The sequence below is a fragment of the Rhinolophus ferrumequinum genome, chromosome 21 (genome assembly GCF_004115265.2).
Source record: "Rhinolophus ferrumequinum isolate MPI-CBG mRhiFer1 chromosome 21, mRhiFer1_v1.p, whole genome shotgun sequence".
Classification (NCBI taxonomy): Eukaryota; Metazoa; Chordata; class Mammalia; order Chiroptera; family Rhinolophidae; genus Rhinolophus; species Rhinolophus ferrumequinum.
This window is the reverse complement of record NC_046304.1, coordinates 4708780-4852958: the sequence shown is the minus strand read 5'-3', so window position 1 is coordinate 4852958 and position 144179 is coordinate 4708780. Positions and strand designations below refer to the sequence as shown.

The 144179-nt window shown below is 40.9% G+C and overlaps 2 protein-coding genes and 1 pseudogene across 5 annotated transcripts; all 3 read right to left on the bottom strand.

Annotated features, from left to right (window-relative positions):
* Positions 1-19438: 19438 nt before the first annotated feature.
* Positions 19439-51661, bottom strand: PMP22 (peripheral myelin protein 22). Of its 2 annotated transcripts, none has more exons than XM_033090668.1 (5): positions 51489-51661; positions 47121-47232; positions 45735-45831; positions 29345-29485; positions 19439-20825 (listed from the first exon to the last, which is right to left on the bottom strand). In XM_033090668.1, exons 2-5 carry the CDS (start codon positions 47196-47198, stop codon positions 20662-20664), a joined length of 480 nt encoding a protein of 159 aa, XP_032946559.1. In that variant the 5' UTR covers positions 47199-47232; positions 51489-51661; the 3' UTR covers positions 19439-20661. The 2 variants fall into 2 exon arrangements, with proteins under 2 accessions (XP_032946559.1, XP_032946558.1); XM_033090667.1 differs by lacking the exon at positions 51489-51661 and adding an exon at positions 48886-49042.
* A 34575-nt stretch (positions 51662-86236) lies between these two features.
* TEKT3 (tektin 3) lies at positions 86237-132939 on the bottom strand. Of its 3 annotated transcripts, none has more exons than XM_033090747.1 (8): positions 132896-132939; positions 117400-118007; positions 114808-114891; positions 107479-107549; positions 103341-103484; positions 100777-100999; positions 97545-97699; positions 86237-87122 (listed from the first exon to the last, which is right to left on the bottom strand). In XM_033090747.1, exons 2-8 carry the CDS (start codon positions 117976-117978, stop codon positions 86906-86908), a joined length of 1473 nt encoding a protein of 490 aa, XP_032946638.1. In that variant the 5' UTR covers positions 117979-118007; positions 132896-132939; the 3' UTR covers positions 86237-86905. The 3 variants fall into 3 exon arrangements, with proteins under 3 accessions (XP_032946638.1, XP_032946639.1, XP_032946636.1); XM_033090748.1 differs by lacking the exon at positions 132896-132939 and adding an exon at positions 131617-131726; XM_033090745.1 differs by lacking the exon at positions 132896-132939 and adding an exon at positions 126547-126647.
* On the bottom strand, positions 101777-101892 carry LOC117014184 (uncharacterized; annotated as a pseudogene).
* Positions 132940-144179: the final 11240 nt, after the last annotated feature.

Sequence of the window (144179 nt, the reverse complement as noted above, 5' to 3'; positions counted from 1 at the left end):
CTTCATTTCTTATCCATGTGGTTTAGTGCAACTAAGCCCATTCCTAGTCCTACAGGAGTGAACACATGATGCAGGCCTGGCCAATTAGTTTTCCAATCCCCGCCCACACTGGTCCAGAGATAGACACATGATCCAGAGTAGGCCAATCAGAATCCTCCCCAAGACTTGGCTTTGTAGGAGCTATCAAAAAAGATGTTCCTCTTTCTCTGGGGTCAGGAGTGCAAAGGACCATATGGGCTGGTAGCTGCTGGAGGCCATCTTGAAGCCATGTGGAACAAACCTATCTAAGAACGTTTCCAATCAGAAGCAAGAATTTCCAGAAGATGAGGAAAGAGACAGAATCCTGATGATGTTGTTAAAGCTCTGTTACCATGTGGGCCTGTGTTGAGAAAACTTCAGTCTTTCCTCATGCATGTCTCTTTTACTTGCCCGCTACCACCACAATCACAACACGAAACCACATATGTGGGGGTTTGCCCTACCAAGAAGTTCTCTGTGACACCAGCTGGATGCCCTACAGTTTAACTCAATTCTGACACTATCTACCTGGAGATAGTGTCAGTTACCACAGGTTAAGGGCTCAGTCTCAACAGACTGTCCTCCACTTTAGAATCCATTTGCAAGTAGTCGTTCCCCAGGTTACCCTCAACTTCAGTCTGACTTGGCTACAAAGCAGAGCTTCTTGTGACCCCCTTTTCAGTCTCGATTAATTTGCTAGACCAGGTCACAGCACTCAGGGAAACACTTGCTTACATTTACCAGTTTACTAAAGGCTATGATAAAGGATACAGAGGACCAGACAGATGAAGAGGTACAAAGGGTGAGGTCTAGGAGGGTCCCTAACATAGCAGCTTCCGTCCCTGTGAAGTGGGAGTATGTTACCTTCCTGGTCTGTGAATGTGTTCAACCACCTGGAAACTCTCCAAGCGCTATACTCTTGGGATTATTATTGAGGCTTCCTTACAGGTATGATCAATTATTAACTCAATTTCCAGCCCCTCTCCCCTCTCTGGAGAATGGAGAGTAGGGCTGAAAATTCCAAGCTTCGAATCATGACTCGGTCTTTCTGGTGATCATCCCCCATTCAGAAGACATCCAGAAGCCCACCCATAGTTGTCTCATCAGAACAAAAGACCTTTCTGTCACCCAGAAAATTACAAGACTTTTAGGAACTCTGTGCTAGGAAGCAGAGGCAGAGAGCAACATATATTTTCCATTATCTCACCGTGCCTGATGCCAGATCTGCTTTCTTAGACTTTCCAGTTACAAATGCTAATATATTCCCTATCTTATTTCAGCTACCTTTCAGTTAGATTTCTGACATTCACATCCAAAGTAGTCTGACCATTATGCAATCTGACTTACCTGCTTCTGATTTCTCTTCTCATCAGTAAACATTTTAATAAAATAACCTTTTTATATTTCACCTAATTTATGTAAATTATATGTCCTACTCCATATTTCATATTTTAGCTGTCAATCTCTCATTGTCAATAAATAACAAGATAATGAGAAGTGGAGGGCTGAATAAAATTAACATTCACTGAGTACATGTTATGTGTCAGGACCCAGGCTAAGCCCTTTATATCAGGGACCTTATTTAGTTTTTGCAACCATCCTTTGTTGTTACATTTAATTCTCACAGTGATTCATGAGGTTGATATTATTTTAACTGTTGTATAGATAAGACCCCCAGAGTTTCTAAACTGAATTTTAAGCTTTTTTGCCACCATCACTTGCCCTCCCTCCTCCACCACTTAATTTACCTCATAAGAATGAGGATATAGTGAAGTCAGAACACAACAGAGTGAGGAACACTACATTGCCACATTTAGATTTCATGAAAATCCCTGACTTTTATAGCATTGTCTCTTTAATTTTAATATACATATTTTTGCATTGTAAAACTTTTCAAATTACGATATGTCTACAATCGATGTCATATTTAATGAACAGATTTGTTTTTCTTGAGAAGCTTTTTTTAAAGCAATGGCATATCATACACTAGAGGCATGTGAGAATTAAGGAAACAAGGTAATAAATCTCCCTAGACCATACCATTTATTTCTTCCTTAGTTCATCTGATGGGTTTCTCAGCTTGCAGTCAACTGAGGCTAGTCTGGAGCCTTTAGATAGAATTGACTCTGAGAGAAGTAGACTTGCCACCCCAAATTAGGTCACTTTGGCATATTGATTATTTTTGAGCTAGAGACAATTGAAAAACAAAAAATGCAGGGAAAGCTTTCTCTGAACTTCCCTTATCTGCCTAAAGACAGATACTCCAAAAAGAACTCAGTTGTCATAAATTCCCTCCCACTTTTCATCAGCCAGGGAAAATTGGCTCATCAGAAGAGAGAAAACTAGAAGTCGACCTCACAACCAGGCACACTTCATCACTATCATACTTTCTATCTATTCTTCTAAGGGTCCATTCATGTTTTCTAAAAGTCATTTATTCTCCCTTAAGAAGCCTACATTCCTCTTCCCTTTCTCTATTAAGATGAAGTTTAAGTCTAAATTTTAAGCCACCTCAGAGAATTATTGATTTCTCCGTGGGTCTCCCCCATGTATACCTAAGGTATCCATGTTGATAAACTTCAGTTTGTTTTTCTCTTGTCTATTGTTGTGGGAGTCTCAACTAAGAATTCAGAAGAACAGAGGGAAAAATTTTTTTTTTTCTCCTACAAGAGTGATGCATCCCCTAGCCAGGGCAATGCTAACAGAAGTCTTTAGTCACCATCATTACACAAAAAGTTCCCTGAAAGTGTCAGGATACTGAGAACTCAGAAGAGGGAGGAGGTAGAGTAATCCAGGAGGGGGGCAAAAATGCTAGAAAGACAGAGAAAAACAGAAGACAATGCACCTACTAGATCAGCATGACACGTGTAGCCATTGCATCCAATTTCTTCTTGTGCTCTCTACCTGATATTCTCATAGAAAAGTGGATAGGAACTTGGACTTAGAGCACCTCAACCTTCTTTCATATCAGCAGACAGTACTGGCTATCATTTACAGATTCAGGCTTTTAAAAAAGAATGAAACATTAAATCAAATAAATTAATGTAAAGCTCATCATTTCTTCAAGTATTTTTTTTTAATTTTTCAATATGGTTGACATACAATATTAGTTTCAGGTGTACAAAATAGTGATTAGACATTTATATAACTTATGAGGTGATGAAGTGATCACCTCAATATAGCTAATACCCATCTGACACCATACATAGTTATTATTATATTATTGACTATATTCCTTATGCTATAGTTTACATCCCCATGACTATTTTGTCACTACCAATTTGTACTTCTTAATCCCTTCCATTTTTTCACCCATCCTCCCAATGTCCCTTCCATCTGGCAACCCTCAAAATGTTCTCTGTATCTATGAGTTTGTTGTTGTTTTATTTGTTCTTCTATTTTGTCCTTCAGATTCCATATATGTGACAAATGGTATTTGTCTTTCTCTGACTGACTTACTCCACTCAGCATAATACAATCTAGGTCCATCTATGTTGTTGCAGATGGCAAAATTTCATTCTTTTTTATGGCTGAGCAATATTCCATTGTATATATGTACCACCTCTTCTTTATCCATTCATTCATTCATTCATTCACTCATTCATTCATGGATACCACGGTTGCCTCCATATCTTGACTATTGTAAATAATGCTGCAATGAACATACATCCCCTCAAAGTACTGTTTTGGGTATCTTCTGATAAATACCAGAAAGTGGGATTACTGGGTCTCTTGTTATAACCTTTGTTTTAAAGTCTATTTTGTCTGGTATAAGTATTACTACCCCAGCTTTTTTTTTTTTTTCATTTACATTTACATGAAATATCTTTTCCCATCCTTTTGCTTTCAGTCTGCATGTATCTTTTGATGTAAAGTGAGTCTCTTGTAGGCAGTGTATTTAACGGTCCTCCTTTCTTATCCCCTCTATAGATAGAGTTCAGCCACTCTATCTTTTGATTGGAGCATTTAATCCATTTGCATTTAAAGTAATTGTTGATAGATATGTAGTTATTGTCATTTTATTATTTATAGTTTTTATTTTTATTTTTTTCTTCTTCAAGAAGTCCCTTTAGCATTTCTTATACTACTGATATGGTGGTGATGAACTCCTTTAGCTTTTTCTTGTCTGGAAAGCTCTTTATCTGTCCTTTGATTCTAAATACTAGCCTTGCTGAGTAGAGTAATGTTGGTTGTAGGTCCTTGCTTTTCATTACTTTGAACATTTCGTGTCAATCCCTTCTGGGCTGCAAAGTGTCTGTTGAGAAAGCTGCTGATAGTCTTAAGGGAGCACACGTGTAATTAACTGTTTTTCTCTTGCCGCTTTTAGGATTTTCTCTTTGTCTTTAACCTTTGGCATTTTAATTATGACATGTCTTAGTGTGGGCTTCTTTGGGTTCGTCTTGTTTGAGACTCTCTGCACTTCCTGGTCTTATATGTCTATTTCCTTTGCCATGTTAGGAAAGTTTTGTGTCATCATTTCTTCAAATAGATTTTTAATTCCTTGTTCTCTCTCTTCTCCTTTTGGTACACCTATGATGCAAATATTGGTATGCTTGATGATGTCCCAGAGGCCCATTAAACTAGCCTTTTTTGTTGTTGTTGTTGTTGTTTACTTTTTCTTTTTGTTTTTCTGATTGGATGTTTTCTGCTACCTTGTCTTCTAAATTGTTGATTCACTCCTCTGTTTCATGTAATCTACTGTTGATTCCTTCTAATGTATTCTTCATTTCGGGTATTTTATTCTTCCTTTCTGACTGGTTCTTTTTTATGTTTCCTATCTCTTTGTTGAAGTTACCTCTGAGATCATTGAGCATCCTCATAATCAGTGTTTGGAACTTTGTATCTGGTAGATTGCTTGTCTCCATTTTGTTTTGTTCTTTTTCTGGAGGTTTGTTCTGTTCTTTTATTTGGGACATGTTTCTTTGTCTCCTTATTTTGGCTGTTTTCCTATGTTTGTTTCTATGTATTAGGTAGAGCTTCTATGTCTCCCAGTCTTAGTAGAGTGGTCTTATGTAGTAGGTGTCCTGTGGAGCCCAGTGGCATGGTCTTCCTTTTCACCTGAACCAGGTTCTATAGGGGTGTCACTTGTGTGGGTTGTGTGTGCCCTCCTGTTGTAGCTGAGCCTTGGTTTCTGCTTGCACATCAATGGAAGGAATTGACCCTCCAGCTCATTGGTGGTGAGGACTGGCCATGAATACAGTGGAGGAGCTGTTGTGCAGGGTCTGACCCTATGGAGCAGGATTTGCTTTAGCAGACAAAGTCCTTCATTTTTGTTGCCCTCCAGCTTCATTACATAATGTACCTATGACCAAGAGGTGCTACTGTTTTGGGGGCATAGTTTATGGCAGAATGCCCTGGCATTTTATCACTATTGACTCATTGAATCTTAAAACAACATACAATATTACTTTAAAATACTGTCTTTTTATTTATCTCATTTGATCCTCCTGTTCTCTTGTGAGATAAGGAGGGCAAATTTGATTTCCCCTTTCTCAACTGACTTTCTTAGAGTACACCCTCAATATTTATTGAATAGATTTAAAAGAAAAAAAAAAGAAACTGTGATTCAGAGATCTTGTGTGTGTGTGTGTGTGTATGTGTGTGTGTGTGTGTGTGTGTGTGTGTGTGATTTTCCCTTGGTCATACTGGACATCAAAAGCAGGATTCAAATTGTCTGGTATCTAGCCAGAATATTTTGCCTGAGTCTTTCCTGAGCCTTTGTCTGCCAGTCCTCCCAGCAAAGGATCAAAGTGAGCCCCAGATCTGACGGGGGTCAATTCCAAAGTGAGAGTTTTAGAAATCAAATTGAGGAGCAAGTAAGTTCTTTCACAGCTCTGAGTCCTTAAGGCCAAATCATATCTTGGGTCAGGCCTGTGACATAGATAATGACTCTCAGGCAGATCACCAGGCAGATAAGAAGAAGGGCAGAAGAAGTCGCTACTCTGGAGAACTGGATCTTTTGATCTTCTGGGACACAATACTTTTAATTTTCATCAGCATAAGACTACATCCCAAACCAGAAGGGGTTTGCCTAATTCATCATGCTCCCTGGCCACATAATGGGACTCCTGACAAGCAGAACATTGGGAAGTGAGAGAAATGGACAACATGAATGCTCATGAATTGCAAATGCTTCTTCATTAAAGAATGCTGCCTTGCTTGGGACCATCTGCTTGATATAACTGGGCCTAGGTCCTTGGGCTAGAAACATCTGCCACTTTAATAATTTTACCTCTTAATTAAAGCACAACCAAAAGAAGGCCAAACATAGCTATGACCCTAGACATATCAGACTTTCGCCACACAGAGTGGAGAATACATCTGCCTTGGTTCAGCATAAATGGGAACACATAGGTATGCAGTTCACCCAATAGATGTGTTCTCTACTGAGATAAAACAAATTTGGGCAAATGAATCCCCTTTCCCCATTGACTTTGTGCATCATTTCAAAGACACTTTGTCTTCAAATTTAATTGATCTTCCACTGGTAGGGCCTCCTGACCAGTTGTCTTTAAGTTGCTCTGCCCCAAGGCATCTTGGTCAAGCAGTTAATGATCTATAAATAAACACTTAAATGCACTAGGGGACATGCTATTTAAAGGAACCCCGATAATCCTTTGGCAGCACAAAGAATTCTTTTGTAATGCAAATAGTCACCCTTTAATTGCTCTGTTTTGTAAGTTCAGATTTTCATATCAATGTCACATGCATCATCAAAGAATCAATGTGTGGCAACACTCCAATGCATACACAGGAAAGCAGTAAATAAATGGTAGGTGACACTATTATTTCTCACTTTGGGATGCAACCATGTTATTTTGAACTCTGGTCAAATTGTAAGTATGCCTCAGAGATTATGGGCATACATCTGTCTATCCCTATCCTATTAGTCTGTAATCTGTCTAAGAGCCTAGATACTTAAATTTCTTCTATTTCTTTTCCCCATGTGGTTGTCTTACACTGAGTTCTGCATCACAGTAGTGGATGCTGCCAACATGATTAAGTGAGAAATAAGACCCATCATCTGTTCATCATTAATTCACTCAACAAATATTTATTAAGCATCAATTTGTGCCATTGAAATGCAGCTATAAACAAAACAAGGTAATGCCTTTGTAGAGCTTTGTTCAAGTGAAGTAGAGAGAAGTAGACATATCTAAATACAGAATATAGCAACAACAATCAAAGCTCAACCACAACAGGAGGACACACACAAGGGACACTGCTGGAGCACGTGGTTTAGGTGACCAGGAAGACTGTGCCACTGGGCCCCACAGGACACCTAATACATAAGGCCATCTGTCCAAGAGGGGGAGACATAGCAGATCTACTTAATACATAGAAACAAACAGAGAGGCAGCCAAAATGAGGAAACAAAGAATTACGTCCCAAATGAAAACACAGGAGAAAACTCCAGGGGAAAAAAAAACAAAAAACTAAATTAAATGAAGGAAAGCAACCTACCAGATACAGAATTCGAAATGATGGTTATAAGGATGCTCAAGGAACTTAGTGAAAACTTCAACAAAGAGATAGCAAACATAAAAAAAGGACATAGAAACTATAAAAAAAAGAACAATTAGAAGTAAAGAACACAATAACTGAATGAAGAATGCACTAGAAGAAATCACCAACAGACTAGATGAAGCAGAGAATCACATCAGTGATTTGGAAGAAAAACAAGGTAGCAGATAACATCCAATTAGAACATCAAAAAGAAAAAAGAAGCCCCCAAAATGAGGATAGTTTAAGAGACCTCTGGGATAACATCAAGAGTAACAACATTCACATGATAGGGGTACTAGATGGAGAAGAGAAAAAGCAAGGGACTGAGAATCTATTAAGAAATAATGCCTGAAAACTTTCCTAACCTGGTGAAAGAAATGGACATACACGCCTAGGAAGCACAGAGTCCCAAACAAGATGAACCCAAAGAGACCCACACCAAGACACATTATAGTTAAAATGGCAAAGGTAAAAGACAAAGAGAATCCTAAAAGCAACAAGAGAAATGCAACTAGTAACTTATAAGGGAGCTCCCATAAGATTATCAACTGATTTCTCAACAGAAACTTTGCAGACCAGAAGGGATTCGCACAAAATATTTAATGTGATGAAAAGCAAGGATCTACAACCAACATTACTCTATCCAGCAAAGCTATCATTGAGAATCAGAGGACAGATAAAGCGCTCCCAAGGCAAGAAAAAGTTAAAGGAGTTCATCACCACCAAACATTACAAGGAATGTTAGAGGGACTTCTTTAAGATGCAAAATAAAAAAGATCAAAAATATGAATACTGAAATGACAATCGCTACATATCTATCAACAATTACTTTCAATGTAAATGGATTAAATGCTCCACTCAAAATCCATAGGGCTGAATGGATAAGGAAACAAAACCCTTACGTATGCTGCCTACAAGAGGATCACTTCAGATTAAGAGACAGAAAGTAAAGGGAAGGAAAAAGATACTTCATGAAAATAGAAAAAAAAAAAAAATCTAAGGTAGCAATACTTATATCAGACAAAAGTCTATAACAAGAGACAAAGAAAGACCCAACAATCCCACTTCTAGGTATTCATCTGAAGAATGCCAAAACACTACTTCCAGGGGACCATGTGTATCTATATGTTTATTGGAGCATTGTTTACAATGGCCAAGAGATGGAGACGGCCTTTGGCCTGGGTGTCCACTGATTAAAAAAAAAAAAAAAAAAAGGATAAAGGGGAGGTGGTACATATACACAATGGAATATTGCTCTGCCATGGAAGGGAATAGGTTCTTGCCATCTGCCATGGCATGGATGGGCCTGGAGGGTATTTTGCTGAGTGGAGTATGTCAAACAGAGAAAGACAGATGCAATGTGATTTTGCTTATATGTGGAATCTAAAGATCAAAATAAATAAAACAGAAGCAGACTCATAGATGCAGAGAACATATTGATGGTTCCTAGATGGGAGGGGCATTGGGAGTGAGTGAAAAGGGAAAGTACAAACTGGTTGTTAAACAGTAATCATGCCCATGACCCGCCGGGCAGCTTCCGGGAAACCAAAGTCTTTGGGTTCCGGGGGGAGTATGGTTGCAAAGCTGAAACTTAAAGGAATTGACGGAAGGGCACCACCAGGAGTGGAGCCTGCGGCTTAATTTGACTCAACACGGGAAACCTCACCCGGCCCGGACACGGACAGGATTGACAGATTGATAGCTCTTTCTCGATTCCGTGGGTGGTGGTGCATGGCCGTTCTTAGTTGGTGGAGCGATTTGTCTGGTTAATTCCGATAACGAACGAGACTCTGGCATGCTAACTAGTTACGCGACCCCCGAGCAAGATATCTCGAGACAAACGAAAATGAAAACACGATGACCCAAAATCTATGGGATGCCGCGAAAGCAGTCCTAAGAGGGAAATTCATAGCATTGCAGGCCTACCTAAAGAAACAAGAAACATCACTAATCAACAGTTTATCTTCACACTTAAGGGATCTGGAAAAAGAACAGCAAAATAAGCCCAAAGGGAGCACAAGGAAGGAGATAATAAAGATCAGAGCAGAAATAAATGAAATAGAAACCAGAAAAACAATACAAAAGATCAATGAATCCAAGAGTTGGTTCTTAGAGAAGATAAACAAAATTGACAAACCTTTAGCCAGACTCATTAAAAAAAAGAGAGGACCCAAATTAATAAAATCAGAAATGAAAGAGGAGAAGTGACAACAGACACCGCAGAAATACAAAAAATTTTAAGAAATTACTATGAGCAATTATATGCCAACAAAATTTGACAATCTGGAAGAAATGGACAATTTTCTAGAGGCGTACAACCTTCCAAGGCTAACTCAAGAAGAAACAGAAAACCTGAATAGACTGATTACCACCACGGAAATTGAATCAGTAATCAACAATCTCCCAACAAACAAAAGCCCTGGACCAGATGGCTTTACAGGTGAATTTTACAAAACATTCAAAAAAGAATTATCACCTATTCTCCTCAAGCTCTTCCAAAAAATCCAGAAAGAGGGAAGACTCCCAAACACTTTTTACGAAGCCACTATCACCCTGATCCCAAAATCAGACAAAGACACCACAAAAAAAGAAAACTACAGGCCGATATCTCTAATGAACATAGATGCAAAAATCCTCAACAAAATATTAGCGAACAGAAGTCAGCAATACATTAAAAAGATCATACACCATGATCAAGTGGGATTCATCCCTGGTATGCAAGGGTGGTTCAACATCCGCAAATCAATTAATGTGATACACCACATTAACAAAATAAAAATCACATGATCATATCAAGAGATGCAGAAAAAGCATTTGATAAAATCCAACAGCCATTTATGATAAAAACCCTTAAGAAAGTGGGAATAGAGGGATCATATCTCAACATAATAAAGGCCATATATGACAAACCCACAGCTAACATCATACTCAATGGGGAAAAGCTAAAACAATTCCCCCTAAGATCAGCAACAAGGCAAGGTTGTCCACTATCTCCACTTCTATTCAACATAGTGCTGGAAGTTCTAGCCACAGCAATCAGACAAGAAAAAGAAATAAAAGGCATCCAAATTGGTAAGGAGGAAGTAAAATTATCATTCTATACAGATGATATGATACTATATATAGAGAACCCTAAAGACTCTACCAAGAAGCTATTAGAGCTGATAGATGAATTTAGTAAAGTAGCAGGATACAAAATTAATATTCAGAAATCAGCTGCACTTGTATATACCAATAATAAAACATCAGAAGGAGAAATTAAAAAAACAATCCCATTTACAATTGCTCCAAAGACTATAAAATACCTGGGAATAAATTTAACCAAAGAAGTAAAAGATCTGTACTCAGAAAATGATAAGACACCTAAGAAAGAAATGAAAGAAGATATAAATAGATGGAAACACATATCATGTTCATGGATAGGAAGAATTAATATAGGTAAAATGTCCATACTGCCTAAGGCAATATACATATTCAACGCAATTCCTATCAAACTACCAACGACGTTTTTCACAGAAATAGAACATATAATCCTAAAATTTATATGGGACCATAAAAGACCCCGTAGAGCCTCAGAAATCTTGAGAAATAAGAACAAAGTGGGAGGTATAACAATACCTGACTTCAAATTATACTACAAGGCTACAGTAATCAAAACAGCATGGTACTGGCATAAAAACAGACACATAGATCAATGGAACAGAATAGAGAGTCCAGAAATAAATCCATGCCTATATGGCCATTTAATCTACGACAATGGAAGCAAGAATGTACGATGGGGTAAAAACAGTCTATTCAATAAATGGTGCTGGGAAACCTGGACAGACACATGCAAAAAAATGAAGCTGGACCACCTCCTTACACCATATACAAAAATAAATTCAAAATGGCTTAAAGATTTAAATGTAAGATCTGAAACCGTAAAATACCTAGAAGAAAATATAGGAAGAAACTTCACAGACATTACCCGGAGTAAGATTTTTACTGATATATCCCCTAGTGCGAGGGAAGTAAGAGAAAAAATAAACATGTGGGTTTATATCAAACTAAAAAGTTTTTTCACAGCAAAGGAAACCATCAATAAAACAAAAAGGGATCCTACTGAATGGGAAAAGATATTTGCCAATGATATATCTGATAAGGGATTAATATCACAAATCTATAAAAAACTCACTCAACTCAACTCCAAAAAAACAAACGACCCAATTAAAAAACGGGCAGAGTGCATGAAGAGACATTTTTCTAAAAAGGATATACAGATGGCAAACAGACATATGAAGAAATGCTCAACCTCACTAACCATCAGAGAAATGCAAATAAAAACCACAATGAGATACCACCTCACCCTAGACAAAATGGCTATCATCAATAAATCAACAAACAACAAGTGCTGGCGCGGATGTGGAGAAAAGGGAACGCTTGTGCACTGTTGGTGGTATTGCAGATTGGTGCAGCCACTATGGAAAACAGTATGGAAGTATCTCAAAAATCTGAAAATGGAACTACCCTATGATCGATCCAGTAATTCCACTCCTAGGTATCTATCCGGAGAAATCCAAAACTCTAATTCAAAAATCTTTATGCACTCCTATGTTTATTGCAGCACTATACACAATAACCAAGACATGGAAACAACCGAAATGCCCATCGGCAGATGACTGGATTAAGAAACTGTGGTACATTTATACAATGGAGTATTACGCAGCCATAAAGAAGAAAGAAATCTTACCATTTGCAACAACATGGATGGACCTAGAGAACATTATGTTAAGTGAAATAAGTCAGACAGAGAAAGATAAGTACCATATGATCTCACTTATATGCGGAATCCAAAGAAAAGAATAAGTAAATGAACTAATCAGAAACAGTTTTGGAGACAAAGAGGAAAAACTGAGGGTTGCTAGATGGACGGGGAGGTGGGTGTAAGGGGGAAGGTGAGGGGATTAGAAAACAAATCAGTAACCACAAGGTGGCCACGGGGTTTTGAAAATTAATCTGGGGAATGTAATCAATAATGTTGTAAAGATTTTGTAAGGTATCCGATAGACATGTGTCCCATTTGGGAGACCATCTCAGGGAAGATGTAGATTCCTGATCACTGCACTGTATACCTGAAGTTGAACAATAATGAATGCCAACTATAATATTATATATATATATATATATATATATATATATATATATATATATGTGTATATATATATATATATATATATATATATATGTATGTATACATTTACAAGAGGCAGAGTACAGCATTGGGAGTGGAGATAGTGGAAATGGGATGGCTCGGTGCGATGTCAGAGAGATAGTGGATGGGGGGAAGGGGGTCCACAGTGTGAGGGATATAAATGATAAACGTCTAAGGAAAAAAAAACTCATAGACACAGACAATAGTTTAGTGGTTACCAGAGGGTAAGGGGGTGGGGAGTGGGAGATGAGGGTAAAGGGGATCAAATATATGGTGATGGAAGGAGAACAGACTCTGGGTGGTGAACACACAATGTAATTTATAGACGATGTGATACAGAATTGTACACCTGAAATCTATGTAATTTTACTAACAATTGTCACCCCAATAAATTAAAATAATAAATAAATAAACAGTAATCATGGGGATGTTGGGTATAGCACACAGAATATAGTCAATAATATTGTAATAATTATGTATGGTGTCATATTGTACTATATTTGTTTGGGTGATAGATAGGAGGGGGTTGGGGACAGGGTGAAAAAGGTAAAGGGATTAAGAAGTACAAACTGGTAGTTATAAAATAGTCATGGGCATGTAAAGTAAAGCATAGGGAATACAGTCAATAATATGGTAAACGCTATGTATACGTGAGTACTAGACTAGTCAGAGGGATCACTTCTTAAATTGTACAAATGTCTAACCACTATGCTGTACACCTGAAATTAATGTAAAATAATATTGAATGTCAACTGTAATTGAAACATTTTAAAAGGGGGGGGAAAGTTGAAGGGGGAAAAAACGGTCCAAATTTCCAGGTATAAAATAAATAAGTCATGGGGATGTAATGTACAGCATAGGGAATATAGTCAATAATATTGTGATAACATGCTACAGTGTCAGATGGTTGTAGGCCTTATCATGGTGATTACTTCTTTAGGTATAGAAATGTTGAATAGCTATGGTGTACCCCTGAAACTAATATAATATTGTATGTTAGCTATATTTTTAATACAAATATTTTTTAAAAAAACAAATATGTCATGGGCATTTAATGTACAGCATAGGGAATATAGTCAATAATATTGTGAAAGCATGGTATGATTTCAGGTGGTTGCTGGAGTTATGGTAATCACTTTTTTAGGTATATAAATGTTGAATAACTATGGTGTACACCTGAAACTAATATAATATTGTATGTTAGCTATATTTTTAATAAACATCTTTTTTTAAAAGTCCATATAAAGAAAACAAAATGTTACTGAAGTATAAACAAAAAACTGAATAATTAGAGTTTTTTTTGTTTTTGTTTTTGTTTTTTACTATGTGCCTGCTTTGGAAAATATCAATTTTTCCCCAATTAAAATGCATAAATTTGATATAAACTCCTTCAAAATAAATATAGTTAACCCTTAAACAACAGGGTTTGAACTGTGTGGGTCCATTTACACTCAGATTTTTTTCAATAAATATACAGTCAGTTGGCCCTTGGTATCCCTGGGTTTTGCATGTGCAGATTTTCTATACAGGGTTGGGAGTCCACGGATGTGGAAGGCTGACTATATGCATTGATTTAAGTCATTTTATATAAAGGCCTTGAGCATCCTCTGATTTTGGTATCCGCGAAAGTCTTGGAACCCATCCCCTGCAGATTATGAGGGACGATTGTAGTTAATTTGGGGGTAGTCAAAAGTTATAGACCAGCTTATGACTGAGTAGGAGATAAGGGTGTTGTGGGGGTCAGAGCCTGTCCTTCCCCATTGTTCTCAGGTCAACTGTATTGAATTTCTGTTTTCAAAATAGAAAGGTTTTCTTGTGGAATAGTTTACAGCATATAAATTCTTCTGGCTTCAAACTATTAGAAAATCTGGGTAAAATACATACGCACAAAAATAAAATCTGTTTGAAAGCAGATTTGGTATCAAGCGATACCCAGGCCAGTAGGACTTGAGGAGCCAGTAGATCAGAGAGAAGGAAACCCACTGAAGTGAGCCCAACACTATTTCCTAAAGTTCCCCTTAAGAAATTTGCCGATTAAAATGCACTAGACCAAGAGATCAAAAGGCTGTCTAGAAAGCAGACACAAGGGGCAGAAAGGCTGAGCAGTTTTCAGCACTTCAGAGAGTTGGTGAGGCAAAACTGTTCAGTTACCAAGACACAAAGTCTCGGGAAGAAGACAAATGCAGTGACGCAGGCCTGACTGAGCTGCCATTGCCCTCCATGCATTTGCCATGTTTATATGTAAACAGCACGCTGCCTGAGCCCGAACACAGAACAGAAAGCAGCTACTAAGAGAGTGGTTTCGAATAAAAATTCCATTTCTCCCAAGTCCCAAGATTGAAATATTTCTCAGAAGAGCTCAAGGACGGAAAACAAATAGCATCAAGACAATTCCCTGGGAAACCTGAGATTTTGGTAGTGCAGAAATATGTTATCTGTTCATCTACAATATCCTGTTTTGCTTTATATTGCTCAGAAGGAATAAGAATCTTTTCCCTTTAAAAAAAATAGCCAAAACCACAAAAGTAAAAGGTTTATTACTACTTTTCAAACAGTAAGAACAGATTTAGTGAAAGAATAAGGAACAGCTGGAGCTCACAGCAGTCTCTTCTTCTTTAAAAGCTTTGTTGAGAAATAATTCTCATACAATACAATTGAACCATTTAAAAAATACAATTCATTGGTTTTTAGTATATTTATGAAGGTCTGACAATTAAGTTCACGAACTTCTTGTGACGACGTTGCTAATCTTTTTTGGTATCAGAGGGATTATTCATTATGAATTTATACCAACTGGACAGTATATTTATTATATTATATTACATCATTTTATATTATTAGACCCGGTCTTATTTCACTATAAGACTGGGTCTTATGTTCATTTTTACTCCAAAAGACACATTAGAGCTAAGTGTCCGGCTAGGTCTTATTTTCGGGGAAACACGGTATGAACAGCAAAATGAAGAGGTACATAGGGCAAGGTCTGGGAGGGTCCTAAGTGCAGGAGCTTCTGTCCCCATGGAGTTTGAGTTGCACTATCTTCCCTGCACATGGATGTGTTCACCAACCTGGAAGCTCTCTGACCCTTTGTTTAGGATTTGTATAGAGGTTCTACTACATAGGCATGATTGATTACATCATTGGCTAATTGTGATTAACCAAATCTCTAGCACTTTCCCCCTCTCTGGAGTCATGGGGTGGGGCTGAAGTTCTAAGCCTCTAATCACATGGTTGATTCCTCAGGTAAGCAGCTCTCACCATCCAAGCATCACCTCATTAGGATAAACTCAGGCATGGTTGAGAGGAGTATATTACTCGTATGAACAATAAAAGATCCTCCTGTCACTCTTTTCACTCAGGAAATTATTATACAAGGGTTTTAGGAGTTGTGTGCATAGAACTAAGGGGGAAGACCTAATATATATTTCTTATTATATCACAATATCACGATAAATCTAGCTAAAGATTTGTCGATTTTGTTCACCTTTTCAAAGAACCAGCTTTTGGTTTCACTGATTTTCTCTATTTTTTAAATTTATTCTGTAATCTTTATTATTTTCTTCCCTCTGCATGCTATAGGTTTAATGTGCTTTTCTTTTACCAGTGTTGTAACGTGGAAGGTTAGATTGTTGATTTGAGATCTTCTTTCTTAATATAGTAATTTACAGCTATGAATTTCACTTTAACCACTCCTTAAGCTTCATTCCTTAAATTTTGATATGTTGTGTCTTCATTTTCATTCATCTCAAACTATTCTGATTTTTCTTTTGATTTTTTCTTTAACCCTTTAGTTACTTAGTAGTATGTTGTTTAATTTCCACATATTTTTTTCTCAATTTTTTTCCCTGCTATTTATTTCTAATTTCATTCTATTGTGGTCAAAGAACATAGCTTGTGGGGTTTTTGTTTTGTTTTGTTCTACTTTTTTGTTAGTTTCAACTATACAAAACAATATAGTAATTAGATATTTATATACCTCACAAAGTGATCACCCTAATAAGTCTATTACCCATCTGACTCTGTACATAGTTATTGCAATATTATTGACTGTATTTCCTATGCTGTACTCTATATCCCTGTGACTATTTTTTAAATTATAGTTGACATTCAATATTTGTGAGTTAGTTTCAGTTGTGCAGTGTAGTCTTTAGACATTTATATATGAAGTGAAACCCCAATAAATCTAGTACCCATCTGACACTATACAGTTTTTACAATATTATTGGCTATATTCTCCAAACTGTACTTTACATCCCCGTGACTATTTTGTGATGACCAATTTGTACGTCTTAATCCCTTTCCCTTTCTCACCCAGCTCCCCAACCTCCGTCCCATTTAGTAACCATCAGTTTGTTCTCTGTATCTATGAGTCTGTTTCTGTTTTGTTTGTTTATTTTTTTCTTTAGATTCCACATGTAAGTGAGATCATATGGTATTTGTCTTTATGGACAAGCAAATGCCAATCAATAAACACTTGGATAAAGAAATTGTGGTACATATATGCAATGGAATGTTACTCTGCCATAAAAAGGGGGAATGAAATCTTATCATTTGCAACAACATGGATGGATTTAGAGGGTCTTGCATCTTATGTTATTTTTATCCTCTTAAATTTATTGAGATTTATTTTACAGCCTAGCATAGGACATATGAGACTGTTGGTGACTGTTTTGTGTGCACTGGAGAAGAACGTATATTCTGTTGTTGTTAGGTGGAATGATCTATAGATTTCTGTTAGGTCTGCTTGGTTTATAGGGCTTTTCAAGTATTCTATTTTTTTGTTGATCTTCTGGTCAATTGTTCTATCCATTATTGAAAGTAAGGTATTTAGGTCTCCAACTATTATTGTTAATTGTCTATTTTTCGGTTCATTTTTGTCAGTTTTTGCTTCATATATTTTGGTGCTCTGATATTAGGTACATGTATGTTTGTAACTGTTATACCTTCCTGGTGTAGTGACCCTGTTATCATTATGAAATGTCCCTCTTTATCTCTAGTATTGTCTATATTTTCATTTTTAGTTAAAACTTACATAAGAAAGTTTATGATATATAAGTACAGGAATACCTCATTTTATTGTACTTCACTTTATTCACCTCACAGATGTGTTTTTTACAAATTGAAGGCAAGACCCTTCACCAGCAGAAAGGTGACAACTCACTTGATTGCAGTGATCTGGAACTGAACCCACAATATCTCTGAGGTATTCCTGTACACATTTTCAAAGTACAAGCTTGTGAAGTACAATTCCCAGTTCTCTGAACTACCTGTGTCTCATGTGCATTTCATGGCCATCTCTGCCACCTCAGCCAAACTCAGAGGCAGAGGCAGAGTAGCTGGTCACTATTGAAAACCTCAGAAGGGAGAAGCCCTTCTATCACAGATGTTCAAAGACACAAGAGTGTGAGGTACCCGAAGGTGGCTTCATTCTAGGTCTTTCCCACTCACGGTGTGACCAACACCATGAGCATCACTCAGGCACTAATCGGAAACATGGAACCCAAGTCGCCACCCCAGACCTATTGAGCCAGTCAGTATTTTACAGATGATTCATCAGTATGTTAAAGTCTGATAAGCACTGGAAAGCTCAGAGGCTGTCATCCCTGGTTGTACCCTGTAATCATGGGCAGGGTTCTTTAAACCTATCACGGCCAGGTGGGTCCCATCACAGACATAAGGACTCTGAATCTCTGGGGTGGCCTCCAGCATAGGAGAGTCTAATGTGCAGCCTGGTATTGAGAATTCCCCAGAACAATCAATATCTCCTTCTAACACACCTCTATCCTAACTTTTGTGATAAATGAGAATTTATAGAGTGCTTTCTATCTACCAACACTATGCCAAGTGTTGTATACTTATTATCTCCTTTTAACTAACTCTACAATCCTGTAAACACGGCATTGGCATCTTCATCTTACAGATGAGGAAATGGAATCCTAGAATTTAAGTAACGTGTCCAGCTTCATTCTGCTGGTAAAGGATGGAGGGCAGATTCAAATCCAGGCTGCCTAAGTTATATGCTCTTCATTAGAATGTAGTCGCTTGTTTGCTTGTGCCTATCACTAAAATGTGACCTTTTGAGATTGAAAGTGATATTCTTTCTTGTTCTCTGGTGCCCAGTTCCACATAGGTGTCCAATAAATATTGAAGAATATTGAGCGCATGATTGGCTTGATGTATCATAATGCACAATAAAAGGTCAGTGGGTAAAATTATGAGTGAGACACAGCCCGGAAACCTGGAGTGGGATGATACAGTTGGCCCTTTCTCTCCCTCACAACAGTGTTAGGAGCTCAGTTGATGCCAACTAATGTTTTATCTGGAAGTCTGGTCTCAAATCATCGTCATGCAGACTTCCCATCAATATCATACCTCCCCTCCTTCTAAAGGTTAGGGATCTGTGCTGCTCATACTACCTTTCCCCATATATTAGTTGAGTGCATGACATGTCTCTGTGGTCCCCATGCTGGTGATCCGAGACCAGAGCACAAGAGAGAGTTGAGCTAAATGAACACTCAGGTCCTACAATGTCCATTTTAGCTGCAATTCTCAGCCCTTTCCAATTAACAAACATTTGCACAGGCCTTCCAATTTGGTCCCTTCACACCCAACTGCAACCCAGGTCACCTGCTCAGCCTTGCTTGGCACAGAAGCACTCCCCTCCACTGCAACACACACCCCACACTCACACCCAAGTCCCCACAAAAACCCAAGAGACATCAGTGAGTTACTCTGATGTTTATTTTAATGCATCTTAGTCCACACAGTAGGTATAAAATCAGAAAAAGCAAAGCAGAAAAAATAAAGGTCTGGAGTCTTAGCATCAGAAGGGCACCGTATATACATCTACAGTTGGTGGCCAATACAAGTCATTGCCAGACAGTCCTTGGAGGCAGAGAACAGCTTAGACCCAGCCGAGCCCTGGAAACTCATGGTTCCGGCGGGGGGGGTCTAGAGATTTGTCCTGATGCTCTGACCGCAAGAAAAATGTGGGAGTGATCAAAGCTGTGTTTATTATTTATTTATTATAGTAATAACAGCAGCCTAGCTAGGTACAAAAGCGGTTATAAACCATTTATATTACACAGAATTATTCTGGTCTCCATTCTACTTATGTTGTAAAATTATTAATTGAATTTCCAGTGAGTAGATTAGATGATTAGTGATAATAAGGAATGGTAAATACATAGCACCATTTCATAGGTTTTTTGTTTTTTTTGGTGTTTTTTTTTTTTGTCACCGATTTCTCATCCAGATGTGTGACCGGGATACCCACCCTCAAGAGCAAGTATTCCAAAGCCACAAGCCACGTTTTTGCCAAGGGCTCCAGTTTGCGGGTTTTGTCCATGTGTGCATAAGGCTTCACACGGAGGTGGTGGGCACTGTGTCTCTCTGAGAACACTACGTCACCCACAATAAAAGGGTTTTTGGCCTTTGGGGTTTCTACCCACACTTTGGTTTTCTAAATGAGGTGGAATGGGAGGGAGGTATCTTCTTTCAGATGTAAGGGAAGGGGTGAGATGGAGTTATTTTATTTCTGGGCAAAACAAAACAACAAAACAAAACAAAAAAAAACATGAAAAACAAAACAAAAATACTGAGCTTGATTATATGGTTAGGATGTAAAGTTCCTTAGCTACTTCTTTAAGGTTCAACACAAGGCTGATGGTCAACATATAAAGCAAACAATACTATGTACATATATGTAAAAAGTGTTATAAATAGGTTTTATAAACCATAGATATTATATACATCTTCAATCAATACTAACCCCCCCGCCCAACTGCTTTCTGTTTGGTTTGGTTTGAGTTTGGGTTTTTTGGCTAGCTTTATTTTTCTTCTTCTTTTTCTTGTTTCTTGTTTTTTGTTTTTTTTTGTCTGTTTTCGGGTTTCCCTCCTCCCTTCCCTGTGTATGCTCAGAGCCTCAGACAAACTGTCTGGGCGCCTCATTCACGTTTCCGCAAGATCACATAGATGACGCCACTGAGAAGCGCCAGGGGGAAGGCCACCCAGGCCAGGATGTAGGCAAATCCATAGGAGTAATCAGAGTAGAGATGCCATTCTGAGTGTCTCACCGTGTAGATGGACGCTGCGCTCATCACACACAGACCTGGGGAAAGAGAGGTACAAGCTGGGTAAGGAACAGGTCACAGAAGGGCCCCCCTCTCCACCACCCCCAATGCAGATTTCACAGGACCGCAGGCACCTGCCCACACCACTTGTTGCTCTTGACTACACACACACACACACACACACACACACACACACACACCAGTCGCCGCATCTTTCTTAGGGAAAAGGGAGGGGGCTGCAGGGACGGCAGACATTGCTGTGAAGAAGAGCAGGCATAGCTCTGGAAGGAATCTCCTGCCAGATCCAGAACTGAGAGGAGGCTCGAAGATATAGGCACACAGGAAGCAATCCACTCTGCTTCCAATATGCGACCCAGGCCATCATCTCCAAGGTCCTTTGTCATCTTTTCTGCCTCATTTCTTTTCCTTTATCTGTCACCTATTCCTAGTTCACACTAGGCCAACGAGAATTCAGGTTACAAGATAAACTTCTCTGTCTCTTTCCAAGGACGGTTGGGTGTAGGAGCCCCTGGGAACGTGTGAACCACTACAAATGACTGTGGCATTCTCTGGAGCCTATGAAAGTGAAATGACACTTGACCATTATCTGAGTCATGTCATGGCAGCAGTGTTGGGCGACAGGCAGAAAATAGGGGCAGAACTCCATGTTAATCCCCTGAGTGGGACTGCCGCATGAGCGATGGAGCAACACCTATGGGCACTGCTAGGCAGACAAAGGAATATACGGAGATGAAAAAGAAGGTGAGGAGGGAATAAGCAGAAAGGACAGGATGAGTGGGATGCAAAGCTGCAGAGGGAGCAGACTATCAGGGGCAAGTTCATTGCACCTGATCCATTGCAATAATTCTTGTTGCTCCCAAGGTTGGGTTTGAAGCCCAAAGAGGGGTGAAAGGACGTGAGATACACAGGCAGGTCAGGCCACCCTCCCTTGCCCACCATTGCAGCGCAGCCCTTTGGTGTGAGAAGGAGAGGAAAAACGTCCACCTTGCCCTCATGGAGCAGGCAAGCATGACAGTCCATGCCCACCATGACGTCAGCATCCCCTGCAGGGAGGGGTCCAGTGACGTTGGCACCCCAGCCTGGAGCTGCACAAAGCCTACTCTGTTCCCTCCTGAAAACAAGGTCTTTGAGAGGCTCTGAGTGACTCTATTATAAATCCAGCAGGCCGTGTGGGATTCCTGTGGTTCCAAAGCTCCCGATGACTGGGACCACCTACATCTAACCTCACTGCTATTTGGGCTGCTATTTGACTGGACACTGCAACTTTGTTCAAACAAAGTGCAGGAATGGGAACATGTCACATTCACCACCCTGATAAGATTGTCTTTCTACAAGTCAGAGCAGAAAACTCCCCCGTTGAGAAAACCACGCAATAGTCTTAGAACTACAGTGGGATCAGATCCAGGACCCTGCTACCTACAGAAAGTTCGGGAGACAGTGAAGACATCTGTGTCAGAGGAGAAACTAAAGCTGGCAAACTGTTGTTTAAGGAATACTGTTTTGATCTGCTTGGAACATACTTTATTTGCCTTGAGGTCCATTATCCTCAATGATCTTCCTCCACAGCTCCATGGCTCACCTCTCCAAAGCAGTAAATTTCTTGGGCTATATTTGACCTATCTAATGAGAGCAGGGCTATAAAAAAGAGAAGCATGACCAAAGGAGAGAGGGCGGCATAAACAGAGTGCTAAAAGGCCAGGACAATGCTTATTGTGTTGGCAGGGCTTCCCAATGGGGTGTGTCTCTAACCAGCACTGGCATGAAAAATGCCATGGTAGCCAGGTAGACCAGTTGGGCCAAGATTTCACTGGCAAAGAAAACATCAAAGAGAAAACATTCCATCTATGAGCAAGGGGGATAGAGAGAGGCAGAATACACAAGTGTGATGACTAACTAGATGGCTTAATTTATATGACATTCACCCTAGTGGAATCTCAAAAGTAAATGAATTTAAGCTTTGCTGCAATAAGCAATAAGCCTAGATACTTACAAAGCCAAAGAGATGATACACACTTTATAATTACTGTTGTCAGAAGACCGATGTTTTAGGGAATATGTTATTACAAGGCTGTCTGTATGTAAAGCAATAGATGTGCCCTGGCATATAGAGTAGTTAATGCCATTCAATAGTCCCTAAAAGTCAAACATTTCTTCCCATCAGTGGACTGTGACTCACTTTCTCAGCCACCAGTAGGTAGAAATGGGTTTATGAAGGTCCTCCATGACCCAGGTAAATGAAGCTACTGACACACTGGCGGGTGTTCTGTGTTCCCCACAGATGGGCAGTCTGTACTTTGGCAGTAACAGGGATGCCCTGGGAGGGTCCTGAGTCTCGAAGTATAGGTCAGATTTAAGTGGAAGGACACAGACCTTGTCCAGACAACATAAAAGTGCTTACCATTCAAGGGTTACAAGAGTTTCTACCTGTCTCAGGATGGCTGGGTCTGAAATAACTCCCTGAAAATTCTCCCTAAAACCTTCTTGAAAAGGAGATCTCAAGCCCCGTTTGATAATGATAGCAACCACAGGTGAGCAATTAGAGCCCAGAACCTTTGGAAGGGAGTAACCAAGGGGCCGAAGACAAAGGAAGAAATGGTGGGAATTCTCTCACCTTCCTTATCTCCATTCTGTTTACTTCAGTAAACATGTAATGAATGTCTATTGCATGCAAACACTGTTCTGGATGCCGAGAGAACCCAGATAAATGAGACCTGACTCCCACTTTCAAGGGGTAAGTGTCATCTAGAAACAGACATGTCAGCAGAAACTTCCAATATTCTATGATGTGACTTCAAGAGAGGGAGAGAGAAATGCACTAGATGCTCTGAGAGCATGGGGGTGGGGTGGGGGAGGGCGGGGCACTGAGTCCCAATTGTGGGCCTGGAGAAACCTGACGAGGTAGATGGTAGATGGTGCTTGGCCTGGGTCTAAAGGATGTGTAAGAGTTAGCCAAGTAAAGAAAGGAATCCAGGTCGAAGGAACAGCATGAGTGAGGCAAGGGAGACTGAGAGAGCTTGGTGGAAACCACCAGCAGGTCGTGATAAGAGGGTCCCATGATATGGGGGGGGGGGACCTTAATGGCATGTTGAAGAAGTTGTGGTGGGAAGCACACCTTCAGTAGGGGAGAAAGATTATCAGATGTGTGTTTTAGAAGGATCACTCCTGCAACAGTGTGAGAAATGGATTTAGGGGTGGGGTGGGACCCAGACAGGGCACAGGACGGTGCATGAGTTGGCTTGTGCACAGCTGCAGTGCTGTTAGTGAGTAAAAGAAAAGAAACGGACACAACATCCATGCAGGCTGCTACACCAGGCAGGACCTGGTGGTGGAGCGGATACTGTGAGCAAGAGGGGACTGTGGATGGCTGCCTGGTGGATTCACTTCGGTAGCTGGGGAAACGGTGATGACTTGGAAGCCGAGGGAATAAACAGTCTCAAGCAGTAAATAGTCAACTGTATTGAAAGGAGTGGAGGAATTCAGTAAATGGCTTCAAAGTGGGCATCAGTTTCCTTTTCAAAAGCAGTTTGTTTGCGAGCCTGGAACGGAAGCTGAAGTCAAGATGCCTGGAAAGTGAATGTTAGCTGAGACCACCAAGCCGGTTAGTGGAAGGTGCCTCGGAGGTGTTGGTTTGATGAATGAGTGCCTCTGTCTCACCCCACCACATCCCCAAGGTGATAAGGTGGGGCAGGAAGAGGCTGGCAGGTCCGTTACTGTGGAAGCGCGGGGCTCCATGTCTGGCCTACAAAGAGCCTTCTCTGTGCTGTTAGCTCAGTTTCCATTTTCAGCATCCAAGTGATGCCCTCCTGCCTAGAAAGTTATCCACAGCATTCTAGATTCTGACCTGGGTGTGGCCAGTGCAACATCTGGAATGGTTCGCTCAAAGGAGGGTTTCTAAATGTGGTATCTGACCGAAGCTGTCTTTGAACCATTCAGAACACGGAAAGCACTTTGCTTTTATTCATCCCCCAAATTCCTTTATCCTACAGCCCTATATCTGAATCGATCTGTCTGACAAAAGACACAAAAGAAAAAATAACACTCACTCAGGAGTCTCCTTCTCCCATGTTTTCTGTCCCTCTTAATCACAAGAAATAGTAACTACACATGTGATTCGAGTTTGATTCTGCCACGGGAACGCAATTACCCAGTCATCCAATTAGTAGGTTATTCAGGGTCTTCTTCTGTGTGGCATGCACAGAGCTCGTTGCTGGGCGAAAGTAGTGAAATAAATAAAACATGCATGTCTTTCTTTCAGGTCTGAATCTCTATGAATTTCTTGATGTTTTCCCATCTAGTGCAACCCAGCCCAACAGAGCTAGGGCAAGGGTAATTACTGTCTGGGAACAAATGGCCACAGGTCGTGAAAATAAGAATGACACCAAAATCCAGATACAGGATCAGGACGGCCCTTCTCTAAGAAGGGGGTTTAGAAGAATCAATGGCTCACGAAGAGGATGAATTGTCTGTGGGGATATGTCCTAGAAGACCTTACAGTGGGATGAGGGGCCCTTTAATGGTTCCCGACCCCGGATGAACCTCTGAGTCACCTTGGGAGCAGCCCCCCCCCAAGAACTCTTAAATGGGACTCTCCATGGATGAAGGCTGAGCACTGGCATGTTTTAGAAAATACCCCCTTTTCGGAAAGGTAATTCTGATGTGCAGCTAAGATCAAAAAGCACTTAACTAGATGAAGGTGCCTGCTGAAAGTGTCTTCAGGAAGCAGCCAATCTAAGAAGTATGTAATCAAGGAAAGGTGGTTCTTAAATGTGAGACTTGTGGCTTATTATGCCATGGAGAAAGGATGATGCAGCAAGGCAGGTGGTCCTACAACCACATGCAGAGCTGTAATCTAGAGCAAGGCAGAGACAGCTCCTAAATCTCTAGTCAGCCCCAGAGCCCCACACACAGCTAGGCCCTCCGAAAAGAAGCTATGCAGAGATAACCCAGCCTGCAACCGCCACTTGGGACATTCGGTGGAGACTCTGGTGACTTCCACTTAAAATGCTTCAGTGCTTTGAAGATGCATCTGCCCTGCATGGACCCTGTGGCAGGCACACTCTTAGATTTTTACATCCCATGATTGTGGGGCTATTTTCTTCTTCCGTCCTCCCTAACCCCTTCTTTTCTGTTCCTCTTTTATTAATGTTTTAGCTTTTCTGATTTGTTCCTTGATATTAAAAACTGTAACTTCTCAGGCTGTCACCAGTTCTTAACTCCAACAACCCTCCCCTAATTTTTTCTCTAGTTCCTGACTTCTTAATAGGTCCTGAGTTGGGGCCTGTTAAAACAAAGATGATTTAGAATCGTCAGTATCAAAAGAGTCAGGAAATCTCTAAGTGAAGTCCCTAACTCTTTTAGTTCTCAATTTTAAAGTAATAACCCTATAGCAAGTTCAAATTCAACATTGCAGAGACCTGAGGTTCCTTGAAGACAAACTTTCAGATCATTTTGACTGGAGTGAACAATTAAGAATAGAACATTTTTAGGAACTGCTATTTTGGCTCAATATTTCTAATTCAAGATAAAATCCTATTCAAATATGGACAGCTAAACTGACAAACTGATAACTGAGAAGTAGGCCCCATGAGAGATAAACAACTAGATTTGAAGGGGATAAAACACACGTATTTTTAAATTCAGAGGATATTATAGCAATATTCTGAAAGGTTTGTACTGAGTTCGGAGGAGAATGAAAACAGTGAAGTGAGTATGGATAGCAAATATATTTGGAAGATTAGAAAATGTCAACACCTAGGAGTTTTTGGGAGAACGAAATATTTGAACACACAGTGCAGTGACATTTGCGACTTAATATTATAGTTCTTATCTTATACTTTGGGTTTTGACTTAAAATGATGTTGCTAAAGAGGTATTGTGAGAGACTTGAAAGCTGAAATATCTCAGTGGGGAACATGAAGAGGAAGGTGCCGCCTGCTTTGCAAAGCCCCTTCAGAAGTAACTTAGCTCTTCTCAGTCCAATACTTTTAGTTTGACTAGTTCTGAAAGTGCAGGCTCTTACCATGGATGCTTGGGAACTCAGGAATAATAAATGCTGCAAATTTGCATTGATCTTCTAGGTTCAATGAAAGATTTATTACAAAAGGCTGAGTTTCTGCCTTGGATTTTGTGTTCCTTAAAAATTTTGGTGTGTTCTGTATCTCTAAATATCTCTAAATATAAGGAAGTGCCTAACTACATTCAGTCCCTGTGGTAGGAGAGGAAGTGCAATCAGTCAATTTCTTTGCATGAGTTGTGTAACCTTGGGCATTCGATTTATTATCTGCCAGTCTCAGTTTATTTATCAGTAAAATAAAAAGTTTGTATAGATCAAATATAAGTATTTTATGAAACTCCTGCTTTCTAAGTCTATATTGCTTTATCTTGAAGAGATATCCATTGGTACAATAGACATGATCATTTGATTTAATATCAAACTTAATCAGTGAGCCAAAAAAGAAATCCCAGGATACATTCTAGTTTTGTGTATGAGGTATGTTCAAACAGTATGGTGAATGTTTAAATAAAAAAAGTTATTACAGTAAAATCACATTGCCATTAATCCCCCTCAAAATACTCCCCCTCGCTTCAAACACACTTATCCCATCTTTCTTGCCACTTTCTGAAGCAGTTCTGAAGTCCTCTTTCGTGAGTATCTTTAGTTGCACTATCGTGGCTGCCTTGATATCTTGAATCGATTCAAAACGTTTTCCTTTCATGGTCATTTTGAGTTGGGAGAAGAACCAGAAGTCGCACGGTGCCAGATCCGGTGAATAAGGTGGATGAGGACACACTGTAATGTTTTTATTAGACAGAAATTGCCATACCAGAAGCAATGTGCACTCACGAAAGAGGACTTCCAGAACCGCTTCAGAAAGTGGCAAGAATGATGGGATAAGTGTGTTCCAAGCGAGGGGGCATATTTTGAGGGGGATTAATGGCAATGTGTCTTTTACTATAAAAATGTTTTTAATGTAGGTATTCACCCTATTTTTCGATCACACCTTGTATTACTTCTGGAAGTAAAGCGAATAGTGATAACTCTGCTTCTAATATACCTAGAAATGATCTCTTACTGCATAATTACTAATTTAACAAAGCTGGCAACAATCCAGGAGCTTGGCTAGGTTAAAAAAAACCTGCACAAGAAGCAAAACACTATTTGGTTTTGAAATCCTAAAACTGTGCATACTGAAATGTTCTATTTTAGTACTTATTGAGGAGTGGGTCTCCAGGTTACTTCCTTTTTCTGGGAAAGGGTAACTCTCTGGCTTCTAGAAAAGCTCATCAACCTTTAACCTCAGGCTGTGTGTTACCATACAGCCCTATGTAAGCCAGTATATCTGCCCGCTTATCCATCCATCCATCCATCCATCCATCCATCCATCCATCCATCCATCCCTCCATCCAGGATGCGTGTGCTATTTTCAACCCTACAATCACTGCTCCTGAGCACAAGGTGGTGATTCAGCACCATGGATCCTGACGACCAACGAAAACAAGAGACGCTGTGCTATTTGCCTACTCAGACAGCCAGAATCTAGAATATCTCACAGTGGATATACACAATAGATATGCTCTGGTCCACATGGCATCTGTGATTTATCGACTTGGACTATAGATTCCACCACTACGTCAGCCTCTTACTTCTTTACTTCTTTATTATGTCCTGCTGACTCAGTCAATTGCTAGTCAATGGACAAAAGAATAGAGTCAATGACATAAGAAATTGGTCAGAATCTAGAAACAAAGTTGTAAGATGTCACCCTCTGTAACAGAAGCTTCTAGGACTCTGCACATCATATATATGGATAACAATGGGGGAACTTGAAGGCAGTTTAGGGAGGAGATGAAGGAGACCTCTTGTGTGTTGTCATGGTCCCATGTTTGGAAATGATGGCAGGTTACAAAAGGATACCAAAATGAAGACACCTGTGGGTGACAACAGTAAATCAAAGCCTAGTGGAACCGAGGAGCTGGGGCAAAGAAGAGCAAGAATTTGCCGGTGTGGCTTCATCACTGCTTAGAGTAAGAGACACATACCTGAGAGCAACCGTGGCAGCACCTCAGGGTTGTTTTCTATGCTGAAGCAAGAATAGTTCCTCGGGGCATAACATACTCGATAGGAATGTGCCTTCAAGACTGACTTCTGCTGTACTGATATCCTCAGCATTTACCTCTGACTATGTGTCCAGACTGTAGCTCCCTTTCTGGTGAAAGGTCTGTCTTGGTTAGGGACCTTCCTTCCAGAGCCCCTAACTCCGATTTCCTATGCACATCATTCCACAGAGAAGTGGAGAGCTCCCAAATTCTAAGGTATATACACACACATGCACACACACACACACTCACACACGTGTACACACACACACACATACACTTACACACCTGTACTTTATGAAAACCATCCAATGGACAGACTCAGGAACATCAGATATTCTGGGGCCACATCCTTCTACTAATTGATCATTCTGCAGCCTTGGACTTTATCATCTCCAACTTACCAGCTTCCATATGGACTTTATCATCTCCAACTTACCAGCAAGGATTTGGAAGATTCCAGTGATGTAAAACCGCCCCCCTTTGGTGAGGGTGAAGAGCTGGCAGAAGAACAGGAACAGGGACAAAACGCTGAAGATGATGGACAGGACCATGGTGGCCTGAACAGATTGCAGCCATTCTGGAGGGAAGAGACACTAGGTTAGGATAAGCCAGCCATGGCCAGGGGAGGGCCACAGTCCTCCCAGGCAGCAGAAGCCTACTTTTATGAGCAGACTCAGGCAATTCACTTTTGTACTCTTAAAATCAATTGTGGACATTTTAAGAAAGGGCTATAAGAAATTATCTGCAGTCCCACCACTAGTAGTTAAACTCAAGTTAAAATATGTTAAATACCCCTCCATTCTGTTTGCCAAATGTATTATTTACAAGTGTGTGTGTGTGTGTGTGTGTGTGTGTGTGTGTGTGTTAAAGGGGGTCTAAACTTCACCCACTGCTTTCTATCTTCTTGCCCTCAGGGGTTTTTGAAGGGCTCATTGGAACCCCTGAATTATAACAATAGTTTAAAAACACTGTTCAAAATATCAGCACCCCGCAAAGAGGTACAACTATCTTGAGGATGGATGGGAAGAAGAAAATGGTGTCGGAGCCAAAACTAATTTTGTAGAAAACTTAAAGAAAATGCTGATGGAGAAGGGCATGCTTTCTCTAGCTATGAAAAGTCATTTGTCGGCCAAACTATATCTTTTCTTGGTCAGTCTGGATCCTTGTCTTTGACCTCAGCACAGGACAGTTTGTGCTGTCATGTGCTCAGTGATAGTGAATCACACTTGCGCATCTTAATGGAAGCCCTCAGCCTTAGATCAAATCTCCAGGCTTCCCTCTGAAATTCAGGCAAGGAAGAGAACTCTGTAGTTCACCACCAACTGCCAAATAATGTCATTTCACAAGGAAGGAGAAGATACAACCTGGGTTCAGCACTACAGAGAGGGAAACCTACTACATCCACCTAGGAGAGCTGCATTTGGCTTTGCTCACCTGGCGCCTGCGTCCTTTTTACCAAATGCCAAAGAACCACTGGGGCCAGCACTCCTTTATACAAGAAAAAGAAACTAGAGAAGCCACAGGCTTTTAGTATCCTATCTGCTCAGTAACTGGCTAATGTGTAATTGCTTAGAAAAACACACATCGATGCTTAACACAGCATTCAAAGCTCTGACATGTGGATGGTTTTTAACCAATAACTGAATAAAACGAACTTGGTTTGAGTTATAAGTAGTAGTTCATGCAGAATTTTAAGGGTGCTGGTTAGATGAACTATTACTAGAGTTTCACATAAGATTTTTCCAGATACAGATGAGGAACATTTTAGAGTTGGAAGAAATGTGGGAGCTAACTCAGCTCCTTTGTACTGAGAGAGATTTCTGGGGATATTAGGATGAGCTCAGGCACAGCCAAGCCTAGGAGGCCCTTGATTCTATCTAGTATTCTTTTCACTACAACAAAACACGTGCTTCTTTAATTTTTTCAGCTTCTTTGTCAATGAAGGTAAGAAACTGATGTCTAATGGGTTGTGAGCCATTTTTATTTATTCCTAATTAAATCTGTTGGTCTCCACCATAGTGGTTCTCCTAGGAGATCAGTCTGCAATAAAGGTAATGTTGCCATAATATTATATATTTTTTTTAATAAAACAAGTATCCAGCACTCTGGTAGATGAAACTAAAAACAGAAAGGAATCTGAGATGCAAATCCAGAACTAAAGCACACAGCGATTCAATTTTGCTGGGGAATGTCCTTCAATATGGCCCTGCACAAGGAGCGTAGCTGGTGTAAATGACATCCTGGATTTCCTTCTCCAATTCTGAGATCTTACCTTAGTCTTTATCTCCACTGCCATTAACAAGAACTTCTACCAGACTTCATTTAGAGAAAACTCAAAATCTTGTATGTTAAATCTGTATGAATAGGGAAAGTCCCTTAAACTTAATAATGTAACTAAATCCTTCTTGAAATTTCTTTTACCAATTACTTGAACTTTAGTCTCATGCCCGTTACAACTGAGATATTTTGCCATCAGTTGTTTCTCAAGTCAGGTCAGAATCAAGGGACTCAGGAATTTTTTACTCAATGAGCATTTGTTGAACACCCACTTGTTTTGAGTCAGACCCTTTGGTACTGAACTTATGGACCTTGGTCTTAGAGAGAATGTTATGAATTTGACCTCAAAGTCAAGGGAAGCAAAAGTAAAAATAAACGAATGGGACTATATCAAAGTAAAAAGCTTCTGCACAGCAAAACATACCATCAACAAAACAAAGAGGCAACCAACCAAATGGGAGAAGAAATTTACAAACAACACCACCGATAAGGGGCTAATATCCAAAATATACAAAGAACTCATACAACTCAACAACAACAAAATAAACAATCCAATTGGAAAATGGGCAAAGGACCTGAACAGACATTTCTCCCAAAAAGACATACAAACAGCCAACATATATATAAAAAGATGCTCAACTTCACTAGCTATTAGGGAAATGCAAATCAAATCCACAATGAGATACCACTTCATACCTGTTAGAATGGCCATTATCAACAAGACAAGTAATAATAAGTGTTGGAGAGGTTGTGGAGAAAAGGAAACCCTCTTACACTGTTAGTAGAAATGCAAATTGATACAGCCACCATGGAAAACAGTACGGAGGTTCCTCATAAAATTAAGAATAGAATTACCATTTGACCTAACAATCCTTCTTCTGGGTATCTATCCCCAAAACCTGAAAACATTTATCTGTTAAGATATATGTACCCCTATGTTTATTGCAGCATTATTCATGGTGGCCAAGACATGAAAACAACCAAAGTGTCCTTCGACAGATGATTGGATAAAGAAGATGTGGTACATACATACATAAGAAAAGATGAAATACTGCCATTTGCGACAATATGGATGAATCTTGACATTATTATGCTAAGCGAAATAAGTCAGAAAAAGTCAAGAAACATATGACTTCACTCATATGTGGAATATAAAACTGAAAGCAACAAAGGAACAAGACAAACAAAGAAACAAAAACTCACAGACAACAGTTTAGTGGTTACCAGGGGTTAAGGGGGTAAAAGGGTGGTAGAGGAGGGTAAAAGGGGTCAAATATATGGTGACAGAAGGAGATTTGACTTTGCATGGTGGACACACAATACAACATATAGATGATGTATTATAGAATTGTACACTTGAAGCCTATGTAATTTTATTAACCATTGTCACCCCAATAAATTCAATTAAAAAATTAAATATACAAAGCATGATTTCTGACTGAGACAGAATTAAACCAGAAATTAGTAACAGAAACTTATATGGAAAATCCCCAAATATTTGGAAATTAAACACCTTTCCAAAAAAGAAAAAGATTTTTTAAAAAGAGGCACCAGGCAAATATTAAGAAAAAGAAAGTGGGTATAGTAATAATATCATCATACAAAACAGAATTTAAATCGAAAAGGATGAAAGCGGCCAAAGAGGGGTATTTCATAGTTAGGAAAGATCCAGTTTACCATGAAAAAATAACACAGAGAAACCTTTATGCATATAATAACACGGCTTGGGAAAAGTATAAAGCAAACAATAACTGAAATATGAGAAGAAATTGATAAAGCTAGAATCATAGTGAAAAACTTTAGTATACCTCTCTCAATAGATAAATCAAATAGATAAAATATATAGTAGGATATAAATTATTTACATAACATAATTAACCAATTCAGTGTAATAGATATATAGAAACTTTGTGTTCATATAACAAGGACTATAAATTATTTTCAAACACATGGAGCAGTCTTACAAACTAGGTATTAAGCAACAAGAAAATCTCAATAAATCTCAAAGAACGCAGATGTGATATAGGCACAACTAAAAGCAAACAGGAAGTAAAAATTAAAACAAACTAGCCAAAATAAATTTGGAAACTTAAAAGTAGTATTCCAGATAATTCCTTGAATAAAGAAATCAAGATGAGAAGTAAAAATTTCTTCAGCAAGGAATGATATTGAGAGTACTGCATATCAAACCTGTGGGCTGTGGCCCAAGCAGTACTCAGAAGAATATGTACACCTGTAAAGCATTTCCTAGAAAAGTATTTAAAAAGACAACTCAAGAAGTTAGAAAAGAATTAAATTCAAAATAATTTACTTAATACTGATAAAAGCAGAGATTAATGAAATAAAAAATACGACAAAAATATACTTAATTTAAAAATCTGGTTCGTTTGGGGGATCAATAACGTAGATAAATTTTGTTAATGTATATAAGAGAAGTGCCAAAGAAACAGAAGCATCCTATCCTATGTTTCCAGATAGAAATGGTCAAAGTTGTAAAGATGCCACTTTTCTCCAAAGTAATCTACAAATTCAATGTTATCCTAATTAATATCTCAAGTGGACCTTGACAAAAGGTTTCAACGATTCATATAAAAGTCAATGAGTAATAAAAGCCAATAAAAAATTTGAAAGACTACAACAGATAATAAGTAGTGTTCGCTATCTATTTGTCAAAAAAATAAAATTATTTCTCTAGTTTACATCATGCATAAAATTCAATTTCAGATGCATCAATGATCTCAGTGTAGAATTAAAAAGCCATACAGACGTGTGATTCACAAAGGAGAAACATGAATAGCCAATAAACATACTACTTGAAGGTACTCAACCTCACTAATAAACAGGAAAATGTAAGTAAAAACCATGAGGAATGTGGTATTAGTGTTTATCCATCAAATTGGCAAAAATCGAAGATAGATAATATCAACAGAGTACATGTGTGATAGAAACCTTTATACATTGTTCACAGGAATAATAATATAATAATCCTTTAGTGACTAGCAATTCGGCAGAATATAAATTTTTTAATACCTGTAACATGACTCCACAATTTAATCACTATACTCTGGATAAATACACATAAACTCAGAGAGAAATGAATATGGGTGTTCACTGTAACATCAGTCCTGTGAGTGAAAATAAATTAGGGTAGCTCCCTACAATGCAGTATTGTGCCACAGTTAAAAGATCATGAGTTAGAAAATGAACAACCTTTGAAAGACCTCCAAGACAATGAAAAGAGTAAGGTATACACACAACATGATGCCACTATGTAAATACATACCAAAAAACTATATATGTGTATATATACATATGCATGCATGAATGTATGTGTGTTCATTGAAAAAAGAGCTAACGATGTGCTAAACTAATATCCATGGTACCCCAGGAACTGGACCTGGAATGAAAAAGATTTTGGTCAAGAAGGCCTTTCACTTGGTCTATAGCATTTGATTTATTTTTAATAAGGAGAGTATTTTCATGTAATATGTGAGTAATTAAAGCCAATTTAAAAGATTACAAGGTAAAGAACACATGGCCGTCAATAATAAGTTAGGATCCCCAGACTCAAAGAGCTGCTGGAATCCTTCCTCGACTGCTGTCCAGTCAGACGCAACATATGGCCAGAGGAGAAAACAGAACAAGCCGGGAGGAAGCAGCTGCCATTCCTGCCCCAAACGCTGGCTCAAGGTTCAAAAGCCCTGCTAGTGTTGCTCCGAGGAAAGCCCATGGTGCCCAAAGGAGATTGCGAAGTTGAGAGGGCACTGCTGCAGAGCCAGAATCATTCATCAGAGCGAGACCAGACCGAGGGCGGGCAGAAATGAGAGCCGAGCAGATGTCACACACTCCAGGCTTGGCGGGTGTTGGATATCTAGGTGAGGATATTCAAAGCCTGACTCCACTCTGGCAGTTGTGTGCTCTGGTTAGAACTGCCCGGGGACAGCTCTGTCACCTTATTCTGTTGACCACGTGCTTCACTTGCCACTTAACATTTTCTTGGCCTTGAATTCCTCTTCTCTAACATGAGATATTATGTCATAGGGTTGTTGTCATGATCAAACCAGAGCTGATATGAAAGCTCTGTTAAAGGACGGAGCATTATAAACAAACCCATTTAAATGGCTGGTGTTGAGGGGCAGGGTAAATAGCATTGACAGACTGTTCCAGGGTCTGGCTCCTGGGGCGTCTCCATCTGGGACTCTCCAAGTGATGGGAGAATGGGGCCTATGGTGTTCACATGAGCCATGTTATTAGGGCACCAATCAGATCTCTAAAAAGTCTTTGGATACAAATTTTATCAATTCAGGTCTAATCTTCAGCACAGAGTGGGCAAATTATCTGAGAAGAGTCAGACTGTAAATATTTTAGGCTTGGCAGGTCACATGCTCTCCTGGCAGCTGCTCAACGTTGCCATTTTAGCACAAAATTGCCATTGTCAATATGTAAATAAACGGGTGTGGCCCATTCATCCTATAAAACCTTATTTACAAGATCAGGTGATGGGCCAGAGGTGGCCTGCAGGCTACAGTTTGCCAACCTCTGCTATAGCCAAACAAATCAGATGTAAACAGAAAAAATCATTCGAGTTAGATGCAATGGAAGAAGCTCTCAATCACAAAGCTGTTTTATACAAACCTAAAGTGAGGCCAACATTCCAAGGGGCAAATCTGAACTTCTACCCCAGCCCCAGGGCAGTGATACTCTTTCTCTCAAACTGCATGTTCGCAATTATTAGTAGAGCCCACGATGAGCACCCACTGTCACTGTGCAGGCCAAGCACAGGGCCAGGCCCAAAGCGGGTGCCCAGGAAACATTTGTGGAATTTCCAGTGGCAGCATTTTAATGTCCAACCTTAGTGCTGCGTATAGGAATTAAAAGCCCCTAAACTGTTGGCAGACCTACTGTTCTAATGAGAGTGTCAGGTAAAAGGGTTGCTGACAGCTTCTGGACATGGGCCGCAGCTGCAGGCAGACTCAGCTCCCCAGCAGATCACAGGGAAGCTTGAGTTGCACAATGATCAAAGCTCACTTCAAGGTCAGATTCCTGCTGCCGGCAGCTAAGCAATGAAGGAAATACATCTGCCCCCTCAGCTGTATTCTTAGCCCGGGGCCTACAATCCAGTAAGTTAAGGGCCCAGAAAGGATGAATCACTCTTAAATACACCAGTTCATCTGGGTCCTTCTGCATCTTTCATCACCAGTATGGAGTTGCCCGCCCCTCTTGTCCCCCTGAACCCCCCACCTTGAATCCCACTCTGGGCAATTCATAAAAACTTTCTGACTCATTCAAGAGAACTAGTTTCCTTGAAAGTATAAAAAAAGGAAGATTGCAGGAAAGTCGGAGCAAAAATTGGAGCAACAAGCCACAAAGAAAAGAGGTCATCAGAGGGGATGAACACAACCACAAGAGACAGCACCACACATGTGCATAACGCTGGGCTGTTCTCAACAGCACAGAACCACCAGCAAGGCCTGGGTTCCCACCCTCACACCTCCCAACCCACTGCCACCACACAGATCCCCATTTTCCTTACTTCTCAGTATGAATGTCATTCCAGAAATCGCTGACTTGCCAAGAGGCCTCCATCCTAAACAATGTGGCCTTTGCACTTACGCTTCACCCACCAGCTGGAGCATGTGCAGGGCCCAGCGGGGTCCTCCCCCGGGGACTTCAACTTCTTCCCTATCCAGACCAGCTGCTAGCTTTGAAATAGGGCTCAGGTCTCGGCCAAGTTTGCAGGGGCCCATGTGGAATGCAAGGCTCTATGAACACATCATCACGGGGCCATTTTAACCAGAGCAAAACCTATGGCGGGTGACTAGTGACCACAGACTGCTCAGTAGGTGGAAAGAAACTTCATGTCAAGGTGTTTCGGCTAAACCTGCTACAATCATTCCCTTAAGTGCACTCTGAGTTCAGAGGCTTCCTGGAAGGCACAGGAACTAGTTTTCCAGAGCCTCATTTATATTTGTGGTTTGACACCAGTAGTCTTGTCCTGCTAAATAGTCCTTGGACTTGAATAGGGAATATAATACAGCCACTGAGGTACTTGCAGTAACCTGAAAATTAAGCTATTTGAGGCTTCTTTTATTCCCTGGTTGGAGCATCAGGTTAGGCTGTGTTTCCCAGACGTTTTGTGTGAAGACTTACCCCACCCATTGATTAAAAAAGAAAAAAAAAATAGGAGTGGGTTTCATAGTCAAGTATATTAACCTCCCTCCTTGGACATTACAATGAATAATGAAAGAATAAAGTAGTGTTGCCATTAAAAAAAAAAAAGCCTGCTTAACTTTTAAATTTTAGTGTTTTTTAAATTGATTTATCAGAGAACCTTTTCTTTTTTTCTTTTCTAAGAGTAGCTCACTTGGAGCTGCTGGATTTGGCCATAGAAAATGACAGTGAAGAAGAGTAAGGCACCTTCAGGTGCCTGATCGTGAGCTGTACTAACCGAGAACGTACAGGGGATGAGGGGATGACCGAGTTATTTTCAAGATCTTTGGGTTTAAAAGGCATTCTCCACATAAAAATAAGCAGAAGCCCCCTCTCCTTTTTATTCCTAAAGTATAAAAATAAGCCAAGCATTATGCAAATTAAGAGCTAGAATTAATACAGTCCCCACCCACCAGTCACAGTAAACCACCGACATGTCCTTCCCTGGGCACGACACTTTTCCCTCCTCCCCACGCCTACTGAAGTTCTACCTGCTCTCCAAGGCCCGGGCCAAAGGCAGCCCCCACTCAGGATCCCTGCATGTCACAATTACATCCTGAGTGTGAAGAGGTCCCAGGGCACCGACGGCAGGTCCTGCCTCCACGCTCACTCTGTGAGGCAACCAGGGCCCCTGCCCCAGCTTCCCAGTTTGTTAGAGGCAGACCTAGTGCAGAAAAACCTAGTGCAGAAAAGCAAGGACTCCTGATGCCAGCCTCCTGGGTTTTCCACTACAACATACTAGGGGAATGAGAATTTCAACACTATGTTTGAGAACTAATGAATTAAACGATCCTACTGCCTTCCTTTACATCTAGAATCCACAACAGGTAGAGATGGAGGAGGGAGAATGGTATGGCGAGGGGAAATAGATTCTCTATGTTCTGTGCATCAACCTGTGAAGCCAACCACCAACCCACGTCAGAGGGGCAAGAAGAGGCTCAGGCCTGCTATCCAGACGCAATCCTTTACATAGCTGGGACTTCAGAGGAATTTCGCCAGCACCAGAGAAGCCACTGAAAGAAGGAGCCATTATCTAGAAAAAGGAAGACCCCAGGAAGAGAAAACTTGGAGTCTCCAAATATTTGAAGAGTTAATCAGAGCACTAAAGAGACTTAAACTCCTTGAAGATGAGCCATGCAACCAGGTAACACCCAAGTCTAGCACTCCAGACATGAACAAAAGCAACCAGAAAGGACTGGACAAAAGAGAGGACAGACTTATTGTTAACAAAGTAATTTCTTAATGACAAGACAACGTCTTATGCCATTCTTCCCAAATCACTGTCAACTCCTTCTCAGTCTCATGTGCTGCCCCTTTCCTGTACCCCCACGAACGCCTGGAGTAGTGTAAGACTCAGCTCTGGGCCCTGCTTTCTGCCCCTTCCTCATCTACCCCTAGTAAATTTACTCAGCACCACGATATTAAATACTCCTTGTATAGACTAACGGCTCCCATCTTTGAATTTCCAGCCCAGACGTCTGCCCTGAGCTACAGACATCTAAATCCAAGTGCTTTGCCTACATTCTATACTCTCAACATAGCAGCCAGAATGACCTTTCAAAACACAAACCAAATCACGCCTCTGCTTCAAATCCTCCAACGGTGTCCCAGGCGAGCTTCTAAGTGCCACAGCCTGTGAGTCCCTACCAATCCGGCCCCATCTCCCTCTCCTGCTGCCCCTCGTACCCCTTCCTCCAGCCAGCACACCCCACCACCCCATCCCCTGGCCCTGGTGGACACATCAACTCCTTCCTGCCTCATTACCTCTTGGAAGTTTCTTCCCGTGTTTCCTCACATGACTGGTCCCTCCCCATCTTTTAAGTTTCGATCCACATGACTATGAAAGGAAGAGGCCAGCTGCTTCCTCCCCAGGGGCGACTTTCTGTTTCCTCACCCTATTTGTCTCTTGCAGAACACTTCCCACTATCCACAGTTATTTATTTCTTATATGTTCTCTGTCTCCCCCAAGTAACTGGGAGCTCCGCAAGAACAGGGTCTTTCAGTTCTGTGTGCCCAGTTTCTGGAACAGTGCCTGGTACATAAGATGTGTTCAATATATTTGAAGAATAAATGAATGGACCACATTGTTAGCTCTTGGAATGAAAGGGGCGCTCTTGAAAGGTAGTTAAGCTCCCCATTATTGATAGGATGAACATGTGGTGTGCATATTGCAGAGGGGTCTGACGCCAGGTGGGATGCGGCAGAAGGACGGACCGCATGACCTTTCAGCGTGCTGCCAACGTTGGGAGTCTACATGTGTGTCGATGACTGCATTCTCAGAAGGCTTCCTGCCAGACATCCTTCTCTCACTGAAAACCGACATCTATGATCTCAGGCCACATCATGGCTGATCCCTGCTCCGGAAATACAAGGGATACTTCCTCGGCTCTGGTGAAATCCTGGGAAGCAGTTTAAATGTTTTAAAAAGTAAAGACTGAGCTTCAGGGACAATATGGTTCAGACACAGGTTTGAATGAGCATTCTGAATTAGCTCCTGGCTGTTGGCATCTGCTGAGAAATTTGAAGGGTGGAAACATCAGCATTATGACACTACATCCCTCCGCTTGGACCTCCCTCGCCTACCAGGGCTTCGGCATCCCACAAGGGCCTATAAAACCAAGAGCCATTACTTCGGCAGAGATTGTGGGTTGGCCCAGGGAGCCACAAAGATTTTAAATTACAAACCATGAACCCATAAATGCAGAGAGCCTCCTGTGTTTTCTAAAACCTGACCAAAACCTGAGCCACAGACAAGGAAATGGTCTAATGCCCTTGACGAAATAACAGCACCACTGAAGGGATAAATAAGATAAGGGAGAGGGGGGCCTTCACGACTCGGGGAGGAGTCTTGGTGCACCCCTACCCCCAGATCTCAGCCAGACACGCTTGGGTCTTATTAGTTTGAAAACCAAGGCTCCAGGAACTGGCCTTATTGGTCTTTAGATGGATGTCCGCTATGTGGATGCTACTCCATGGGCCCCGCCTGCCATGCCTGACACTCCACTTCCTTAATCAAGGCAGAGAGAACCTATTTGTTATTCAATACTAATTTCCTAACATAAAAATATCGTTTATAGCTATTTTCTGATTGAAAATAAAAGATATAAGGAAAAAGAGTAAGACAGCAGAGGAAAAGAAAACAACGGAAATGACAGAATCCCATGACCCAGGACAATCATTGGAAACGTATCAGTGTGTTTCTACTTTGCAAGATTTCTGATTTATTCTGCCTTATAAATGCTCTGGACAGTTATTCCAACTTGGCATAAACAGACATTTAAGGAATACGTATAAGAAAGAGCAGGTCTAAATGAAACTGTAGAAATTAGAAGCGAATCCATCTGCACCAAACTCCTTCCTCGGGTCTAGAAGGACCGATGGGCTGGCCTGCTACACCATCCCTCTCTCTGTTCCCACTGCTCCGGCCTGACCTCTGCTCTTCAGCTCTGCCAGGCTCCTTCGCCGGCAATCGTGCCTTTGATGGTCCCTTTGCCTGGAGTCTCTCTGAAATGTTCATATAGCCAACTCCTGGTCATCCGCAAGGAGTCACTCCTCCAAGAGGTCTCCCCTTCCCACCCCAATCCCTCTTTATCACCCTGCTTTATTCTCTTTGTAGTTTCTACCCGTGCCCCCAAATTATCCATGTCCATTGACTGTTTCGCCCAGAAAAATATAAGCTCTTATTCTTGTATCCTCTTAGCCTACAGTGGTATCTGGTACGTGGCAGGTGTTCAGTAAATAGTTCTGAGTGAAAGGACAGAGGGAGAAAGGCAGGGCAGGGAGGTAATCCTGAGACGGGAAGTTCATGATCAAGGAACTAAGAGAAGGCTGAAATTCCAAGACGAAAGGGAGGAGATTTACTGGGAAAGAGCAACAGATCATTCCGATAGATTTCTATGGGCCTTAGTACAGATTTTCATCTAAAGATTAAGACCAACGAGGGGGACCCTGAAAGGTTTTAAATCAGGGCTAATATGATTAGATTTGGATTTTAAAAAATATCACCCTGGATTCGATATGAAAAATGAGTTACAAGGGAGCAAGAAGGGTTCGGAGTTCGGAGGCTGCTGTAGTGGCTCTGACAAATGAGGAGGCATGGCAATGGCTGTGGCAATGACGAATGGTGGCCTGTGGGTCCTATGATGACCCTGAGGAGGGGCAGAGAAGGACACAGGACAACACAGACTAGATGTTTAGTTTGCTGGCTGGTGGAGCAGCATTCACCAAAATACTAGAAACTAGCAAAGGGTTTATTTGGGAGGACGACGGATACTGACTGGCTCGGGGGTGCCTCTGAGACACCCCAGTGGAACACCTAGTAGATACCTGGATATGGGGGTCTGGAGTTCAAAAGAGAGATCTGGTTTGGAAGAAAACAAAGATTCAAGAGATATCATGAAACAATAAGACTGCATCAATGTCTAAAGAGGTGGGAAAGAGAGAAGTCTAAGGATTCTCCAGTTTCTGGATGGGTCACTATGAGAACGGTGGTTCTGCTGATGGAGCCTCGGATACAGCAGAAAGGACATATTTGAAGAATCCTAAATCTGCTCTGAAATTGCACAGGAGCCAACAGAGCTACTGCAAAAGATTATGATTGGTTATGGGAAGAGGGAGGGTGCTCAAAGCATTAGAGAGAAGTCTCTTAAGCCAGGCTTCCTGGAAGGTGCTGGCTATTAAATTTCTATGAATTGAGAAGTCATGCACCTCACCAGGCCAAATGGCTACATTCTCAGCTTCCCTTGTAACTAGGTGTGGCGATGTGACTAAGTTCTAATAAAAGATAGAAACAAGTGTATGTTCTACTTGGGAGGAGTTCATTAAAAGGGAAGGGGACATATTCTTCTCCTCCTTTCTCCACCCTAATGCTTGAAGCATGGATGAAATGGCTGGAGCTTTAGCAGCCTTTAGGTCCATGAGGATGAGGGCCAAACCCAACAGATGGCAAAGAAATACTCGAGGAAGTCCGACAATTTCATGAAACTTTCATACCTCTCTTGGGATTGCCTACTTTCAGCCCTCTGTGAAAAGAAAAATAACTATTGTATTTAAGCCACTGTCATTTGAACATATTCTGTTGTATGCAGTGAATCCTAATCCTAATGGGAAGACTACCGGCTGGTCTCCCGTGTTCCCTGCATTGCTTTCCCCTTGCTTTAGGTCATGTCATCTCCTTGATAGGGACTATGTTCCTTCTTGCCTATATTTACTTAAATCCTGCCCATCCTTTGAAGGATGGATGAAATTCCACCTCCCACATGAGACTTCCCTTCCACTTCCTCCCTTGAACTGCCTGCCCCCACTCCTTGGGCATCAGGCCTACGCTGCCCTCACATTGATCATCCCTCTTCACTTATCTCCTCACTCCTCAAAGAGCATCAGGATCAAAGGCAAGGTCCGTATTTTCCAGGTCCTTGTATTCCCTGGGCCCAAGAGGCATTCAATACAAGGTCACAATAAATATGCCCCTAGTATGCCTCTTTCACCTCTACCTGCAGCCAAGATCAAGAAGGAGTCAGAAAGTATGTCAATAAATTCTGAAAATGGGAAGGCAAGCAGAGTTGAAGGCAGTTTGTAAGAAATCTAAAATTACTTCTAATATCAAAAGGCAGTTTGGGAGAAAAATCTAATATGCCTCCTTCAAACTATATAACAGATGCTGGACTGCCATACAGTTAACCTGGCAAAGGGCACCATTCATATAAAAAATAAAGTGAATGGCAATCCCCAGAGATGTGTAGTGTCACGGCCCCACACACACAAAAATGAGCCCCCTTCAGTAAAATAACAAGTTGTGTTAACTAACGTATTTTCATATAACACCCTTGCAATATATTCTGCATAAATTAAAATCAATAACAAATTACTTCTGATTACTCAAATAAAATGTATGTTTCAAACATTCTAAGAGCAAATTCAGACCAAAGTAAATAGTTTGCAACTGACATATTTCATTTGTAAAGGCAGTTTTTTTTTTAATTATATACTTTTTTCACCTTATTGTCTGCCACAGAAAATGTTAAACCCACTTGCAAAGGCAACGAAGACCCAGAGGGTTCACCCCCATCAGAGTCAAAGTTTGTAACACATCCTGACCCATCAGGAAGATGTCAGCAGAGACGACGACACTGGAGAAGCTGAAACGGAAACTTCTAACTTAGTTTATGAACCCGAGACCAAATTAGTCCAGCTTGTTTAAGGGCATGTCCAAATTTCCTCAAAATGCCCTTGTCATGAGAGCTGAGAAGACAGCTGTGGAAGAGAACGCACACTCTAGGGTTCCCACAGAAAACAACCATGACTTAAAAAAAAAAAAAAATCATCATAAATAAACCCTAGAAGATGAGTTTGGCACAGAAAGAGCCAGTTAAGAGATAAGCTTCCTGATTGAAATAACACTTATGCCTGAAAGAGATCTGCTTCTTGCGTGGAATAACAGCTATTCATAACTGGGGAAGTTGCAGAACGCAAGTCAATACAGACCATGAGGAAAATAGTATTGCTTTCCTTCCTGCAGACAGTTTGAGCACAGTTTAGATAGCCGTTCCTCTGCTGCCTATTTCTGTTGAAACCCAGCTGGATTTCAGTATGTCTGCCAAAACTGCCCCCTTCCGGGCCGAAAGAGTCCAAGATTCCATGCCAACCCCGCATGGCCAGACACCACTTGGGAACCGTGCCTGTGGACACTGCCTGGCCTCAGGGAAAGCCAGCCTTTCAGGCTTAGTCACCACTTGTGACCATCAGGTGTCAGTGCTAAGTGAGGAGACTCCCATCCTGAGTTTTCAGGGCATTTCAGCAGACCCTGAAGGGGGAGACACTGGACGCAGTGGCTTTGGGGACAAGCAATGCTGTCTCACATTCTCAGGTACTCATGAGTGCTTCATTTACTTGGTTGACAACTCACTATGCAAACTCACCACGCAACCTCTAGAAGCTTTTAATTCAATATCCTTCATACACTCAGACAAAAGATTAAGGACTGCTTGCTTCAGTAAGGACTGGGCCTTGCTTTTCTCCCCCCAAGAAAAGTGGAAACATAAAACAGGGCTTTCTACTCCTCACCTGTCCTCCACATATAAACTACCAAATGACTATTCTAGCAGTTTCTCTTTACCCTGAGGTTTGAGATATTTTGTTTGTAATGTTTCAGTAGCAGTGTGAGTGAGAGCTATCGGGTGCGGAGCCCATAGGAGGCAAAGCCCAGCAAAGAAACCGGATTGAGCAAAGCCAGAAGTAAGGGCCACTTCACTGCCTGCCTTGCTGAGCTGGAGCTAAACTAGTTTCTTTCATCGGGTGCAGCATCTTCAACAGAAACATTGGTCTTATGAGTAGCTGCCGCCACATTGAAAGCTGTACTTTATTGGTCTTTTAAACCCAGGATGGCAGCAAAACGCTGTCATTCTACACCTACTTCCCTCTCCAGGCTGGACACATCCTTTGGAACATGGGACTGTGCCGAGGCAGGCTCACTGTGTCCTCAATACCAAGCGCTGTGGCCCCTTCCAGGGTCCCGTTGCCACGAAACACCACCCAGCCACCAAAAAGAATGCATCCTATTGACCTTGGCCTCTCCACATCTAGACACAAGGCGCCCTGCTGGGCACACGCCTTCCCCTCTGAGAACTTGAGGCATCTAGCGGGTGCTTCTGCTGTCAAATGTTCCCTTAATCGGAATCCAAGTGAGCCTGGTTTCCAATCCCTTTCAAGCAAACATGCTGAGGGCATAGGGAGAAACACAATCTTCGGATTGAGAGACTCTCTCAGGCTCAGCGGAGGGCTTTGCACATAGCTTCGAGTCCCCATCTCACACAAAGAAAGCCTCAAAGGTTTTGATGCCAATGGCATTACTGAGACCCAAGATCTGGAAAGGCAGTCTTGTAACTGGGGGACCAAAAGCTGGCCCAACAACTATCCTTGGGACGGCCTCAGAGTCATTGCAACAGAAAGAGGCAGGACATTTCTGGAGAGAGACAGCCACCAAACCAAAGACACCGGTTGGACTGAAGTTCCAATGGGGTCTACCCAAGGTTTTGGCATTATGCTACCTTTATTGCTTGTGTCCACATTTCTTTCCTGACGAGAAGCATTGCGCTAAGTGACAAGGGGGAACTCAAGGGCATTTCTCTAGGTAGAGAGAATGTGCAATGATACCCAAGATCTTAGCCAGTGAAACTACTGTTCCACTCCTTTCTTCTTAATTCATAGCCCTGTCACATTCCACCCCACCCCAGTAAAAACTTTCAAGCTCATGTCTTCTAAGAATAAGTGCTTCCAGGTCTGGACTGAAGAACGCGTTACAGATACATGACAAGCTTGCGGAGCAAAAAAGCCAGTCTCACCGTTTGTTGATGATGAGAAACAGTGACGGACGTTGCCTGCGGAAATGCTACAGTTCTGCCAGAGGTCGGTCGCATGTCCATGGCCCTCGAGCCATTGCTAGAAAGAACCAGACATCCTAAATCAGGTGAGGTAGTGAGGAGTGAGGGAAAGGAGGGAGAGAAGACCAAGGGAAGGTGAAGAGCAGCCTCTCAACCTGTCCACCTGGCGTGCCCCTGCCCTGCCCAGTGTTGCCCAGCCAGAGGCCACAGTGATGCTGGAGAAAGGAGAGAGGGAGTGGTCTGGCTCACACATCGTGTTGAGGGGAAGGCCAGGGTTTTGCAATTGAAAAGCACTTTGTAAATGGAAAAGTACCACATGTACATGTTACTCTGTACAGAGGTGTGTACTATAGTAGAAGGAGCCATGGACTCAACCCAGGACACCTGCATTCAAGCCATCTCTCCTCCCTGGATCTCCTGGGTGTCATTCCCCAAGCCACCACCTCTCTAAGCCTTTTTCTTTACGTACTAGAAATCCTATTAATCTGACAAGATTATCAGGCCCATTAAAATGTTATAAAATGCTTTTATAAAGAATAAGCATTTATCATTTATAAATCCTGAACATAATTATTTCTTGCACTGATATAATGATTTCTCAATCTTTGAAACAGACGCGAATATCATGCCTGGGACTTGCCTTATATTAAGAAGTTAAAGCCACAGTCACCTAACTGCCTGAGTCTGAGCTCATCTTCATAGACCAAAAAAAAAAAAAAAGGTCCAAAATCTAATCTACTTGATGCTTGAGTATAACTCAAGTTATCCTGATGGCCTTGCCTGTTCATTTGGTGGAAACTTTACTAAGAAGGTGCTGGGTCCACTTCATAAAGCAGACCTGGGACTGTGAACTCTGCTGAAAAAGCCAATTTTAACTTTCCAATCTCAACTCCTAAAGTGTGTTTTGTGAACTAAGCTGCCCACTTGATGTACGACATTTAGAAAAAAGCAAATCTTCACAAATAACTCTCTTCCTTTCTCAACAAACTCACCTCAAGAAAAAAAAATACTAACCAATTTTATCAAATGAAGGTCTGGGGGGCCCTGGAACTTCCCTGAAGTTACTGGGCTTAAAGAGAGGCCTGTGCAGCTAAACTAGTCCAGCGATTGCTTCCTTCCTACTCCTGAATCTGCTGTGGTTTTCTCAAAACTGAAAAGGGGCAGATTGCCAGGAACTGCAAAACGCTCTGGGACGTCTGAGACTTCTCGTCTGCAAATAACCATGCAGTCGTGAACTACTGTAGAGGGGGCACAGATGGAATCGCCGCCCGGAAGCCACACCACCACCACCACGACCACCCCAGCACTGGCTGCCCCGCCTGCCCCCGCTGACCGCCGGGCACTCACACTGACGATCGTAGAGACGAACAGCAGCACCAGCACTGCGACGTGGAGGACAATGATACCCAGCAAAAGGAGGAGCATTCTGGCGGCAAGTTCTGCTCAGCGGAGTTTCTGCCTGCCAGGAGAGAGAGCGGAAACTGAACGTGAGGCGGGATCTACTGGCGGGAGCGAGCAAGGGCGAGAGAAGCGCGGAGGAAGGATCCCTGCGCTCACGGAATGCTTGGGACTGGAGCCGCGCCCGCCTGCTCGGCCGGGGTGGGGGCGCTCCACGCCCGGCGGCTGGCCGAGAGGGGGCAGCAGCCGACCGTAGGATCCCCACCCAGCAATCAGCCGGGCCCGCCAGCGACAGAACATCTTTGCTTTTGGAACAAAACAAGTGGTAAGTCACCCCAGTAGTAGGAGAGGTTTTTCCAGAGTGACGAGCAGAGGCCACAGCCCGCCTCCACCCACCCCGGGAGCCTCCCAAGACAGCCCAGCTTGGGGAAGGGGGCGGAAGGGGGAGAGCGCAAGTTCCCTTATGGAGTGGAGGTACGGGCGAGGGGATAGGCGCCCAGATTTCTGAGAGAGGCCTGGGGACATCAGGAGCAGGCTGTGAAGGAGAGCGCGCGGCTGGGAGCTGGTTTCCCAGATCCCCGCGCGCTCCGCATTCCGTTAGTCTCCAAGTTTCCACCCAGTTCTGCCAGCACCGGGGAGCCGTCCTACACCCAGCTCAGCCTGCCAGAGACACTGGTGGCTCCGGAGAGAGGCACAGAGCCAGGGGACTGTAGGGAGGAAAGAATGGCCCGAGAGAGTTTACGAGGACCCTGCTCTTCCCGCCCACTGTGCGCTGTACCAGGCAGCCACTGCGGGCGGGGCCTCCACTCCCGGGCCAGCCCCTCGTAAGTTCTCCCGGGGAGCCCTACGGCTCCCCAAGCCGCGGAGTCGGGACACTATCCCGTCCAGCCCCCGCGCGGCAGGGCACAGGCCCAGGAACCTGGATGGAGGGGAGCAGATGTCCTGTGGGAATTAGAGCGGCGGGTAAAGGGTTGGGTCCCAGGAGAATTGCATCCGGCCAGAGCAGGCGGGACATCTTCTATTCGCAGTTGTGCGGTCCTCGACCCTCATTTTACAGGCCTTGAGGAACTGAAGACCAGGTTGTCCTGTTAGGGGATATGTAAAGCTGTGAGACCAGCTGCGGCTTTGGGGACCATTTCAGGACGGAGTCTTGGGCCAGGGAGACGTTTCATAACTGGGTTTTTGAAAGTACCCAATCCGAGGCCCCGCCGTATCCCTCCATAAGCAACATATTCAGAGAAACCCAGGAATGTACAGGAAGAAATAAGCACGGTTTTCTGGTGTCTCCCAGAAGATTTCAATAAATCCAGTGGCTCCTAGTGCCGGAGAGGGGCAAAAGGAGGATGATCGGGCATATCGCTCGAAAGTAGGGAACCTCGGAGGTCCAGTACCCCGGGATGTCCACCTCAGGGACTGCTGTGCCAATGAGTCCCCGAGCAGACGTCTCTCCAGCGAGGCAAAAACTGCTCCGCCCCTCCCCATATCCCGACCCCATATCTCTTATGGTAGGTATACAGGCCAAGGGCACTCTACGTTATATCCCTCCAAGCCCCGCAGGTACCGAACCATGGTCTGTCTGTCCGCGCCCGGTACAGAAGGCTCGGGGACCGGGCCATCCCCAAGCCCGTGCCTGCTCCGCGCTTTCTGGCACCATCAATAGAAGATGCCCACATTTCACCTCCATCTCCTCTACTTTCCCTACCAAAGTACTTACAGCCCAAAGGGATAGCTGTCCCCGACCCTCAGAATGGCCTCAGACACAAACTCGGTGCGTTCACTTGGCTGCTGGCGTCCCCAAAGACAGCTGCGCTGCGGTGCTGCGGGTGCCAAGCGAGGGGGCAGAGGGAGGCTCTCGGCGTTCCCCTTTAACGGGAACAACGCCCTGTCTGCGTCGCTGCTATAGGGTGTGTCCCCGGGTCAGCGTGTGCAGGAGGGCGGGACTCAGGGAGGAGAGAGGGCAAAGGCGGGGGGCGGGGGTGGAGGACAGGAGACAGTTACTCGGCCTAAAATGCGCCTCAGGAGAAAGTCGATCACTGCAAAACCGCTGCGACTTTTACTCTAAACTGGGAGGCACCTGAGCTTTTTCACCTAAACTTCCCCTGACTCAACCGAGTTCACGGAGACCAAGCGTTGAACAATAAACTGGCCCCTGCGCCCCCTCAGCCCATGTGGGAAAAGCCACCCAGAGGTGGCCCCGCGGGAGCCCAGCGCTGGGCTTCGGGGGACGCACCCAAGCGAACTGACGCCACGGCGACCGAGGCTCTGGATTCCTTTCCTGCGGGTGGGATGGGGAGGGAGGCGGGGAACTGTCACTTCAGCGCTGGAAGATGTCTCTTTCCTCTAGTGTCCTGGCGCACCTGGCCTGTCCTGGCGTCTTAACTGGGCACATCTGCACGCACTAGCAGTGTCTGCACCCATACCGTGTTGCCGTGTGTTGGGTTCCTAGGATGCCCTGCTTGTGTGAGAATTAGGGGGTGGACACAGACTAACTATACGACAGCGTATAGTCAACTAACTATAAGACAGCGTGTCCAGGGGTCCAGCTCCTCCTAGCCTGACCAAAACCAGACCACAGGCGGGTATGCTCCAGGCGAAGTTTGCCTGGCTTGGCTCCCAGCCTCGGCTGGTGTCCCTGGCCACGAGGTGGGGAGTTGGCCATTTGAGGTGTAGGAAAAGCAGCCAAGGAAATCAGCTGATTCATAGCTGCCTGAACGTGGTCCGCCCAGAGTCTCTGGGAGAGAGGCTAGCCCTTCCTGGGCGTGGTGCAGAAGATGCTCCCGCAGGCCAGCCTAGGTGCATGAATAGGAAGTTGGAATGTGGATGTTAAACGTCGTTGCCTGTGACAATACAGTTCATAAGTTCACACACACACACACACACACACACCCCTACCTGCTAGTGTTCTGTGTCATAAAACCTCATCACTCTAAATGATTCAAATCGTTCCACACTATTTTACTATTTGCAAATTGCTGCTTATTGTAGCAAATTGTATATTCTTATCTTTAAGTGAAAATAAGTTATTTGAAAACTTCTTCAAAGAACGATCTTTTAAAAATTGCAATGTTATCAGATTAAAAAGAAGAATCCTTGTAAAAATTTTTATTCGATGCGCATTATATGGCAGGCACTTTAGCAGGGCTTTACATGTAGTCTGTGAGAGGTGGTATGGTCCGGCGGTTAGGCACTGTAGCTCTGGGCTCAGGCAGAGCTAATTACCCTGCTTACTCAGGGTTTAGGAATTTGGGCAATTAGCTGAAGTTTGCTGAGCTTCGGTTTTCTCTCTGCAAACAGAACTAATAATGCCTATTTTAAAGGGTGTGAACTAGTGAGCATAGTGTCTAGAATATAATAAGGGACCAGTGCCCAGTAAATTGTCACCATTCTTATTGTGAGATCACATTTAACCTTCACAAGACAAGCCTGACTGCCCCTGAACTCAAATAGCTTATAATTCCCATAGGTTGAAAGCACATACACAAGTAGAATGACTAACTAAAGAAATGAAAGTGTCTTCTCTCCTCTCTGGATCATTTTATAGGTCAGGTTTGCCCTAGGAATTATTGCTTTTCTTTGTGCCATTCAGACTTTTATTTAACCAATATTTATGTGGTCACTATGTACCCAGTACTATGCTAAGCACTTTACAAATATTAGCATATTTAACTCAGGATTTTCTTTCTCTTCCTTTTTTTTTTTCCCAAGTAAAGTTTTAAATGGAGTATTCACACCTAGAAAAGTGCACACATTGTAAGGCACAGATCATTTCTCCCTTTCTTTTGAAACTCATCAATAATGAGGTCACAACCACACCATGGGCTGAGGGATGTGTGACCCCACCTGTGCTTCACTGTCTCGCTATCTCCTGCCTGCTGGGTTCCCAGTGATGCAGGACGAAATGCTGCTCAGGGCAGTTCTGCCAAGCTCAGCCGCAGCCAGCGCTGGCCAGGCTTCCTCTACAGGTGGAAGCTTCTCTCTAACCTGCTTACCAATGTGAGGTCACCTGCCAGCTATGTGCGCAGAGCTGGTTCCCACCAGGTAAAGGCCATCGGGACCCTCTGATCCCTTCAAATCTGAATGTATTGGGCTTCCTAGACCCTCTCACATGGTCTTTCTCGCCACCCTAGCCAGAGTTTACATCCAGCTCTTAAGCAAGGATTTTAAAAATTCCCTGACTCTCTAGTCAATTCCAACACAAACGCACTATCTGCACTGCAGTGCTTTCATTTGCGGTTTGCAGGGGGTGGGGGAATTGGACAACACACTATAAAGCATACGCACACACCACCCAGAGGCACAGTTTGCAATAAAACTCACCAGGTCAAACAGTGTAACCCCTTCCTCCACGCAGCTTTCTCTGCAGTCAAATACGAGGGATGCAAAGGCAAGGCCCTCCCCACAGGGCAGCAGAGAGGCCAGCAGCCTGCAGACCAAGCTCTGGTGCTTCTAACCAAGCTCCCCAAGATGCTCCTGATGGTGTTCCCTGTCACTGAAAGCCACACCAGGCGTCCTTCCAGTTTATTCAGGGGCTGGTCCAATGCTGGGATATGTCATGGTGGCCTGAGAACATCTCAGCCTCTACTATTTAAAGAGACAGTGCACAGCTTTGTGTACTTTCCAGAACACAGTGATCCCAAGAGGCCCTGCAGGGCATGGAGAACATGAAATCAACAAGGAAAGGAGCTTTGGGGATGCCTGAAACCTGTGATGCCAAGGCTATTCACTGGAAGTGCCAGCCTACGTAATAGCAAAGGGGTGTCCTGGGTTCTCGGTGCCCTCTCCTCACTTTCCAGTGAATTCTGCAAAGATGAAATACACTACGTGAAGGGTCTGTGTCCACAGTGTTACCTGTACAGATAGCTTTCACTTTTAATCAACAACATCATTTTAAGGAGTTCAAATATTGCACACATCATCTCTCTAGCATCACCCCAGGGAACCAAACGTCTCAAAGTCCCCCAATGAGGCCCACTTTAACACCAGCTGGAAAAGGGCCTCTGCTGTCTTTCTTGTCTGTCTAGACCCCACTCCCTGCATCACGCTGGCAGCATATTAGGATGAAACTTGGGAAAATGGATTCTTCCGGCTCTGTTTTTCATGTGCCCTTAATTGAGTCATTATTAAATGTTGACCTTTATGAGGTAATTCAATTCAAGTAAAAACACCTCTATTGAAAACTTTCTAACCTGTCAGGCAGGATAGCCTGGAAGAGCAATTGAAGAGTTATGGAGAGGTAGACAAATGAAGGCATGGTATTCTTCAGGCTCTTGGCAGCCTATACTCACCCCTTAAAGCTCAAAAAGAGTCCTTCATCTTCTAGCAAATTTTCCTGGGTGGAAAATCCAAGACAAGGGGATTTGATTTCATTGAATGAGTTTCCTGAAATTCTGGCAATTTCCCCACCTCTCATGTCAGGGGTCCTCAATCTGGAGTGCCCTGTAGTTTGGGGAAGTGTCCTTGGCCACAGACACTTTATGTTTTGTTGGGCTCCGCAGTCAGCAGGGTGGGAAGGGTGGTCCAAATGACCCTCTCCCCTGTTCTGCACCCAGCCAGCCTTTCTAGTACCAGTGAAACAAGCTAGGCTTTATCCCTTTGAGTAAGTTATTTTTATTTTTCCCAACAGTGGTTTTCAGTCCTGACTGCTTGTTGGAATCACCTCGGAGCTTTGCAAATGGCCTGTCCTAGGCCTGCGCCACAGGCAGCTGCCATGCTGGTGTGGGATAGGGCTCAGGTGTGGGTAATTTTTCTCATTCCCCAGGATGGTCCAGTGTCCAGCCAGATTGTCATGTGTTGTCACATGGTTCCTGGTTTCCCTCCAGCTGCCTACTGCGGTGGAGCCTAAACCGAGGTGAAGCCCAGCATATGGGCTGCAGTATCCTACAAGTTATGGTTCACAGTCCTGCCAGGTGGGGGAGGAGGGGGGTGTACATGGTATGTGGAGAGGTGGGGAGGAAGGAAGGAGTCTCCCTCTATCTTCTTCTGACATGGAGGGGGACCTGTGAGTATGATTTTGGGGCCTCCCCAGACGGCCATCTTCCTGGGTGCTCACCATGATCAAACTCTGAAGGCTGCTGTCCCTCAGGCCAAGACTAAGCCTGGGGATTTCTGAGATCATTTCTGCTCAGAGGAAGAAAGGTGGGACGGATGGGGTGGGGTAGGGGCATGGATTTTGCTCCTGGCTAGATAGGGCCAATGTGATCAGCTCTTCATCCTTCCATGAGCTTGACTTTACAGGACCTAATCTCTTGGCCTTGTGTCTCCGATCCACATCCCCCCTGCCCCCATCTCCTGCAACCAAGCCCTGGACAACCTGCTGGCTTTGGCTGTGGTGTGTTTGACACACTCCTTGAGGCTTCAAGACACCAGAGCTGGTTTCTACTGCACTCCACTGGCTCCATCTACCAGGTCACAACACATTTGTCTCCACCCACCCAGGCCAGGCTCTCTGCCTCCCCACAGTCAACCGAGGAAATGCCTTTCTGGTCCCTTGTCTCCCCCCTTCTAGAGGTCCTCTAATCAGCAAAATGGGACTCCCATTCCAGGCATCTGTGCTGAGCAATGAATGTATCTGTCCTCAGGGTCATGGAGAATATCCCACTGGGCCACGTGCCATAATAACGAATAGACTATTAACCAAATCACACTTATTATTATTGTTATTATTTCCCCCATCTTACAGACAGGGAAAATGAGAATTAGGCAGACTTCCTGAGGAAACCCAGTTAAGTCACATCAGACCGGCTGATTCCCACACCTGGCTCTTTCTGCCTCACCATGCTACCTCAGCTCATTTGCAACAAATCAATCGTAAGTCATTGATAAAAATGATAACAATAATAGCTTACAGTTACTTGGTGCTTACTATGTGCTAGTTGCCATCCTGAACTTTTTGTATGAATCAAATCATTTCATCCTTACAACAACCTTATGAAATAGGCACCCCAACACGCTTTTTTGTATGAGGCGAAACTGAGGCACAGCAAGACATCGAGTGACTTTCTCAAGATGCTCCACAAACGAATGATAGAGGCCAGATTCAAACCAGGCAGTCTGGCTGCAGACCCTGAACTCCCTACGGAGCATGTGTTGTTTTGCCTCCTACTGTGCCCCTAGTTGTGTCTGGCAGTCATAGCACACCCATACCTTCTCCATGCTGCTTCAGCAGACACTGTACAATCTAATTTCCTTGTTCACCAAAGATCCTGACACATTATACCTAGTCACAGATTTGCGTTTCTTTTTCCATTAATGAACCCAGAAAATGTCCTAAAACCTCCCCTCATTGCACCAGCCCTGTGAGACCCCCTTTTAAATGTCCTGCCTTATCCCACCTGATGAGGCCACTCGTTTGGGCAGCACTGGTGCAAGGTGGATCCTTTACAGAGCTGACGGTTTCATTTCATAAGGCTGTCACCATTGTCCCTGGGGAGTGGAATCCAAGCAGACTCTGGAAGTGGGAGGCAGCCCTTTTTTCTGCACTGACAACTACTGAAATGCTGTTTCATGTAGTGTCTTAGTCGAAAGGGAAACATGACCATTTTCCATGTTGAGAAACTGAGGCTTGGAGTATTTACAATGTTCCCTCCAAGGACTAGCGAGCACATGCCAGGGCTGGGACCTATAACCGGTTCCTCTGTTCTCCAAACCCGTGATTTTTCCCTTATGCGGACTCCCTACATCGAAAACAGAGGTGAGTCTCAACTGGGCATTTATCCAGTTGATGAAGTTGTCGTTGGAGCGTCTGTCTCACCGGGCATTCGGTCAGCATCTGGGGAGTGTTTACACTACAAACGAAGCCTTTCCTGTTTCATCACAGCCAGCAGCCTGTGTGGGTGTTCTTGGCGAGGCAGGGACACAGCTGGTCCGAAGTCTCATCTAGACTCTTCTCATCTCCACTGAGAGCAGCTGATTATTAGAAGAGCATGCAAATGGGGAAAAGAGAGCAAAGGGGAAGGAAGTGAGGGAGAGAGGAAAAAGAGAGCGGGATGGGGAGGAGAAGATAGAAAGGAAGGAACGGAAGGGCCAGATGGACTTCCAAGAGCAGATCCCTCTATAAATAGACATGTTTGACATTATGTCATCTCCATACCTCAGGAAGGTGTTCTCAGTGAACAACACAGAAGCAGATAGAGAGCGGCTAAAAACATACAAACTCAGGTTGGCACATGGCCGTTCCCTAAATTACATAAATTTATTAATTTATCTTGGGATAAATTGCATCATTCACCCCCCTCACCTGTGGGAGAGAACAAGCACAGAATGATTATGTTGTGCTATGGGAACAATACAAACTATAGAGAACTCTTTGTTCCCAAATGCACTGTTGCTTAGGACAGCCAGATTCCATAGATGTAAGTGGAGGGAGAGAAAGCGGTCCTTTCTCTGACATCTCATGAGCTAACAGAGAAAGGATTTGGGAGCAATTTAAGCAAGAGGCTGATTGGTACTTGAGATTGAAAACTCTGAAACTCTTCTAAGACTTTTACTCCTAAGAGATATTTTCTCTGCTCCAGCTGGGGATAGGCTCACTGAGGTGGGGAATGTGAGCTATCCAGCCACATAGCAATGGATGGAATAAGAGAGGAATGGATGAATTTTCTAGGCCCTGAGGACTAGATATAACAATGCTGCGAAGGCAGCTTGGGCTTGATGTGAGTGGTTCTCTGTATTGGGGGCGGAGGACAGGAAAGGCTGCTGTAAGCCAGAGGAATGCTTGATTCAGGCAGACGAGGCCACACCAAGCCGGGGAACATTAATCTCCCACAAAAAGAAGGAGGCGCCCATGACCCATCCTGGAAGGGAACCTGGCAGAACAATTCCCACAATGCACCATTGTCCCCATGGTCCCTTGTTCTGTGCGCGCCTCTGAGCTGGAGAAACAGCAGTTGCACTTAAAAAAAGAGCACTTGTTTTCTTCATCTCTGAGTCCCTGAACCACTTATCAAGTGTGAAACTTTAGCTAAAAGCCAGGGAAGTTTACAGACAAAGGTCAAATCCTTTTGAGAGGTTCAAGGCAACACTGAGCAAAATGTCAAGTACTTTTACTCTTCATTGTTGAAGACTAGGAAATATCCAATCCAGAGAACTTCAGTGGTAATCCTGGGCCTTCTGGAGCAAATTACCTTGGAATTTTGACTCAGAATAAAAATTTTAGAAATGTATCTTAAAATAGTCATGGATATGCAAAAATGTGGCTCTAAAAATCATTATTGCAACACTTTTTATGATGAAGGAAAATATGAACATCCTAAATCTCAAACAATAGGAAAATGATAGGGTAAATTTTGGTACAGTGATAAGATGAAATGTGACATAGATATTAAAAATAGTGTTGAGAAAAATTATTTAATGAAATGAGGAAGCAACAGTGTGGTCAATTGAGAAAATGTTACAAATTGCTATACCTATAATGTACTGGACAGTTATCAGGCTCTGTGTTGAACCTCTCGTTTATTACCTACAATAACAGGTGTAGGCTGCTATGACTCCTAGGGCATCAAAAGGTGAATGTGGTGCCTGAGGGCACACAGCTGGCTCGTAGTGGAGCCAAATGTCAACTTTACCAATCTAACGCCAAGAGTCTGCGTTCTTAATCGCTAAACTCCATCAAATGTATATTCTTAGACATACCCCAAGTTCCACAGTGACGAAAATGAAAGCAAAACCTGAAAAACTGCACAGTTGGAGGGTGACGTGCAAAAGAATTCTTTCAACAGTGTGTTTGAAAGTTCTAACATAAAAGCAGAAAAAGAAATTTGCATGGAACTGAACATATCACGGGGCTAATAGTGGTTAATAACCACACATCTTAGCCTCATGCCTCCATTGTGATGAATCTGTGACTTTCTGGCTTAGGTGGAGGAAATGGGCATGAAGTCTGCCCCAGGAAGGGCCCGGGGTAGGAGGTTGTAGCAGGGCACGGGCCAGGTCTTGCTTCATCTTCTGTGCTGTCTCCAGATGGAGTCACACATCCAGGCACAGAGGTATTATGACAGGATTTAATTAAGTTGTGCATCTTACAATGTTTACGGTAAAACATAAGCATTTATGCGGACCATGAGTTTGGCAACTTTATTTTGTACTTCTTTAAATACATCAGTAGACTCAGGGAGTGGTGGGAGGAAGTAGCCTGAACGTTTGCTGATCTTAAGGGACCCTGATTGAGCCAACTGTTCATTGGTTTAGTTATGTGACTGAATCTGAGAATCCCTACAACCCACAGCAAAAGCATGGTCAAGATGTGGTTCAGACAAGTAGAAGTCCAAGGGGAAAGTCCTGCAGGGTTGTCAATGGTCTATCGCCTCCCACATTGTCTTATTTCTCACAATTGATCTCTGCTTCCTCTCTCTCTTCCTTCTCTCTCTTTCTCTCACCCCCCCTCCTGCCCCCACACACACCTCAACCATCCTTTACGATGTGCAGCCATAACAAAATCAAAATACTATTAATATCTGAGTTTCACTATCATGTGAGCTCCTCAATGATTAGGAGGCCTCAAAACATTTTTTAATTTTCCTTCCCAGCAAGGTGTTTTCAAGTCTTCTCGGGGTGGTCTACTTCATATGATCTCATGCTTTACTCCTGTATAATCATGGATCATTGTGTCTTGTGGACCCCTAGGACTGGATCATGAAGCATTTTCTAAATTTATTGGACCATGGAACTTTTGTTCCCAGATTCTCTCCAAGACCTCGATTCCATGGAACTACTCATTGAAAACATAGGAACTCCCCGAGACCTCTCTAGCTCTGATAGTGTACTCTCTATTGGTGAGAAAATGGAAGAAATGACATTCCTTCAAGCCTAGTATAGACATCTCAGGAAATGAAGATACAGATGTGAAGGTAGGAGCTGGCTAAGGACTCCAGGCCAGGTAACTTTTCCCAGGCAGGGAAGAGAAAAGAGGCCACAGATTTGTTGCTGTGGTCCCAAGTAAGGAATTGGGTAGATGTGGTCTGAGGTCGTGCTGTACCACGTCATTCCCAATGGCCATTCAGTCTCTCCATTGTTATATGTTTATTCTCCTTTTGGGGGACCAGTGCTTCAACTTGGGGTGGCCTCATCATGGTCTTTGGAAGAATATCCCAGAACCCAGTTATGGTGCTATGAATGACACAAAGGTGGCCTCTGTGTATCAGTCCCTGTGTGGTTTATTTCTTCACTGCAAGCTGAGACCCATTACTTCAAAGGCCTACTGGCATCTAACTCAAATTTTTACACATCCAAATATTTTTTAAATAGCCCAAACAAGAATATTTTTAGGCATTTAGAACCTATCTGTTTTGCATACCCTATGAAACCTCACCCCACATCGGCTGGCCATTGATGAGATAGAGCCTTGGGGTTACAAGATGCCACAGTCCTTCAGAGTTCCCACAAGTTGCCACAGTCCTTCAGAGTTTTCTGACCCAGAGACTCCCCATCAGGCAGCTGAACTACATCACCTAGACAGATACGCCCCCTTTCTGACCCCCTTCTTTCCCAGCAGTTCCCTTTCCCTCCTCCATTTCTGGATAGTAGGTCCTGTGCCCGCTGTAGCCTCTGGACAGTCTCATTCTGTGAGGGACCTTGGCTGTCATGCAACCCTGTCCAAGTGCCCCATAATAAAGCTTGTTATGTGTTACTGCCTCTTGTGGCCATATTTTTTCCTTAGATCATCCCTCAAGACCTTCTAAGGAACCCCCATATATAGAGAGAGGTAATTCCTCTGTAGGAATATTGGAGCTGTACACAGAAACCCAGCAATGCCCCTGGGATTCATGCATGCAGAGAAAGGCAGGAATTCCTCCAGAGAAACAGAAGCGTTCTGGTGGTATCATGACACAGACTGTCCCAGCTTCCTCAAATAATCCAGCTGAAGAGTTTCTTCCAGAGAATCCAGAGTGATAGTGGTTGACACGAATTGCCAGTGATGGTCCCCCAACTGGAAGAGCTCCTGAAAAAGAATCTTCACACATTCAAGCTGAGTGAAAAGAACTATTATGAGGCTGAATGCATGGACTACTTAGTTATGGAGCTATGGAAAATAATAACCTGTACATAAACCTGTACATAAGCTTGGTGGCAGTCCACCAGAGCCCTACACTCATTGAGTGTGTCCCACTCAGGTGACTGATGGACCCATTTTTCAATCAACAATTTCAGCAGCTGATCCCTAACCTCTAGTCTATACACAACATTATGTATGAATACCAAGGTAGAGCTGAAACTGGCTGGTGCAGTCTTAATTGCACACTGAAGCATCAGTTCCCAGTTTACACCAATGGTTGCTTCTATAAAGGAAACAAAAGCCATACAGTTACTCTTACTAAGGTCACTGGACTTTGCTGGTTTCTTCCATGATGACAGAGTAAACAGAAGATGACTAAGTGTTTTTGGCATCCAAGGCCATCCACAGTGAGAACCAGACTCCGGGAGAAGTGTGTTTTGAACACCTTAACCTCAACTATGTGAGGAGAAGGAAAACTGAAGGCCTCTTAAGACAATATTTATTCAATAGCTATTTATTGAGCAGCTACTATGGGCCAGGAGCAAACAACATCACTTGGCCTCTTTAATCTTCATTAAATGCAAAAATAGCCACAGACACTTCTCATTCCTCTTCGCATGCCTCTTTGCAATGTAGCTTCTGTTCCTTCCATGAAAACGTGTAGTCTATTCCTCCACCCTTTGAATCCGAACCCGGCCAAGTGACCTGCTTTGGCCAATAGGACATTAGCAGTATGACATAAGCAGAGGCTTAAAGACCACTTGCTTGTTGGGGCTTGCCCTCTTACTGCTGGAGACTGTTCCCCTATCATCTCAGCAAGCCTAGGAAGGCCTGCTGGGTATTGAGAGACCACATGGAGAGTGATCCCAGCTATCCCAGCCAACCCTTCCAAGGCCCTAGACATATGGGCCACCCCAGAAGAAAACAGCTGATCCTGGCCCAAACCAGAAGGGATGTCAATCAAGGCCAAGCCAGTTCTCAGAGTTGGGCTAACCAATAATTTGTCTTTTTAACCCACTAAGCTTTGGGCTGATTTGTTACACAGCAAAAACTAACCGATACATTAAGAATCCTAGAACTTGGGGTTAGGTACCGAACATGTTATATTCAGAAGCAGGATTCTATGCCAGCAAGGTGGAGGCCATGTCCCCTGAAGTAACTAATTGACTTCCACTCACTTTTGGTGTCCTGATGCCTGGAAAATGGACTTTAATAGTTGGCTCAGCTGCATCTCTGAGGGAGGAGAGTGGTAAGCAAGAGAGATTGAGAAAATTCCTGCGGTTCTGTGGGAATCACTTGACTCTGTAGAGACTTCAGGTATTTTCTGAGAGTCTTATAGTTCTGTGGAGAAGCCTGTGGATCTGTAAAGAGTCCTGGGTACCTGTGAAGTGCTCTGAGGTGCAGCATAGAGCAGGACTTCTCCAAACTAATATGGTGAAGCACTTCCTTCCTTCCTTCCTTCTTTCCTCTCTCTCTCCCTTCTTCCTTCCCTCTTCCTTCCTTCCTTCCTTCCTTCCTTCCTTCCTTCCTTCCTTCCATTTTTCATTATAATCTATCACAGTCATTTACATGAACCTGCTAGTTGTGTGAGATGGACATGTCCCTTGATCAGGTACTTGGATGTCATGCAACATAAAATTACTATAAAAGTTTCTAAGTTCTTCCTCCTAGTTTCTGTACTTATCTCACAGCATCCCTGTAACAGTTTGTGAACTGGCTCTGGTAACGTGTGTGGACCACATTTTGAGTAGCATTGCCTGGAGAGGACTGAAGCTGGCCCTCCAGTATTTATAGTCCCTCCTAGAACCATGAGCTCAGCTGTGGCATGAGATTGACTATTATCATTTTTCTTTGAACACTGAACCAAATGGCATTTCTTCAATCCCCAATGCAAGGCTTATGGAAGATCATATAATAGGAAATCTTTTATGAAGAACAGAATGCTTTCTTGGGAAGGGCACAGAATAATAAAAATAATAACTCTCAACATTTAGCATCTCTTTGGTTAGAAAAAGTAGTTATGCTAGAAAGCATTGATCTACAACCACCTAGGACCCAGGGCCTTGATGGTGACGCTGATCTGAGTGCCACCCCTGATGTGAAGGCTGGTGCAGGCACCGTTGAGTGAGTCTGCTCACAGGGCTGCAGGAGTGATGCCCCCTGAGGCCGTTCCCCTCCACTGAGCCACCACTTTCCTAACAACCAACACACACCAGGAGCATAAAGGGTATCATTTCCAGAAAAATCTGCAGAGTGCTTTAAGGAATGTCCCTTGAAGCATCTTCCAGAGGGAGGGTTTTGTAGCATTAAGATTTTCTTCTCTCAGGTCAGAGCAATATCATATTTCGCATTGCTGTATAGGAAGGGTGAAAATGAGAACAGAAACTGACCTGTCAAAGAGGCAAGGTTGCGGCAGCATCTTGGCAATAAAACTCTGTTGGGTTCCAGCACATTCTAGAACCTGTTTTCTTTCATCCAGAGAGGATGGTCATCTCTGAATGGTACCACCATCCATCCATTGCCAGAGCTGGAACATGGGCCATCATTCCAGACTCTGCCCCTTCTCTCAACACCAATTATCCACTGGTCACCAAGTGTTAAAAGCTCGACCTCTGAAATGTTTCCACCACCTCCATTCTCACAGCAAACTACTCTACTTTAGCCCATGGTTTTATTTGTCTGAATTATTGCAAAAGCCGAAATGCTCTCTCAACTTCCATTTTGTAACTGTCTAACTACCGTTAATAATAATCACCACCTGGAAGGGGAGCTGACTCTGGGTGGTGAACACACAGTGTGATTTATGGATGATATGATACAGAATTGCACACCTGAAATCTATGTAATTTTACTAACAATTGTCACCCCAATAAATTAAAAAATAAAAAATAAAAAATAATAAATAAATAAATAAATAAATAAATAAAAATAATAATCACCACCAACTTATTATGCTCTAGATATTGCGTTCAGTACTGAACCAATGTTCTGAGAAATAGGTGCTATTATTTTCCCCCAATATTTTCTTAACAAATGCAGAAAAGTTGAAAAAAATTGCATAATGAACACCCAAATATCTACTACCCAGATCTTACAGTTGCTACCTATCAGTATTTGCTTTATCCATCTACCAACCCATCTTATTTTTTATGCTTTTAAAAGTAAGTTGCAGACATCAGGACATTTCACTCTTAAATTCTTTGGCATGAAAATCTTTAAGTAAAGATCAATATATGTTTAACTTTTTTAAGGTAAAATTTACATACAGTAAAATGCACACATCTCAAGTGCACCATTGATGAAATCTGACAATTGCATTCACCTGTGTAACACAGAACTTTATTGTCAGCCCAGAAAATTCCTTCAAGCCCCTTCCCAGTCAAGCCCCAAACACTATTGACAACTATTATTTTTGGATCTATTATTTTTGTGTTTTTGTAACCAATGAGGAAAGCAAAGCTGAGAAAAATTAAATAATTTGATCATAGTATCAAAGCCAAAAGACCTAGGTCTTTCTATTTTCAGAGTTCACTTTCTCATGCTCTTTTTTTCTCTATGCTGTAGTGGAGTGCTTTACCAATGCAGCGTTCGTTGTCCACTGAGGGCTCACCTCCCTACAAATATTCTTAAGCTTTGTTCTAAGATGCAGTTGAATTTCTTGGAAACAGTTTGATCATTTCTGGGTGTACTTTGAAGATTAGTTAGGCAGGTCCAGAACTGTTTAGTCCAGGGCTAATTGTGGCTCACTGCTGAAGCTAGACTCTTCTGACTATTCTACCCAGTGCCCCCTGAACTATGAGTTTTTCTAGTTTGGATAATGGGGACAGGCGTTATTCCCAGCCCTGTGAGAGCCCGGAGTACTATTCCCTCTAATCCTTTCAGATGGGTCTTCACTCGCCTCTCACATAGTACACATACATGTGCTGATCGGTACTCGCGTATTCGAGGGTTCTCCCTCTCTGCAGCTCTCTGCAGGACTCTAGTCCTGCAAACTCTAGCTGCTTCGTCTCCTCACACTCTCAGCTGTGTCTCCTCAACAAGTTCTGTCTCCTCTGACTCTTCCTTGCATTCTGCCCGGGAAACTCTCTCGGTGTTGTACACTGGTGCGCTGTAATAAGGTTCATCAAATTTGTTTCTTGTCTCTCAGAGATCACTGTTGTTTGTTGCCTGTTTCTGTATATTTTGCCTGGGTTTTTGTTGTTGTTGTTGTCGTTTATTGCTTTATTATGGTGAGAGGGTAAATTGAGTCCCTATCACTCCTTGGCCAGAAACGAAAGTCCCTTTGTTTCTTTTTCCACCAGTATTTTCCAAACAGGCTATCGTCTTTTTCATCACTTGACCTTAGTCACATGGTCACTATATGACTTATCTTCCAAGAATCAGCTCCGAGATCAGCCCCTTCCTGAAGCTTCTCCTGAGACTTTCTCCCTCCCACTATATGCTTCACACAGAATAGAGCCTTCCTGCTCATGAGGAATGCATTCTGAGGGCTTCATGATTTCCCACGTGGCTGTCCACCAATGCAGCATACCGTTTCTCTCAAGTAGCTGCTGTTTTCTGGAAAAGAAAAATTGCTTCTTAGATGTCTTTAATTTCTCCTCGTTTCCACTGTCATCACGAGCAGCTGGCTTTTGTTTCAAGACTGTTTTTCACAACAATACTGAGAGAATATTGTATCGCATTGTGAAGGTAACTGTGCTGGAAGTCCCCATAGAGAACCAAGCATCTCTGGGACATGGAAGCTGGGCAGTCAGCTGTTTGGTGACGTGTTCCTGACCAAACATTTCACACTGTGCTCTCAGCCAACTAGTTTATATGGTGCCTCAGCAAAATGAAAATCACTGTGTGTATAAATAAACCATGGTACATCTAGACGATGGAATATTATTCAGCACAAAAAAATGAGCTATCGAGACATGAAATGACATGGAGAAATCTCAAATGCATATTACTAAGTGAAAGAAGCCAATCTGAAAAGGCTAATACTGTATGATTTCAACCATATGACATTCTGGAAAAGGCAAAGCTATGGAGATAGCAAAACGATCAGTGGTTGCCAGGAGTTTGGAGAGGGGTGAGGGATGACTAGACAGAGCACAGAAGAATTTTAGGACAGTGAAACTATTCTGTGTGGTACTATAATGATGGATACATGGCATTATACATTTATTTGTCCAACCTCATAGAATGTAGAGTACCAATGAACCCTAATGTACACTGTGGACTTTGGGTGATTATGACGTGTCAGTGTAGGTTCATTGATTGTAACAAATGTCCCACTCTGCTCGGGATGTCGGTAGTGGGGGAGGCTGTGCCTGTGTAAGGGAAAGGCGTATATGAGAAATCTCTGTTACTTCTTCTCAGTTTTACTGTGAACCTAAAACTACTCTGAAAAATAGTCTTTAAAAGAAATCACTCATATCACAGATCTGTTTGACTATTCAGAGACTGCTGACACCACGAATACCAAATGCAGTTGTTACAGATCTAATTATACTTCATTGCATTTATTTCTTTATTGGATTCCTCCTTCTAGGCTATAAGCCTGTGGCAGCCTAGGATTTGTCTTACTGTTTTCTGATTCCTATGGCTGATTACAATCCCTGCCATAATATAGGCAGTTACTATTGGCTGAATGAATGAATGGGGTTAGAAAAACATACAAACCTCCAAACCTCTGTGTATTACTAGAATGCCTGCCCTGTGGAAACTTGGTATTTATATGCACATTAACACTGTGTCTGTTAAACATTGCTTTGAGCTGTTTCACAACTCATTTATTTATGTTAATTCAAACATTTTAAATATACAGCCTAATGGCTCATCTAGTATCTACTCTGTCACTTGGACTTCAAGACTGGCTAAACAACACAAAGAAGGTGGTGCAGTAGAATCATAGAGTTCTCAGGAATGCCTAGCGCAGTGGTAAATACTTCTTTGAAGGACCAGTAGGTCATTATCATTTCACTCCCCCACCACCCCCCATGATGCTTCCTGAATGCTTAATGTGCTCAGGGATGCTGAGAACTTTTCTGTGGCAGAGTCAAGCCCTTTTTGCTTTTCAATCTGATTTTAAAACTTAGAAGCCATGCACATGAAGACACACGTCTACTACTATTCCCATTTTAAACATGAGGGAAATGAGTTTCAGGGTAGAAAGAAACTTCCCCAGACCGTTAGCAAGAAGACCAGAATTGGACCCTCCTGCATGAGCATAATGCTCTGCCATGAGGTCAGTCTAAAACTTGAACTTTCTCCCTGGTTCACTGCATCTCAAAAGGATCCACATTTCATGGTGTTTGGTCACCAGAACAGTGGATCAGCCGCTGCCTGGAACAGGATCAGGATTTTATGTGAACTATTTGAAGGCCTCTGATGAAAGGCTGTGCAGTATGAACATTCAGTCATGTTCAAAACATCTCAGGGACTGAACTATGTTTATCCAGACCTGGCAATTCCTATGTTCAAAACTATTTTCCTGGGGCACTCTGGAGGGGTTAGTCTGTGCCAGAGAATGTTCCTATAATGTTTCTCTCTAGTCGGAGGGAAGCACGTGCATGGATGGCAGCTGCCTGTTCTGCTGCACCCACAGGCCAGCCCCCAGGGGTGTGGGAACACACAGTGTTCATCTGCTTATAAACACCTCGTTCATTGCACAAACCCTCCCAGCACCTGCATGGGACACCATGGCCCCACAGAGTCCCAGGATGTCCAGACTGGTTTGTGGACAAGCCTGGGGTGTGACACCAGGTTCTATTGCTCTTTTCTTGGCCACAAACTCCAGCCACAGACCACTTGTGGTCTGAGTCTTAACCTGGCTCTTAGCACGTGTGAGCACAGGGCCCCGTGACAAAATGACAGGGTTGTACTTAGGGTTCCCCCTCTGAATGGGAGAGGCAGCAACAGGCTCCAGAGGCGTTGACCCCTGGACAGATCCTTTTATGAAGGGGATGGGTCATTAGAGTCCTAAAAAGCAAGCCATTTATTAGAGGCTTGATGAACTAGTTTTATCTTGGTTTAGAGTTTGCTTCCCTTTTGCTGTCTCCCACACTTTACGAAAGCTTACTTTAAATGTCTTCTCTCAGCTGTGCAATAAGATAGCAAAAGAAGTCATTTTCCACACACCCTGTATTAGTTTGCCAGGGCTGCCATAACAAAGTACCAAGGATTGGGTGACTCGGACAACAGATACTGATTTTCTCACAGTTCTGGAGGCTGGAAATCCAAGATCAAGGTGTCAGCAGGGTTGGTTTCCTCTGAGGCCTCCCTGTTTGGCTGGTCGATGGCCGTCGTCTCCTTGTCTTCATATGGTCTTTCCTCTGCGTGTATCAGTGCTCTCCTCGCCTCATCGTGCAAGGACACTAGTCGTATTGGATTAGGGCCCAGCCATTTGACCTCATTTTAACTTAATCACCTCTTTAAAGAGCCTCTGTTCAAATACATCACATTCTCAGGTACTGGGATTTAGGACTTGAACACACAAATTTTAAGAGGACACAATGCAGCCCTGAACACATCCCTACACAGAACAAACAGTGTGGTGGGGTATGGACAATTAATGAGGGATCTCCAAAGGGAAGAAAACCTTGGGAGAAGAGAACTATAGCTGTAAGTCTCGTCTCCCTCCCCCCAAAATGATTCTCCTTCCAGAACAGCTTTGGAGTTTCTGGATTTCTTCTTTTTTAATGAGAATTCTATTTCTTTGCAGTGCATCTCTTAACCAAACTCGCCTTCTGCCAAATCTTATCCCACCCACTGCTAATTCTAGGGTTCCCCAGCCCCACCCCACCCCCTTTCATAGACACCACAACCATGGGCAAAAGCATCTTCCCAAAGCATAGCTCAACCCTAGTCCTTATGGGTAAGTGAGCAAAATTCAAATTACTCTCCCAATGGCCCCAACATGTCTTCCCAGCCATGGCCTCCACTACTCTCTTCCCTGAACCCTTTGTTCCAGCTAACCAGGAGGCCCCCACCCCTTTTCTATACCTTTATTCATACCATTTCTTTTATACTCTCTGTCTGTCACAATTCATCCTATTCCTGTGTCCTTACCTTTAAATTCTATCTTCTGTGTTAAGCTTTTCCTGATCCAAAATGAAACATTCCCCCTCCTTTTGGTCCTGTTATCACTTGTCACTTAGTCTTTCTTGAATTGAACTGATCCTGCTTTGTGGACTTTCTTGAATTGAACTGATCCCATGGCCCCTTGAGCACAGGGCAGCTCCGTTTCCTCTTCGCATCCCTATGACTGCCTGCTGCATGAGATCCAATACAGGATTAATTGGATAGAGGTGCTGCCCCTTCTGTGTGAGCCCTGATATCACAGTCACGTACTTTGTTGCTACTGCTACCCTTTGAGTCAATGTCTTCATCCGTTCAGGCTGCTATAACAGAGTACCATAGACTGGGTGGCTTATGAACCACAGAAATTTATTTCTGACAGTTGTGGAGGCTGGAAGTCCAAGATAAAGATGGTGACAGATTTGGAGTCTGAAGAGAATCTACTTCTTGGTTCTGCATTCTCACTTGGTGGAAAGGTCAAAGTTGCTCTCTGGGGTCTCATTTATAAGGGCACTAATGCCATTCATGAGGGCTCTGCCATCATGACCTATTTATTGTCACAAAGGCCCCAGTTCCTAAATACCATCATCTTGGGGGTTAGGTTTCAACATATGAATTTTGGGGGGACACAAACATTCAAACCATAGGGATCAATGAACGTTGGTGCTGATGGAAGGAATATTTTTCTTTCCTTTTTCATATTTTGGCTCACAGAGGAATAGACTTTTCTCTCTCCTCCCTGTGGAAGAGTGTTGAAGGGAACATGCTGGCCTTTCTCTACCTGTCTCAAGCATCCTTCATCAGAGAGGAGTGGTGATCACTGATGCATCAAAACTTGAAATTCATTATGTCTACTAGCGGGCAGGGTCGCTGGGTTAAAGCCAGTGTTCACGTGGCACATATTCTTTCTGGTATTTTCAGTGGCTACCTAACGCCAGCTAGTTATCCTCAGTCCTGTAGGAGAGTTGGTAAGCTGGAATTCTCTTGAGGCCTTATCTCTCTCTCTCTCTCTCTCTCTCTCTCTCTCTCTCTCTCTCTCTCTCTCTCTCTCCATTGGCATCTGAGAAATTAGGACGCCCCCAGATTTCAATTCTGGGGTAAAAGTCAGGAGGTAAGAGACCCCCATCTTGTCCCAAGCTTGACAATTCTCTTTTACTCCAGATAGTATCCATACTTTACATTGAGATAGTGGGCTCTTAATTGGCATGCCCATATCCCATTGAAAATGAAAATGTTTCTCTGCTGCTTAGTGAGACTTATGCATATACTCTACCAAAAAGAGGAGAGGATGGCCATCCAAACCACAATTCAGCCGTGGCAAATAGTCAGAAGGTTAAAGGAGGGGGCAAGTTAAATAATTGGGGCAATTCTTGCAATAAAGGACAAAAAATAAAACCATTTGGGGGAATGGAGAGGGACGTTGTCTAATAGCATGAGGGAAAAGCAGTATCTCTGGAGATCATAAGCTTTGAACTTTTCAGATTTGTTCTCCCCCCCCTGTTTTTTTTTTTTTTTTCCATAATCAGAGCGGTAAGGTTTATTACATTATCTGTCCCTAGGGATATAGAGTTCTTATATTGTTTTCCCAAGTCACCCAAATACAAGATCTCCAGGGCGCATGCGCTACCTCCCACCTAAATACTTTACTCAGGAATATTCTGAACTTAATTTTCTGGTAAATTACCTTCCTAACACACCCACCCAATGGGAAAATATTTTCTGTTGAAGATTGTAGAAAATGGGTAGAAAATGACATTTTAAAGTCAACTTTTATTAAAATATTCATCTTGTACAATGAGGTCTGCCTAATTCATTTGGCACTTAGTTTTGCTTTCTTGGCAAATTATTCTTTTTTAAAACATACACTTTTTTGTTGTTGTCATCACCATTCTGTTGTGTTAAATCCCCAGTTCACAAAAAACAGTCACTAACTTAAAAGTGGTGTGTTAAAGAATGAGTGTAATGAAAATAGTAATATAAATATTACAGTTCAAAATAACATCATAAATATAAATAGGAAAGAAGACTCCAGTAGAATTCAAATATAGACTATAATCTGCCTGTGATGGAACAAGTGATAGACAAGTAGGTGTCCTACAAACAACCCCAACTGACAAGTTGAGTGGGAGGTCTGACTACGAAGCTTTAAATTGGATTTCACTGGACCAAGGAATTTATTTGTCCTAGTCTGCAATGATTGTCTGTTTAGAAACTTTGTTAAATAGAGGTATGAGGATTTTGCATCATTTTCCAACAGTGACCTTTTTAATAAATGTATCGAGACTGTTTTTCCAAGAACAAGGACAAACTATTGCTTTCCAGTTTTAGGCTGAATATTTTTATCTAAGGAGTCTAAAACTTCAAAGCCTTCTCGAAGGCATAAACAGGTTTGAGTCAAAATGTTTTCCCAAAGTTTGTAAAACCAACTTCATAGTTTTTGACACATTTGTGCTCAGAGAGAAAATAGAACAAGCATGTGGAAGTCGTTAGCACTGCTCACTACCTATTTCCAGTTCTTCACCTTCCGTGTGCGTGACAGTGTTGCATCTCTGTGGCCTTTGAAGTGAGGCAGGGCCATGCCTCTGACTGAAGCAGAGAAATAAAAGTGGGAAAACAGCTGTAAGAACCAGTGTGTACTCGCCATGCTCTCTCTCCTACTGCTGCCATGACAACTTGTCAACGTTCCAATCGTGGCTGTTCTACCAGCCTGGATCCCAGATGAGGAAGGCATGCAGCAGAGCCACCAGCTGAACTGCACGGGATATGAGCTTTGCTGAGAGAGATTTAGGGGTCATTTGTTACTGCAAATAGCTTAACCCATCCTGAGGGATACCTAGTGATGGAATGCTTTAATTGGTGGACACAAGTTGGATGAAACAGAGTATTAATAGCATATAATATGGAAAAGCAACATCATGAGGGATGCTTGTAGGGCTTGTGTTTGTTTCTGGTTTGTGGTTGGATTAAACCCCTGATGGACCAACTTCTGAATTCGCTCTTAGAATATGAGTGACATACATTCAAGGAAGAAACAGCTGGCAAAGTTTTTCTGTTGAATCTTATAGTAGGAGAGAAGAGGTGTTTATTTTAGTTAACGAATGCTGTGTGAGTCATAGTGAGGATTGGAAAATGTGTGTCAGGATCAGGATACATGGAACACTAGCTAAGTAGGCATTGAGGAAGGCAGTCGCTCCTAAATGCCAGTCTTCTCAGTATTCAGCATTATACATACTAATCATGATGCAGTAACGCAGGAAATACACTCAAAGTGGGGAAATTAAAATTGAGTGCTGCCCATTTGGTATATACGTATATGTCTTTTCAGCACATGGTGTGAAGGTATTGACAGGAGGTATAAGACTTTATTTTCCACACAGGCTGGATTGAATAAAAGGCACTCAAATGAGTAATTGAAATTAGAAATGAGGTTTTTTTGGTTTTGTGTTTTTGAAAGCCTTACTTTATGTTACTGATAATATCAATTAAGGTCATTTCAATGATGTCAAGTGATTTACCCAGGCAGTATGTGGAATATCTAACTACATATTTGGTAATTTATGGAGATTCTTAGAGAGATGGACATGGTACAAATGACTTCATTGCAAAGAATTTGATTCCTTCCTGATATTTGATGATTTTCTTCAATTACTTCAGGAAGAAATAAATGACGTTATTGGATAGACAGCGTTTTAAAACTATAACCAAATGATTCCACCGAACTTTTAAAATTCCAAAGCTCAATTCAACCTAAAAGTGCATTAGAAACCATTCACTGCTACCTCCCAGCTTTTGATTTTAATATATTCTTATTGTACTTCTGGAAGTTTTAATTGATGCAGAGAGTCTGGGAGGGTTTCTCACAAGCTCTTTAGTTCTCCATCAGATGTTTCTGACAGAGCCACCAAGAATTTACTTCCAGTTTCCTTTGCCAATAACTGTGAGTTAGAATTTTGTGCTTTTGATATTTTTACATTATTATTAAATGTCCTACATTTTCTCTTAGTACTTTCATGGTTTTTAAAAATCTGTAATTAACTAGAATTTGTGTTAATATATCACATTAAATTATACTCTAAAAAATTTTTTGCAAATAGCCAATTATTTAATAACCTATCCTTTCTCCAACTAGTATGAAGCATTGATTTTATTAGATTCACATATATATGTGGACCTATATTTGGATTTTCTATTTCATTTATCTGTCTGCCTATCCCAGTTTTAATTACTATGGTTTAAAAATATTGATTCTGAAATAATAAACAAGTAAGAATGGTTAGTGACATTTTTAAGGATATTAACAGAAGTCATACATTAAAATTGTCATCAAATTATTCATCCATCTCTAGAAGATAACACATGCAGTATGATTCTTCCAAGATGTTTCATTTCTCACTCTCTCCATTGGGTTCTTTCCTTATGCTTACAAATGTGAACACATTTTTTCTATGTAGAAGAAACTAACAAGGGCTTCCTGTGTTTTTCTGGCTGTTGCGTTTCTGTCCTTCCTTTCACTGCCGCCCAACCCCTGTTATCCATGGAACATATTTCTCTTTCTCTTAAATTCCTGAGTTATCTGGCTACACTGTGCTCCCAAAGAGAACTATTACAAGTTATCAGCAACCTCCTTCGTGTCCTTCAAGTCTGTTTCTGATCTTCAACCTCCTGCAACTCCTTATGTAATGTTACACCAGTCACCACACTACCTGGACTCACCTCAGCCTCTCCGGCCACTGCCCACTCCTGGCCCTCCTCTGACTTTCCTGGGGATGACTTCTCTGGCCCCTGCCCTGCCTCCTTGCACCTCCTGTACTTTCTGTGCACACTTCTCCTATGAGAATGGATGGGTGGCCCTCCACAAGTTAGTTAACTTTGCTCTCCTCCTAAGCCAAAGAACATGAGGTGGTTTAGCTCATGTGGTTTAGCTCATGTGGCTTGCGTTCATCAAGCACCAGCTGAACGTTTTCACAACTCAGTCTACTATCAGTTAACGTCTTCCTGACTTAAAAATGAACTGCTTGCCTTCCTGTGGACTCTGGGAACCATTCTTCTCCTTGACATTTCAATGCCACCATTTTCCCTAGCACCGCGGAAACATCTTCCGGGTGTGAGAGAAAAGAGCCCCTAAGTTACAAAACCTTACACATTTTCCTTTTTTTAAAGCACTCCCTCTTTCCACTCTAACACCACCACTTGCTCTTCTTCTTACTTCCTCAATAGCTTCCACATAGAAGTTCATTAAAAGCTCCTCTGGCTTCCTGCTGCCAATGAATCAAATCTAAATTTCTTAGCGGGGCATTCAAGACCACCACAGTCAATCAGTTCACAAACTTTGATTGCAGCATCGGCACCCAGTGCTGCCCTAATTAATATTTGGGTCAAAAGGATCTGGATTTCAGTCTGGCCTTGGTCCCTTAGTAGCTGTGTGGGCTTGGGCAAGTTACTTAGCCTCACTCTCACCAAACCTAATGACCTTGGAGTGGCCTAGCCAGTGGAATGTACCAGCCTGCATGTGTCAAGCACTAGCAAACTTCCTGTGTTCAAGAGCTTTGTCTGTGGAGCACAGAGCCTGAACTTGTCCCATCTTATTCAACAGTAATGGTAACACCTCTGGACCCCTGCAGGTGAACACAGGGACCCTCCTTTCCTTCCTTGGTGCTCTAGGAGGCCACACAAGGACTCTCCCTTCTTCTTCCTTGCTCTTAGAGGTCAATAAAGTGATTTTCTTTTCTTATTTCTGACTCCTTTTCCACCATATTTCATTTCTTGGCATCCTCAAAATACTTACTACTCTTAATAGGTGCTCTATAAAACTTGGCAAATAAATAGTTATATGAGACCACCCATTCGTAAGATAAAGGATCACTGACAGTCAGAAGATCTGGGTTTGTATCTAGATTGTCCCTATTCTGGCTCTGGGATATTGAACAACTAAATAATCTTCCTGAGCTTTACTGCCCCCAATTTTCATGTGAAGCTCTAATCAGTGTTCAGTAGCCATAAGTGGTTGGTTGCTACCATTTTGGACAAAGATATAGAACATTTCCAGCATTGCAGAAACTTATACTGGACAGCACCGATAGATAAAACAGCACAGGAAGGGCACTGTGACTGACAATAATGTCATAAAATAACATTTATGGGAAATGCCTAAAATCGACGCTTCACTGACAACAGAAACACAGCCACACTAAGTGGAAGAGACAGCTAAGTGGCTCTGGGATGTACTCCAGTGTATCTAAGGAATTAGATTAGTGGAGATTGAGACAAACAACTGAAAAACCTCTTCACAATCATCTGGGAGTTATCTGAGCTCATTGAACAATAGGAAGAAAGAAGGAAAAGGAGCCCCACCTTATGTGGCAGTCGTTTGCATTAAGTCAAATACATGAGGCAATTCCACAAGATATTATGAGGCTTCCAACATGAAAGTGTGGTTTTCAGATCTTTAAGTTTCTTAATTGATTGAAGAAATTGAGCCTTGAGTTGAAGAAGCAAAGGGAACTGGTCTCTAACTCAGAGAAAAAGATTGGAAGAAAGTGTACACGAGATTATAGCTTTTTGCAATCAGGAGATTTCATTAGATGACCCTCCCCTCAATTTCTCAGGGTCCTCTTCAATATATTTTGAATAATACCCCTTGGCCAGATTTGGTTTTACCAGCTGTATCATTATTTCATGAAGGGCAATGATTATGTCTACCCTTCACATCACAACCAGAGTGGTCCTTTAGGAACTGAGGTTACATCCCTACTTTCCTAAAATCCTCCAATGGCCACATGTTATACGATCAAACTCCCACATCCAGATCCACCTACATACTTTGAGGGGCCCAGTGCAAAATGAAAATGCAGGGCTAAAAAATTATTAAGAATTTAAAGATGGTGACCATAGAACACTGAACCAAGCATTAGCCCTTCTGAGCCCAGGGCCCTGAGTGACTGCCCAGGTCTCAGGCCCCTAAAGCCAGCCTTGTCCATATCTAACTCCTATATATAGCACCTCAAATGTTCAGTCTTTTAAAATGTGACTCTCTCTCTCAAGCACATTTTAAAATGTAATTCTGTACCTAGAACATCCTTGGGTGCTCTCTCACCCCTACCATATTGCTTATGGATTTCTTACCTTTCAGAGAGTTGATTAAATGTCACGATTTCAAGAAAGCCTTCCAAGGTCTAATCCCTCTCATAAATTCCCGTAACTAACTGAGTGCTCTATGTGATGATGTGGTTAGCAATCTTATTCACTAGACTGGCAGCTCCATGAGGAAGGAAACCTTGTCTATTTTGTTCACCATGTTATCTCGAAAGTCAAATACAGCACTACCACATAGAAGGTACTCAATAAAATTCTACCTATTGAGTCAGTGAATAGATGAATGAATTGCAATTTTCTATGTACTATATCTTCAGAGAATTGGCTGGTGGGGACAGGAGGAAGGTGACTTTGGAGGAGGGCATGTCACAGTCCCCAGCCCAAATTCCAGCTCCTGCAGAGGTTCACCCTTTATACCTTGCTCTGCTCTTTGTCAGGGATTCAACTAGACAGCCAGCAGGGAGACGGAGTAAAGAAAGCCAATGTTTGGGTTACTTATGATTGATCCATCTTGCCATCCCTATTGGGTCTCAGTATATTCTTCTCACTTGCCACTGGATTTCACTTGTTTATATTTTATTTAGGGATTTTTATTGGTTACATAAAATACTTAGCTAGCATATTCCTTAAAGTTCTATTTGGGTTTTTAAACTCCTGCTTTGAAGGAAATAGTAATGGCTCCCAAAAGGCCAAACAAAGCAGTCTTCACAACCAAAAACATGAGAATGTCTCACCAAAGCAATAATAGCACTTACCTCTGAGGAGACACGGGGTGGTGGTCAAAGGAGTATTTAGCTTCATGCATAATGTTTCATTATTTTAAAAGAATATTTCTGTGCTGTTTTGTCATTTTAAATAATATTACAGTATAAAATGTGAGTGCTTTGCTTCATTGAACCAGTCATAAAATATTTAAAACTCAAATACTTAAAAACTGGGATGTCCCACTCAAGATATATCTTCTGTGCTTGGAAGGTCTTGTCATGTCCTATTTCCAATCCTAAATATGTACAAAAGATTTATATGATTTAAATGTTAAAAATAAACAGTTGCCTTGATTGTATCAGTTGCATAACTGACTTTACTGAGCTTTGTATCACTAGATTGATTTTGTTGACTAATTTAATTATTTAGTTGCTTTGATCTCTTCACTGAACCAGTGTGATTTTAGTAACACCAATCTGGTTTCCACATTTTTATTTGATGTTTCTGCAATTACACTCTAACCATGCAGCCTTCCATAAATTCATTCAAGAATAGGTGCCACCAAGTCCTGCAAAATGACCAGTTTGGGATTTGTACAAAGTCCAACTACGTGTGGCCCGCCTACGTGTGCCTCTCCCTCTAGTTGTCCCGTTGTCATTTCAAACTTAACATTAGAGAGTGTCAGGCTCCCTTCCCATTTCATCAAAAGAATTAAACTACATTATCATACTGCCGTGTAGACATGGATGAATGTCCATTGAACTCTGGGTTAGGTCTGGTTGATTTCTAACAATCATGTACTTATAAAATTATTATATAGGTCTTAGTTCTACTGAATGATCTTTGATCCAATTTTCCATTTTCAACTGAACTATATACTAGTACAATAAATTAAAACTACATAATGTTACCTGTCTCGATTGGTGCATGCTTGCATTTTCGGGGTTGGTTCATCTCACGCGCACTGAGCCATCAACACTATAATTTATAATACAAATATAATAAACCTAAGCTCCAGGCAGGGCTTCACCCCACCATTATCTTTATTATTAAGTTGCTTTGTAAAATAAGCATCTGAAGATATTCTAGTTTTATTTCCGTCTTGCCCTCTCTCATCTCCCCCAGCTAAAGCCTCTTGACTCTTACAGGGTTTAAATAACTGCAACAGCAGTTCCAGCTACACAGAATCACATTCCTGCTCAGCAATGACTGCCCAGAGCATAACAGTGGCACCCTCTTTTAGACTGGGCACACACTCTTCAATTCATTCCAGGTCTGCTCTCCAGCTCCCAACAGTCTCTGTTGTTTCCCCAACACAGAAGCAGAATTTCAACTACCATTTATCCTCACAACTGCACTGTTGTTTTTCTTCTTGCAGAGTTATAACAGAAAACTTAAATACTCTTTACTTATGTCTCCTGGCTGGCCCTGTAGGCATTTGAGTTTGCCATCCCAGCTCTAGAGCCTTTGAGAGTTCTGATACTGAAGTGCCTGGGGTTATTTTGGCTCTTATGTAGACTTGGAAGCACCTGCACCTCTGGGCTGGTTGCTTCTGTGCTTGGAAGGCCTTGCATGTCCTATTTCCAAACCGAAATGTGTGCAAAAGATTTTGTCTTAGCCTGCTACTTCTAGGGATGGAGTGGACACATGCTCAGTTGTTTAGTCAGCACTGCTGCGTGCATTCTGGGACAGTAAGGAGTCTGAATTTCACAGTGGAAAATTCTCCATTTAGTCGCTGCCTTCAGCTGTTTCTTGTGGCTGGTATATCACTCAGGATAGGCCAGGATAGGCTGCAGTACCAAACAACCCAAAAGTGTCAGGGGCTTCAAATTGCACACATATATTTCTTACTCATTTAACATGGCCACAGTGGGTCAGCAGCTAAGTTATGTTTAGTGTAGTTGCTCAAGGAATATCTCAAAGGTTACTGGTTGTCATGTGTGATGGTTGATTGTATGTGTCAACTTAACTGGGCTAAGGGATGCCCAGATAGTTTGTAAAACATTATTTCTGGGTGTGTCTATATACATATTTCTGGAAGAGGTTAGTATTTAAATTAGTAGACAGAGTAAAGAAGATGGCCCTCACCAATGCAGGTGGGGGCCCGAATAGAACAAAAAGGCGGACAAAGAACAAATTTGTTCTCTTTGCTTGAGCTGGGACACCCGTATTCTCCTGCCCTCAGACATCAGTGTGCCTGCTTCTCAGGCCTTTGTACTCTGACTGAATTACACCACTGGCTTTTCTGTTTCTCCACCTTGTACATGGAAGGTCATGGAACTTCTTGGCATCTATAATCATGTGAGCCAATTCTTATTATATATATTCAGTTATATATATATATTATATATATAATATATATTACACGCACACACATATGAAGGTCTGACAATTAAGTTTGTGAACTTGTTGCAACAATGTTGCTAACCTTTTTTTGGTATCAGAGGGAGTATTCATTATGAATTTGTACCAACTGGAGAGTTAACCAAGTTTACTATTTGGAAGTGCTGAAAAGGCTGCATGAAAAAGTTAGATGACCTGAACTTTCTGCCAACAATTCATGGCTCTTGCATCACAACAATGCACCAGCTCCGTGAGGGAGTTTTTAGCCAGTAAACAAATAACTGTATTGAAACAACCTCCCTACTCACCTGATCTGGCCCCCAGTGACTTCTTTCTTTACCCGACGATAAAGGAAATATTGAAAGGAAGACATTTTGATGACAATCAGGGCATCAAGTGTAGTACGACGACAGCTCTGACGGCCATTCCAGGAAGAGTTCCAAAATTGCTTTGAAGGGTGGACTAGGTTCTGGTGTCAGTGCATAACTTCCCAAGGGGAGTACTTCGAAGGTGACCGTAGTGATATTCAGCAATGAGGTAGGTAGCACTTTTTCTAGGGTGAATTCTCTAACTTAATTGTCAGATCTCGTGTGTGTGTGTGTGTGTGTGTGTGTGTGTGTGTGTATTCTATTTCTCTGGAGAACCCTGACTAATACATCATGCCAAAAGGAAGAGAATTTTGGAAAGTCTCACACTGGCTATTGAACACTCAAGCCTAAAATGACTCACATCCCTTCCACTCGTTACTCATTGGCCAGAACTAGTTGCACGGATCCACCAACCTACGAAGAGTCAAGGAGATGGAATGCTGGAAATAATTTGACGTACAGCACTCATGACTACCAGAATTGGTACCCAGTGACAATGTTTAATGTACATGGTAACACTGTCCTCGATTCTTTCCCTGGTTATAGATTTGCCCCACGGGCAGACCAAACTATTATGTGGCTGTCTCATTTCTGCATTTTGCCTCAAACTTATGTTCTATTTTACTGATAGCTTTATCTTAGCTTAATTCATGCTAAAATTCTTTCGTATGGAAACTAGTCATTTGTCTGTCTTCAAAACACTTCCCACATCAGTAGACTGGAAAACAAATCAAACAGCTATTTGGCATGTAGCTCAGAAGCACACCCTGGTGGGTGACTAGTCCTCAGTTTTCTCTTCTGTAAAACCCGGGACAAAACTCTGACCCATAATCACTTTATAACACCGAAACTTTCAAATGAAAAAATATTGAAGTATTTTCTCTAATCATGCGTTCAGCAAGTGATTCCCTTTCTAAGAAGACTAATAATCTTTTTTTCTTGAACAATTGCGTTCATTCAAAACCATTATAAATTTTGAATGAATTTATCATTTTATTTTTTGAATTGAGCTCTCCAAGAACAAGTCCAAACGCCTAATTGTAATCAGTTGGTGCCGACCAAACGATTTCTTACCGACAGGCCACTTCTGCACAATTTTCGTTGGGGTGGTGGGTTTGGCTCCCTCAATATCTACTCAAACCTTCTGAAAGCATGCCGTACTATAGAGGCTAAAGCTTTTTAAAAACTGCATCTGTCAGACTGTCTCACAGCCTAGATTCGGGATGTGATTTGGGTTCCACTGATCAAATTGTAATTGCGTGAGGCTTGACTTTGGAACTCAGTTATATGGGAAGCGATGACGGATGAGGTGAGGTGCGAATTTTGCTCCTGCCAATGACAGAGGTTGTGTGCTTGGAGTTGGTATCAGAGTTGGTAGCGATGTTTACTGCTTCCTGATTTACCAGAAGCAACTTTCTGATCCCAACAAAAGTGGCAGAGTCCTGGATCTGGTGTCTGTCGCCGTGGTGTGTCAACTCAATGAGAAGTTTCCTGGTCCTGATAAAAGACATCTTCCTTGGTGGCCTAGTGTAGCAATGTGGTTTGGGAGTCACTCAGGAATGTCAGCCAAGAATTTGCTTTCACAGTGACCCTCTATCCCTTTCTGTCTAATCTTCTCTGCTGGAGAAGATTCTTCTACCATGAAACTGACCAAGAGACATGGTCATTATTTTACCATGGGTGGGTCTTTTTTTCTTATTCCTGAGCTTTTGTGCTTCCCCATCCCTAAATGATAAACATGACCCTCCTCTTTGTGAAGGCTTCCGTCCTTCATGAAGGTAATTACTCATCCTGAGTACCAACCAACCAGAACACGAATGACTCTGGAAATTCTCACTAGATAGCTCTGTGCTTGGAGATTTGGGTTATTTGATGACTCCTCATCTCTATATTTCATAATTAGACTCCTTTCCACAGTCTCTACCGCTGCCACTCCACAGTGCTTAGTACTCATTTTATTAATGCATTCCCATGTGTCCTGAGCTCCATATGAGCAAAGAAATACGTTGTGATCTAAGGGTCTTAAAATCCACAAGATGAGATGAAGAGACTCCAAACCAAGGTAAGAGAGGGAGGGACCTAGTTCTAAATTCTCTTTTCTCTTTAGAGGAAGTTAGCTATTTCTGTAGCTAACTCCAGCTCAGACGACAACCTAAAATGCACACATACGGGAAAGAACCTATTTTAGTTAACTAGCACCAAAATGCCGGCGTAAGTGGTCATAAACACAAACACTTCCCATTTGGGACTGAATGGTCTTTAGGAGAAATATGCTGCCACAGACCCAGGCACATGGGGACAATTCTACAATCCATCAGAGTCAATGGTTATTGTCAACATGATGCTAGAAGAGGTTGAATGAAGAACAATTATTTGATTTCTAGAATTCAGTACCCTCGATCAAATTGTTGGAGATTTTTGTATAACACTCACTCAGATATTATCCTTAACTTCTACTTAAGTTTAGAGCTAGGAATGTGCAATACCATAGTACAATTAATTTATTGTGTTGATGAGATTAATTTTTCCAAATATCATACCTTCATGAATATCTGTTGGCAAAAATAAGATATTGGTTTCAAAATAACTTTCTTTTAAAAGCCACAACCTTTGAGAATGTCTAATGCATTTTAAAAAGCTTAGAAAGAGATAATGAAACTTTGGAGAAAACTTGAGTTCAGCTCCTCACTCTGAAACATATTAGTGATTTGACTCTGGATTATTTTACTTTTTTAAGTTTCCATTTCCTCATTTTGAATGCAAATAATTAAATGTACGCACCTTAGAGAATAGCTGTGATGATAAAATAATATACGTAAAGTTCCCCTTTTCAGCAACAGTTAACTGTCACAAACATTATATGTATCATTCTCAAGATGTGATCAATGGCCCAGAAGCTGGATCCCATTCATGCTTTAATTTTATACAAATTTTCCAAAATTAAAAGTTTATTAAATGTCCCTGCGCTCAAATCTAAATCCATCGATGCAATCATTTTACATATTTTGTTGTTGCTGCTGAGAAGAGGAACACTGTATAAAACAGTGGTTCAGATACAAGTGTCAGAGAAGGGGACTAAACACTAAATCCACCACGATCTATCTGAGTAACCTCAGACTAGTTGCTTAACCACTGTGGGATTACTTAACCTCTCTGAGTCTCCGTTTCCCCATTTGCCGAGTGGCCACTATAACTATCTCATATTTGTGTGATGGAAACATAGTAATAAGCACTCAACAAATATTAGATACCCTTTCTCTCCAGATATTTGATGTTTGAAAAGCCAACGAAAACTTGTTTGGTTGCCTGTTGTTGCATAAAAATGATCCAAAACGTAGTTGTAGTTTAAGACAACAATGTATTATTTCCTGATTGTGTGGGTTGAATGGACAGTTCCGCTTCACACGCTGTCAGCTGGGAGAGCAGGAAGATTCCAGTCTCCCTTCCACAGCTGCTAGTTGGAGCACATCTGTGGCTATTGGCTGAGGACTCGGTTCTCTCTCACACGAGGCTCTGCATGTGGCTACTTGGGCTTCCTCACAGCATGGTGATTGCAGGGTAGTCAGACTTCTTACATGGCACCTAGCTTTCAAGAGCATACAAGCAGAAGCTTCCAGCCCTTCTTAAGTCCTAGGCCTGGAACTGTCACTGTGTTACACAGCATTCTGCTGGTTTCAGTGATCAGAGACTGAGCTGTATTCAAGGGCGGGGGTGGGGTGGGGGGATTTTGCAAGGACATAAACACTTATAGGCAGGTTATTTCCCCCTGCAGACCCTGAGAAACATCTACGACCTCTCCCTTAGGAAACTGAAAGTTGGTTGCCCCATCCAGCACCGTTTTAAAGTGTCAATGCTTTACTCTTTCAGCCTGTGGTATGTGTGGTGCTCTGGGGTCTTGTCTGTGGCCCTGGCTTATTATTTTCCTCTCCGTCACCCAGCCTCATCTCTTTTAAGGAGACTCTGTCTTTGCTACACACATTGAGTGGGCTGGGGTTAGGAGGTGAACCCAACAGCTTGATGCAAATAAATGGATAATACACACACACACTGTCTCTTTCTCTCTCTCTCTCTCTCTCTCTCTCTCTCTCTCTCTCTCTCTCTCTCTCTCTCCCCATGAAGTTCTGACAATTAAGTTCGCTAACTTGTTGTAATGATGTTGCTAACCTTTCTTGATATCAGAGGGGTTATTCATCATGAATTTGTATCAACTGGACAAACAGTTAACCAAGTTTACTATTTGGAAGTGCTGAAAAGGCTGTGTGAAAAATTTAGATGAAAACAACCTGAACTTTTTGCCAACAATTCATGGCTCTTGCATCACGACAATGCACCAACGCACAGGCCACTGTCCGTGAGGAAGTTTTCAGCCAGTAAACAAATAACTGTATTGGAACACCCTCCCTACTCACTTGATCTGGCCCCCAATGACTTCTTTCTTTACCCAAAGATAAAGAAAATATTGAAAGGAAGACATTTTGATGACATTCAGGACATCAAGGGTAATACGACAACAGCTCTGATGGCCCTTCCAGAAAAAGAGTTCCAAAATTGCTTTGAAGGGTGTGCTAGGTGCTGGCGTTGGTGCATAGCTTCCCAAGGGGAGTACTTCAAAGGTGACCTTAGTGATATTCAGCAATGAGGTATGTAGCACTTTTTCTCGGATGAGTTTGCAAACTTAATTATCTGACCTCGTATAATATATATATTATATGTATAATTTGTTGTTATTCTTAGCAAATACATAGGTTTCCAAAAAGGGCAGGTTTTCAGGCAAGCAGAGCACCATTTAGGGGAGGTAAGACAAGTGCCTTACGTCTAAGTGACTGCAGAGCTAAAACACCCAAGATGAACACTTTGAATGTCAGCGCAATGATATCACTTTACCTTACAGGACAAAAGAAAGTACCTGAAAAATAAGTTAATTCTTATGGTTCCCACACTTTTACTCATACACAATAGGACATCTTTCTGCTTAGCAGTGAAAGGCTTTCTGTCCCCAAGGAGCTCCCTCCTAACTCTACCAGGATGCCGCCAGAGCTTTTTGGGTCATGGTGAGCTCTTTAGAAAATCCTTGCTAAACGGAATAATTTGGCAGCAGGAAGGCTCTCCTATTAGCTCCCAGCAAAATAGCAAACAGCAAGTTCTTCAGCAAGTGGACCATAGATCACAAAACAGAATCCTTTTGAAGTTGAAAAATAAAGAAGCATTCAGAACTGTTTAAAACAGGGGTGACAGTATTTGTGCTGCCATTCTGCATCCTGGACCCGCTGGAGAGGTGACGATCCTATAGGACCCCTAGATTCTTACCTATCTGAGCTCACACGTGGCCTCAGAATCCTTCTCCACTCCACACTCCAAATAAGCACTACTCTAGTCAAGAGCTGGACCTCAAGGTGAAATAGATTTTGCATCACTGATGAAGAGATTAAGTATTGTCTCTTTTCCCCATGAATGCGTGGGTACTAATACAGGATTCAGAAAATCCCACCAGAGCACTCTGCATAGGAGGCTGGTCTTGGCCATCATGCCAATGGTGAATCCAGCACTGTTGGGAACAGTCAAAGGGCCAGCGCGAGGAGATTGGAGACTGACAGGAAAGATTTGGGCACAACAATGAGCAGCAACTCCACCTCCTCCGCTGTGCTTTGGGTCAGCTCTGCACAAAGGGAAGGAAACCATCCCCATTTTCAGAGCAAAACAAAAATTATAACCTAAACCCAGACCCACCTCAGCTATTTACAGCATGAACTCAGGATTCAAAAGTGCCAGGTGAGGTGTTTATGACAACACTCTCCGGAGACACAAATGGAAATTACTAAAATTATAGGTGACTCGGCTATTTAGGGGCAGTTACACACATTTCTAAATCTGAATGATGCTTGGGTAGACGGAAGCCTTTGCCATTCCAGCAGCCCTTCTTAAAGCCACACAATATTAAAGATAGTTTGGTACTGAATATATAAAGCCAGATCACATGTTGATACTTGCAGTCCTGTGATTCTTAAACAGGATTACACTTTGTGACTCTTGGCTGCTCAGGACCTCGGCATTAGAATATTCACCCAAGTAGCTGAACATTTTAGAGTAGAAACCAAATGTTTATTTGTAGAATTTAGCCTTGCCCACAGTTTACCAAAATAACAAGAAAACCAGCCTTTTTCTATGTTTGAACTACATTTTCTTCCCATTACATTCTTGTAATGCCAGTAACATATGTTTAAGTAAAAGTACTCCACAAGCATATAGTCCTCAAAAAAGATAACAAAATTATGACTCATGGAAAAAGTTGGCAAGATTTTCCCTGAAACATATAACAAATAAGAGACATATGGCATTTATGTTTATTCTTACAATTGTCTTAAAATAATGACTATCAACATTCGATTGCTCTAATTGCTAAGTGTTTTAGTGGCACTTACATATCTTTGTTTCCATTAGAAACAAAGGGGGAATGACAAAACCTATAATTTGATTTCTAAAATGATATACTGAGACCACAAAAATAACTCTGGTACAAGCTTACCATGTTTATGTCAACTCTACTAGCATTTTGAGATGTTTTGTGAAGTTGACCAACCAAGGCCTGAAAAAATCTTTTAAGAAACAGAAAGAGACAGATGGGGTTTGGGGTTAATGGGCAGTGGTCAGGGCTGAGCAAGGAGAACAGGGGCGTAAAGAGGTGTACAGAGGAGATGCTGAGGAGGGAGGGGGCATCCAAGTGAGATGGATGAGAGAAAAGAAACACTTTCCCTCCGGTAATCTCATCTTCCCATTTCAGAGCTTCTAGATCAAGGGCTTCAAAGGTAGCATGCTATCTACATCATATTAAATTGAATTCCAGATGGTTAAATGTAAGTTAAGAAATCATTAAAGGAATTAGAAGAAATTATAAGTAAATCATCTTGGGAAGAGGAAGAGCTTTGCTGATATAACTCCAAAGCCATAAATCATGAATGAAACATTTATACATTTTATCCTCTGTACATTAGAAACCATAAACAACAGGTAAAGGCAAGTGGCATATAAAGAATATGTTCAGTATATGTGACGAACGTGTCATATGACCGATATACAGGTAACTCAAAAATAAATAAATTTTAAAAAGATAAATACTCGGGTAAACAGGCAAATAACAAGGACAAGCGATTGAAAGAAGAAATTCAAGAGTTCCGTGAACAATGTTCTACAGCATTAGCTTCCAGAGAATGAGAAGTTAAAGCATTAAGACCATTTTTATACTGTTAAGTGGTAAAAAAAAGATAGCAAAGGCTTATCAAAAAATGCAGAAAGACAGGCCCTCTCACAGACTGCTGGTGGGGTGCAGAGTAACACAAACTTTCAGGAGGGCAATTTGACAACACAATGCAAGAGCCCTTTTTAAAATGTGCGTAACTTCTGATCTATTGATTTAACACCTAGGAACTTCAGGAACATATTAAAGATGTTTGCAAATATTTAGCTAACAAGATTAAATCATGGCTGCATTGTTTGTTATCATAAAGAAGAGTAATAGAGCATTCTAGAGCCTCAGTACAATAGAATATTAAAAAGCTGTTAAAATGAAGTTGTGAAAAGATGTTTAATAACATGGAAAGAGTACACATTATCAAGGGGAAAAAGCATAAATGAGTTCAGGTGAGTAAGGCATTGAGAATGTTGTCTGACATAAGGGCTTTATAAGTGCTAGCTACTTTATTAAGAATGATTCCATATTTTAGAGATAAATATGTACAGAAACACAGAAATAAAGAATATGTTCAGAAATAAAATCTATGCATATCAAAATATGTAGTTAGTATAGAAATACTAACTACATTTTTATTAGTATTTTTATTTTCTTCTTTTGCTTATCTGTATTCTCTGAAATTTCCACTGAAATAAGCAATATTCATTGTTTCTAGAGATAAAAAGGAAGGCTTTAAAGAAATCATGAAAAGCTAATGCAATGGAAATCCATTTATAATATTTGAATAGGAGAAAGAAGGTTACAAATCAGCAGTATAGTCCCAAATGTTATTATGTATTTACATATAAACATATTACACATATTTGCAAACAAATATAATAAACATTACAATTACCTATTATGTAAATAACTATCATATACATATATAATCATAGAGAAAGGATTGAAAGCATACGCAATAAAATGTTGAAAACATCAGTGATTATTGCTGGGTGTTGTGATAATGAGTGCTTTTTAGAAGTTTTGTGTGAGTGTATTTTCTCTATTTTCCAAAATATGTGTCATGCAAATGTTTTTTTGTTTGTAAAAAAGAATAAGTTACTAAACAAACAACAACAAAAAAAACCCCAAACACCCTGAGGTATCCTCGTACCTCCTAGAATTCAAGCACTGTCCCATTTTCCAGCCCACTTAGGGTCCAGGCCTCTGTGTCACACTGGACACACACACACACACACACACACACACACAGAGCACTCCCTCCACATGTAAAGAGTTACCAAGTCCTGTTGATTTGTTATATTTTGCATTCCTCCTTTATTTGTTTTCACTGCCATCTGTCCAGTTCCAACTTTTCATTGCTCAGTCATTGCTTCCATAAGGCCATTTCCTTGCTTCGAGATGTCCATCAGTTTCCCCCAACTCCTTAAGCTGGAGGTGAAGTCCCCCCACTTTTCCAGGCACCTTGCGGGTTCTATTTCCTTCCTGTATACCATGCCTTATGAATCACAAACAACTCTACTATTGTTTCAAATGCACTCTATATTTTTCCACCTTTGCTTTTGCTCAAACTACCCCCAACTACGACATAACCAAAGGCCTTTCTCCTTGTCTCCATGTTTCCTTTTGAGGCATAGCTCAAAATCCACTGTTTGTGATTCCTGCCCCTACCGCCCCAGAGAAAAACACATTTCTCCTTTCCAGCCCATTCGTGTTACACAGAAAATAAGAAGAATAAAACAAATATTTTGACCTTCTCTATTAGATTGATTATATTTCTTTATATCCTTCCCGTTGCCCAGACCTAGTAAATAGTAGAAAATTAAGGTCTGAATGCAAACAAAAGGCTTTCCAAGACAGGAGACCAGTACATTTCTATCAGTACAATCCTTTAATAAGTGAATATATTAGCACTCCACTTAAATGCTGAGACAGGGCTCTGGTACTACCTTTCCTGAGGAGTAAGGAAACCACTCCTGGGGGGTCCCTAACAAAAGCCCACCAGCCGAAGGGTGTTGGGGAAGCTCTTGCGCATTCCCAGGCATTTTTCCTGGTCGATGTACAGAGAATTCGCTTTGACCGCTAAGTCATGCTCTAGGGTGGCTTTGGTGTGGACCAGCGACTGCAGGGTGTTCTCAGCTTCCCTCAGGCGCTGCTGCAGGGTCTGGATGGTCTCGTCCACCTCATACACTTCATTAACAAGGCTGCATGAAGGAAGAAGCACCCAGTTAGGTTAGCAGAAGTCACACTCATGACAGTGGTTATTATCTGAATTAAGGGCATGCGTGGTTACTGAATCCCTGTTGGAGGTGTGGCTGCTGGGCTGGGCTCACATGGAGGCCCCAGCAGCACGCAGGTTACACCAACGTCAGAACTACTTGTATTGCAAAGTCACAAAGGAAGCAATCCTTGTGTGTGGTTCTCCTATCTGCCTGGACCACTCCTATTAACTACGTCCAGAATCCAAAAGGCAAAAACTAAGCATTTGGGGACACCGGCAAGTTTTCATATACACATATTAAATATTGTATATTTTTAAAAAGGGGAGAACTTTTAAACATTTCATGTTTTATACTTGGTAAAAATGGTAAAACGAAAACTTAACTAGACTTTTTTACGTTTATTTTATCAGTGAAATTATTGTTATAGTTAGGAAAAGTGGGATACCCAACTTTATTCAGTAGCTAGAATTCAGCCCAACCTGTCAACATATCCTAGTGGGATGGAGGGAGGGATTAGTTAAGGGGCCACTTCTCAAATTATAATGCCCCTCCCCCAACAACATCCCAAGGTCCAAGAGTAAATATATTAGTAACGTTGAAAACTTAATAGAAGATGAAAATGATAATTCATGAAATCAGCTACATAAACCATGAAACAAGTTGCAGTTCTAATTATGCTGCGATGATAAAAACGACACATTTTTCACTTAAACATAAAGGAAAAAAAATTTTCACTCATGGAAAAACCTAGCATCTCCTCAAATTACATTAATTGATATTGTTTTAATTTTCATTTCTTTGTTAGTAAACCTTTCGTAAATATCCATTGGTCATTTTGCATTTCTTCAGTGAATTGCCTCTTTCTATGTTGTGCTCCTTTTTCTACTGAGGTATTTCTATTTATCTTACTCATTTGCAAAGAGCTCTTTCAGTACTAAGCATATTGGTTTGTTTTTTTTTTTTTTGTCTGTTATGCTTGTGGCAAATGTTTTCCCTAATTTGATTTTTGCCTTTTAATTTTTATGATGTTTTTGTTATATGTAAGAGTTCAATGTTAACTAAGCCAAATCTTTTTCTTTTTTTTCTTTATGATTTCTTGCATGGTGTTTATATTTAGAAAGTAATTCTCTTCCTGAAGAGCAATTAAGCAAGGGCTCCTTTACTGACTGATTTGGCCAATAATATCCAAGGGAGACGACTATGTGGTCAGTCAAGAGAAAAAATAGGAAATAGGTTATAAAAAGCCAACAATGATAATAATAGCAACTCATTTATTAACGACTTTATTATATGCGTAATATAGTACATATTATATACTAATATGTAGTTTATATACATATACTATCCTAAGTACTTTACATGATCAGACAATTTAATCCTATTAACAACACTCTGAAGTAGATACTATGATTATCCCCATTTTAGAGATGAGGAAACTGAAGTACAAAGACCTTAGGTAACTTTCTTTACAGTTTATTTTTCTTAATTTTTTTTAAATTAAAGTTTATTGGGGTGATAACTGTTAGTAATTTTACGCAGATTTCAGTTGTACCATTCTGGAATACATCATCTATATATCACATTGTGTGCTCACCACCCAGAGTCAGTTCTCTTTCCATCACCATATATTTGATCCCTTTACCCTCATCTACCACTTCCCTCCCCCTTTACCCTCTGGTAACCGCTAAACTATTGTCTGTGTCTGTGAGTTTTTGTTTCTTCATTTGTTTGTCTTGCTCTTTTGTTGTATATAAAACTGAAAACAACAAAACAACAAAAGAACAGTTTTCAATGATTCTACCCATTAATCCCCATGCTGCTCCCCTGCCTGACTCTGATCAGTTGAAAACACAATTGCAAATTCATCAAATTTTAACCAGTTATTCAAAGTTAAGGTTTTCTTTATTTGGGGTTCATTTACCAGCAGACTAGAGGTGCATGAAGTTAATTAAAATATACAGTAATAGAAAGAGAACAGTGGCAATGAACAAAAGGGATGTGGACATCCCTAGAGATAGAAAAGGATTTTGTGATTACAAAAAAATATCCAGACTATATTAAAATCGTTATACATTTTATAGTTTCACAGAACTTTGCAACTGGAAAATAAGTGTGAAAGATCATTAAGTCCAGTTTCCTTGTTTTACAGAAGAGGAAATTGAGCCCGGAGGATTGATGAAGTGCCCTTTTAGGGACACACAGCCCACATGTGTTTATAAGCCGCTCACAGTTATCCAGGAAGCTCAGAAGGAAATAAGGAGCCTCAGTGGCCATAATAAAGAACTAGGTCCCATTTCCTGCCCTCTAAGCTCCCTGTGAGCAAGGGCAGAAGCAGAGACCCCAGAAGTTGGCCTCAACACACTGGAACCCTTTCAGTATGGCCATCTCATTTCTATTTGTAATCCCCGAAGTGTGGGGTTGCCAGATAATACACAGGATGCCCAGTTAAATTTGAATTTCAGATACATGTGTAATTTTTTTAATGTAAGTATTTTTTTAATTGTGGTAAAATACCAATAACATAAAATTTACCATCTTAACCATTTTAAAGCGTACAGTCCAGTGACATTACTTGCATTCACATTGTGCAACCATCACCACCATTTATCCACAGAACTATTTCATATTGCAAAATGAAACTGTCCTCATTAAACACTAACTCTCAATCCCCCTCCCCAAACTCCTGGCAACCATTTTTCTACCTTCTGTCTCTCTGAATCTGACCACTCTAGGTAACTCATACACGTGCAATTATGCAGTATTTGTTGTTTTATGACTGGCTTATTTCACTCAGTATAATATCCTCAAGGTTCATCCATGTGGTAGCATATGTCAGAATTTCCTTCCTTTTTGAGGCAGAATAATATTCAGTGTAAGTATTTTTATTTAGCATAAATATTTTTAGTATAAGTATTCCATGCAATATTTGGGACATATATGAGGACTGACAATTAAGTTTGCAAACTTGTTGCAACGATGTTGCTAAACTTTTTCTGATATCAGAGGGATTATTCATCATGAATTTGTACCAACTGGACAAACAGTTAACCAAGTTGATTATTCGGAAGTGCTGAATAGGCTACGTGAAAAAGTTAGATGAACTTTTCGCCAACAATTCATGGCTCTTGCATCATGACAATGCACCAGCTCACATGACTCTGTCTGTGAGGGAGCGTTTAGCCAGTAAACAAATAACTGTATTGAAACATCCTCCCTACTCACCTGATCTGGCCCCCATGATTTCTTTCTTCACCCAAAGATAAAAGACATACTGAAAGGAAGACATTTTTATGACATTCAGGACATCAAGGGTAATACAATGACAGCTCTCCTGGCCATTCCAGTAAAAGAGTTCCAAAAGTGCTTTGAAGGGCAGACTAGGTGCTGGCATTGGTGCATAGCTTTCCAAGGGGAGTACTTCGAAGGTGACCGTAGTGATATTCAGCAATGAGGTGTGTAGCACTTTTTCAAGGATGAGTTCGTGAACTTAATTGTCCGACCTCGGAAAAATGATCCATTGTTTACCTGAAATTCAAATTTAACTGGCCAACCTGTGTTTTACTTTGTAAAATCTGGCAGCCCTGCTACAGGGGCCAATACAATGGCAGGCCCCAAGTGGCACTTACAGAAACTAAATTAAATGGCACCAAAGCAACCACTTTTCTGTTCAAAACTCTTCATGCTCGCCTTTCCTAAAGGACAAACTGTAATCATATTTAAGGAGATGCACAAATCAGCAGCTGTTCCTGAGGTTGGGGAGCGAGACGATGGAGAGGGCATGGAAAGGACTCTAATTCTGCATTCCGTATAGATCGGTACTATTTGAATTTATTTTAAAATCAGAATGTATCCTTATCTTACTTGTGAAATTAAACCAAAAAAACTTTTAGAAAAAAAAAAGCAAGGTGAACAGTTTGACATAAAATTATAAAGAAATATTTTCTTCATAGTGTTATCTTGTATTGACTGGTAGTATGAGAAAATGAGAGGAGACAATATTAATGTCGAATGACAATGGATGCTATAGACAGACGATTAAATACTAGGTGAGCAATACTTTTTAAAAAAGAACTTATATTTGCCATGGGGAAAGAAACTTACAATATAATATTGGCTGAAAGAGTCAGGATATTAAATCCTATCTGCAGAAAGATCACAATTTTGTTCATGTGCCTGGTGGCAAATATGACAAATTGCTAACATTGGTTATCCCTCGATGGCACAAAGAATTGAGGATGGTTTCTTATTTCATTTACTGATTTTTCTGTCATGCACTGATACTACTCTTAAAGACAGAAAGGGAAAAAAAGCAATAACTATTTTTCAAAAAGGAAATAACGGTTTTGAGGGATTTGAACTCTTTTTGACTTGTAGAGAGGTTATCTGACGTGACTCGCTCACCAACAGAATGACTGGGAAACATCACCTCTTACTCAGACGGCACAGCCAACGATGAATGGTTTAGAAACTCCCTAGGACGGCTCCACTGTGCTCACCTTCTGGGCATAGCTTTCTTGGTGAATATACCAGTACGCGGCTGATTCAGGCTGAGGTGGGGTATAGAGCAGATGCATCACTGGCACCCCAGGCCACCTGTGTGCCCCATATCTCAGGCAATGGTGTCACCATCCTTGTAGATGCTGAAACTAAAACCCTCTGATCACCTTGACCCTGTCCTCTTCCTCAGGGCCCCCTAATTCCTCAACCATAAAATCCTGTTATTCCTGTCTCCCAAAGAGCCTTACCACGTGCCACTGCACCCCTCCCCCTCTGCTCTGTAGGCGCATTCTGGAATGTGTGCGCTCCATCTCTGACCTCAGGGTCTTCACCCTTTCCATCCCTTCAGCCCATTTTTATCGCTCCCCATCCACTAATTTATGCAATCTTCAAAGACCAAGCAAATACACACTTCTCCCTGAAGTCCCTCCCTTAACCCTGGGACTAGGTAGCTGCCCAGTGTAATTTACTCCATTTTTCCTGCAGGCCATCAGCTCCCTGAAAGCACCCTCCCATGAGCTGACTTTGCTCAAGGCTCACCCCAGCAGCCCCTCCTGCAGTTGACAGGCATGCAGAAAACGCTTGTTGCAGGAGGACCAACTTCCATGTCCTACGTAAAGGAGGTCGCAGTGGGAGGTAGGGAGCTGCCCAGAGGTCCAAGCCCACGGGACCTCTCAAGAAAAGCTTCTGTACGGAAAAAGAAACCATGAACAAAACAAAGAGGCCACCCACCAAATGGGAGAAGATATTTGCAAACAACACTTTCGATAAGGGCTAATATACAAAATATATAAAGAACTCATACAGCTCAACAACAAAAAAAATAAATATTACAATTAAAAAATGGGCAGAAGTGCGGAACAGATACCTCTCCCAAGACGGCATTCAAACAGCCAACAGAGACATGAAAAGATGCTGAACTTCACTGGCTATTAGGGAAATGTAAATCAAAACCACAATGAGACACCATTTCACACCTGTTAGAATGGCTATTATCAACAAGACAAGGAATAACAAGTGGTGCAGAGGCTGTGGAGAAAAAGGAAGCCTCATACACTGCTGGTGGGATTGTAAATTGGTACAGACCTGTGGAAAAGAGTACGGAAGTTCCTCAGAAAAAATAAGAATAGAATTACCATATGACCCAGCAATTCCTCTTCTGGGTATCTGCCTCCCAAAATTAAAACATTTATTCATAAAGATATATGTACATCTATGTTCACTGCAGCATTATTCACAGTAGCCAAGACATGGAAACAACCAAAGTACCTTCAATAGATTATTGGATAAAGAAGATGTGGTACCGTGTTTCCCCGAAAATAAGACCTAGCCGGACCATCGGCTCTAATGCATCTTTTGGAGCAAAAATTAATATAAGACCCGGTCTTATTTTAAGACTGGGCCTAATATAATATAATAATATAATATAATATAATATATTACCTGATATAATATAATATAATATAATATAATATAATATAATATAATACCAGGTCTTATATTAATTTTTGCTCCAAAAGACGCATTAGAGCCGATGGTCCGGCTAGGTCTTATTTCTGGGGAAACACGGTATATACAATGGAATATTACCCAGCCATAAGAAAAGATGAAATCTACATTTGTGGCAACATAGATGAATCATGAGATTATCATGCTAAGCGAATTAAGTCAGAAAAATTCAAGAACCCTATGATTTCATTCATATGTGGAATATAAAACTGAAAGCAACAAATGAACAAGAAAAACAAACAAAAACCCATAGACAGACAACGTTTAGTGGTTACCAGAGAGTAAGAGAGAGGGGGGCGGGTGTACAAGAGGGTAAAGGGGGTCAAATATTTGGTAACGGAGGGAGATTTGACTTTGGATGGCAGATACACAATGCCATATACAAATGATAGATTAGAGAATTGTACACTTGAAACCTATATAATTTTCTTAACCAATGTAAGCTCAATAAATTTAATTTAAAAACATTTTTTTAAAGAACAAAAATCAGACTCCAGGTAGTAGAGAGGAAGCACAGGCTGGAGGGAGCCTGGAGGTTCAGCTTTCAACCCACCTGCAGCCTGAGACGGAAAAGGTACAGCAAAGCTCCAACCCCCATCCCCTGACTCCCCCCTACCCAGCGCCCCACCCCAAAGGCTCACAGAAGCAACAGTAAGCTCTGAAAACACATCCAGACTATGCATCTCCTTTTATCTTAGAACCTGTAACTGTTTTCTTACTTTCAGTGGGGAAGGGAAGGAATTGAAACTTAAGTGCCAAGTTTCTTTTGGTCTGGAATTGGTAAACACAAAATCTGAGAACTGATCTAAAACATATTTTGTTGTTGTTTAGAGCAGGTTGGATTAAATATATATCTATATCTCTATATCTATAGATATAGAGATATAGATTTTTTTTTTCCTGATCCCAAGGTATAAAATATCACTAGTAAAGAAACCAATCTTTGGGGAGCAGGTTATTTACAGTCACACCAGGGCCTGCCTCTGGTCTCCCACCCCTCCCTCTGCCCCTTCCACTGGCTTCAAAAAGAACCCTGAACCCAAAGGTAGGGAAAGAAGCAGGAAGATATATGAGTCTTTACTCCTTGCAGCCAAATACTAGTCTAGTGGAAAATTTATCTCAGGGAACTTTTGAAAAAATACACCTTAAAATATCAATGTTTAAAAAAAAGGAATTCAAGATACATCGAGCACAGGCAATTATCCTTGTTTTCCCACTGCAGTGTGAACACAGCTACGAGATACTGCACTTCCCTCAACTTTCACCATTAGAAATACATTTTTCCTCATCTTTCAAGGCCACATTTCACTCACGGTTTCCTTGTTCTTGGCAGATCACAGAGCGCTATTTTGCTGAAACCACTCATTTGGGGAGAATTACAGAACTGAAAAACATTTTGCATTGAAATACAAATAAAGCTACCGTAGTTAAAAAAAAAAAAAAGTATGGAGATTATTTAAGTAAAGCAGAGCCTGGTCTGGCCTGCCACCAAAGATGCCAGGAATGTTTAGAATTACTTTTGAAAGAACCCGTTTAGAAAATTTTAAATGAAAATAAAAGTCTTGAAATGAAAACAGCAATTTTTCTCAGTCCTCCCTCCTCTGAGTTTATGCGTGTATTTTTTCTTAATTTAATTCTGAAAGCAACCCAGCCAAAGGGCTGCTTTCAGAATGATCAGTTGAAGAGGAAAAATAACCCCCTCCCCCAATAATAATCCTAAATTCCACTGTTGTTACTCTGGGACCATATTTTTGGCAACGATATTTTAACAAGAAATCTTTAGAGAACAAAAGTAGGTTTTGTTCTAAAGCCAATAAAGGAGCAGAGGAAACAGACATACTACGGAGTGGACAGGAAGTAAAGGAAAAGCAACTTCTGTTTAGCTGTGAAGGGGAAAAAAGAGTAAAAACCATTCAGCTTTTCAGAAGCCTCTCTGAATGCCTCTTTGTTTGATAACTCTAAAGTCAAATTAGACCACTACTAAAAACCCTCCTAAAAAGCAACCCTGGGTTTGTCTAATGGCAGTCTGAACGATGTATTTATCCCTATCTCTACTTGTGATGACTCTGCAGAAATTTTTGGAGCATGAAATTTCAGTTCAGCTTCTCCTAATCATATTTGCAGAAAGCCACAATTCGTGATCCAATCCCAACTGGCCAAATGGGTGTTTTTCTGAAGCAAACACACACTTCAGATTGGCCATCCAGCAGCCCACCTAGCCTCTGTAGTGGAGGGCAGCTTATCCTAAATAATGAGCACTGTATGAGTAGGGTTTCTATGGAATCCACTCTGAAACATGTAGCTGGCTGAACTCCTATATGGCTGTGGCCTAGATAACAACTCCACTGGGGGAAATGCAGTAAGTTTATTTGCATATATTCTAAAGCATGCTTCTTAGTATCCAACACAGACTATACCCATGCCACCATGTTTCCCCGAAAATAAGACCTAGCCGGACCATCAGCTCTAATGCGTCTTTCGGAGCAAAAATTAATATAAGACCCAGTATATATTATATTATATAGTATAGTATAGTATACTGGGTATTACAGTAAAATAAGACCGGGTATTATATTATATTATATTACGTTATATTATATTATGTTATATTACATTATACTGGGTTATATATTAATTTTTGCTCCAAAAGATGCCTTAGAGCTGATAGTTCAGCTAGGTCTTATTTTTGGGGAAACACAGAATGTGCTTAGGGTATTTCGCAATATCACTCTCCTCTCTGACCCTCTGTTTCCTCCTCTGTGAGAGAGAGATGAGGATACAGTACCTCCTTTGTCAACTTATCCCACATGGGCATAAAGAAGGTCAGATGAGATAAGACACATGATAGAGGAATGGAGAAAGCATCCTGCAATACGAAAGATGGGAGAAGCAGAAGCAAATAGTTGGTTTGGTGGGATAGCGCTCTGCACGAAGACAGGTTAGGATTCAGACTGTGGCTTTCATTCTTACCACCTGGTGCCACAGGGGCCAAGGCACTCAACCCACTTCTGCCTCAGTTTCCTTATTTGTAAAATGAAGACAATGAATGAGGTAGTGTAAAGTGCTCAGGACAGTAGCTGGCACAGAATGAGATCAATAAGTGGTGGCAGCCATTAGTATCTCCATCTCTATCTTTAGGATTATTTTCATCATTGTTGGCCTCACAAAAACGTCCTTCCCTTTCCCTCCAGGCAATCCACACTGTTTCTTTGGTAGAGCTCAAAGTCATTTTATCTGCTGGATAAATCCTTCATGGTGATAAGGGAATTTATCATGGGACAAGGTAGAAGACTAGACAGGTGGCCTCTCGCCCCAGAAACAATCCTGGATTTCAAGTGCTGCCCCTTGGTTCCTCCAGTTACTATAAATTCGATCTGCCTCTGCATGGAGCATTTTATGACCTAAGAATAGCAATGACGAAATCCAGAAAGAAAAAGCAGAGCAGGTTCTGGGAAATTAGAAATGAAGCCAGAATTGAGTAGGGGGTTGAGAGAGGGGGGAGGCGGCTATCTTGGCCAGTTCCTTACAAGCCCATCTTAAAAGTTATTTTCCAAGTTAAAATAATAATAATAATAATAATAATAATAACAATAATAATAAAATACATGTAGTGTTCAGTCGATAAACTGTGGCATCAGATTCCTCCTGCCATGTGGATGCAGGAGACATGCTTGATGAAAACCAGCTGTTCTCAATTTCTACTGAGAACAGAACAAACTAAAATGAACCTAAAAGGCCATTGGGATTTTTAGGGGATCAGGAGGATGGTCTGCATGACAAGAACAGAGACACTAACTGCTAAAAGAGGCCAAAGAGAGCAACTGGATGAAAGCAGATAGATAAGGGTCAGTGGAACTGTAACCCAAGTTCCATTTCTGACGAGTCTCCAGCCCTGAGGAACACACAGCAAGCCGCTCTGCCGCTTGTAATAGAGGTGTGCTGGGAACTAGCGAGTCCAGGGAAGTGTGGGGGAACTCAAACGCCTTATTGGCCTCACTGAAGGAGGCCTAATGTTTATTATCACTTTTTCGTGTGTAACGTTGATGTCATTTCTTTTTTTTCCTTTAATTGTGGTAAACTATACATAACAAAAAATTTACCATCTCAACTATTTTTCAGTGTTCAGTTTGGTGGCATTAAGTACATTCACAATGCTATGCATCCAGCCCCATCATCCATCTCAAGAACTTTTCCTCATCCCAAACCAAACGCCATGCCCATTAAATACTAACCCCCACTATTAATATTTTAAGTGAGCATTATTATGCTCTGCCATATTACCGCTGTGTTGGCAGAAAGCGCTTTCATAAAGAGCATGGCGTCCCGGTCAGGCTGGTGTCCTGTCCCACAGTGAACCTGACTTTCCCCTCCCACCAAGGGCGCTCCCTCCTGCCTCACCGCAACTGGGACAAATCTCGGCAGAGCTCTATGTTCGGTCTCCGGGTACGCTCATCCAATCTGGTCTGAGCCACCTTCAGGAAGGCAGACTTGTCCCTGATGGCCTTCTTGATGGATTCTATGGTCATTTCAGTCTGGAAAATCTCCTGCAGGGTCTGTAGGAAGAGAAGCAGATGGCTGAGGCTTCGGGGCTGTGCCTGCTTGCCACTTGCTTCCTGTCCATTTGGGGCCCAGCCCACCTCGCCCCCACAGATTGGGAGGTTGATTCCCTGAGTGCCCTGCTCCTTCCTACCCCCAGGCCCAGCAAATCCGCAGTTCTCCCGCTGCCCTGGAGAGCTGACTGCAGGGAACTTTCCCAACTCCCAACTCGGGGTGGAATCAGCCAGGGTGGGAGTATTTACACCACAGATATCGGCAAATGCTACAAATCAGGGCTTTTCCCCCACCTGAGGCCACCGGTTGTTAAATATTTACCAGCACACATTTGTGTGTAACTGAGAAAAGGGAGGCCATGAGGCTTCCACTCTCTCTTCTCACTAATCTCACAGAGATGTTTTCCAGCTGGTGGAGAATTTGCCTTGAAGCAAATCAAGGTCAAGCCCCAGGGTGCCTCACTCACAAGGGAGAAGCACTAGCAATTTTGTAGTCCTAATTTTATATCCTTTTTTCTCAAAGAGGGTCCCCCAAATTGCATAAACTTGGATCCCTCCCCGGTTCCTCCTTTGTGAAGCTAGCCCCTCTCTTGTGCTCTGAACCCTTCTTTCTCCTCCGACCTTGATCTCTCTCTGCACTCTCATTTTCCCACATTCTCCCCATCACTCTCGCCTTCCCCTGCTCCTTTCCTGTGACCAGGAGAGGAGTCCAAGTCTCACCCAAATTCCTTTAAAACCTCATGTTTTCACCATCATTCTCTCATCCAGTCCTGCCTGGGTGCTTCCAATCGGTGCTCTCACCCCTCTCCTCACGTTCACTGCCAAGTGTACTCAACAATGGCCTTCTCTCTCCTTGCACTTCTGGCCCACCGAATCTCATGGTGGCTCCTGTATTAAGTCTCTGGCCCTAGCTGCCCTCATGAGACTGCGCTTTCAAAACCCATGATGAGGTGTCCCTGATGTCTCCCCTTCCTTGAATTCCCTCACCTTGCTTAATTTCTTGGGCCAACTGCTGCCCTAATTCCTTATGTTTCTCTCTAACTACTTCCCCTCATTTCTAATGCAAGGTTTTGTCCTCAGACTACTTCTACATCCTTTCCCCCCTGCTGAGATATCACATAATCACATAGATTCAAGCACTTGAGTAAGCCAGGAACTCTTAAAACTGTCACATAAGCTTTGACTCCTTTCCCATGCTTTCAACAAGCTGCTGCAAATCATTACATTGCTGCTATCACCAAGGCCACGCTCTGGGGCTCCCTGTCTCTCACCATTGGAAATAACTGCTCCTTCTGCTAAACAAACAACATTTTCTCTGTGGCTGCAGGGGGTTCATGCTGCACCTTTCTGATGGAACTTATTTTCTACGTGCATGTTTTGTCTCACTCTAAGATACAAGATGGCAGGGTCAGTGTGTCGTTCATGTGTGTACGCCCCCAAATGCCTACCTTGAATCTAGCTTTCATGGGCGGAATTCTACCCTCTTCTCCCCCGCCCAAATAAATATGTTGAAGTTCTAACCCCTATTACCTCAGAATGTGACTGTATTTGGAGATAGAGCCTTTAAAGGGGTAACTAAGTTAAGATGAGATCATTAGGGTAAGTCCTAATCCAATATGGCTGGTGTCTAAGAAGAGGAGGTTAGGACACAGACACACACACAGACGGAAGACCATGTGCAGACACAGACAGGAGAGGCCTCAGAGAAAACCAACCCTACAAACACCTTTCTCAGACTTCTAGCCTCCAGAACTGTGAGATGATAAATTCCTGCTGTTTAAGTCCCTCAGTCTGTAATGCTTTGCTACGGCAGCCCTAGCAAACTAATATAATAGTAAATAAAAATGTGTTGAACAAAGGGATTCCATCAAGTCAGTCTTCTAAAAGGCCTTTAGACTGGCTTCTTACTGCCCAAAAGTTGCCTTTCCACAAATGTCCTCTACAGTCTGGCTCCAACCTACTTTTCCTTCCAAGCTTCTGTCCCAGAACACATACCATCCACGCTAGCCAAATGGGTCTGTTTACAGACCTGAACTCAACCTCTGATTGATTACCTCCTAAGGCTTTGTTCAAGATGTTGCCCATCTGGAATGTTCACTTCCTCTTCTAAATCCCCCAAACACTTCCTGTATTTGTTATCTGGCAACCACAATTTGTAATTTTTCTATTGTTATTAATTATTCATGAGCTTTTCATATGTATGTATCTCTTTTCCACAAGTATAAGCTTCCTGGGAACAAAAACTACATTTTATACTTCTCTCTACCCTTCACAGTACATAGCACACTGTCTGGCTCAATAAAAATTTGTTGCCCAAAAAGGTACCATGAGAAGGAAAGATAAATTGCTGCAGCCTGAGAAAACATGGTGCTCTCAATTGGGTAACATCACCTTAGAATGACATGACTGACTTGTAAGGTTCTTAAAAAAGAAAGAAAGAAAGAAAGAAAGAAATATAAACATATGCAGCATAATCCACAGACATAATAAGAGCTCCAAGTCTAATACTAAATAAAAGAAGAGCTCCTTGTTTATCTTGAAACATATGAATTCTGCTTGAATTCTTCATTTTATTGTTATTGTAAAACTCTTATAGTTAGAGCACTTTAAAAAATTTAATATCAGAAACATTTTGAACTACCTAATAGGTTCCTGTGTTTGGTTTTGTATTCCAGAAAAAAGTGCCTGAAATTATTTAACAGAACACATTCCTACGATATGTTCTAATAATAAATTTACTTCCTAGTTACATATGGTGATTCATTAAGATTTAATAATAACATTTTTGTTTCTGTTAAAAATACTATGAACCTTTCATTACATAGTGCATTCTTTGTGTTTCCAAAAAAAAAAAAAAAAAAAAAAAAACCAGTGGATTCCAATTTCATTTTGATACCTGGCTACCTGGTTAAAATAAATGGTGCTCTTTGTACTGTTTTAAATTTTTCTTAGTCTGTATAGCCAGGAGGTCGTGCGCCTTATGGCATCTCTCCAGGAGTGGTGAGAGATTTGTGGTCCCTAAGGCCCTGCCTGCCCTATCCATCCAGGTCAGCTAAGGGTACCACCAGTGCTTGACTTACCTTTGCTAAGTGAATCTGAATCTTATTTTTAGCATCTGCAGTCTCAGCAATGCGATTGGTGAAAGCTAAGTTCACTTTGTTGAACTGATTCCACATCTCATTGGCAGTCACAACCAAGAGGTTTTGAATGTCATCTCTTAGTTTTGTGGAGGCTGCTCGTTCACTCTGGGAGCGGAGAATATTGTCATCTGTAAATTTGGCCCAGGACTCGGGCACTGAGACCCTGATAAAAGGAATTAGAACCAAACAATGGTGACAATGATGCATTGGCCTAGAGGGTCTGTAGGCAATCATTCATTTTGTGTAAAAGAACCCAAATCACTGACCCTGGGTTTATTGAGTAAAATGTAAACATCAGAGCAAAGCTTGTTTTAAACTTTTCTTCATTGCTCTTTATTTTACTGCTAACCAATTTTCTATAAATCCAAAGCATAAACTAACTCCTCTGCCAATTTTGGGAGAAAGAAAGGATTGATGAAGGGTAAGGTATGCAGGTTCATTACAAACACGTCACACAAAAATATTCAACCTCAGGAATAATCAAAGTAATGAAAACAACAACATACTAATAACCTTTATCATAACAGCAAAAAGTGAAGAGAATGATTTGCTGAAGAGCATGTCGAGAAATAGATTCTGTTATATCCTGAAGGTAGGAACGTTGATTTGGTACAACCATGCTACAGGGGAAAACGTCAACATACCAGCGCCTTTCAAATGTGTATAACCCAGAAATGTCACTTCTAGAAATATTTTTATTGAGATATAATTGATATATAACATTATATTGGTTTTAGGTATTCCACATAATGATTTGATATAGGTATATATTGCAAAATGATTACCACAATAAGTCTAGTTAACAACCATCACCATATAATGTTACAATTTTTTTTCTTGTGATGAGAATTTTTAAGATGTACTCTCTTAGCAACTTTCAAATATCCATTACAGTATTGTTACCTAAAGTCACCATGCTGTACATTACACCCTCAGAACTAAAAATATGGAATGCTTCACGAATTTCCAAGTCATCTTTGCACAGGGGCCACATTAATCATCCGTATCATCTTCCTTTCCTTCCAATATTAGTATGTGTGCTGCTGAAGCAAGCACTCTAGAAATTTCCCTAAGGAAATAATGCACTCAAAGATGTATGTGTGAGGACAGTCATTTTCAGCTTTATTTATGCCAATCACTGATAAACTGGAAACAGCCTAAATGTCCAAAAGTAAAGAAAAAAATAAGTAACTTATGGTACATTTATAAAAGTAATCCATGTAACGTGCCAACTCATATTGTAGAAGAATATTTTCACAAGCAGTGTTTTTGAAATATTATGAAGTAAAGTATCAGACATGCTATTCAGGCAGTATGTGTGTAATGTCATTATTTAAATACATGATTTTTTATCTACATGACTGGAAGAATATCGGAAGGACTAACAGTAAATTGTTACCATTGAGCGTCGCTGGGTATGGGTGACATTTCTTGGATGTAATAGGATATCACACGAGACTCTCACTGTTGACTTGAGATTTTAGCTCAGGCCCCAATGGCCCAAAATATCACCTGATGTGCTCCATGCCTTGTCGTCCTATAAGAGATGGCTAAGAATTCATGCCAGAAATAGAGGAGGCCCTTTGTGGAGGGCTAGGTGTTCAGAGTATGTGGTTCCATCCCAACCCCTCCTCACCCTGGAAGGAGCAAAGGAAGATGCTTCCTGCTGACCTTAAGCCAAGTAAGAGGCATTTCGTGGGGACCACTTAGGACATACAGCCTGAATCTGATTCACACCTGAAGAATCTAGAAGTCAAAGTAGGTACATGTTGCTGCTCTTACTAAGTGCTAAGAGAGGGGGACTGCTTTGGGGGTGACCAGCCCCAGAGGAGAGATCCATCTGGGGTTCACTTTACAAGAGGGAGGGGTCAGGAGTGTGGGAGGGAATACAAGGGAACTTTCTGAGGTGACGAAAATGTTCTTTACCTTGACTTCTTTATCGTCATGGTTACCTAGGCATAGAAACTTGTCAACATTCATCAAAATGTACACTTATACCAAATGTATATTATTGTAGGTGAATTTCGCCTCAATAAAGTTGATTATTTGAAAAGGGAATGACTAGAAAAGATCATGAACTGAAGTTTCATGCAAGGTCCTGGCAAAGAAACCATTAACAAAGCAAGTTGAACAGGCAGTGGTAATAAAAACGGTAAGCTGTTCTTCAGCTTGCACCCCACAGAGTCCTGGGCATCCAATACACAGAGGCAACACTCCGCTTTCTGATTATCTGTGTTTTCTAGGTTCTCTGCATCGATCAGTTATTATTTTCATAGTTAGAAAAATAAGTAACAAATATTCCTTTACAAAAGAATACAGGATGTAAGTGTCAAGGCCTGAATGCAGAACACGCGTACGAAGACTTGTCCAAAGCAGGGTGTGTCACTGACCTTTCCACATCTTCTCATGTCTTCTGTTCTAATCTGTAAGCGGCATCATTTTGAAAGAAGGGAGAATGAATTAAATGACATCAAAATCATACATGGGGTGTGTGTCTGACTTACGTCGCATCGACCCTCTCCACTCCGCGAAAGTAGCTGATGCCTTCTGATGTGTTCCGCAGGTGGTGGCATTTATCGTCGATCCGGTAAGCTGTCTGTTTATTACTCAGGTCCTTCTCCAGCTCGTGCTGGGCAGCTCTGTTGGCTCTGTAACACAGAGTGAGGAAATGGAGCTTCAGGTTTGGCTAACAATTTCATTTAGCCCTTCTGTGTTGGGACCCACCCATTACTGCTCTCCGGCTCTCTCCTCCTTTACACAATGTCCAACTTCTCAATTAAAAGGAGCCTTCCCTGGAGATGTCCGTACATGTGAGGAATCAGAACCCTTCCCACCCTGACCCTTTCATGGGGTGGGGTGGGTGGGGTTTAGGGAGAAGAGGTGTAGATAGACAAAAGTCAGGTGTCTAGAGCCCCAGTCCTTGGGCGCATCTTCCTAACACACAAACTGTTCCAGACAGAACTCTGGTTAAGAATAAGCCGTCCACATCTCTGTCTTTTTTACCTTCTTCCTTTTCCTCTTCTACATTATAACCCTTTTCTCCGCCATTCTTTGGTTGCTATTCCCTGAGAAGTTATGAGGCATTTATAGCCCAGCTTCCCTCCATCCGTAGGTGACCTCAGTTTGTGGTCATGCCAGGCCTGAGAAGTTGGCCAGGAAATAGAAACCAAGGGTCAAAATTAACCTCCAAGGCAAAAGTCAGAGTTCTTGAAAAAAGATCAGGAATTGGTGGCTCCCCCAGGCTCGTGCACTCCAGCAGCCACCTTTCTGGGAAGGAAAAGGCTTTGGTGAGCTCTGAGAGGCATGGTGTTTACTGCCCTGCCAAGTAGAAAGGAGACCCAGCTGCTCACTACCGAATATACGGCCCAAGGGGTGGGCATGGGTGACGGGTGAGCCATATCTTTACTCATGGAGTAGATCGTTCAACAAATAATTATTGGATGCCTACTACATGCCAGGACTGTTCTACAAGCCTGCGATGCATCAATGGACAAAAATAAAATCTCTTCCTAAATGAGCTTATATACATCCTACTGGGAGGAGACAGGTAATACCCACAAGGAAGCAAATCATGTGATTTGCTAGCAGAACAATGCAGGAAACACAGCAGGAAAAGGGGTCTAGGAGTGTGAGCGATGATTTTAAATAGGATGGTCAGGGGTATGACTCCTTGAGGAGGCGATGTTTGAGCAAAGACTTGACGGGGGAAAGCAGATCACGCAGGGCCTTATGGACATTGGAAGGAGTCAGGCTTTCTTCCGAGTGAAATGAGAGACCACTGACTTGCAATTTTAAAGGATTCTGGTGCCGAGTTGAGAACAGAGTGCAGGGAACAGGGACACCCATTAGCAGACAGGTGCAGTTACCCAGGTAAGAGATGGTGGTAGCTTTGGACCAAAGGGGTAACACTGAAGGAAGTGAGAAGAGCTCAGATTCTAGATATGTTTTAAAGATGGAACCAAGATACAAAGAATACACACACATACACACACACACACACGCGCACACATACACACACACACAAAATGGAATACTATTCAGCAGTAAAAATAAATAACGAAATTTTGTCATCTGTGACAATATGGATGAACCTAAAGGGTATTATGCTAAGTGAAATAAGTCAGACAGAGAAAGACAAATACCATATTATTTCAATTATATGTGGAATCTGAAAAACAAAAAAGAATGAACAAAGTAAAATGGAAATACGCACACAGAGAAACAGCTGATGGTTGTCAAAATTTAAAAGTACAAATGTGTGAGAAGTCAAGAAAAATAGGATAGACTTGTTTTTAAACAGTATGTTAGCTTTTCAGATGATATCATCACTATTAAAAAAAAATGAAACCAAGATAATCTCCCAGGAGATTGTACATCAGTGAGGGAAAAGAACTGAAGCTGAGTGATTAGTATAGCAGAATTCCGTCAACCAAGGTGGGCTAGGCTGTGGGTAACTAGGTTGAGGGCAGAAGATCCGCTGACACACTGAGCTTGAGAGTCCATTAAAGATCCAAGTGGAGGTACCAAATAGGTTGTTGAAATTTGGGAAGGATCTAGACACCCTCTAGAAACAAAAATTTGGGAGGCATTAGCACATAGATAATATTTGATAAGTAGGACAACTGAATGATCTTAATCATTTCTGTATCCCCAGCACCCAAAAATGGTCTTAGCGTACAGGAGCCAGTCAGTAAAGCCCGCATGGACAGACTGAATAGACTAATTCTAGCCTCGTCTTCTCTTTAACATAACCTATACCTTTGGGTAAGTCAGTTGACCTGTCACCAGAGCTCTGTCACACATACACACACACACACACACACACACACACACGTGAAGCGGAAATGAGTGTAAACTCTAAAATAATATACATGTGCAAAGGATGAAAAGTAAGAAGCTGCCTCCAGTTGCTACGTCTGTGTTCAGACTCGTGCCTCAAGTTGTGCTGAAACTCTGGGATTCGAGGGCCTTTCTCATTTGTGGTCTGGGACCAAAATGTCCCATAGGCTTTCTCTCTTGGGCTGACATCCTTGACCCCACTTCTGACCTGATGTCAAGCTTTCCAAAGGAAAGTTCTTGAGACAGCATCCCATGGACGACCTTATAGCCCAAGATTGGAAAAAGCTTGACTGCCACGTTGATAGCTAATGAGACATCATTTTCAGCTGAGCACTTCATTGTTCCTTCCAAGACAACTGGAGTTAAAACCCTCCTCCCATCACCTTCGCTGAACAAAGCCCAGGGATCATCATGTTACTGGTCCAGACTCCCACAAATCCAGGGGAAGCCATCCCAGGAAATGAGGTAAGCATTTTGCCCACTGTGTGTTCAAGGAAAGCCAAGCTCTTTAAAGGATCACCAACAAAGATTCTGAACAAGTGCACATGCAGAGACAGAGCCCTGCACGAGGCCCAGACCGAGTTCGTTTGTAATGGGGGCTGATATGAAGACATGGCTGTTCCAGGGTGGAACAATCCAGGCCAAGAAGAGCAAAGGACACGGAAGATGGGCAGCAGATTCTAGATTATGAAAAAAATAGGAACTGGACAAGAAGAAAACAGAACAGAAACAATTATTTGAACCGCACTAAAGTGTGTTTCTGAAATTCCTAGGGAGCAGAAACCAGAAATTGATGTTGGAACTGTACTGCCTGGTATTTACAGCTTACGTAAATTGCACAACCTTTCACCTATCCTCACCGGTCTCTGAATTAAAGAGTCCTTCCAGTCAGATCTGGTATGGCAGCCATCTGAACCTCACCCAACCTTCGCAGCTTCAATCCTGATGGGCAGGGTGGAAAACTAAGGAAGAAATACTGATACCTTTATCACACGTATTCCTTTGGGTGTATCACACATGATCCTCGACAACATTTGTAGAAACAGAATCATTATTTCCTTTGTGTAATATCAACACAACTTCTTCCGATGGCCATAACTGAACGAATACTGATCTTTCTATTCAGGTCAGGCAGCAGGCTCAGCCAATACTTTTACTATGTTGACAGCTGTTGTCATGACTTAAGACCTTCCTTTGATTATTATTCCCCCCTCCCAAATCCCCACCATAAATATCAAGTGCCTACTATCTCCTATTGCCAAGAAAAGAGGAATGTGTATTCTGGTAGCGAATAAGGTGGGTGAGCAATTACAACACACTGGATGCGTAAATGCTGAGATGGTGTAACCAGAGCATGAAGGAGCCTGTACCAGGTGTACCAGAACTGCTGGGAAATCAGGGAAGGCTGAGTCTTTACAGAGGGAGGGAAAATAAACATAAAAGTGAGCCACAATTCATTACTCTTCTAACTATTGGGCTGAACATACACAAGTCAATCTCTTATCAAAGAATAAAAGTCTTTTGAGTTAAAAGAAACCTTAGCCATATTCCAAGTTAGAGCAGAAATCCTTTCTTTCTATGGAATCTCAAAATTATTTCTTTAAATTAAAATTTCAAGCAAAATACTCCAAGAACTCATTTAAACCTCTAAATAAAAACGTGTGTGTGTGTGTGTGTGTGTCTGTGTGTGTGTTTCTTACATAAGAAATCCTTATTAAGAAGCTAAGAGAAATCTGAATGGAAGGCATAAAAGTACAGTTTCATGATTAGATTTTAAATTGTATAGAGAGGTAAAGCTCTTACGCAAGTTGGGCAATGGCCTTATCCAAATGTAGCTTCATCCTTTCTTGACAACTCAGAATAATATCAACCTCCTACTCAATTGAAAAAAATACACATTAATGTTTTCATTTATTGAGTATAACATTCAAAGTCAACAATGTAACAAAACATCTATGAAGGAAAACTTTGTTTCTGGGAAAATTGTAAAGTAATACAACAAGACAACGTTACATCCACTTATTTACATACATGCCCCCATGACATATATGTCCCCATGACATGGCAATCTAAATATTATAGGGCTATAGGGAAATTATATAATGGAATAAATTGGGATAGGGGTAAAATTCTAAGGTTTTTCTTTATTTTTATTTTTATCTCTGTCCTAAATAAACAAACATAAAAATAAATAAAATTCTGGTGATGTGCAAGGCGGAATCTAATGCATGGCTTCTTCTGTATTAACTATTCTTCCAAGACAAAGTCAATCAGGGAGGAGAAAAGAGAAGCCAAAAAGGGACTTCTCTCCCACAGTACATGTAACCTCCAACAGACTCCGCTTTACGGTCCAAACAGAGGCTGTCTTCCCCTCCCCTCTGTCCTGACTATGCCCTGTAGCCCAGCTCCTAGACACATACAAACACATTTGCTAGCCACTCTGCCCTACCTGTGCACACACAGAGCATTTTGACGCTGCTAGGATGTATACACTATTACATAACGTGTTGTGTCAGAGACTTTTTAAAACAAATATTTACTTTCCTCCAAAACTCGTATTCACATTAGAAAATCTAGGAACTCAAAGTAGCATCAAGAAGACATTTAAAAAGTGCACATAATTATTGTTAACACTTTTTCAAGTGAAAAGTAATCATACAGTGCATAATGTTTTGTGTTCTGCTTTTTCATTTTAAACTTGAACGTTTTCCCATGACATGAAATAGTAGTACTGTGATGAACTCAATAAATATTTAGATACCATCAAAGGGTATACCGGTTTTAAGGTTTTGACAAGTATAGCCAAATTGCCCTTCAGAAAAGTTGTACCCATTTACAATAATAAATGAGTATGAGTTTCCTCACCTCGAACACCAAGTGGCCATATGACGCCTCTCAATCTCTGCCAGTGTGATGAGAGTCCCCCCCAAAAAAGCACATTTGCTCAAATTTGCAGGTTAATATTTTGACTGTGTATTTTCTCATCATTTGACTTTCTTCTTTTGTGAACCACCTGTTCATATGCTTGTCCACTTTTTTCTGTTGTGTTTTTTCTTATTAACTTATGTGTTCTTATATTTAAAAGCCTGTACTTCCCCAAGATACATATCATATATATTTCTTATATATATGTAGATGATAGATAGATAGATAGATAGATAGATAGATAGATAGATAGATAGATAGATAGATAGATAGGTCTTTGTTTGTTTTACAGTTTAGCCCTTGCATTTATATTTTGTGCATGGTATTTTTGATATATAGACATTTATGATTTCTATGATGTCAAACTATCAAATAATCAAATATCCCCTTTTGGTTTTTGCCTTTGTTAATTTGATAATCAAGTCCTTCACTCCAATATTAATTATTACCCAACTATATAGTCTTATCTTTTATTCTTTAATTGTTTAACATAAAAATATTGAATATACCTAGGGTTTATTTCAGTGATAACTCTATTGTCTGACTCTTTGAATTAATGGAGTAAATGAAAAACTAAATTTCCACCATGTTACCGAGGTTCTCCCTGGCCTTATAGGTAGCAAAGATATTGTCACAGTAGGTTGTGCATCCGTCTTCGTTTTCAGTGTTGTTCAGTCTTCATCTTTCTCTATGGCTTGTTTTTAGTGTGTAGCTATTTCACTGAGGTGTTGGCAGAAGATACATGGAGTACTGCTTTAAAAATGCTACTTAAAACCCCAAAACCTAGTGAGCTTTTACATTATGTGTACACCATGCACACAGTAGGGATTCCTAGGACTTTTAGTGAAAACAATTTACATTTAATGAGACTCTTGTTATAAAAAAATTACTCAACAATAGATTTTATATTAAAATTTTAAAGTTATATGGTGAAGGTCAGATGGTTGGAGGCAGAAAAGTCTAAATGCCTAAAACTGAAGACTTTTGTGACTGTCCCCAATGTTAACTTATCTATTAATCTGCGCTCAAAGGTTCATTTGGCTTCAAAGTCCAAGGAGTTAGCATGGTCTAGAAATACTATGAATATAGATAGAATCCCGATCAATTTCCCAAGAGAAACCATTCTGTAAGAATTTGGTGAATATCACTGACTGAATGTAATAGCCAACAGAATTCATGAGAAAAATATTTCATTCCACCCACATTTTCCAAAAGGAGGCCTTTTAAGGCTATATTTTTTATAGTGTTCATTTAGTTATTCTAAAAATTGAGACCCATTGTCGTAAAAATAAAAGATGTGCTAATATTACCTTGAGTAGACTACAGGACAATTCACGACTTGAATTAATTGGCAATGACTAAGACACCCCCTCAAATGGTGAAGCATTACTCTAATTGCAGACTCAGTTATTTTGAGGTAAAGCAGCCTCTGCTACTGACCTAGAAAAATTCATCTTTAAAGCAGTGGTTCTTTTTTTTTCGTTGTTCTATTGAGATGTAATTCACAAACAACAGAATTCATGTATTTAACTGTACAATTGGGTGTTTTTTCAGTATATTCACAGACTTGTGTGCCATCAACCATAACCAATTTTAAAGCATTTTCATTTCTCCCCCCTCCCTCCAAAGAAACATGATACCCCTTATCTGTTACCCCCAATTTCCAATCCTCCTAGGCAACCACTAACCTACATTCAGTGTCTATCGATTTCCCTAATGTGGACATTTCATATAAATGGAATGGTACAATTTGTGGTACTTTGTGACTGGCTTCCTTCACTTAGCATAATTTTTTCAAGAATCATCCATGTAGTAGAATGTATCAGTACATTCCGTTTTATGTCTGAATAACATTCTAGTGTATGGAGAGGACATATTTTACTTAACATTCATCAGCTGACGGACATCTGGGTTGTTTCTAAATGGCTGCTATGAACATTCATGTACGAGTTCTTGTGTGGGCATGGTCTTTCTTTTCTCTTGGGTAAATACATAGAATGGAATTACTGAATCATGTGGTAACTCTATGTTTAACCATTTTCCAAGCAGCTACACCATTTTACATTCCCACCAGCAGTGTATGAGGGTTCTAATTTCTCCACATTCTCACCAACACTTGTTATTATCTGTATTTTTGAGTATAGCCATCCTAGTGGGTGTGAAGTGGTATTTCATGTGGTTTTATTTGCATTTCCCTGATGACTAATGTTGTTGAGCATTCTTTCTTATGCGTATCTGCCATTTGTGTATCCACTTTGGAGAACTCTCTATTCAGCTCCTTTGCCCATTTTTTAATTGGGTTGTTATTTGTTTGTTTATTTATTTATTTATTTTTGAGTTGTAAGAGTTCTTCACATTTTCTATCAAACATGATTTGCAAAGATTTTTGTTCCAGCCGGCCTGGTGGCTCAGTCGGTTGGAGCTCCGTGCTCCTAATGCCGAAGGCTGCCAGTTCGATTCCCACATGGGCCAGTGGGCTCTCAACTATAAGGTTGCTGGTTCGACTCCTCGACTTCCGCAAGGGATGGTGGGCTGCGCCCCCTGCAACTAACAACGGCAACTGGACCTGGAGCTGAGCTGCGCCCTCCACAACTACCATTGAAAGGACAACAACTTGACTTGGAAAAAATCCTGGAAATACAGTGCCCCAATAAAGTCCTGCCAATAAAGTCCTGTTCCCCTTCCCCAATAAAATCTTTGAAAAAAAAAAAAAAGATTTTGTTCCATTCTGTGATTGCCTTTTCACTTTATTGATGATGTTCTTTGAGGCATCAAAAATTTTCATTTTGATGATGTCCAATTTTTTTTCTTATGTTGTTTATGCTTTTGATGTCAGATTTAAGAAACTATTGCCTATTCCAGTGTCACAAATATTTATGCCTATATTTTCTGCTTAGAGTTTTACAGTTGTAGCTCTTACATTTAAGTCGTTCATCCATTTTGACTCAACTGTTTTTATATGTTGTGAGATACGGGTCCAAGTTCAGTCTTTTGCATGTAGATATCCAATTGTCCAACTCCCACGTGTTGAAGAGAATAGCCCTTTCCCATTGAATAGTCTTGGCACCCTGGTTGAAGATTAATTTATCATAAATATGAGGGTTTATTTCTGGATTTTCAAATGCCATTCCATTGATCTATATATTTATCCTTATGTCAGTACTACACTGTTTCATGTGTTGGAGCTTCGTAGTAAGTTTTGAAATCAAGAAGAGTGAATCCTTCAACTTTATTCTTTTTCAATATTATCTTGGCTATTCTGCATTCCTTGAATTTCCATGTGAATTTTAGGATCTGCTTGCCAATTTCTAGAAAGAAGTCAGCTGGGATTTTCACAGGAATTGTGTTGAATCTCTGAAGCATATTGGGAGGTACTGACATCTTAACACTATTTAAGTCTTCCAATATGTGAACATACTATGTCAATTTATTTAGATACTCATTAATTTCTATCAATGATATTTTATAGTTTTAAAGCAGTGGTTCTTAACTCTGGTTGTTAATGAAAATTATTTGGGAACATTTTAAAATATCAATGCCTATTCCCCATTTCAGATTTGAATCAGAATCTCTGGATGTGGGACCCAATCACTGATATTTTAGAGAACTTCTAAGCAGCAGCCAGATTTGAGAGCTAAAATAATGGAAACACTGAAGTAACCAAGTTTTTTTTAATAAAAAAAACCTCTTAGAAATACCAGAGAGTGTTTGTGGGCAAACTGATAAAGTGAAGCTGTTAGAAGTGGCTTATGATTTACTTCATAGAGAACACCTCAGGATTACTGAGAACAAGAGGCCAAGAAATATTTGCTGATAAATTCCTTCCCATTTAGACTGACAGAATAGATGACAGATTATTTTAACACTTGCGAGATTCATCAGAGGCTCAAAGAGAAGAAACAACAGAGCTGTTTTTGTTGTAAAGCTCTTTCATTCAGGATGCTCTATTCCTAATTACTCATATGCAGCAGTGGGGACTGTGGCTTTTACAAAGTCGATTACATAGCCTCTCTGTAGTGGTGAAAGCTTTCCTGAGTATATTATTTCAACTCATATTGTTTTTAGAGAGTCAGGAGTAGAGAAAAGGAAAAAGCAAAGAAAAAACCTTCTGCTTATCATCCTTAATGTAATCAGTCACTAAAAAAAATCAATGCAGTGTTAAAAGGGACCCTTGATAACTTCTAAGGATAAAATACAGATGACCAGGTTGCTAGCTAGTCATATTTACCTTCTTACCAAGGATCCATTTTTTACCAAGCACCAATCAAAATTAAAAAGGTGGGACCCTACAAAACTGGTCCACGGACAGTTAATGGATTTGCTGCAGCAGAAATTCAGCAAGTCAGAACGGGAAAGGAGATGAGAAGGTGTGAGAGCCAGACAATGGAAGACCAGAGTAGATTTTCTCCTGGAGGAACTGTGGAGTCAAGGAAGAGTTTTAGCAGACGGGGAAAACTGGCAATCATGTGCAGTATAGATCCAAGTGAAACTGGAGGGGAGAGAAGGTATTTGGGGATTTCACATTAACTAGCTATGAAGGAGGAAAGGATGGTTTAGAATAATGGAAGGAAAAAAGGAATGGAATAGAAAAATGAAACAAATTAGAGGAACAATGTGCAGGAGCTGGAAGCTGATGACAGAGGTGGAGGAGGTGACAGTCAGCAAGTCATGCTGTGGAAACTGGAGAACCTTGGAAGCATTAATCGTAAGGGGAAGGCAGAGGAGTAATAGAACCAGCTAACGGTACCATCAATAGAAAGGGAGGACAGAAGGCATCAGGATAGAAGAAACGTTCACTTTTAGGCTTCATGGATGTGAACCAAAAAATTAGTTACCAATGTAAATATGTTTGTCAGGTACTTAGGGACGTTCAACTAATGCTTAATAGAGTATCTGGAGTGGGTGGGGGGGGGCGGGGAAAAGGAGATTAGGAAGGACCTTGGGTATGTAATGACTGAAATCTTAAGGAGTGCCAGAGATCTTGTGGGAGCAAGTGTAAGAAGTAAAGGTCAGAGAACTTAGAATTAAATCATATTTAACCGGTGAAAGGTGGAAGAGAGCATAGTGGGGGAAGCAGCATACTAGTGCAATGTATCCAAACAAGGTTCTGGATGGCGATTTGGCTGTATGTCAAAAGCTTTCCAAACGTATACACCTTTTGACACATCAATTACCTTTTTTGAAATGTATTCTAAGGAAAATATTAGCAATACATACAGTTATGAATAATATTTTTGTATACTGCAATGTTATGAAAATAGGGGGAATAAAGGAGATAGGGAAACAACCTAACTATTTAAAAAAAGAGAATCGATTTTTTTTTTTAAATGAAAACACCTCACATTGTGGAACACTATGTAACCATTAAAATTATGTCTCAAAGGATATCTAATCATACAGGGAAATTACCCTGACGTAATTTTTAAATGGATACAGCACTCTTAGGGTGGGGAAGGGTTGACTAGGCAGAATCAGAGGGTTTTGCGGGCAGTGAAAATATTCTGTATGATATTATAATGATGAATACATGCCTTTATACATTGTCCAAACTCATAGGATCTACAACACCAAGACTGAACCCTAAGGGTAAACTATAGACTTCAGATGATCGCGATGTGTCAGTGCAGGTTCATCAACTGTAACAAATGTACCATCGGGTGGGGTGTTGATAACCGAGGGGCTGTGTATGTGTGGGGGCCCAGCAGGGGGCATGTGGGAAATCTCTGTACTTCCTCTCAATATTACTGTAAACCTAAAACTGCTTTAAAAAAACGAAGTCTTTAAAAAAAATAGCACTGCCTTCCCACATCTATATTTAAGAATAAATAGCACTGAGTATTTACCCTGCAAAAATAGCACTATTCAAATTTATTTATACAGTATAATTCTAATCTTGAAGACATGTCTTTAAGTTTGGTGGTGTCCGTCTAAGTATAATTAATAAAGATACTCCAAAATTAATAGTGATTTCCAAGTGAACCTCAGGTTATTTTTATCTTTCTTTATCATTTTCTATATATTTCAAATTCTCTAAATGAACATCTATTACTTTTATAACCAAAAAAGAAGGTACTTTTTTAAATGCTACAAACACTTGATACTACAGCTTCTTATTTATAAGCGGCTTTATGTAACATTTTTTGTATCTACACATTAAACACATGTGTGCAACTAAGTTTCTTGTTGAAGCTCTCCCCCCACATTTACCGTCAGCAGTTCTTTTTCCACTTCATCATGAACTAGATCGATGCCCATCCTCTTCTCTCGGTGAAACAGACATTCTCGGGCTACCTACAGATATACAAATAATGGAAACCACTAATATAAACTCTAAAATCAGTGACTAGCATGTCTAAAGACCTGTTTCTAAAACAAGTCAACACATGCTCACCATCCCAACTATTTGAGCCATTTTGTTGGAAATATAGCATGAAACTGACCGTGACAACTAAGTAAATCCCTGCTTCTAGTTAGTTCTTCAAAGTAGCTTGAAAAAATTTCTAATTTGGAAAGTTGACAAAATGAAGCAGATGGCACATGCCTACTTGAACCCCACACGTTAGCATCTGAGACAATTACTTGGCATTAATTTCTTTGAGAGAAATACTTCAAAAACCTGAAACATAGTCTTCAAGATATTATTTCCAAATATTTTCTGAGAAGAGTAAGGGAAAAACAAATGATTATCTTTAAAGACATCAAAATATTTGTGTAGCCAAAAACCCAAGTGATTATTTTTAAAGTACCACTTATTGTTTTCCTGATTATAAAAATATTGCCTTACCCACTAAAGAGAAAACAATATAGAAAAATAGAAGATGATTTAGCCATGCTCATATTACTGATTTGTTTGCTTGTTTGTTTTTAACAAATCAGAGGTTATAATGTCCTGATCGTTTTATATTATGTTTTTTAGGGTTGACATTAAATGATAGGCCCTATTTATGAAATATTCTTTGAGACAGAGCATATTCATGACTCCAATGGAAAACAGCACAGATTGTTAACAATGAATTATGTATGAAAGAATATTATTAATTGTTAAAATACTTTTTTCAAAGACTATTTCCCGACATGGGATGGCTGTATAATGTTAACTTTTTCAAATTTTAAAGTAGTATGTACACCGTAATCCAGATATAATATCACTGAACAAATTCTTTAGGTGAATTTCTAATTTTTTAATAGTATGCTTTACATTTACTAGAAGATCAGTTAATGGGTTGAGGGGAACTCTGATTATTTTAACATGTATTACGGAATCACTTCCAAGGAAGTTTCTACCCATCCACAGTCCTACCAGCAATATATAAAAGTGTCCATTTTCTGTACTTTTGTCAACTACATGTTACCAGTTTTTGTTTTTTGTAAATCTGATAGGCCAAAGATAGTTACTTCATTGATTTAATTTGCATTTTTATTATTGAGTTTTAACATTTTTTTTTCATATGAGTTGAGCATCTGTAGTTTCTCTTTTGAGATGTATCTGTATGACTAACACTAATTTTAACCAGGAACCTTCTGATACTGTGTTGATAGTAAATGTTCAAACACACAAGAACATCTGGACAAAAAATTACAGAAAAAATTTCAAATTAGACCCAACTCACTGAAAGCAGCCATCACTAAAAGGAGTACTAATGGAGGAAACTGAATCTCCTCTGGAAATTAAGTAAGAGGGTAAGTGTCTATCCTTTTCAGGATAATTTAAAGTAAGTGAGGGTTGGGATGCGCTGGGAGGTAGAATACACCAGGAATCCGCAAAATGAATCAGAACACAGAAAGTACAGGAGGGCTTCTACTCCCCAAACATAATTCATGGTGAGTTGATGTACAAGGACATCATTAATGTCTATCACCGTGTCTCAGGATTTCTAGTGGTTGTATTTGCGTGTGCTTGTGTTTAATGGGGAGGGAGCATAATAAGAAATAACAGTGTGCAGGGTCGCCGACAAACTCCTCAATCTATTAGACTTCTAGCTCCTTGATTCTCCAAACTCTTCCACCACAGATGTCATAATAAACAACTACAGCAAATGCTTATCACATGGGGAATAAGTCAGACAAACATGAAGAAAAATGGTATGAGCTTTTATCATCCATATATATTTATATATACCTTCTAAAATAATTTCTGTCATTTTCACATCTTCCAATACAGAATGTCTTCTTCCAGGGGGGGCGCATGGAAGGAGGCTGCAGGGCCCTTCATCCACTCAGAGGGTTAGGGGCAATTTGAGCGCACTCAGAAGCCTGGTCAGAGGCCAGCAACCAACTGAAATGCAGCCTCCACGACCACCACTGGCTTCACCTCAGTCCCATTTCTCTATTCAGTCAAACTCATTCCATCTCCTAACAAGGTCTCATTTGGACCTTGAAATGGAATCATGTCATATGCACAGGAGGCATTTCACGACACAGACTAAAGAAATAGTGGGTTTTGGCTTTTGTTCCTAAATATTGTTTATGTTAATCCAGGGACAGCAATGATCAAGCAGCATATTTAAGAGATGGAAAGATAGCATTTTCACCAGGACACATTGTATGTCCTAAGGTGTTTCTTTGATTAGCCTCCTTTGTTTTGCATTCAGAATTCTTTCTACTTAAATGGTTGTTCTGTACAATGTATAAAAATGGCAATTGTTTTTATCATTACTGAAACCAATTACAAATTAATTGATGGGCGTTGGCTTCTACAGGAGAAGTAAAACACAGTTCAACAGAAAACATAACCTCAGGAAGTAGCCAGTGGGTTATAACCATTAAGACACAGTGTCATTTATAAGGTCTTATATTTACCTGAAGAGGAGCTTCTGTCTCCATCAAAGCCCTCTCCAATTTTTTCTTAACATCAGTTAGTTCATTTGTCTCTCCAATCATTGCATCCAACTCATAAATGATTTCAGATTTCCAAAACCCTATGTCATTGACTCGTTCTCCCAAATTTTGGGTGGAGTCTGCCTGGACTTTTCTCATTTCTTGATATTTGTCTTGAATCAGGCGAGTTGTATCTACCCTTAGTCTTTCTGAATTATGCCGGGAAGTGTCAGATTCTAGGTAGTTGGTTAAGTTGGACCTATACCAATCATCAGGAGTATACCTTGTGAAGAGAGTGGTTCTGTTGGAGACGAAGGGTAGCATGGTGCTCTCAGACACCTTCTGAGATCTGGTGCAGTACGGGCCCAAGGTCGGCAAGTTGGAGGCGACTTTGTAGTATGTGCTTGGTCTCCAAGGAAGACTCAAGCTATGGGTCAAATTGTAGTGGGGGAAGCGGTCCCTATAGCTTGATGTCATGGTACTGATGGCGGGTAGAAAGCTGGTTGATGCTGGTCTAGGGTGCGCATAAGTGGCAGTTAAAGTAGAACCTAAAAGCTCCATGATTCTCAAATGCTACTTGTAAATCTCTCCTGTTGAAGGGTGAAAAACGGGAAAAAATAGACAATCACATAAATTATTCTTTGGTCGAAACGTACAAATAAAAGGCCACATCCGATTTAGTATCAGTAACAGTGTTCCCTGACACAAGAGATTTGTTTGAATTTGATACCCACCTTTACCAATGATAGTGTATTCCAAAATATTTTTTTTATCTCTGTGTCTCTAGATGTATTAAAAATCATATTTTTAGATTGGTTATTTAAATTTTTAAAATATTTTTTTAATTACAAAAAGTAATATTGTAACAAATTCACATTAAGTGCCTGAACTATGCATTTTAATAGACTAAAATCTTGGTTCTGCTATTTACTAGCTGTGTGACATTGGGCAAACTACTTAACCTCTCTGTGCCTCAGGTTCCTCATCTCTAAATTGGGAATAATAGTACTTACTTCTTTGGATTGTCATGAGCAGTATTAGCAGAGCAAGAGGTTGCTTGGCAGCATCCTGCCCCCCCCCCCCCCGCCCCCCAAGTCATCCTAAATAAACACACAATCCCGGTTACAATGGTGTGGTTGGCAGGCAAACATAGCTCAAGGCCAGTACCTAGATCTGCTTTTCCTGGCAACTTGCCACCTGTAAGCAGCTCCAATATAGACATTCTAGGGCAGCCAGAGCGGTATGAGGATTGAGGAAGACAATGCTAAGTATGTGGAATGCTTAGCACAGTTCTGGACACATGGTACACGCTCAATAAATGTCAGCTTTTAAAATTACTAATACAGAGTATATAAAGTGAAAGATAAATATCAATTCTCCCCCCCCAAAAAAAAATCTGAACTCAGAAGTAGCCACTGTGCATAGTTCATTAATAGTTGTATTTCTCCAGATTTTTCCTGTTCATATACCAACATATGTATTAGTTTTAAACCTACATACATCTACCTATGTACCATTTATACATATGTACAGAGATTTTCAATACAAAAAATGAATTATCTTAATCACTATATTTATCATTCTAGAACATGCATTTTTTAATATATACAGAGGGTGCCAAAAAATGTATACACATTTTAAGAAAGGAAAAAACTGTATTAAAATTACGCTGACGGTAACCACTTTGAGCACCTCTTGTAATTGCAGAAGTCAAATGTGACTTATATTCATCTTTTCTTATCATTATATATTGACTATTACAATTTTAATATAGTTTTTTCCTTTCTTAAAGTGTGTATACATTTTTTGGGTACCCTCTGTGTATTTTAGACTTCTCCCCATGTTAGAACACATAGATCCATTTCTTCATTTTATTTATTTATTTATTTATTTTTTTACCAGTTGAAAGTATTCTATTACTATCTGGAACTTTTGGTCATTATTAGTCCAGAAAGCCAAGGTTGCCTGCCATAGACTATAACATACTTTTCAGCATCTAAACATCACACTGTTTTCGGGTTAATGTCTAGGACCCATTTACTGAAAAGGAAAAATAAAATTAGATCCAATTCTATAGGCTTGCTCAGAAAAAAAAATTATTCAGTGATCATTTAAATGGCTATGTCTTGAAGCCTTTGGTACCCACACCACAAAATAATCTATTTGTAGAATTGTGGTCAAATCTAAATCCACTTGGACCACATGTGATGTAATAGCTGCCCACTGCCAGTGGGATGTCCCATCGGAGCTTAGCTCCCTGACTTTTTCTTGAATTCTTCCTTCCCTTAGCCCCCAAGTACCTATACTGACCACGCTTAGAGTATAATAGTAAAAAAGAAACCTTAATAACCACTTGCAGTTCTTCACTTCAGTTTGAAACTTAAACATTGTTTTTTGAAAAAGCAAATTCAAAGTAACTTGAGACCTTAGGGTCCCTATGGCTACTTTTACTTCCAACTGCTTCCCCAAGTCAAATCTAGAAATAACCCAGTTTTCCTTCAACAAGAAATATCACGTAGGGTTGAACCACTCTTACTTGCCTTTTCTTAATTCTTGACAATAAAGGGTATAAAAGTTAATGTCTCATTTGGTACTTCAACCAAGGAATTCCAAGTGTAGAATTATGCATACCCTCCATCTATCATATTGAAATCTTGAGGGATCGCAACCTGTCAAATACTGTCAAATATTGAAACTTGGGTGATGTACTCCACGTGGCAATGTATGAAGATGTAGAGGTTCAAAAGCCAGAAGAGACATATGCATTGAAAAAAATCAATATAGTTTACAAAAGTATCCAGTGATATTTCTTTTAATTAGGGATGGGGTATAATCTAGAATCTTGAATCTGAAGCATAAAGGTCAGTTGTTTTTGAAGTTCACAGAAGTACAGTTCCTTATGTATAACAGTAAGTTTCACATGAAAGATAATATTCCACAGCCACAACTGAAGTTCTAGCTTCAGTCAGACATCTTTTAAGTCTTTCAGAAAGACTGAATAAAAGACAACAGCATGGCAATGTGTTGTATTTTTATTCATTATTGGTAAAAAAAAAATTGACAGTGTCATGTCCTAAGAAATACTCAAAGCGGACTTGACTCTGCCTCCAACCAGGATAGAGAAATAAAAACTAGACTCAGCCTCTTACATCTTAAAAAATTAAACAAGATATATAAAACTGTTTTCAGATATTAGACAAAAAGCAGCACAGAACTCTGATTCCTGAGAGAAGGGAAACAGATAAGATGAGGCCTCTGGTCATCCTGAAATTCTGCCTGGAGGCAATTTCCAAGCAATGGGAAAAACAGATACAAACCAAACAGAGCCTGGCAGCATAAATCGATGTAGGGGTCTGCTTGAGTCTTTGCTGAGTAATAGGATAGATGTGCATGAAGGGACAGTCCACAGACCTTGGCAAAGAATGATGGCAGGATTATTAGCTCAACAATTTCATGAGCTTACAGAAGGTGAAGAACAGTTTGAATTTGCACCAGTCAGAGTGGAGAGTTATTGGTAATCACCTGGAGCATTCCATGGAGACCCTAGTGAGGTCACACATTAGAGAGGAGACTGAACTATCTCTAGAATGAAGGTATTGAAAACTCACTCTAGCAAAGCTTAAAAAGAGGCCTCAAAGAGATCAAACTATTCCACAAGGAATTAAACTGCCTGACAACATGAAGACACTCAAATATATAACATCACAATGCACAGCGTCCAATCATAAACTTCTAGATATGCCAAGAAGCAGAAAAATGTGACCCATAATCAGGAGAAAAATCAATCAATTCAAACAGGCCTATGAATAGCAAAGATGTGATGGAACTAGTAAACTAAGGACAAGCATCTACAGGAAAACAAGAACATAATAAAGAGAGGCATGGAAGATAAAAAAAAAAAAAGAACCAAATGGAACTTTACAGATAAAACATACAATATATACTTGTACAACATATACTTGCATAATTTCACTAGATGGGATTAATAGCAGATGAGACACTGGAGAAGTAAAGATTAGTAAACTCCAATCCAACCAAACCAAAGCAGAATTTTTTTTTAACTAAAAATCAAATAAAAAATAAACAAAATAAAATGAGCCTCAGTCATCAATGGTACAATATCAAGTGGTCTAACATCATTGTACTTGAAGTATCATAAAGAGAAGGGAGGAAAATAAATTTTTTTTGAAGACATGATGGCTGTATATTTTCCAAACTCAATGAAAACTGTAAAATGCCTAGGTTTAAGAAGCTCCACACAATTCAAGAGGATAAACACACACCCATCTGGGCATGCACACACACACTACGACCACCACTACCATCACCTCAAGACTCATCATAATCATATTGCTGAAAATTCACAATAAATAGGAAAACATAAAATCATAGTAAAAAGACACAGTAGGTAGAAAGGAACAAAGATAAGTATTAGTGCAAAATTCTTATCAGAAACTATGCAAGTCAGAAGACAATCAAACATCTTTAAAAGCCTGGAAGAAAGAGTAAGCCTAGAATTCTATATCCAGTGAAAATATCCTTCAAAGATGAAGGTGAAATAAAATGTTTACATACAAACAAAAGCCAAGAGAATTCATCAGACGCAGAACTACACCAAAAAAATTGTTAGAGGAAATTCTTCCGGTAAAAGGAAATTATACCATATGGAAACCTGGGTCTACACAAAGAAATTAAGTGTCAGAAATGGTAATACAAAAAAATTTTTTCTAATTTTTAAATTTATTTAAAAGATGGTTGTTTAAAGTAAAAATAATAAAAAAAAATTTATTATGGAGGTTATTTTAAAAACAGAAGTAAATTTATATGGTAATAATAGCACAAGTGATGGAAGGGCCAAAGTGGAATGTATTATTCTAGGGGTTATATTTTATAACTAAAATGGAATAATGAAATTTAAAAAATTCTGTGACGAGTTAAAAAATGCATGTTGTAAACTTTAGAGCAGCAGTTTTCAAGATGTGATACAGGAATTCACAGGCTAGCCTAAAACCTTCTCAAGGGGGATAAGGTAAAAATTATTTTCATAGTAAATACTTAGATGCCATTTGCCTTTTTCACTCTCATTCTCTCACAAATTTACAATGGAGTATTCCAGAGGTGACATGATATCACAACAGACTGAGTACAGAAATACATATGAGAACCCAGTTACTAAGATAGAAATTAAAGAACTTTGCCAAAAATGTAAAACAATGTCACTCTTCTCACTAATTTATTTTTTGTTTTGGAAAACCTAGCTTTCTTAATTAAAAAAAAAAGTCATTTATATTACTTAAAAAGTTTTTTTTAATTTTTAAATTTCTAATATAATAAATATCAATAAATGTAATCCATATAAACCATATAAACCTTCAACATGAGGTCATTTGAGTATAAAGGGGTCCTAAGACCAAAAAATTTTCAACTGCTGACCTGGAGCTATCTCTAAGACGAAAAATAAAACAGAGTTAAAGCTAATAGTAAGGCAATAGTGGAAGGAAAAAATTGAAGACTTACAAAAGATATATAATTAATCCAAGAGAAAAGACAAAAATAAGACAGAGAGAAAACAAATAGCATGATGATAGACACAAACCCAATCATAATGAATGGTTTAACAATCAAATCAAAAGGCACAGATTCTTAGACTGATTTCTACAAAGTAATATTGAACTCTATGCTGTCTAGAAAAAAATCTAATTTTAAATACAAAACACAAGTAAGTTAAAAATAAAGGTGTAAAACAAGATGTGTCATGTAGACACTGATCAAAAGAATACTGAAGTGCCTATAATAATATCAAAACAAGTAGAATTTAGAACAAGAAATATTATCAAAGATAAAGAGAGAAATAGGATAAAGGGATTAATCAAGGAGATACAACAAAATGTAACCATTAACAGAATTTTAAGTACATGAAGAAAAACTGGCAAAACTAAAATGAGAAATAGACAAATTCACAGTGTAGGTAGAATTTCCACACTCATCTGTCACTAATTGATAGAATAAATAGAAAAGCAGTTAATAGATAGGATATTTGAACACTACTTACAACTAAACACTCCACCCAAAACATCAGATTACACACTATTTTCAACTGGACAGAGAACATGTACCAAGGTAGACTATATTCTAAGCATAAAACAAGTCTCAAAACCTTAAAATATTGAAATCATGCAGAGTATGTTCTCTGACTATATCAGATTTAAATTAAAAGTCAATAATGGAAAGGTATTTGGAAAATCCTCAAATAGTCGCAAATTAAACAACACACTTCTAGATCAATGAAGAAATCACATGGGAAATAGGAAAATATTTTGAAGTGAATGAGAGTGAAAACACAGCATATAAAAATTGTGAAATAAAGCTAAATAGTTTTTAGAGGCGAGTTTATAGCTTTAAATGCCTATATTACAAAAAAAGAATGAGCTAAAATCAATAATCTACACTTTCATTTTAATGGCTAGAAGAACAGAAAGTGAAATAAACCCAAAGTAGAAGGAAAGAAATAATAAAAAGAGAAAAATAAATGAAGTAGAAATTGGACAAATGGGGGGCGGCGAGGGAAGGAATGAAACCCTACCAGTAAAATTGATAAATCGCTTGTTATGTTGATCAAGATAAAAAGAGAGGACAAATTACTATTAAAAGGAATGAAAGAGGGAATATTACTACAGACCGTGCAAACACTAGAAAATTAATGAAGCAATACTACCAACAACTTTATGCAATATTACCAACAACTTTATGCAATATTACCAACAACTAATAAAAGAAATTTGACATCGATGAAATGGACAAATTTCTTTAAAGATGTAAATAACCAAACTGACTAAAGGAGAAACAGGTAACTGAATAGCCCCATAGTAGTTAACGAAATTGAATCTATAGTTCAAAATCTTTCTTTAAAGAAAATTTCAGGCCCAGATGTGTTCACTGATGAATTCCACCAAACATTTCAGGAAAAAATAATACCTCAATTTGTAAAAGTTTATAGAGTCCTTTGGTGCTTTGCCTTTTATAGTGTTTAAATTATTCTCTTAAGCCTAAGTCAGCCATGTCCTAAAAGACTATGTGTGACACCTACTGAGATAATTAATTGTTCCTGTAAATATTTCATATTTACAAGTAAACCAAACATATTCTTTGAGGAAATGACTGAAAATAGCTTTGGAATAATCCATCCCCTAAATCATGTAACTGCTTTTTATTATTCTTTTAGTCATAACCAAAAAGCATTTTAAGAAATGAGACATGTGCTACAAAGTCAAATACAGTGTTTGACTATATTCATTTAATGTGGGGTCAATAGTTATCCACATTCTTGAAAAATGCTATAATAGTCTCCTATAAATATTAACATGATAAAAGTATAATAAATCATGCAGAGATTTTAAGTACTAGAAAACTCCATTTACAATCCAAAAGGTAGCCTCAAGTTGGATAAACATATTTTATATGCAAATTTAAGCAAGACTTTAAGATCACAAATATTTCAAGGTTTAAAAATCTATTGATCATTTTCTGCAGAAGACATGACAAGTACAGCGAGTCTCTACAGCTTGTTCCACCCCCAGCTCAGATAAGTGGCAAACATAATCTGGAAATGACTACATATAAACTCATTAGTTCCTTTGGTCATATCCATTTAATTACTCATGGTTTCACACTGGAACAGAAATAAAACACTGCCCCCGATATATTAATAAGTGCCAGAATTAGAAGAAATTTTATCAGACTTCAATATTTAAGTAATTTATCTTTATGCATATATTAAATAAGAAGCAGGAAAAGTTAAATAGTCTTTCTTCCAAAAAAGGAAAATTTAATAAGAAACTCTCTTCATTGATAGTGGAAGTATAAATTACTACAAATTAGAGAGCTGTGTGGCAGTATTCGGTAAAGTTGAAAAGCATATTCCCTATGATTCAATAATTCAACTTTTTGATATCTACCTAGAGAAACATAAGTATGTATACAAATAGAATGTACAAGAATATGTTTCTAATAAGTTTTAAAAGGAAACAGCCTAAAAGTCCATCAACAGTGCAACAGTGCAAAAGTCCAACACATGCATAGTTTGTGGTCAATTCATTCATACAAGAATGTTCATACAACAGCTAAATGAATGACCTACAGCATGTATAGCATGGTATCATTATGTGAACTTTAAAAATAACACTATATATATTGGGTTTTAGATAAATTCATAAGTAGTAAAAGTATAAAAACATGCAGAATATAAGTAAGCACTAAAATTCTGGTAGGCGGGTACAGGTGGGGAACAAGAGAGAGAAACAGGATTCCCAAGGGTGCATAGGAGGCCTCCTGAGTGCTTGTAACAGTTTTTTGTTGTTTTAAATGCGGTGTGGGTACATGGATACTTGAACACTCTATGGGGTGAAATATTTCATTTTAAGTCAGAAAAAGTAGAATATTTTATCAGATACCACAAAACACTTTGCCTATTAGTAAAACTTTGTGCTTGCTCTTTTAGCAATGACCAAATGAGTAATTCTACCCATTTAGAAAATGTTTATTTATCTAGAAAATCATCTAGATACATAAGCATCTAGAGAGAAATCATAAAGGGGCTTTGTCTGAACTGCCAAAGTACAAGTGAGAGCTTCACAGCCAGAGTTCAACAGAAATGGCCACGGACGGTAACAGAACACCTGCCTTTCCTGACTCTCAGGAACTCTGTCTGGACCTCCAGGTGATTGTCCTGCCCTCCTCTTGGCTGCACTTGGAAGATCAGGGCTAAAGGAGCAGGAAGAACAAGGAACAGTGTTCAGTGGGAAAGCACAGCATTGCTAACAGGTGTCCTAAACTATGCCAGTTAGCAGATGGTCGGGGGTTCCGACGCCCCTTTCCCGGTTCCGCATTTAGAAAGAACTTCTCAATCCGTGAAAAGCCTCAGAAACGTAAATTACAAAGGCACGCACTGTGTAGGGGTGCCTGTGGGTTCATAGGGTTTTTATTTTGGAGGGTGGCCGAAGTGAAGATGGGAGTAGGAATTCCAGGGTTTCCATGACCTCACCCCGAATTCTGAGGTCAACGTTGTAGCCCTGGTTGGAGAAGGGGACCCTATAGGAGGTGTCCCAGCGGAGAGCCAGCGAGACCACTCACCTGCCAGGGGGTGCCGGGAGAGGGGCGGGGAAGGGGCGGCTAGCTGGAGGGGTCGCAGACGCACCACCGCCCGCAAAGGCTCGGACCCTACGGGGTAGGGCCCTGGCCCCGCCTTCTGTGACGTCAGCGCCCACGGACCAGTCAACGGCCGCCCCTGCCGGCTCGCCGGGAGCCGATTGGCCGGTGGGAGGAGAGGCGGGCGCCGCCGCTGGAGGAACGGGTTGCCATGGACGCTCTCGTGCTTAGTAACCACGGCCCTCCGGGAGACCTGCTTGATCTGGGAGGTGAAAAGGGTGAAGGGTAACCCAAACGAGAAGCTGCGGTGATTCCCACGCTCTCCCTCCCCGCCTCTCTTCTGACACCTGATTCGGAATTCTTCCAGCTGCGCAAAGCTTGGTGACCCATTCTAAGGTGCAGGATGCTGACAAAGTCGCCACGTTTACACCTGTCTTCTGTCCACAGATCTCTCATGATGGGATTATACAGCGATCTTCCCCTACTTCCTCACGCTAAGGAAAACTATTGGGGCTTCCCCTTTCTCTTTAGCCAATATTTCTGTAAACAGTAGCTCTTACTATTTCCACCGGGCGCTGGGCCACATATCTTATATACATCACTGTGCATCCATGCAGCCTCTTTACGACTGTGTAGTAGGAGTTTACATTTCACCTGAGGAAACTCAACTTGGAGTTCATTGGCTTAGGCAAGGCCACCCAAACCATAAGTGGCAGAGCTCATACTAAAATTCAGATTTGTCCAACTTCAAGACACTCTTTCCTCCAGAGATGAGTCTAAATGTATGAACAGCAGGAAAACTCGGGAGTTCCTCTTAATGCTAAAGAGAATAAAGCCCTCAGTTAATCATTCTCGGTGTGTCTGGGAACTGCTGTGTGACACTCCATTGAAGAGTGACACTGGGGACTTGCTGCCAGGATGAGGCAGTCTGGCCAGCCCCTAACAGTCCTTGGTGAAGTGACTACAGGTTGGGGGCCTCAGCTTTGCCATTTCAGAAATTCAGTTGTTTGTTTTCCGGGTTTATTAGAGGCTAACTTAGGCTAACTGAACTCATGGGAACCTGAAGTAGAGACGCTGGAATGCCACTGCAACGGGTTTGCATAAAAGCAACACAGTACCTCTGACAATGGAGACAAACCCAGAATATTTTCCCCAAGTAGGAAAACTACAGACAACATCCAATGATCAGAAGCTAGTCAGTACCTGGCCACAGCACTGGATAAGCCAAGTCTCTGCTCCCAAGCTCAGCAAACTTGTTCTTTTGTTCTCCTATATTCCTTATCAGCAACTCTATTTCTGGCCGAAGAAACATTTGACCCTGAGCTACCTTTTATTATTATTATAACTTTTTCTCATGCATAATGTGTTGCTTTTTGTATTAATTTTCAGAATTCTGGATGGGCTTGCTGATGACAGTAGGCTGCGGGAACAGTCAATGCTACCATTCAAAAGGCCTGCAACAGTCCTAAAATAGATTTAATTGCCTGCAATCTCCTTGAAAATGATGTGCAATCTTTGTACTTTGGTATACATCAAAATGCCCAATATCATTGCTAATTGAATATCAAATTCATTTAATGTCTGCTTTAAAGATCAACAGGTGAAATTATAGCAGAATTTGGTCTTTTTGAGGATACATTGAGTCAGTGAATTTTTTAAATGTCCTAATTAAAATTTCAGGTTAAATTGGTCAACTCCGGTTTCCTCAGAACTAACTGAATTGTTTAAAAAAATAATTTAGATACCCTCTCCAAAAACTTGTTCCATGATTATCAAGTCTTTGCCAGAATTAAGAAGTTGTCTCACCCTTCAGCTTTCTTTTATAATAGAGACATCCTATAGTGCTTATTTATAAAGAGAATACAGCACACACCCCTGCATTCAGCTATCCAACCTCACAAATTTCTCAGCAGCTTCACTAGTTCTGGGATGTTTCTGTTCGTCTCTGTATCTGCAGTATATGGCTTAGTACCTGCTGGGTGCTCAATCGACATCTGTTAAATGAAAGAATGAACGAATATGTGATGATTAGTGATAGGAGATCATCAAAGGGATTGAAGTGAAGAAGCCATAACGCAGATTTTGCCTGTTTTATAATGTTGACTAAGAAGCACAGTGCTTGAGGCCATCTTTGCTTTCTCACCTCCTTACCTGCTCCATTGGCATGTCCTGCTCTGCATCACCAACCCTCCTCTCCAGCTTCTCTGGGACTTCTGATCACTCAATCCATCCAGGATACCATCAGCCCCTTCCCACTACACTTCCTCATCAAAAGCCAAGTGTGGCCCTGACCCATCTTCTCCCCTGGACTTCAACCCACGATTCCCATTGTTACGGCTGACTCATACCGTGTTTCCCCGAAAATAAGACCTAACCGGAAAATAAGCCCTAGCATGATTTTTCAGGATGACACCCCCTGAACATAAGCCCTAATGCATCTTTTGGAGCAAAAATTAATATAAGACCCAGTCTTGTGTTCGGGGAAACATGGTATCCAGACTGCTTTGTCCATTCCTTCTCCCATACTATAAATTATGCTACAGTTTAGCATATGCTCTCATCCACAGTTGGTCTAAGGTTTGATGCTACTCTTCATAAATCTATTTACTCAGCTCTATACATCTCCCTAATTCACAAAGACCATGTCTTCTAAAACTTTCATTTCATCCCTAGACGCTAAAGACTCACGATGAATGGAAGACTTAGCTTCCAATTATATGAAGACCACATCATCATCCATGCATCCACTTGACTACTTGACTACTTCACATCTCTTCTCTTATTCATGCCCTCATCCTTAGAAAAAGGCCGGACGGCTCAGTTGGTTAGAGCAGGAGCTCTTAACAACTAGGTTGCCAGTTCGATTCCCACATGGGCCAGTGAGCTGCGCCCTCCACAACTAAATTGAAAAACAAGGACTTGACATCCTGGAAGAACACACTGTTCCCCAGTATTCCCCAAGGAAAAAAAAGAAAGAAAAAGGAGATTTTTCTCATTAATGCGCACTCACCATATTGCATCCCACCATCCAGATATCTAAAAATATTTCCTTTACTCTCCAGCATCTCCCACTTCTTTCCCTCCCTGAGGACCTTCCCTTCCACCTTCCAACACACCTCAACCATTGCTGTTACTGAATTAAGCCACTGGGCTTTTCTGCTTCTTCAAGTAATTGACCTACAGCCTCCGTCCCTTTTCCTGTCAAATCCCTAAATAAGTGTACATGGCCTCTATATGGATTCCTGCCTAATCTTATGAATATACCTGTGCCCAACGCGTCAAGTTCTGTGTCTTAAATCATTAACTCCCCTGTCTATATCTTTGACCCAGAATTCCAGCCTGATTTGACACACTCTGTGCAGGACAGCCTGTTGCCACCATCCTACACTGTGACTTTCCTGGATGATAAGCTCCTTGGGCTGAAGGAACATCTCATCCACCCAAATTATGTCCCATGATGTTTAGCACAACCTCCTTTTATGCAGCAGGGACCTCAGTGTTCAAAGCAAAACAATGAAGACCTTTTATCCCTCTGCTTCCCCGTTCCCAGCTTTGATAAAATCACAGGCAGCAAATCTCTCCTTCATGCATTCAACCATTACTTACTAAGTGCCTGCTACCATGTGCCAGACACTGGGGAAAAGAGAACAAATAACACATGGTCCCTGCTCTAAAGGAGCTACCAATCTAGGAAAGGTAGAAAAATGGCTGTGCCCATGAGTGACGCCAACGGTTCCAGGTGCATGGTGGATGTCATTCGGGGCATACTGAGTGCACCGTGGAAGTAGCGCTTCTTTGCGGTAGGGAAATTGGAAATTGATGGAACAGGCATTCCTGCAGGCAGCAGAAGCAAAGGCCCAGAGACAAGCTTGGGAAGAGTACTTTGTATCTGGGAAGACAAGCTGGCCCTTTCGCTGCCCTCTCACCTGGCCACACCTATTTGTGCCTCTCTCTGTGATATGGTCAGTGCCACTCTTCAAACTCCTCGTGCTCTATTCTCTCCTTACCACCTGCCCAAAAATTGGCTTTCTTCCTCCTTCCAGAAGCACTCTGACGACTCCAACTCTCCCCTGTCTTTCCTTCATCTGACCATCAGTTACGTTGAATGCCCCAAGTTGGAATTTAGGTTTCTTGGGTGCAGTCTTGTCTCTCCAGCTTCATGGTATTTTCTCTGAGAGTCAGGAGTATTTCTCAATCTTCTTATCAATGTTCTACAGCACACAGCTCACTGTTGAGCCTGCCCTTCCACCAGGATTCCCCTTCTCCATCAATAGAACCACTCAAACAGAAACTTTGGAATGCTCATTAATGCCCCGCTCTCCCTCATCCATACTGCCAACTCTATCTCCAAAAAGATAACTTACATATGTCCATTTCGCTCAGTCTCCAATGTCGTTTTCCTAGTTGAAGCCACCACACCTGTTGCCTGGATTATGGGAATAATCTGGGGTTCTCTAACTGGGGTTCTCATTTCTAATATTGTTACTACAGTAGCCAAAGTACTCTTTTCAAAATGTAAATCAGATGACGGTATGTCACAGCTTCCCATTGTATTTAAACTAAAATCCACACTCCCTAATATGGCCAGTATCCTGGATGATTGCGCCCTTCCTGTTTACCGTGACCTCAGACCATACCTATGTCTTCTTCACTCGCTATGTGCTAGCCACACTGGCCTTTGTTCAGGTTTTTCAGTGCTCCATGCTGTTTCCTAGGACCTTTGTACATGCTTTTCCCTCTGCCTGGACCACTTTTTTTTTTCCCACTTAAATGTCACTGCCCTAGAGAGCAGTCACCCAGACTCAGTTAGGTCACCATGCTATATTCCCCAGCTCATTTATTACAATTTCCAGGTATTTGTTTATTTGTATGATTATTTAATTAATATCTGAATTCCCTTCCAGAATATAATTGTCAGGAGGGTAGGAACCAGGTTTCTTTTGCTCACCATCAAATATTGTGCAGTTAGCCTGGTGCCTGGCACTGGAAAAGAATGTATGCATGCCTCAAACAACTTTTAAGAGGGAAAAAAAAAACAAACAAAAATAAACTCACCCACAACCCAGCTCATAGTTTTACTGAGGGATTGAAAAGTCAGACTGTTTCTGGTTCCAAACTGTCATGTAAATGCTGAGAGGAAAACTCCTGGCATTTGCATGGCCCTTCCAACACTCATAAAGCACAAAGTTTCTGACAGCAGCTCCATCTATGTTTATTTGATGTACTTGTTACATGTGTGGTCCTCTGCCATGTGCTGTAACAGAAACAAAAGTGGGATTCACAGCTCAGTGGCAGAAGAAAAAGATCCACCAAATTGCTGCTGAAGAAACAGGGTATCTGCATTCACTCAAAAGCAAATGGTTCAGAAACATATTTAACTGCACTGTTATCTGCTCATAAACTTTTGCTGCTTCCTCCAGGTTTATAAAACAAAGTCTAAACCCCTCATACCGGCATTCAAGGGCCTCCATGATCTGGTCCCAGCCTGGCTTTCCAACCTTCCCTCTCATTCCATGATCCCAAACACGGGGGAACATACAATCTCTGCTCCAGCCTCCCAGCCTCTGAGTGGGCTCCATAAATGTCCTATAATTTTCCTGCATCCTTGATTTCCTCAGACTCTTCCCTCAACCTGGAGTTCTCTTCCCGCCATCTTTGCCTGTATAACTGCTACTCATCTTTCATACCAAAGGCAAACACTACCTCCAAAACATTATTTGTTTTGTTTGTCAAAACTAATTTATCCTTCCTTGTGTTAGTTTGTATAACATCTATAGTATAATCCATTTGATGCTATATTCATTTAATAATGTTTCAGTATTATTCTATAACTATAAACTTGTATCTGTGCACATGAGCACCCCACACACCCACGCACACACACCACTGTTGCACTGCAATAATAGAAATCATAGTTAATTTAATGAACCCTCACTTTGTGCCATATACGCTACATTATGCCAGCACTTTATGTTACATCATCTCATTTATTGCTCCTAATAGCAGTATGGGATGGACTATCATTATTTCTAAATGGGGTGAAATAGGTTTGGAGAGGTTAGGTAGCTTGCCCAAGGCCACACAGACAGCAAGAGGAAGAGTCGTGTTTTGAAGCCATGTCTTCCATACTTTTCACCTCTATACCATAAAAAAATATGAAATAAGTCATAAATCAGAAACACAGTACCAACCATGGAGAAGTAGCATAGAGTAATTACGCTGTGCCAGGCACTACCCTCACATCTGTGAATTCCTTCAACTCTCCAACACCCCCATGAGAAAGGTACTGCTGCCTCCTGACACTTCAGTGGATGCTGTTGGCCTGCTGAGTTACCTTGTCTGCACCTGGTGACAGCAGATTAAGCTGGCATTGAGGCAGAGGTCCCCTGTTAGGAGGTTTTACAGTCAGCTTTTGTAGAGATACTACCTTTGATAAGGCCGTTTAAATAATTTAGACACACCCCAGAAGGGAGGGTGTATGGTCCGCAGAGCAGGGTACAATGGCTGGTCCAAGAGAATTTGAACACAACCTCCTCAAGGTTCTAGCATTGGCATCCTTGAAGAAGTCATTTGTTTTCAGCACAAAGTCCAATAGAATCACAAGAGCATGGGCTTAGAAAGCTGATGGTGGCTCACAGCTACTTTGTGAAATTCTTTAAAGGTCAGCAAGGTTATACTAGGGTGCATGACAGGACAAGAGATAATGAGTTGAGTGAGAAAGTACAGGTAGCCCAGCTTCCATCATGAGAGGGGCAGCCCTTGGAGGCTGAAATAGAGTCAGAGAGTTCCTTTCCTCAGCTCTTCAGCACAGGAAAAAGAACATTCTTATCACATTAGATGGGTGTTTCCCCAAGGCTGTTCCCTGGACCATTAAAGAGGCTATTCAGTCAATCAGTCAATCAATAATAGTTCTATAATCAAATAAGTTTGTGAATTTCTGGCACAGAGAGAGTTAAATAGGTTTCTTTAACACAAGAACTCTCAGTCTTTCATATGCCAGTTTGTATTTTCCCACAAGATCCAATGCCAGTTTTTAAAACTCAGAACACTTGTTAACATCTCCATGGACACTAACTGATGTTCCACGGAACACAGTTGGTAAACCCTGGTTTAGCATAAAATATGTTCTGAAAATATGTGTCAGTGAGAGAAAAAAAAATTTATATCCATGCATAGCTAATTACAGATATTCTCCAAAGCCATATATAAATAAATGATTCCTTTGTGTATTCAATAAAAGATTCTAACATTTGATGATGGTTCCTCTTCTAAGTAGCCTGTTAAGGAGTGTGGGGTGGTGTAGGGGAGGTGGGTGTGTTAAAGGGTGGCTCATGGAAGACTGAAGGAATAAGGAGAAAAGGGGAGAGAAAGGGAGGTGAAAGAGGTTAACGGAGGTGTGAGTAGGAATGTTTAGGAATTGAGAATAGAAAAGATTGCCTTTGTAGCCAACTGTCTCTAATCTGCTTGTTCCTTCTAAATTCTTTTAATTCCATAAGTCCATTTTTATAGCTATTTATACAGGGAAATTGTAAACATTTGCATTGTCAAAAGTGAGCAAGGTAATAGAAATGTTTGCAGTCTAAATTTTGGAATAATGCAAGTTCTTGAAATGTCTTCTTCATAATCTTTCTTGGAAATTACTTAGAAACAGATTTGAGGCATTTCAGTCCAATGTGCACCGTCCATATGAATGGTATTATTTTCCTTGAGTGCTGTGTTAGGGATTAGTACTTGTGGAAACAGCAATGTAATCTGTAACTACTATGGAATCCAAATGGACTTAATGTACAGAATATAACAATAATATTTACAGAAAAGTGCTTCAGAGGACTGACTGAGAAACTTGAGCGTGTGATGCATTCATTGAGAATTTTATCATTTGCAATAACAGTAAGATGATATCAGCTGCCATTGTTATGTTTTGCTTATGTTACTAAGCTAGTTATTGGGGGTGTGTATCACCATAAAGTTCTGTAATTTAATAGACTTTTTATAGCATGAAATTGCAGGGCACACCTTGTTGGGAGCACCTCGAGGAATCCAAGGTACACAGGCTCACTCAAGTTTAGCTATTGTCTTCTAATTCCCTTGTTTAGCAGGTAAGGAGCTGTGATTCTACAGGCTAAAAGACAATCCCAAAGTCACATTTTTGTTTGTGGCCTCCTGATCAAGTGGAAAAGGATGGGCTCCCACAGGGCTCTCTTTTGTTGTTTCCATCAGAGCCATTATCTCATTGTCATAGGTTTTTACATATTGTCTCCCCTATTAGACTATGGGCCCTACAATGTTCTTCTAGCCTTAGTTACAGGGACCATTTTTGGTTCCTGCGACAAGTGCTCTGTGCTAGTTTCATACACATCATCTATGATCCTCACAATAACCCCACAAGTTTGATAATATGATTCCCCTTTTACAAGAACTTATAGATTGAGTAACTAGACCAAGGTTACATTCACCAGGAGCTTAGAGAGCTGGAGTCCAACCTACGTCTGTCTGACCCCAAAGCCCATGGTCTTTCTCCTACATCAAACAGGTGTATATCCTTCTTGTACATTCTCCTTTTTATCCTTACTGCCTACCATGAAGCTTGGTCTATGCTGTACTCCTAGTGCATGTCTGTTGAATGAATGAATGAGCATTTAAAGAAAAAGGGACTAGCTTCCCTCCCTGGCACTTACTGGTGATGTTGTATTGGGTGAATTCCCAAATCACCCCAGGTCAGTTGGGTCTCTTTATAAAATAGGGATAATGATGCTCCAATGGAAATAAGGGGAGAGAATTAATCAGATGTTTTATTGAAATCCTTCCCAGAAAATAGATTAAAATTTGGATGCTCACTTTTGAGTGGTTCTGGAAGAGCTAAGAGTACTTAGCCCATCTAAATAGAATGGCCCCTGCTTCTACAGCCGTTGGCAGTGGGACTGCTTCTCTTTCTCTCCGCCCCCCCCCCCAAAAAAAAAATAAAAGTCAAGGAAAAAGAAATGCAGATTGGAGTTATCAGGTGAATTGCATTACAGAGTAATTAATCAGTAACCATCCCAGCAGTTGAGATGGCTAGATAATTGGTCATCATGACCTAAAAGCTTTTCTTACATGATTTGAGGCTCCTCTGAAATTTAATCATCAAGTTCCATTTACAAGTCCCTGGAATTTATTGACAGTCCAATGTCATCAATTAATCATCATCAACAACAAAAATGACTCATATTAAGTGCTGTAGGGACTCAAAAGTAAGAAACAAACAGGACACAGGGGGAGGAATATTTGGATTAATTTTAAGAGTCATAAAATGGCAAATGTTGGGTAATGGATAGTATCAAGTTATGGATTATACCTCATAGTATGTATTTTAAAAAACAGGGGAACATATCAAAGGTACTCAAAAGAGCTGACATTTTAGGATCTGAGGCTACTTTGTAATATTCTAAGATTCTGTACAGACTATTCATTATTAAGGAAATGTGGACGGTACAAGCAGAGAAAGACTGACAGGTCTGAGTAGGCTGGTTTCTACCAGAGATACACTGTATTTCATCCAGGTAAGCCAACAGGACCTTCATTAGTTAAGAAAACTTAGCTTTTGAGCTTAGATACCATGGGGAGATTGTTAGAATTTTGTCAGTGAGATAGAACATGTCAAACAGAGCAAGAGAGTCAACATCTCTAATTAACTGGACTCACATCACTCATGCGATCATTGGACATTTTTCACCCCTCAGCATGTAAGGCAATGAATTATGGCAATGGTGTGCTGGAACTGGTTTATACTGGTTCGCAAGAGTCCATTGTTAAATTTGCAGGAATTTTGCAAGCTGGTTTTTAAACACAGTCTCTATTAAAAGCTAAATTATATAGATTTATAGTTAAATAAATTATATTAAAACAATGGCAATAAATACTCAAAACTCATTACTTTCTAATGCTTTTACAACATTTTACTGTTTTTTATCCTCTTGAGTTTATTTTCACCTGTTTCATTTTTCTGGTGGAAGTACTACCTAGTGATGGTCTCCATTCCCCATTTTAAGTTCAGCAACTTCATATTGGTAAGTTAGAATTGATCACAATGGTAGTATTTACACCATTTACACCATGGAAATCATCAAAAGCTACAAATCAAGCCTTGACTTATTGTTTTGTTGATTGTCCAGACTCAAGAAAGTAATGGGGGGAAACGCTATAATTCAGATTAAACTTAAAAGTGTCTCGTGTCTGTAGCCACTAAATTGTGACAAGCAAAAACAAAAACAAATAAATAAAACCCTGCAGCTATATTCTTCCAGTATTTGGAAACAATTATCTGACTCAGAAAAAAAAGTCACGCTCATGTCATTGAATGACTTTCAACATACACCTTCTTCATTTTTTTTCTTACTCGAAAATATCAACCAAAACATTCTCATGGAACTCTTCTTGTTCATCAGTCACCACTATAAGTTGGCCAGCTATAAACTCTTATATTTAAGAGTTTAGCCAAAATCAGTATAAGCTTTCTATGAAAATCAATTGTCTATATGGAATTTACAATAGAGTATTGTATATTTTATTACTATTTATTAATTGTGTGGTATATATGCTTTATACCATTAAAGTGTATAATACATTTATGTATCCACATATTTTTTCCCAGGGAGCCAGCTGTAAATATTTACATCATTGCAAGTGGGGGGCTCTTACCCTTAAATAGATTACCCTCTGGTGGGACAGGGGCAAAACCCCTATGGTGTTGGTTCCAGCATGGCGAGAGCCTTCACGAAGGAACCAGTTTCTCAGGAGTTCTAAAGTGGAAAAGGCGCTATCAGCCAGGGACTCCATATATAGGTTACATGGAAAACCAGGAAGCTCTTTAAACTGATGAGAGTTTGTGGAAAATGAAGTTGGATACAGATAGATGTGCTATATTTTTATAAGATATTTGAAATGACATTTCTCAGTGATTTAACAAGAAAGTTAATTTATTTTTGTTGAAATCATTGAAAACAGTTAATCTCTTCCGTATAACCTGGAAACAGCCAGAGTCTGACGAGTGTCAACTTTAGTCTATCTTGGTGTAGAATTAACCCCTGATTGTTCACAGAACATAGAAAGAATTTACGAGACTCTACAAGAGTAAGCAAAGATGTATTGAAAGTAAAAAAGAGAGAGAGAGAGTCCTGTTTGGAACTAGCAGATGTTTTGCCAGGGTAGTCTGAGAGGGAAAGCTGCGGAGACAGAGCGGTAAGAGAGAAATACTGGCAGAAGTTTACCAGGGCAGAGTCCGATGGAGACAGCTGCAGAGACAGAGGGGTAAGAGAGAAATACTGGCAAATGGAGTTGTGCCAGGGCAGAGTCCTGTGGGGGACAGCTGCACCAATGAGAAGGAGTGCTGGGATTTCATATTTTTCCATGCAGGATGTTGGGTGCTGGTCAGCTTGCGGGGGGGGGGGGGGCGGGGGGGGGAGGCTGCTGTTACAATTGTCTTCTCCTGGGAACTGTCCTGTTCTCATCTATGATGGATGGGAGGTGCTTGTCAGCTTGCATGTGCAGTGCTAGCTAGGGCAGTTAGAGCCAAGCAGTTAATATTTAAGTTCTCTCCTATTAGCCCACAAGTCACTCCTGTTAACTCTTTGCCTGCCCATCCTGCCAGCTCACAAGCCCTCTCATATTAACTCTTTATTTGTCTCATCATAGTCTGCTTTCTGTTGGCCTTTGATTGATGTTGGCTGTTTCCAAAGATGCCACACCATAGACAAAGGTACCAGATAACTGACCGCACCGTTTACAACCTGAACCTAAGTTTCAAACTCGATTTTTTGTGGTCACCATCAGGCCATGTAGGGAAGACTATGCAGCTGATGGTGTCAGCCATGACAACAGCACCTTGGTGAAGGAAGCCTTTCTAGCTAATACTTTAGGTAGCTGTAGCAGGTGCTGTTAGCGCTCCAAGCTGCATCCCCTCAGATCCTTTGACCATTTCTTGAGCACAGGCTCCCAGGGTGCTTTCACTCCCAACAGTGGACAATATATCTCCTTGAAGTGTTGCCTTCAGACTACCAGAATCTATTTTGCCTGCACAAGAAAAACTGCAAGTGTCTGGGAATTTGTGCCTCAGGCCAATGCTTAACCAAATACCAGTGAGTTCAGGGGTGTGTACTCAGATACCCCAGTTTCTGCGCCCTGATTGGGACAACTCTGAGATGTGACATACCCTGTCTCCAGAGCTCCTCCTATGGCACTGAACCAATTACCTTCCTGGGGAGTTTGCTTCTCCTGGTTTCCCTTTTACAGCCCACTTCTTCATTTCTCTAATAGTTTTTTCCAGGGGACGTTTTCTGATAAGTTCAGTTTCACACTAGTCCTCAGGGTCCGCTTCTAGGGAACGCAACCTAAGACAGTGGCCATCTTTTATATGATGTGCTCCTCACCTCCATCCAGAATGCCCTGGCCATAGCTGACTGGACAACATGTGAGCACCTAGCTCAAAGGTAGCCTTTCTGTAGGCTGCCAGCAGACTGAGATGGCATCATACAAGAGCCAACCTATGCAGATCCTCTCTGGGGAAGTTTCATCTTGAGTCATATAGAGAGTAGATGAGTCATTATATTTGATATTGCAAAACTCTGAGATTCATAGACTTGAAGAGCCAAGGAGCAATGAGATAACCCTGTCATTGGAACTCTACTGCACCCTCAATGACTTTCCAGTTTCCAGACATTTTCCCACGTCCATGAGGTTTTCTTATTTCTACATGTCTTCTTCTTATAATCCTCATTGCTCAAGGTCATTGGATATCTCTATTTCTCAAACAACCTGACATCACCTCTTCGGTAGACCCAATTCTCTGGCCACTCACTGACAAATGCCTCAAGGAAAGTTTCCTGAAAATTATCAAGGAGGTCATAATGATTTGAGTAGAAGCAACATGAAGCCAAATTAGTATTTAAATAAGATGAGCAGTGAAGATGTAAGGAAACCTATTTGAGATACAAAAAGCTGAAAGGAGGAAGACCAGTGCTCTTGCTTGATAGAAAAAGTAGCTAATCCCCTTCTGTCTTCCATACCCCTTCTCTCACGCGGCAGCCAAGATAAGGCTTTCGAACTGGGGAGCAAATTGATAGTAGAAAGAAAAAGTTGAAAAGACTATAAACCAGGAATGTATAAGCCACGAATGTTGAGCCTCTTGGCCTTTTGAGTCTTTGGGTTCTTTTTGCTCAAGAAAGCATTTAAGTTCTAGTGATGAAAGGACCAGATAAGAATGGCAACTGAGGCATATTTTCTGGGGCGTGCTCCAGGTTTCCTCTGACCTCGCCCAGCTCACCAGGGCCCAGAAAGAGACAGGAGCTCAGGGCAAACATCTTTATTTGAAATGGAGGTCAAATGATCTGTGGTATCAGACCAGGTGGGGTGTGGAGATGAGAGGTATCAACACTGCAACCATCCATAGTGACAAATGGAAAGCCAGAATTTTACAGACACAAGCAGAAGCAAACAAATAGAATTCCTTCTTGCCTGGAGTCAACATTACCTCCCCCACCCACACCAGACATTTCTCTAAAACGTTCATAAAAATACTAAGGGATCCTCCTGGGCCAATAATTAGCTCATCAGACTTACAACACTTTCCTCGGCTGGAACATTCCCAGAGCATGACTCATCAGAATTGCGCAGAAAGCTTTTGACATACAGATTTCAGGGTCTTCACCCAAGGGGATCTGATTCAGTAAGGCTAGGCTGGGGCCTGGGAATCTATACTAAGGAGGAATTTACTTGGATTTCAGCAATAATACCAGATCTAACATTTTGTTTAGATGCCCCTTACTTCAATCTTGGGGATTTTTAAAGGTGAAGAAGGCACTCAGTATTCTGATTTCCTTTGTTTGAGAAGGATATTTCTAAACTTATATAACCAACATTGTAAACAAGTTGCCAAATTTTCACTTGTGAGTGAGATTTTTAACATAGTTACTTATAATTCTAATTTAAATTAAGTTTAAATTTTTTTTTAAGTATCCAGGAGAAATCTTTAAATTTCTCCTGTTTCTCCTTCAGCTGTCCCTTGAAGCACACACTGTCTTTAGAAAGAGGTTTTAGGCAACTGAACTGAAGTTAGTTAAATCACAGAAAGTGAAATCCAGAAGGACCTGAATAGCTCCCCAGTCCAGCCCCCCTTATTAGATGAGAAAACTGAAGTCAATGTGTTTCATTAACCTGCCCTATGTCACCCAAGTAGCTTGGGAGACCTGTCGCCAACATCCTTTGAGGTCTCCCCTGCACCTGGGAGGCCTGGTGTGAGTATTCTCATCAGATCTTAATTTCTAGTCTCGTTTTGCAAACAGCACTTTCCGCCACATTGAGCAAGGATGGGCGTACTAGCTCTGAAATCGCCCCACCTAGGCAGTTCCATTTCCCCTCTGCTTGATCGGACCTTAGCTACACAGGATCCATCCATCACTGCCTTGAGGCTTCACTAAAGGAGAGCATTCAAGATTTAATTAATTAATTAATTAATTAAACAAAAAGAAAATGTCACTATTCCTCAAGATACTCTAACGTCTTCTCATTTACCAAAATTCCCAGAGCCTGCTTACACACACCTGCTGAGAATATATACCCATATATTGACTCTCTATACACATACATTCATACACATATATGTTTAAACACACAGATATACATGTGTATGTGCATGTACATCTATATATACTCTATTTCCATGAAAATTATTTGAGTCCAAAGTGAGAGTCATAAACTCCAGACTTTGTTATATCTTCTCAACTCATTCATCACAACCTTTGAATTATCATCCAATACAAAGAAGGAGAAAACATAGTGAGTAATGTTATGATCTGGACGCAATCTCTCCTCTTTCCAGGATAAGAGATGTTACTCAGAGCTGTCCACAAACACAGTGTCCTTTAACTGTCTTCCATTCCATCGTTCAAAGTCACTCATGATCCCAGGACACTAAGTGCGTCATCACTGAGAATTCAAAAAGAGATCACCTATTGCTTATCCCACGAAGGGATGCAGTTCTGCAGAGGCCCACCTGCGACAGTGGCTGTTCCATTAAGACTGTGTTTGGTTTGCACCTGTGCACTGTGTGTCGGAGCACCCAGCACCCATGCTTTGAATGAATTACAGCAGCCAGGTTGAGATTTCGTCCTTTGCCTCTAGCCTTCTGTACAACCCAAACTGCCGACTTCGTTTTCCTTCTCTCCATGTGCTGCGATGTGGAAAGGGTTAGGAAGCTCTGTTCTAGACACACATCTGCTAGCATTTCTAAAGACCAGAGTCATTGCCACCCATGCCCAGACCCTGGGTACCGGCCACAGGTAGGGAGCTGTGTGTTCCCACCAGGAGAAGAGCAATGGGAGACATTCCTCTGCCTAAGTGGCCCCGTGGCGTGTTGGAAAGAAGATGGACTCCTACTTCTAAGGAGGCTGACCCGGACCGGTGGTCTTAGTATAGCCTCCTACTGGTCCAAGACAATGAACAAATCATTGAGCTCTCTGAGACTCAGTGTCCTTATTTGTAATGTTGGGATAGTATATACCAACAGTCTCAAGTTGTTATATAAATTATGTAAGAATGCAGGTGAAATAATAGCTCCCTTCCTCGCCATAGAGTATATTGTTTTTCCTATGGAACAAGAGGGAAGGTCTGTGAACCATCAGGGCCACATGGGGCAGCTATTTTCTCCCGGCCTCTGCCTCCCACGGCATCTTAGCGGGAAGGGAAGCATTGCATTATCTTGCAGTAGAACCTCGGCAAGACCGAACTTAATTATATGTGGCTGCAAGCTAGCCGCAACACTGGATGAGCTCATCAGTTCTTACAGAAAATGACCAAGGGCTTCTTGAAAGGTGACAACTATTTTTAAATGACCAGACTTTTTTCAAAAAAGTGTTTTCTTCTCTCTCCTCTCAGCGTAAGGAAGATTGGCCCAAGGCCTAATTTAGATCAGGGTTTGTTGTGAGTCCTGTAGCTGATCTTTCTTCCCCTACTTCTACATCCCTGGAGTTCATATGCATATCCAACCACACAGCTTAGGAATAATAATGGAAACCATTACTTGATTTATATTTATACTTACATCTACTACTTAATACATATTACCTGACACACACCAAGGAAGTGTAAAAAATTTATCTAGTGCTACACTCTTTCTCTGGAGTATCTAAGAGAGCCAGGAGGAGGCTGCAAAGGAAAGAGGGCCCGTGAGCCTACTGTGGTCCTCAGTTGTCCTTAGAAACAAAGTAGTGAGAACTTGAAAGTCTCAGCTGGGTCTGGAACATCATCGGAGATGCAGCACAGCTCCTTTCTCCAGCCCAGTGGGAATTACTGGACAATTGGACTAGCCTACTGGAGGTACTGGAACTTTTCCCAAGGGGTATATGGGTACTCAGTGGTTTTAGGGCACCGATTTTCAGTCTTCAGCTACATATTCATTTCTACAACCGATCTGCCTGGAGGGCAAGGTCAAGGCAAGGTGTCCTCCTAGTTCCCTGTCCCTGTCACAAAGATTCTTGTTACTTTCAGTAGTGGGTTGCCCTTGGATGTAAAACATCCTGGGGTGCAAAAGCGACAATTCAAAGACCTGGTAAAGGGATCAGAATGTGTATCACACTAATAATTAGGCAATGAATTCTTTTGCCAATCAAGTGGTTTTCAGTATGTTTCCTACAAGATTGAAGGGGGACCTAACAGTTGTGCACTTACCAAATAATTTTGGATGATAAATGATATTGTCATTTTGGCATATAACTCAAAAGGACTTATATTTTAAATTGAGTTAAACTGATAGAAGGATTTGCAGTCCTGTCTAATCTGGATGAACAATGTTTCTCAACATGAACATCTATAAAAATGAGACATTAGCACAGAACTGCTACCGAAACCCAGCTCAGTTTAGCTGTGATATGTGTATTAATAGTAAAATAAGTAAATAATGCCCCATCCATCTCATGAAGAAATGCATTTCCCATAAAATTTTGCTTTGGGAGTTTAATAATGAAATAAATGTATGTTATTTAGATCACTAGTATACTGATTATTAGAAGTTTAAAATTTTTTACATTTGTAGTCTTTTTAATGTGTTATAAAGAATTTAAAATTTTAAATATTTCATTTATATACATATTTTTGCAGCAGAGAAATATGATTGAGTGGTCAATGGGTGATTTTCAAGCCTAAATATGTATTACATTAAAATAAAACTCTGTGGAGAAGTGGATGGGAAGATGAGTTCAAAGAATGATGTAAAATTTCTGACGGTTAAGAAAATCTTATCCATTTATTTTTAAATGGATGGTGGTGGGTATTATGCATTATGATATTTAACTGGATATATCAAAAAGGATGCTGAACGTTTACTTGTAAGTATCAATATTTGCAGTACAAAGAAAATTGTTCCTTTGCAACTACTTAAACTTATAATAATTTTTTTAACTCATCAACTGTTAAAAGTGCAAGAGATTACACAATTTTTCAAAATTCTCTTAAGTTTATATGAGCCCCAAGTTTTGAAGTCTGTGGCTCTAGTGTGCCCAGAGGGTGGTGATTTGGCAGCTCCCATCCCTGACTCCCGAGGAAATTTTGTCCACTTTCTTGCTTTCTAACTGCTGATCATAGTCCTGTCT

Coding starts and splice junctions, on each gene's coding strand:
- PMP22 (XM_033090668.1), bottom strand. CDS start 47,198: ATGCTCCTCCTTTTGCTGGGTATCATTGTCCTCCACGTCGCAGTGCTG. Junction 45,832..47,120: donor TCGTCTCTACGATCGTCAGT/GTGAGTGCCCGG, acceptor GGTTCTTTCTAG/CAATGGCTCGAGGGCCATGG. Junction 20,826..29,344: donor AATCTTCCAAATCCTTGCTG/GTAAGTTGGAGA, acceptor CTCTTTCCCCAG/GTCTGTGTGTGATGAGCGCA.
- TEKT3 (XM_033090747.1), bottom strand. CDS start 117,978: ATGGAGCTTTTAGGTTCTACTTTAACTGCCACTTATGCGCACCCTAGA. Junction 103,485..107,478: donor AAGGCCATTGCCCAACTTGC/GTAAGAGCTTTA, acceptor TCTGTGTTACAG/AGCCAACAGAGCTGCCCAGC. Junction 101,000..103,340: donor GTGGAGAGGGTCGATGCGAC/GTAAGTCAGACA, acceptor TCCTTTTATCAG/GGTCTCAGTGCCCGAGTCCT.